The sequence below is a fragment of the Diceros bicornis genome, chromosome 3 (assembly GCF_020826845.1).
Source record: "Diceros bicornis minor isolate mBicDic1 chromosome 3, mDicBic1.mat.cur, whole genome shotgun sequence".
NCBI lineage: Eukaryota > Metazoa > Chordata > Mammalia > Perissodactyla > Rhinocerotidae > Diceros > Diceros bicornis.
The window spans coordinates 90,971,660-91,115,838 of NC_080742.1; the positions used below are offsets into that span (position 1 = coordinate 90,971,660).

Sequence of the window (144,179 nt, forward strand, 5' to 3'; positions counted from 1 at the left end):
TCTATTTTCTGGAAAAATTTCTGTAGAATTGGTATTATTTTTCTGAAATGTTTGAGAATTTGCTGGTGCAGCAATCTGGGCCTGAACATTTTTTGGAGGGAAAGTTTTTAACCACAAATTCAATTTTTAAAATATATATAAGATTATTCAAGGTATCTATTTCTTCTTCAGTGAGTTTTGCTAGTGTGTCTTTCAAAACACGTCTGTTTCATCTTTGCGGTTATAAATATCTCTAGGATTTACGATGATGTCCCTTCCTTCATTCCTGAAATTGGTAATTTATGTCTTCTCTCTTATTATCTTGGCCAGTATGGCTAATCAATTATTAATTTATTAATTTTTTTCAAAAGACTACTTATTTGGTTCATTGATTCTTTCTCTCTGTCTCTCTTTTACTGCTTTTCCACTTCATCATTTTCCGCAGTTATTTTTATTATTTCCTGGGAATTCTGGATCAATTTCTAGGAATCAATACTCTAGGTCCTAGTGTTTTAAACTTTTAAAAAGTTGTGTCATAATAAATACTTTTTATATCATATCTTGATACATATACAAAAAGCTCACATACATATAATTAAAACAAACTTTCACAAAACAACACTTATCTGTATTACATGTAATAAATTTTATTTTGTCCCCAATTACATTCCATTCTGTTCCAACCTAGCTATGTTCTCTGTTATTAAGAAAAAGCTATTCATAACCTGCTAAACTACATTTACTGCCTACTAATGGTTAATGATCTGCAGTTTGAAAAACACTGCTGAAGATGATTCTAATAACAGGTCATATATATAATACTTTGTAAAACCTTCTGCTATTTCTTGATCCAAGTCATTGATAAAAAAACAAGATAAGGCACATTATCTGGTTCTACAGCACATCCTAGAAATTTCTCACCAGGCTGAAACAGAGCTATTAATGAACATACTTTGCATGTGGTGGTTTATTCATTCATTTGACAAATATTGAACGCAGGTATCAATGTAGGCACTGTGGATACAGCAGTGAATAAAACAGAAAGTCCTTTACCTATGAAATTTCTATTTTAGTGGGTAAAAACAGTCAATAAACAAAATATACAAGTAGGTAGGTAAAGTGATGATAAGTGCAATGACGAAAAGTGAAGCAAGACAAAGAAGACATAAAGATGCCATTCTTTTTCACTTGGGATTGTCAGTGACTGTTTCTCTGAAAAGGTAATATTTGAGCAAAGAGCTGAAGAAATGAGATAGATGGGGAAAGAGCATTCCAAACAGAGGAAAGAGCAGGTGCAAAGGCCCTGAGGAAGGATCACAGTTGGAACTGGAGAGGAGCATGTGAGGAGAAGGGAGTGGTGGAGACAGGAGCAGAGAGGTAGCAGATTTCAGGCCATGGATTCCCCTATGGGCCAGGGCAATGACTGGATTTTGCTCTGAGAAAAAGGGGAAGCTATTTGAAATCCTTTTCACCTGAGTTATATGATCTGATTTATACTTTAAAAGACTCAGTCAGACTGCTGTGGAGAGATTAGAGCACAGGGAAGTAAGATGGAGGCAAAGGAATGTACTAGAGAAGTCCAGGCAAAAGGTGGTCGTGGCTACGATTAAGGGGATAGCAACACAGGTCATGAGAAGTGATTGAATTCTGAACATATCTGGGAGATAAAGCTGACCAAATTCACTAATAATTGTATGAGGGTATAAAGAAGGGAGGAAGCCAACCCCCACACTCTGTCATCCCATTTTATGTATTTTTACAGCACTTGTTATCATTTATAATTATATTAGGTATTTTTTTTCTTGCTTTATTGTCTTCATTAACTCCTGGAATAGGCGCTGCATGAGAGCAGAAGCCTTGTCTAGCTTGTATTCCAACATCTAGAGGAGTGCCTGGCACATACAGAGGCTCAATAAATATTTGCTTGTATGAATGAGTGGAAGGGAAGGAATTTGGCATCTATACTGAGTCCTTAATAAATTTCTGCCCTTTCACTCTCTAATTCCACTTCTGAGAATCTATTCTGAGGAAATTTTCACAAATGTTAAGACTTATCCCCATAGATATTCATCAAAGCAACTGGTCCTAATAGTGGAAAATTAAACACATCCCAACTGCTCAACAAGATGAGAATTTGGGACACTTCCCAAAAGGTTCAAGGAAGACTTTCCCACTCTCAGGGCAGATGGTCAATGATTGGAAATAGTTCTCTCTGTCAGAGCTTTAACACTCAGAGTCCAGCAGACCTGTGGGCACAGGACCACGTCAGCTAGATGGCAGCGTTACGTTAGTTCACTTCAAATTACGCATTCTAATTACAAGTCTTAAAATCTCCAGGGTTTAATTTAAAAAGTTTTACAACAGGCTTTGAACCAGTTCCTGGGGCCTCATTATTGTCAGCTCTCCTCACCATGGGCCTGTGTGGAGGGAGTTAAGGTAAAAGAGAAAAGTGGCTAAGGAAGAGAGAGAGAGAGAAGTGTGTATCATAGAAAAACCCAAGAGAACATGGGAGCAGAGCTTTAATTAAAACCGAGCTGGGCAATTTGCATCAGTGAGTTTAACCCTCAGAAGAAGAGGGTAGCCTTAGAAAATGCTGTGGGAATATGAGTGTGCATGGCCCCTCAGAGGTAATATTTTCAGTAGAAATTGCAAACGGCTCATGGCAGGTACTTGGCATCTTCCAGTGGGGACTCATGCTTGTGTGCGCAAATGTGAACACGTTGGCATTTACAATTTTACTAATTAACAAAACTTACATTTATTCTGCTGAGTGCTGGGAAAAATAAAAGAGACATAATTCCATTTTTTCTCGCCAAAGAAAGAATTCTTTTTCCAACTAGCACAATGAATTCTGAGCCCTAGTACCCAGTCTTAGGTATATTTATTCCCAAATCAAAAAATTTCTGAGCTAAAAGATAGAGCAATTTTGTCTTTTCATTTTACAAATAATAAAAATGCTGCCCAGAGACTGCCTCAAGGTAGTAGAGAAATGAAGAAAAAGCTTTATTTCCTGACCCTCATTTTGGCTCTCCTTGCACTGTTCTGTACTGTTTTCTTTTTTTTTCTTTTTTCTGGATTTATTTATTCAACAAATACTTAATGAACACCTATGTGCAATGCACTGGTTATCTATTGGGGAAAGTAGCACACAAAGATGAAACAGGAATGAATTCTATTTTCTAGAGATGTGCACTCTGGGGATAAATATTCTCATAGTCATTCTTTCTCTCTCTTTCCTCTGCCTGATTCTAACACCAACTTTAGGTGGCCAAGATTTAGCCCATCATGAGCCAAATAGGAACTAATGCAAAGGAGAAAATGCAGGTACTATTTGGACTTCCAGAGACTGCAAGAATTGGGGGGAATTCTTGGAGGAAGAGGCTGTCAGGTTGGCCCGAGAATGCTCCAATTGTGAATATACCTAGTGTAGCGCTCAGGGATCTCGGTTAGCAAGCAACAGAAAAGAAAGCCTTGGCTAACTTCTGCAGAAAAGGAATTTACTAGAAGTAATTTGGATAGCTCTCATAATTCACGGTGTGTATGGAGAACCAGGCCTGAATACACTAGGAATCAGGATCTAGATGTTCAGAAGTGCAGCAAAAATTATTGCACAAGAGTTTGGTTAGGATGTGGCTGCTATGGCCACTGGTTAATGGATGCCACCAACAGAATTAATTCCACACTTTTACACTCCCCTTGTGTCATCTGCTTGTGATTCAAAGTCCCAGTGGACATGACTGACTACTCTCTGGTTACAAGGGTTGAGAAGAACTAATATATGTATTTGGCATTTTTAGCTAGTGTGCTGTGAAGAAGGACCTTGTGTTCCACCCAGACTCAGACTGTTTGAGGAAGACTCCAAACAGAATCAGGATCCAAATGCTGAGCAGCCCACAAAGAAAAAGGAAAAAACTAAAAAAAGTCTCTATATCCATCTAAAGTTCAACAAAATTGAGTGAGTTGAGAGCAGATAGTTAATATGTGTGATTCCAGTCAAATTTCCACTTTTTCATCTGTAGAAGGTTTTTAGATATGAATTAATGAGTCTTTTATCAATATAGATTCATCTTAGAAACCCAAAGATATATTGAGAAGTAAGGTGCTATTATTAGGGGGAAAAAAAACAGATATTTTACTATTATGAAAATAATCTCTAAGCTAATTATATTTTTTAAAAGAAAAAATATCTTTTAAACATTAGTCTCTTAAACGTCAAGCATACAATAAATTTCAAATCTAAAAGATTTGATAGAAAATCAGTTTGTCTGGCTGACCTATAGATCATGTTCTATTGAATCTCTTTTCCTTTACTTGGAAACTACTTTGTAATTTCATATAAAACTAAATTAATTTACTTTTTTCCTCTTTCAAATGCATAAGTCACAATTTCTCCCTCTATCCTGCATTATTCACATCTATATAAAAATAATGTCTAGTATTTCATTGTTTTAAAAAATAAACTGTTCCCTTGTCTCTTTATTCCTCTAGTTATGACTCTATTTTTTTTCTTCCTTACCAAGGAAAATGTATTAAAAATATTTTGAATATGGGTTGTTTCGAATTCTTCATCTCCCATTCTTCTCAACCTACCCCAGTTGTGTTTCTGATTCAGCGACCACCTACCTCGACAAGATCACCAACAATCTTCATAAGGACTGATCCTAAAGATCCTCTCCACCCCCATTTTACATGACTTTTTCATGAGCATTCAACAACATATGACTGTTGACTTCTCCCTCCTCCTCTGCTTTAAAAAAATATATTTTCTTTCCCACAGTTCTGTGATACTGTAATAAGTTTCGGCTTTCTCTTATCTCGTTGGGCTAGTCCTTCTCAGTCTCATTTGCTTGCTTCAAAATGTTGGCTCACAGCATTCTCAGTGTTCTTCTTCTTAAGTAATTTAATGTGACCTAAAGTATTTATATTCTGATGAATTCTAAATTTATATTTTCAGACCTGGCCTCTGCTCTGAAGTCTAGACTCATCTATCAAACTGCCTATCTAATATCACCTCTTAATTCTGTTCTCCAAACCGCTACAGTCTAGACTCATATGTTAAACTGTCTGATATTTCCTCTTAAGCCCACACTCTCATTTCCCACCATCTCAGTTAAAGGCATAACACTGAGGGCTCAAGCCAAGAGCCCAGGTGTCATCCTGGATTTCTCTTTACTTGTCTCCATCACATTCAATTCATCAGCTAAGTCTACGAGGTCCACCCCCTAAATACAGAGGGTCATATTTTCTGAAAATAATGACAATTTTGTTTCTTTCTTTCCAGTTTGTCTATTTTCCTTGTCCTAATGTATTAATCAGGACCTCCAGGGATCTGCGGAAGGCTGCACTAAGAGTAAACATTCTTCTCACGTTCTTGAATTTTATGTGAATGCTTCTAACTTTTTCCTACTGAATATAATGCTTGCTGAAGGTTTCTCATGGATATGCTATTTGGTATAGGAAGTTCCTACTTTATCGTGCTGCAAATGTTAAATCATGATTGAGTCTTGGAGTTTTCAAATTATTTTTTGACATGATCATAAAGCTTTCCTCTTATAATCTGTGAATTCAGTGATAGACTAGATATACTAGAATTGGATCTTCCTTGCATTCTTGAGACTTATCCATATCCCCAATCTAATTCCTCAGGACTTGGAGCTCTCCCGTGGCCACTCCTGCTGTGTAGAACACTTTGCACTGGGTAGGTTCTTGGTTTTCTTTCACCATGTGATAGCATCTCCCTGGATCTTTTAGGCAAGCCTGCCTTCTGGCTTTCTAGTGCTGTGTTAGAGTTTTAGAAAAGATCTTGTCTTTCTAATAGTTTAGGGAGAAGGTTGAAGAGGCTGAAGCCTGTGCTTAGTGTGCCATCTTGAGGACAGACAGGAAAGGAGTGTAGTCATTTTGGTTGATGATATAAAGAGATTTGGGGTTCATCCTGACTTAGAGAAATGCCCTTGATCCAGAATTTAATGACATATAGCAGGACTGGGGGAAGTGATAATTCAGAGAAAAAAAAGAGCCTTTCCAAAATTAATGTTGGCTGAAGTTCAAGTGAGGAGAGAAAAGAAACAAGTGTAAGAAGAAGTGAAGACAGAGACATAAAATTTCAAGGCCTAAGGAATTTAATTAAAACTGATTATTTCCTTTGAAAGTTTCCATCATCATCCCCCACAAAAATTTTGCTGAAAACATTCTCATAAGTGCTGAATCTTGAATATATAAAAGGGGTGGGGAGGAGACCAATGGAAAGTTCCCTCTCATCCAATGTGACCACCACTATGACCAAAATTTATCGAGCCAGGTATGAGGTAGAAAAAAAGGGAAAGATTAAAATCATGTTGCAGTTTCTTTTTAGAGTAATGGAAGAATTTCTTTGAATTTCAATAAATATCATAGACCTCTCTAGGATATTCAGTGGGGAAGGAATTGGGAATCCTTCATCAGTCTTGTCTACCTTTATTTAGTCCACAAATACCTATCCATCAAAAACTTTTGATGTTCCAGGCACTGTGCTACATATTGGGGATAAAACTCTGAGAAATACCGACATCAGCCCTGCCTCCATGAAATGTACAGAGTAGTGAGGGGACAGAACATTAAATAAACATTATCTGCAAATGTGATGAGAAGCATTAAATGAAGCATGAGTGGTATGGCTGCAGGTAAATAGTGTGCAGTCAGGACACAGCTGAGTATGGTATTTCCTGTAAGAAATGATCTTTAATTGAGACCTAAAAGAAGAGACAAAGAACCATTGGTCAGCCTTTCCAATCAGACTCTTGTTTTTCCAAAGCTGGAAAAAAACAAATTCTTGTCTATCCTCTCTATCCAAAGCTACCTTTATTTTTTATTTTTAATTTTTTGCAAAGCTACCTTTAAAACATATGAGTTTATGGTTTCAGAATCATTGAATCCCAGAGGTGGAGACCATAGTGACCCCTGGCCATCTTTACCATCAGAGGAAAACTGGCTTGTGTTATCACTGTCCTGACTCATGTTGCTGGAGCTCACCCACTGTGAGTACAGGAAAGAGATGTGAATCCAGGAAGGTCTGTTTCAGGGCAAATCCTCTGTGAGAAAAGACAGGAGTCACACTGCTCTAACAGCAAACTGGAGAGGACTTGAGGAAGGGAAAACATTTTAGTTGGACTTTTCTGACGACAGGGGATAGAAACTCAACTCAAAGAAGGAAGAAATTGATTGATTCAGGAAACAAAAAAGTCTGGGAGATGATGTGGAGCTTGAAGCACTACTAGATCTAGATTCTTGATCAATATCCTCAGAGATGTAGATCTTTGATTTGTCATCGTTTTCCTTTGTGTAGGTTTCATTGTCCACCAGGCTCTCTTAATCATATTGCAAGGCTGCTCCCGACTTAAATGGCTCATAGAAACCGTGATCTCAGAAAAAAAAAATCATTCTTCCTACACCAATGACTTTATTATTCATCAAAAAAGGACACTGCCTGGTTCTCTTTAAGTCATGTGAACATGCATGGTCCAGTCACTAGGTCCAGAGGATGGAGTACTCTGGCTGTCCATGGTCTTGTGCCTATTCTTATGATGAGAATGCTGTAGTCTCTTGATTGACAGCCCATTCCAATCATGGAGAAGACAGAAGCAGCTCTCAAGAGGAAGTTTCCTAGAACAGATGAAAAAGTAAGGAAATCCACCAAAGAAAGGCACATTTATGTATTTTTTTCTCTTTGAGCACATATTGGACTCTTGTAAGTAGAGGAAGAATACCTATGATCATATGTTCTTTCAGTTACAAGCACTGGATCTAGAATCTACTGATCTTTTTCAAATTCTTGCTCTACCATATGTTAGTTTGTCACTTTGAAATTTAGGTTTCCTTGTTGGCTAATGAAGATTATATATGCACATGCGGCTTAGCAGTACTCCGTTTAGCATGGATTTGCAGCAACATTGATCCTCCAGAACAGAAGATCCTGACCAAAAGCAGCCATGTGCCTTGCAAAGCTTTCCTCGGTTTACACGAAACAAGCCAATATTTCTTTTGTTTGCTTGTCTTGGTCTGTCTTTCTGACACTAATATTAAATTTTCTTGGATAATTATCAGCAAAATTGTTTCCCAAAGGAACAACACAGGTTGTTTGGTAGGCTGTGTGGCAGCTCCCGTCTAAAGAGGTGAGGTCCTTCATGCTACGGGAATAATTCTAAAGAATGCTCTCAAGGTAAATATATGAATCAAACACTCCCCAAGGCATACGGAATACATCTCCATGAAGTTTAACCTATTACTACATTAGAGCTTTAATTTCCAGGAACACATTATCCTACTTGGAACAGGGTCCGCCTGTGATAGTACCTGACTCATAGGGTTGTTGCAATCAGGAAATGACTTAGTCCATTTAAAGTGCTTACCGCCCTGGCTGGCACACAGTGAGTTCTCCATCATGCAGGTGTTATTATTCATTTTCAACAAATGTCTGTTGACCACCTACTGTGCTCAAACCACCCAGACAAAAGATATTTGTGAAATACGTGAAATAATTTTAGGATTAGGAGAAAGGTGCTCTATAGAGATCCGAAGAAAAACATTCATGGGGTTAAGTTTCTGGATCTGAGCAACTCTTGTCATCCAATAAAGCAAATGTAAAATGCTAAACAAATCTCTTTGGTTTAAAAAATAAAACTAGAGAAAACCTGATTGAGTTATACATAGTATCAATTTTGAAAATCACTACCTAATTTAATCTCTACTTTGCAAAAGAATTAGGATATTCTGGATAAGATTGAGAAAAAAATAAAGTTGAAATTTGGGTTGATTAAGGGAGGATTAGATCCATTGAATCCAATGATTTGTTTCAAAGTGAACGTTTCTACAATTCTTCACTCCTTTCTATAAGGTGCATATAATTTCATGGGATTTTCCTGCTGCTCAGGCAGACAGGCCAGGCTATCAGCCACTTCCTTCTGGACAGGCCACCCAGGCCTCAAAGAACGGAACCAGATTCTTCTACACCTTTTCAGAGAACTTCTTCACCCACAGATTCATCTTGCTCGTGTTGTCATTGGGGATGCCAGAGAGGGTCTGGTACTCAGCAAAGAGCTGGGTGAAGGGCTGGCACTCAAAGGCTTCCTGGAGCTGGGAAGAGAAACAAGCAGCAGAATGAAGTATCTAGTCTGCAAAATCCACCCCTACACACACACATAAAATTACGTGCTAATGCCTACTTATAAGCCACCTTTTAACATTGATTTAATTCTCATCAGTGCCTCTCTCCTTCTCCATTCCCTAATATGCTCATTCCAGTGACTGGTGTCATACCCTATTCTGCCTCACTCCAGTCTCAGAGATTGAATCTCCGCTTGCACATTATTTGGTCTATAATAGGCTCTCAATAAATGGTAGTTGCTTTTGGTATTATTATTTCTCTCACTCCTAAGCTCAGTGCTAGATAAATATTTTAATCTGACCTAGGTGAGGATACCCTCTCATCTTGTGTAGCTGAAAAGTGGAACCCCACCATTTGAAAACACCCACACCACCTAGATGTGATGAAATTTTTATTCTTTGTTGAAGACTTGACTCTTGGTAAGTCTGCCAAAGTGTCTTATGGAGATGGGCAGATATGTAAGAAGAATGCATTCTTTGTGGGTAGAGCTAAGACGGACTCAGATAGTAGGGAGAGATGGGTGCTTGGAGACAAGTCCTAGAAGGCCCCTGAAATGGATAGTCGGGATTGTAGAGCTTTAGAGCTAGAAGGGACATACTCTTGATTCATCATTTAGGAATATAGGACCCTGGAGAATCACAGCCTTGAAGATAAGTTAGGGTGTCTCAACAGCACCACTGTCATTCTTTCATCATTGCTTAGCTGCGATCGCATGGATCCATTAGGCTGTTAGGAGATATCTAATAGTAATTATAATCAACCACTTATTGAACATCTACAGTGCACCAGGCACTGTACTGAACACCGAGGTCACAGAGATAAAAAAGGAGAAGACTCTTATACTGCCCAATAAGAGAGACAAGTGCTTAAGCAATTAACTGACAACGTGGCGTCATTAGAACACAAAAAAAGTAACATGGGAGAGCAAGCAAATAATTTCTCAAAGGAACGTATTCAGGGAAGGCTTCTTGGAGAGGGCAACAAATGAGCTGATTTTGAAAGATGAATAGGAGTTTTCCTGCTGTATAAAGAAGGCAAAACTATTTTAGGGAGAAAGAGCAGTGTTTGTAAATGCACAGAAACATGAACCACGGTGATGTGTTCTGAAAACTATAAACAGTTTTGATTTGCTGGAGAATAAGTAAGAAGGTGGGAGCCTGGAACTCGAGGCAGGGGGATGAGGCAGAGCCAGATAATGGAGAGTCTGGCATTCTACATGAAGGCAGTAGGGAGTCTGAAGGGTTTTTAGCTGAAATGTGTGGTTTATTCAGCAGCTCTTTGGAAGATAGGTCAGTTGGGATCATGGCTAGAAATAGGGAGATCAGTGAAGAGGCTATTGGAATAGGTATCAGATGAGAGATGCTGGGGACTTGAGATTTGACCAACGTGGTGGGAATGGAAGGTGGGGAGTCAGAGAGGAGGTTGCTTGGCCTGTGCTTGAGTCTCAGACCCCAGAGCAATAGAAGTCTAGGTAGAGAGCAGTGAAGGGAGTCTGCTCCCAAGGGCTTTGAACTGAGCTTGTATGTCAAGCTTCTGGCTGAGACTATGACTCTTTCATTCAGACACGCAAACAGATTACTCATTACTAAGGACAATGGTGTAATCCAAAGTTATTTTGCTGCCTGAAGTAATCTCACACTCTGGAATAGTGAAGACTGTGAAACTCCAGAGACATTGTGCCGTAGTGCCCAAAGCACGGGGATCTGGAGTCAGAACACTGAATTTGAGTTCTAGGTCTGTTTCTTTCTAGCTAATTATAAGATCGATGGCAAGTTGCTTATGCCCTTTAACCTTCAGTTTCCGCACCTATGAAATGAGGGTCATGATAATACTTCCTCAGTGTATTTCACACGGCTGGCAAGGATTAGATAGGAAAATGGAAGAGGTTTTCGAAAAGCTGTAAAATACCGCACACATAGTATTTATTTTACAACGAAACCAGAATTCATCCACATTTGAGGTTTGAGGAGGAAGATATCTTGAGAAACTTGCTACCAGGTCACTCTGCCCAAAATATGTCCTGGTACTGCATTGTTATAGTGAGGTAACGTCATTGTCTTTTGAACTGAAAAGATGACTCAGGAAAAACCATTCGATTTTGTATTTGGCAAAGCTGAGGTTCTACCTCAAGGTCGTCTGGCCAGAGCTGCGTTACAATGGTATACTTTTCACAATGATTCCAGCCACTTTCATTTACTTCCACAAAGTTCTGAGGCCGAGGATAGGAGAGGGACATGTGTCATTACCCATTTTAGACATGGCAATCCTGAGCCACAGAGAGATACCACCATGCAGCCCAGTCTCCCGTGTCCAGGGGAAGAGGTGGGCCCATGGCTGGTGTGGGTGATGAAGGAGTTGTAGGGCTCCTGATGTCACAACTGTGGGGTCTGGTCATTCCCATCTCCCTCCATTTCTGCTCAGTACCTGAAGATATGTTTGCAGAGCCGTCCACGTGTTCCAGTCATTTGGGGGGCTCCCTTGTCCACGTGCATTTTGATCCTCAGCTCCCGACTTTGAGGTCTCAGAGTAGAGTAAGCCTGAGCCCTGGGAATGTTAGGGCTGTCTCACTCACATAGACTGACCAGAGGTTGCACATGGCCTCAGTGGTATGGGGATGGATAGTCCATTGTGGCCCAGCTTGTGGAAGGCAGCCCAAATGCCTTTGGACCTTATGATCCCCTCATTAAGGAACTCAGGCACTGACTGCACGTGGCACATGATGGGTTATCCAGAATGCATCCAACCTGAAGAAAGCAACAGGGAAGAAGAGATGAGGTGACGTATGATATTCTCTGTAGATTGTATCTCCCCCACCATCCCAGGAGACCCAGAACATTTTGAGTAACCCCAAATTAATCAGAAACGCATCTGACTTTACCTTCCTGCCCAAGTTTCTTTGCAACCTAGCTGGTCTGCTTCCCAGTTTCTTGGAGTTTTGCATTCTCATCTCCCCTTGACCCGAAAGGCACATGTATATGGAATGTGACTATTAGTGTCATCATTCTTTTTTATATTTTTTCATTTTTGCGTGGGTGACTGTTTCCATGTGTTTTTAGGTGGGTGGTGTGCTGTGTCTGGATTTAGGACTCTGAGAGAAAATAGTATGATTCTCCTTTCTCCAGTTTAGTCGATCCATTTTGTGGAATCATTTTGAGAGCCTGAGGATGGCAATCAGGCTTCCTTGTTTTTCTCTAAATACCTACATTTTCTCCAGGTTTCTCAAGACTTAACAAGACCTTTTTACTCTGCTCAAAGTTATTGAGTACCCTCCTCTGCTGCTTTTCTTTGCCAGCTCTGACCCCACTCATGTCTTATATCTTCCATGAAGCCACTTGTGGCTTAGTTTTTCTCCATTCTTACTAGCCTCTGACTCCTTTTCTTGAAGATTTAAATAATTTACCTTTTTCATGAGAACATGGTTTTCAGGACCCTAAGTGTTATGCACCATTTTCTCTACTGATCCCAGAAAAATTAGGCTTTGTAATTTAAATTACATTTGTTCAATTGGAAAATAAATTTTCAGAGCATTCACCTGGAGCACACACCAGCTGAGATATGCACGTCAGCAACTGTCCTCTCAGGATGGAGAAGAGGGAACTGTCTAGCTTCCAGCCTGGCTACAGCCCGCATCATCTCATCCTAGAAGCGGAGTAAAGGTTCGGGGTCCTCCACGGCTCGGAGGTTTGCGGTTGGCACCGTCAAGATGATGTTGTCTGTTGCCAGCTCTCCCCAGAGAACCAGGCTCTCCTGGATACAACCTCTCCACTCCTCCAGGGATGTCTTACCTGAGAATAAAGGTCACAGAGCCTGCCCCACATCACTTCCCCTGGGTTTAAATTACAGATTTTTGACCACATTGAGAAACAACCTGGTAATTAATAACGTCTTCCCTCGCCATAAAAATGAACCACAAACCTCTCTCCCTCTCCCCATCCCTCTTTCAGTTCTCCAAGGATCATGTGTCCATATTGTCCAGCCCACTTTCCACCCTCAAGTCTCACTCCCCTTCTTTCCATCACTCAGATCCCTGCCCTTCCTTACAGCCAGCCTACTCTCCACCTCCAGACTTGCCTCTGTTCTGGGACCCAACCTGAATCTGAATCCCCCACTCACCCAGCTTGAAGTATGGAGCAGACACAGCTCCACTGATGGTGACAGGCACAGAGCCCAGTTTATAGCCAGTGGGCACAATGAGGTAGTGGAGGCCCCCTCAGAGCCAGGAGATGGACTTCTTTGTTGTATCCAAGCAGTAGTGGTGCTTCACCACAGGGGGTCGGTAGTAGTCTCTGCTAGACTTAGGTTATCAGAGTGGCAGTTGGTCAGTACCTGTCACAGTGAGCATCCATCAAGTGTGGACAAGGGAGTCATCATGCGGATGTTTGAATAGCTGTGTATGTGTGTTCGAAGCCAGATGGGATTCTGACCTGCCTTGTCCTGAGCAGGAGTGAGGAAAGGAGCATGCCCAAGTCCTAGGTCTCACCTGGATGAGTGCAGGATTGCCTCTATTCAGCCACTTTCTCCAGGACACCTCTTTCTGGTTATAGTTATTCTTTGCTCTCTATAGCGTTTTGGGAGTTTTTTCTCTAGTTTAAGCAAAACCAGCCCCATAGTAAATATTGACTCAGAGAAGACACTGACTATATCCCTGGGATTTCCTGTGGGTCTCAGCTAGGAGAAGGCAGGGTCTGCACCTACATATGTGTCTGTGGAATCTTTATATTTAGGGTGGGGTTGGAGCTTGGACAGCCCATGAGGTTTAGATGCTAGGGGAAAGAGTAAAAGTCAGACGGGCTTTGATACTGGGCAAAAGAGGAGGAGGAGATAAAGAACCTTGTGTGGTTCCTTATTCTCACGGGAATCTTAGGCTTTTCTGTGACTGCTTCCCTCATTTGCAAAGTGAGGGTCGTACCTGCCCTGTATGCCTGGTGGGGTTGTTGAGAGAATCCAAAACATTATTTAAAGTAGAAGTAAAAGTGCTAAGGAAATGTCAAAAGTTAACAACGTGGAGGTGGGCTCCACATTGACTACCTTCAAGTCAACAGTGACAGCATCATCAGGCAGCATAACTTCTGCAATTTGTCCTTCAGGAAAGTAGAGTCCAGTACTCACCCAGAAACTGCCATTGTCTGAGAAGAACCATGGGAAAGGCTGAGGTCTTCCCATCACCATGTCTCCACCTTCATGCAGAATCCCCACAGTCCCTCCCAGAGATATTGCACCTCCTCTGGCACACTTGAACTCACCCATGCTGCCTTGACTCATGTCTCCCATACCTCACATAGAATCCCTAAACCCCATCTTCTTAAAAGTTCATGGAAAGAATGGAGACAGCCTTCCTGAGGCGGAAGCTCCTTGGAATGCTGCTGAAGTTAATCAGTCCATCATCTCCCTATCCCTATGCTGTCCTAACCCCTCTCTTCATTCCATACCTGCACTGATCTCAATGGTGATGGGAGATTCTGTGGGACGTAGGAAGGAGAGAATCTGATCATGGAGCAACAGAGAGCAGTCACTTCCTGATTTGGCCAGGTCTCTGGCCAAGGATATCGGGATGGCCTGAGGGCTGCCCCTAGTGATTGGGTTTTCTTTACACACCAGTGGTAAGCCCTTTTGTTGGATCATTTCCAGGACAGTTTTGTGCATAGACTCGTAAATGGGAATTCCTTTATATGGGATTTGAAACATGTAGGCACAGTCTTTCATTAGCCTCTCCAGCCAGCTCTGGTGTACACCTCTTCCCTCATTATACAGCGTGGACTTGAATTAGCAGAGAGCTCTGCGGAGGTGGTAGTTTATCGCGTTGGGTGTGGGGACTGGGAAGCAGCCTGTATGGCTTTGCTGATCTGAGATGCTAAGGCCAAAGCATGTAAGGAGTTTGTTCATCTGATACTGAGACATAGAGTGGAACTTGGGTGTTGGGAGCCTCACTACCAGGCCTGGTCACCAATCAGCAATTCTCCACCCTCTGCAATAAATTCCTCCAGCTTCTTGACATCCATGTTGCTGAGTGATTCACAGCAAAAGACACTCAAGTCACTGGACATAAGGTCTGCCCTTCTCCACTCCAGGTTACTTTTTGATAACATAGGGCCCAGTGCTTGCATTTTTGAGCTCAATCCAATTCTCTCTCTCTGGTTCCTCACTAGCCAGCGCAGAGTGCTGACAACAAATGGACCCATCCTGTGATCAAGGATGAAACCCTCATGGCCACCAAGCACCACATGACCATGGCCATAATGGGGCAGCTGCAAGAAAGCAGCCTAATGAGCTGTCTAGCCCCAGGGGAAAGGCCAGGGCCCCATGCACCAGCAGCTGGGAGAGTTTTCTCTCTCCACTGATGTCCAGCGCTGAGATTCCTTCCAGGAGCTGCTGCTGATCCTGACTGTGGTCCTCCCCACACCTGGAAAAGAGGTATTTCCCCAATTAGGGCCTGCAGGAGAGGTGGGTATAAAAACAGGACAGAAGATAATACCCAAGACCTGAGCGCACTTGGAATAAAACCTTTAAGAGGAAAGAGAGGGAACTGCTATTTTAATCTTGCTTTGTACATCTTCAAATGAGTTTTGACTATGAGTAACTAACATCACAAAACTGTGAGATTTTACTTTATAGACACAGTATATCTTGAAATATGAATATAAATTCTCCCAGTGAAATTTTCCAGGATGAACTGCTGTCTCAGTCAATATTGCATTGACTATTCTGAATTATACATTGTTTACTTGAATAAAAATATAAAATAAAGTTTGGAAAACAGCCTATCATTCCTACAGAAAGAAGACCTACTTATAAATTTGGAAGGCTTATATTCTACACACATGTGCACACATACACATGAATAAATAAAAAAGGCTATGAAATTCCCCAAATTCTCAAATTATCTTTATCAGAGCTCTAGACTGTCTTTTGTTCTGCTTACTTTTGGTAGTTTTTAAATAAAACCTCTGGAATTATTATATAGAGGAAAATATTTAGTCCATTCTCTATTATCAATTAAATCAGGTAAGAAAACATCACCATTTTTTTAAACTATCAGATAAAATATTTCAATGTTGTATCAAATTGTATTCTACCTAGCTGTCCAAAACTTGGAGTAAATACATTTTGGTATAGGCATAGTTATGTTAAAATACAGCAATTAAAAATGAGTGGAAAACTGAACTTATAAAAACAGTGTACACAGGAAGATCCAAAATAACAGTGAAAATACAGAAAAATTACTAGAAGGGTATATGTTAGAATGTTATTGCAGTTAGCTCTAGGTAGGATCACTTTTGATGATTTTTGTTTTCTTTTATACTTTTCTACATGTTCTGAATTTATCTTCATAAACAGAAAAAAATAATTGCTATACATTTTTAAATGTTCATTTAAAACATTTTATGTTTTAAAGTAAGTTACTTCTTAATTCATTTTCAGCATAACATTGAGGTAAGACTTTGACAATTTTTTGTCTTGTTCTCAAATCAGTATATAGAATTTTAGTTTAAGCATCCATTCTGCCTATAGATTTCTCTATCTGTGTAGAGGTTTCACAACTGATTTTCAGGTTGATGTCTTTGAAATAGAAAACTTAAAAGAAAAACTCTTTATGGTTGAGATTTTCTATGAGCAAAAACACATTACTACTGATACTATGAAAAAACAGAGATCAAGCTACATTATCTAGAGGAGGGAATGTTATAGTTAACAAAATATTAAGCCTAAATGATGCATAAGCAAAACTATCCCTTTCATTTCAACTCTTGATTTTTTGGGAGAAGGAGAGGCTTCTGAAATAGATCAATATAGTTTAGTGGTGAGGAGCTCCCACTCTGGAGCGAATGTGAAGCAGAGCACTAATAAATTAAAGAGATCAACTTTCTCATTCCCATAGATGTCAAGAAACCTTTTGATAAATTCATTCCTGATTTTAAAAAATAAAACAAAATTAAAAAATAAATTATAAGGGGAAGAAAACTTGGTTGTCTGAATAAATTGTACTTATTAGACTATATAACATCAAAACATTAGAAGCATTTCTATTAAATCAGGAGAAAAAGCAAGGCTGCCTTCTATTACTGCTGCTATTCATAATTTTAACAGATGTCCTAGCTAATGAAAGAAAGAAATAAACATTATAATGGAATGAGTAAAAAATTCCATTATTTGCTACAAGATTCCATATACTAGAAAACTTAGGAAAATCAACTGACAAACTATTATAACTAATGAAAGAGTTCAGTAGAGTGAATTCAGTATAAACACAAAACAATAATTTCCCTATTAATCAGGAATATATAGTTATACAATGGATAATTTTATAATTCATAATGGCAAAAATATATAAAAGTACCAAGAATAATCCTACTAAGAAATGCTCGAAGCCTTTCTGAAGAAATCCATAAAACTTGACAAAGAATATAAGGGAACACCTAAATAAACGAAGAGACATACATTGTTCCTAGATGAATAGTTTCAATTTTTCAAGATGTTAATTGTCCTCAAACAGTCTCTAAATTGAGTATAATCTTGCTCAAAGTCCCAATATATTTTAAAGAAACTTGATAAACTGGTTCTATAGTTTAATTTGCAAGAATAAATGTCCAAAAGCACACAAGAAATTTTTGAAAATGCTGAGTAACATAATGTGAGAGTAGAGTTTGTTTTCCTAGATATCAAAACTCACTTCAAAGCTGCAGTAACTAAAGCAGTATGGTTGGTGCAGAGTTAGTAAGATAGGTCAATGGTCCAGAAGAGATAGTTGAAGAACATGTTCATACACATATGGAAGCATATTATACAAAAAGGTAACCTTTCAAATCAGTGAGTAAAATATTAACTTTTCAACAAATTGTGCTGTCATAATTGGCCACACATTTAGAAAAAATATATATGATATAATAAAAGCAATCTATATGGATTAAAGATCTAAATGTAAAACACACTACCATAAAAGTACTAGAAGAAAATAGAGGGAAATAGTTTCACAAATTTATAATGGGAAAAGATTTTTTAAACAATAAAAGATGTTATGAAGGAAAAAGACTGACAGATTTGACCGCATACAAATATAAAACATACATATAACACCCAAAACAAAATTAAAGAACAAATAGTAGAAGAAAGTATTTGCAACATGTAACATACACAAAAAATTAATATATATAATATAGAAGAAACACTTAGTATTAGATAAGACAAAGACAAAAATTAAACAGAAAAAAAATAGAGGTTGTGAACAGACAATTCGAAGAAGAAATATACATGACCATAAATATAGAAAAATATCCTCTCCATTTGTAATTAGAGAAACACAAATTAAAATAAGAATATTTTTCACATTCCACACTGGCAATAATATCAAACAAAAATTAATAACATTCAGTACTAGCTCTATTTCGTTATGAGTGTAAATTGGTATAGCCTTTTAAAATGGCAACTTGTCAGTATCTATCAACATTTCAAATATAAATATTTTTGAACTAGCTATTCACCTTTTTGGACTGTATACCAAAAAACACTTGCAGTTGTATACAATGACATATAAGGATATTCATCTTGAAACTTTGAATAATAGCAGATATTACATCTCATCTAAATTTCCATGGTTATATAAGTTATGCTAAAGCCAGCCCATGCAATACTATTCATCTGTGCTAAAGAATAAGGTAGATTATATACACAGGGAAGGTAAGCAAATGAGGAAGAGCTTTGACCTGTCTACGTCTTGGGATTCAAATCATAGGATCGTTATAGTTCATTTGATCCAAACTTATGATTATGAGAAACCCCATCACTTGTTCAATTTCTAAAAAACAGAAGGAATCCTGCTTCACTGTGGAAGGAGATGCTACAGAACTGTCTCTGGCTTCATCACCATGCTGCTGCTCCATTTTCATCAACTCAGAGATAACCCTCCCCCACTGCCCTACTCCTGGGGAGAGAAGTCCCTGAATGCAAGGATTAGACTGTGACACGTTCTCCCTGCTGTCTCTGGAATACAGTGACCCTCAATTTCATTCATTCATTCATTCATTTATTAATTCATTCAATGTTTACTTGGTACCTACTGTATGCCAGGTAGGGCACTATGTGCTAGTGACATATTACAAAACAGACATGAATCTTGTCTCTCAAGAACTTTATAGATGTTTTCTCCACTTACCAACCATTTCTTTCTAACTAGTCAAAATTCGGAGGCACAATAGTAAATAAAACAGAAAACTATCCTGCCCTCAAGGCATTTAATACCCAATCCACAAGAGAGAACAGAGAGGATATTGTGCCTTATCTGCCAAGGGTCATTTTTATAATTACATTAGTAATTTGTAATGATTCTATTCCGTACCAACCAATTTCTCCTCTGCTAGACTGAAGGGTCCTTAAAAATGGGGAACAGGTTGCTATTTAACATGGATCAAACTCCCCACAGGGACACATTACTCACCTGACGTGGAGTGGCATCTTGGGCACCTTCTTAGAGACCTTGAACCGGCCTCTGTCCCCACAGGTGTCAGTGAAGTACGCTCCGGCCACACTGGTCACCTGGTTCCCGGGGAACCTGGACAGCACCTTGTCACGACCGTGCTGATAGGCCCAGTACCAGGCCTGGCCCCCGATGAGCAAGCCCCTTCCATGTTTCACAAACCGGATCAGCTCTGCAGTCATGCTGTCATTGTAGGCATTGATGCAGTAAACCCCCAGTAAATCTCCGGGTTCTGGATGACTCTGTGTCTCAACCCCAGAGCCCTGCAGGATGTGTCCCAGTGATGCCAGGGATGGGTGCACTCCAACAGGAGCCCCAGGCGAGAGACAGAGCCAGCCCACTGCATTCAGAAGAAATGAGGCCAAGCCAGCATCCAGCAGGTAGCCCTCATGGGACACAACCACGAGGCGGCCTTGGCCATAGGAGGAGGCGGCAATGAGGACCTGGCCCTTGTCATTCACCATCACTGGGAAGGCAGCCTCTCCAGTAAGAAGGAGTTCACAGGGGATGAGAACTTTGGGGACATCCCAGCTTGTCACTCCATCCATGAGGGCCTCGAAAGCAGCAGCGAGAGTTGTCTCCATGGTTCTAGTAGCTGCTGCAGAGGAAAGCGAAGATTCAGTATAAAAAATGAATGAACAAAAAGTAAATGAATAGTTCCATCTGTGCAAATGTTAACGCAGTGAAAAAGGAAAATAAAATCTCAGTACGATTATGAAAAGTTAAAAAATAAATGGATAAAGGCAACAGTTTCCTTATCTCCCATAGTATCCTTCTCCATAGAACCTATAGGCACACTCACGTACTTATATGTAGCTACTTCTCTGTTGATTTCCCAGGCTCTAGAACTCTTCATATGTATGATTTCTACAGAGGTTCACTCTCTTGATTTCTTTCCATTGCTCAGACATTATCTACAGAAGACATTACCTATCCCTTCTTACCTCCAGCAACTCAGATGTTCTCATGGCTCTATCTTCTGATGGCCCAGTCTCCTCTCTTCTAATCCCATTTTGCCCATCAGAAATTACATTCACAGTCATTCTTCATTTATGACAACTATAAATGATCCCTATTGTTTATCCATGGCCTGGACTTCTCTAATGAACATAAATCTTTATTTTGATCATCATCTAGAACATTACAGTTATCTGCTCAGACTCTGTATGTAGGAAATTGAGCTCATCTCTATCTTCTCAACACTTACTCTTAGATCAAACCCTTAAGCTTCCCTTTACCATGTGTGTAGGGAAAACAATATCAACATTGAGGGGTTTTGATGTGAAGATTGACGTCAAAGGTTTGCTGACAGCCTGGCACATTATACCACCAAATGCAAATTCCTGTACTTTTATCACTCTTTCTGGTTTCTCAAAATCATAGGAGATACCACAGCCTTAGAATCATGATCAACCTCTTCCTCTTTCCTCTTTGACCATCCAGTTAGTCACCAAATTTTGTCAAGTGTCTGTCACTTTGGTTTCCATTTCTATTCCCACTAACGTGGTTCAGGTTCTTAGTATGTCAGGCTTTGACTAAATTGATCTGGAATCTTCCATTCTCATTGACTCCTCTGATAAGAAACCCTCAAAGCTTCACCACAGGTAAACTATGATCGCTTCTGTCAGCCTTGTGGAGGAGGTCTCTGGGATCTCGCCTCATCCCGGTTTTTCAGCTTTATCTTCTAGTACTTCCCTCAGTAAAGACTCTGGTCCACTCGGAAAATGTGAACATGGCCTGTGATTTCCGGTCTCTGTCCTGTAGAATCCCATTCCCCCTCTCCCTTCCCTTCTCTTTTGCCAATTCACACCACAGAAGTTTGAAATTACTAGAAGAAGGCAAGTGAAAAACTTTATTTATTCTGAGAACAGAGCCTTTTGCATAGAAGGCACTGGCTAGGGGGGGTCTTTGGCACATTTTGAAGCCTGGATATAAGCAGGGGTATAGTTGAGAGGCAGGTTCTGCTGACCACTCAGCCTGACTAAACGCTACCCTTGGCCCGGCTTTTTCCAACTACTGAGGCTAGTGAAGAAAGGTGAGGAGGAAAATTTTGATCTTTTTGAGAAGCCAGGAAGTTTGGCAAAGTGTTTCAGTTTCAGCACTAGCCTGGACTCTGTGAGTGATAGTAGGTGACTGGTTTTCAAAGTTAAAAGATCTGGTTTCTTCTTTGCAAGTTTAAGGAAAACCAAGAGTTTTCTGTTGGATCCTTGAGTGCCTGCAGCCCAGATTAACTAATACCCTGCCCAGGAGGTGTGTCCTGTGATCCATTAACAATGAGGCAACCAGATGCATATGCAAAGATACTTTTATTTGGATGAAGCAATCAACTGTTTTGCCTAACACACCCTGGAAGAGCACTGTTCAGCCTCAGAAAGAAATATTTCAGAGACAATAGTTGAGTGTTTAGAGAAAGATAAAAATTAATCCCCAATTTTGCTTGAGAAGAAGCTGAGGTTTGCTTGGCTGGAGGAGGTCTTGGGAAAACAGAGAGGTACGGGGTAAAAGAGTCATTGTGGTTTCATCAGAGATTTTAGGTATAATTGGCATCCATTTCCCTTTCATCTCAGAAGACCAGGATCCAGAAGGGGAGAGAGAAACATGCTAGATCACCAACCTGGTAATAGATACCAGGTAGGGATAGGACCGGCCACTCATGGGGCAGGTATCCTCCCACTCAATATACTGGCCTGAGTGCCTGTGTCTGGGGTCATGGGGGCAAGGACTCTCAGCATAAAGGGGCATGAGTGGAGATTCAGGTTGGAGGAACAGTACACATTCCTGTTCAAAAGTAAATCGTGCTAGAGGCGGAGTCAAGATGGCGGCGTAAGCAGACTTGGAACTCACCTCCTCCGGTGGACACAGCCAATTTACAACTACTCGTGGAAAAATTACCCCTGAGACAGAACTGAAAACTGGATGAGAGGAACTCCTGCAACAATGGACAATCCTAACTGAGGTAGAAGAGGCAGAGACTCCCTTCTGGAGAGGAAAAACGCCGCCTTCACAAGCCGCCAGCATCACAGCCGCCGGGAGCAGCGCACAGGTACGCAGCCTCCCTGGAGGCGCGGGGCCCTGAGCCGAGAGCGCCCCCGCTGTGGGCATTTTGTGGACCCAGCACAATCGAGACCAGCGGCATAATATCTGACTGTGCCTGCTACTAAAACACTGGGGAGCACCCCCAGAAAACTGGGTTCACAAAGAAACTAAAACTGGCTCTTAAAGGGCCTGCGCGCAAACTCATCCGTTTCAGAAAGCATCCTAAAATCACCAGAAAGAAACACGCACAGTGCTGTGGTGAAAAGAGACTCACCTAATGGGCCCTGAGTGCATCTCGGTGAGGGGTGAGACCTCTCCAGGGACTGGGACATTGGTGGCGGCCATTGTTGTGGCCCAGTGTGGGCGTGCTGACACAGATGCCATTGGAGTTCTCCCTGAGGCCTGCTAGCCCAGGGTCTGCCCCACCCGCTAGAGCACCAATTTAATCCAGCTCAGCCAGGGCAGGCAGCCCACCCTAGAGACTGGCCCCACCCAACAACAAGCCCTCAGGCAACTTGTGGGCCTGCATAGATTGGTGACTGGATTCTCTGCAGCCTGGCAACTGAGCCGACTTGAGCGGGGCAGGGCATGCACAAGGAGCGGGTGGAGAGTGTGGGGCGGTGGCGGAGTGTGTGGGGCTCCCGCCATGGAGAGACTGGGTCCACTTGGGGAGGTCGGGGTGCTCACACGGGGCAGGACTGTGTTGACTGTGTGTGTGGACCCGTGGGCAGCAGGGTTTGTCAGCTGCAGAAGACTTGTGCTTCTCAAAGACCCACATAGGAGGTTTGCCCCACCTTCCAAAGCCTGAAATGATGGGGTGCTCCTGTGCCTGAGGCCAGCCCCATGCAGCTGCAATCCTAAGAGAGCTGACAAGAGACCTAATAGGCTAGAGGCTTACAGCAATTGTAAGGCCCTGAGCCTAACAACCTGCCACGCTGGGGGCCTACTCACTTAAAAGAAATACTGCAACACAAATGTGGTATTAGAACTTGCAGCCAACTGTGCTGGGGCTCCCCACACCCGATAAAGAGACTGAAGGGCCCACAACAACTACAAGCAGCTGAGCATTACAAGAGCTGGCCAGGAGCATAACTCAGCCTCCCTGGGTGCCTACAGGGAGAGCAAACAGGCCACAACAGAAGGACACACGTAGCCCACATAGGGGTCACCCCTGGAACATTGAGAACTGAGAGAAGCACACTGGAAGCCTCCTAAGGCATCACTTACATAAGGTCACCTATCCAAGAGCAGGAGACGTAGCTGACCTACCTAATATGTAGACACAAGCACAGGGAAAGAAGCTGACCTACCTAATACGTAGACACAAGCACAGGGAAAGAGGCAAAATGAGGAGGCAAAAGAATACATTCCAAGTAAGGGAACAGGACAAAACCCCAGAAAAGGAACTAAGTGAAACAGAAATCAGCAACCTACCCAACAGAGAGTTCAAACTAAGAGTGTTAAGGATGCTCACTGATGTGGGGAAAAGAATAGATGAACTCAGTGAGAATGTCAACAAAGAAATGGAAGATATAAAAAGGAACCAATCAGAAATGAAGAATACAATACTGGAAATGAAAAATTCATTAGAGGGCCTCAAAAGCAGAGTAGAGGATACAGAAGAACGGATCTGTGAGCTGGACGAAAGACTAGAAGAAATTACCCAAGGTGAACAGGTAAAAGAGAAAAGAATTAAAAAGAGTGAGGACAGTCTAAGGGACGTCTGGGACAACATCAAGCGCACTAACATCTGTGTTATAGGTGTCCTGGAAGCAGAAGAGTGAGACAAGGGGGCAGAGAATCTATTTCAAGAAATAATAGATGAAAACTTCCCTAACCTAAGGAAGGAAACAGACATCCAGGTACAGGAATCACAGAGAGCCCCAAACAAGATAAACCCAAAGAGGCCCACACCAAGACACATCATAATCAAAAGGTCCAGAATTAAAGATAAAGAGAGAATCCTATAAGCCGCAAGAGAATGTCAAGTTACATACAAAGGAAACCCCATAAGGCTATCAGCTGACTACTCAGCAGAAACCTTACAGGCTAGAAGAGAATGGCACGATATATTTAAAGTGCTAAAAGGAAAAAACTTACAGCCAAGAATACTCTACCCAGCAAGGTTATCATTGAAAATGGAAGGAGAGATCAAAATTTTCCCAGATAAGCAAAAATTAAAGGAGTTTGTCACCAAGAAACCAGTGCTACAAGAAATGTTAAAGGGACAGATTTAAGGGGAAAAGAGAAAACCACAAATAGGAAAAATTATCTATTTCCATGATGAGAAGGTAATGGATACAAATACACAAAAAAGAGGTTAGATATGATATCAAAAACATAAAAGGAGGGAGGAGGGGAGTTAAAGAGTACAGCTTTCAGACAGAGGTCAAACTAAAGTGACCATCAATTCTGTATAGAAGAAGAAAGGAACAGAGAAGGACTACTAAAAAACTGAGGAAAAAAAAATTTAAAAAATGGCAGTAAGTACATACTTATCAATAGCTACTTTAAACGTCAATAGACTAAATGCTCCAATTAAAAGGCATAGGGTGGCTGACTGGATAAAAAAACAAGACCCATATATATGCTGCATACAAGAGACACACTTCACACCTAAAGACACTCACAAACTGAAAGTGAAAGATGGAAAAAGATACTCCACTCAAATGGCAATGAAAAGAAAGCTGGGGTAGCAGTACTCATATCAGACAAAATAGACTTTAAAACAAAAACTGTAAAAAGAGACAAAGAAGGGCATTACATAATGATCAAGGGAACAATCCAACAAGAGGATATAACACTTGTAAATATCTATGCACCCAATGTAGGTGCACCTAAATATATAAAGCAATTATTAACAGACATAAAAACAGAAATAGACAGTAACACAATAATAGTAGGGGACTTTAACACTCCACTTACACCAACGGATAGATCATCCAAACAGAAGATCAATAAGGAAACATTGGCCTTAAACGACACACTAGAACAGATGGACCTAGTAGATATATACAGAGCATTCCATCCAAAAACCGAAGAATACACGTTCTTTTCAAATGCACATGGAACATTCTCCAGGATTGATCACGTGTTAGGCCACAAAACAAGTCTCCATAAATTTAAGAAGATTGAAATAATACCAAGCATCTTTTCTGACCACAATGGTATGAAACTAGAAATCAACTATAGGAAGAAAATCAGAAAAGCCACAAATACGTGGAGATTAAACAAAATGCTACTGAACAACGACTGGGTTAATGAAGAAATCAAACAAGAAATCCAAAAATACCTGGAGACAAATGAAAATGAAAATACGACATGCCAGAATTTATGGGATACAGCAAAAGCGGTTCTAAGAGGGAAGTTTATAGCGATACAGGCCTATCTCAAATAAACAATCTAACAATGCACCTAAAGGAACTGGAAAAAGAAGAACAAACCAAGCCCAAAATCAGTAGAAGAAGGGAAATAATAAAAATCAGAGCACAAATAAATGAAATAGAGACCAAAAAACAATAGAAAAAATTAATAAAACCAAGAGCTGGTTCTTTGAAAAGGTCAACAAAATTGACAAATCTTTAGCTAGACTCACCAAGAAAAAAAGAGAGAAGGCACAAATAAGTAAAATCAGAAATGAAAGAGGAGAGGTTACAACAGACACCTCGGAAATACAAAAGATTATAAGAGAATACTATGAAAAGCTATATGCCAACCAATTCGACAATCTGGAAGAAATGGATAAATTCCTAGAATCATACAACCTTCCAAAACTGGATCAAGAAGAAGTAGAGAATTTGAATAGACCAATCACCAGTAAGGAGATCGAAACAGTAATCACAAACCTCCCCAAAAATAAAAGTCCAGGACCAGACGGCTTCCCTGGTGAATTCTACCAAACATACAAAGAAGACTTAATACCTATCCTTCTCAAACTCTTCCAAAAAATTGAGGAGGGGGGGAAGCTCCCTAACTCATTCTACGAAGCTGACATTACCCTGGTACCAAAACCAGGCAAGGACAACAGAAAAAAAGAAAATTACAGGCCAATATCACTGATGAACATTGATGTAAAAATCCTCAACAAAATACTAGCAAATCGCATACAACAATATGTTAAAAAGATTATACACCATGATCAAGTGGGATTTATTCCAGGGATGCAGAGATGGTTTAACATTCGCAAATCAATTAACGTAATACACCACATTAATAAAATGAAGAATAAAAATCACATGATCATCTCAATAGATGCAGAGAAAGCATTTGACAAGATACAGCATCCATTTATGATAAAAACTCTGAATAAAATGGGTATAGAAGGAAAGTATCTCAACATAATAAAGACCATATATGAGAAACCCACAGCTAATATCATCCTCAATGGTGAAAAACTGAAAGCCATCCCTCTAAGAACAGGAACCAGACAAGGATGCCCACTGTCACCACTCCTATTTAACATAGTACTGGAAGTCCTAGCCAGAGCAATCAGGCAAGAGAAAGAAAAAAAAAGGGATCCAAATTGGAAAGGAAGAACTGTCACTATTTGCAGATGACATGATTTTATATATAGAAAACCCTAAAGAATCCACCAGAAAACTTTTAGAAGTAATAAACGAATATAGTAAAGTTGCAGGATACAAAATCAACATACAAAAATCAGTGGCATTTCTGTACACTAACAACGAAGTAACAGAAAGAGAAATTAAGAATACCATCCCATTTACAATTGCAACAAAAAGAATAAATACCTAGGAATAAACTTAACCAAAGAGGTGAAAGATCTGTACACTGAAAACTATAAAACATTTCTGAAAGAAATTGAAGAAGACACAAAAAAATGGAAAGATGTTCCGTGCTCTTGGATTGGAAGAATCCATAGTTAAGATGTCCTTACTTCCTAAAGCCATCTATAGATTCAATGCAATCCCTATCAAAGTTCCAACAACATTTTTCACAGAAATAGAACAAAGAATCCTAAAATTTATATGGAACAACAAAAGACCCCGAATAGCTAAAGGAATCCTGAGAAAAAAGAACAAAGCTGGAGGTATCACACTCCCTGATTTCAAAATATACTACAAAGCTATAGTAACCAAAACAGCATGGTACTGGCACAAAAACAGACACACAGATCAATGGAATAGAATCGAAAGCCCAGAAATAAACCCACACATCTATGGACAGCTAATCTTTGACAAAGGAGCCAAGAACATACAATGGGGAAAAGTAAGTCTCTTCAACAAATGGTGTTGGGAAAACTGGATAGCCATATGCAAAAAAATGAAAGTAGACCCTTACCTTACACCATACACAAAAATTAACTCCAAATGGATTAAAGACTTGAATGTAAGACCTGAAACTGTGAAACTTCTAGAAGAAAACATAGGCAGTACGCTCTTTGACATCGGTCTTAGCAACATCTTCTCAAACACCACGTCTGACCGGGCAAGAGAAACAATAGAAAAAATAAACAAATGGGACTACATCAAACTAAAAAGCTTCTGCACAGCAAAGGAAACCATCAACAAAACGAAAAGACAACCTAACAATTGGGAGAAGACATTTGCAAACCACACTTCTGATAAGGGCTTAATCTCCAAAATATATAAAGAACTCATGCATCTCAACAACAAAAAAACTACCAACCCAATTGAAAAATGGACAAAAAACCTGAACAGACATTTCTCCAAAGAAGATATACAGATGGCCAACAGACACGTGAAAAGATGTTCAAAATCACTATCAGGGAAATGCAAATCAAAACTACAATGAGATATCACCTCACGCCCGTCAGAATGGCTGTAATTAACAAGACAGGAAACAACATGTGTTGGAGAGGATGTGGAGAGAAGGGAACTCTCATACACTGCTGGTGGGAGTGCAAACTGGTACAGCCACTATGGAAAACAGTATGGAGATTCCTCAAAAAATCAAGCATAGAACTACCATATGATCCAGCTATTCCACTGTTGGGTATTTATCCAAAGAACTTGAAAACACCAATTTGTAAAGGTACATGCACCCCTGTGTTCATTGCAGCATTATTCACAATAGCCAAGACTTGGAAGCAACCTAAGTGCCCATCAAGGGACAAATGGATAAAGAAGCTGTGGTATATATACACAATGGAATACTACTCAGCCATAAGAAACGATGAAATCCAGCCATTTGTGACAACATGGATGGACATTGAGGGTATAATGCAAAGTGAAATAAGTCAGAGGGAGAAGGTCAAATACCGTATGATTTCCTTCATTAAGTAGTAGATAATAACAACAATAAATAAACACATAGGGACAAAGATTGGATTGGTGGTTACCAGAGGGGAAGGGGGGAGGGAGGAGGGTGAAAGGGATAATTTGGTACATGTGTGTGGTGATGAGTTGTAATTAGTATTTTGGTGGTGAACATGATGTAATCTATGCAGAAATAGAAGTACAATGATGTACACCTGAAATTTTTACAATGTCATAAACCAATGTTACTGCAATAAACAAAAAATTAAAAAAAAAAAAGTAAATCATAATGTGGGTGCCTTAAAACCAAGGAGAAGGTTTTGTTACAAAGCCAAAAAGTGAAATTTTCTACAGATAGCCCCCATCCTCGGTGTTTTCTGAAGTTTGAGGTCCCCAGCGGTGGGGGAGGGAAAAGCACGAGTGCCTTTAAAAGAGGGTGGGGAGGTGGAAGCAGTGAGACTGAGATGGGAAATGATCTGAGACTGAGAAGGTAAAGGGGTTCCGTGGGTCCCACGGGGACAGGAGCCTGTGGCCAGCCTCTGGGAAGTGTCTCCAGGGAGATGGGAGGATCTGGCGGCAGGGGTTCAGGGGATGAGGAAGGAAGGTTTTGGGTGCTGTGTCTAGAGAAAATGGACCCATTCACTGGGGATCCCAGTTCTGAGAAGATGTCCTAGCTCAGTGAAGCAGGAGAACCACAGCAGAGACCATGGAGTTTTAGAGAGTGTACATCTCAGCTGTGGCCATTGTGGACCAAGGACCAAAGGAGCCTTCCTGAATGTTTTTGCTTGATTAGCACTGAGCTGGGAATGAAAGATCCCCAGTGCTTAACAGACAGTGAATTTCCTACTGTCCAGGAGAAAGTAGGCTCAGAGTAGACTCTAATTTGATTGAAAGAAGATATAGTATCTGACATTTCTTCTCCTTTAGAGATTGCAGAGTAAGGATCATGAGAACAAGAACAGATTGTGACCTGCCACTACCTGCGTGACACTGAACCAGATAAGGAACATTAGAGCCTCAAGTGCTGACTGGATGATGGTGCCACCCTCATACACTCCATAGGTAATTAAAAACCAAACCATACAGTAAACTATAAAAGAAAAGCGAACAAAATTCTGATTTTCCCTTTGGTGACCACTTCAAATGTTTTTCCCAAAATAAATGTAACAATTCTTTCAGAAACAACTTCATTTTTGTTTTGATGCCTCTTGTTTGCTGCTGCCACAGCCCACCTACTGGATCCCACAACATTGGTGACAGAGAGCATGTTCTTTCACCTCCCCAGTGGTAACAGTGTAACATGGCATGTCTCTAAATCCCCCTCAGCCCTGATGCTCTGCCACCTATGGCAGCCAAACAGACAAAACAAAGCTCTTGTCTGATAAGACCTAAGAAGAATAAATAGGACACGAACAAAAGAAAGATAATCAAAGTACAAAGAAAATCAGAAACAGAAAACAGATCAAGAGCAAGGAAAGTCCTCTTGTGCACTTTGGGCACCTGGAGACCCCAATTTAAACACACGCGTTTGTGTCTTTCACCAATACAAGAACCCAGTAGCTCACCTCCTCTCAGTGGTACCATAAGCCATAGGCACACAACTTCCAGTTCCAGTACAAAAGGAAAGAACCTCAGTAACACCTCCCCCCCTCCACGACTGCACAGCAGGGACATTCACATTCCAGGGACAGTCACAGAAGCTCACCTGGTCGTCTTGCAACTGTAGCTCAGGTCTAGCATGAGGGAGAAGAGTCCTCTATGTAGAAGCGACAAGTGGATGGTTTGGAGATGCTACATACAGGGAAGAAGGTGTGATTATCTTTCAGAATATCCTTCTTCCTGCTTGCTTTTGGGACACTGGTGCTTGGCTGGGTGACTTCTCTGAACACCTGAGGGACACTCAAGTGGTGCTTCCTGCCAATCTCTGGGTCACTTCTCTCTGAATCTGGGTCTGTAAGTGAAACTGAAATGATGTAGGCTCTGAGATTGTCCTCAAGTGTCCTCTGGATGTCACCATCATGCTCTGCATGGTAGTATTTCCCTGTGCGGAGCAAGAGGGTCTCTGCAAAGCTTCTGTCGCCTTTAGTGAGAAACATGGACCAAAGATGACAGGACCTGCTGGCGGACTGAGGAAAGGCTTTTAACCAAATGAGTGAAAGCAGTGAGGCCAGCGACTGCTCTGAGCTTGTCCCTTTAGAGAGTCTCCTTGGAGGAGGCTCATTCTTGAATTTTCATCTTTGCTCTTTTGACATGGGTTGGGAAATTGGAATACCTCTACTGACCAGACGGGGCCAGACTAACATTCTGCATTGGGCGACTGCCCTCTGGTGAGAGGCAGAAGCAATGCACTCCGGTGCAGGGCATGGTCAGCTACTGCTGTGAAGCCTCACAGGCCATCTGGGGTCAGTGCTGATGATCTGGGAAGAGCCATAGCTCTGAAAGCCCATTTGCCAAGGGCTAATGTTTGAAACGTCCATTCACTGGAAGCTAGGGTGATTAATTTGCTGAGTTTATTTGTTTTTTTTTTTTCCTCTTGTATCAGGTGGAACACTTTGTACCAAATGGGGGTGGGTTTTAATGGATTGTGAAGAAATCTGTCTTGTTTGTTTTGGTTAGTTTTCATTTTATTTTATGACAGCATCTGGAAGAATTTTTAATTGTCCTTTTTGCCAAAGCCTTGCTACTCTAGCTGGAGGGAGATGGGACAGAGAGAATGAACTCTCTGCTTGGGAAAAGATGGAGGGAAAAATGATCGCTGAAATATGTATATCCTTAACAGTTAAGAGAAGAAAAAAGACTAAACATAAATTGAACTAAGCATCATCCTAAGAAATTAGGACATCATAGTAAAATAATGCCTCCTCTGAGAAGCAGAAGAAATAGTAAAACTAAAAGTAGATATTATTTAAATACAAAGAAAGTAGAAATAATCTCAAAGTTGGTTCTTTGAAAAGACAAATCTCTGGTGAGACGGATCAAAGAGAAAAGAGGAGTGAGAGAAGGCACAAATAACAGATATCAAGAATGAAAAGGGGAACAAGATGAGAGATGATGCAATGATTAAATAACTATACAAGGGTATTATACACAACTTGAAGCAAACACATTGGAAAAGTTAGATAAAGAAATTATTGAAAAGCATAACTTTCAAAACTAAAATGAGAAAAAGGATAACTTAATAATTCTGTAACCAGCAAGGAAATTTTATCAGTAGGTAAAAACTTCTTATAAAGAAAATTCCAGACACAATGTCTGGTGACTTCTTTCAAATATTTAAGGAACAAATAATTTTAATCTTATGAAACCCTTCCAAAGGAAGCAAAAGAGGGAACATTCAATAATTTATTTTATGAAGAAGGGTGTAACTTTAATATGAAAACATGTCAAGGACACTAGAAAAGGAAAATCACACACTAATCTAACCTATAAATATAGATATAAGAATTTTAAGAACATTAAGCTTATAAATAATAACTTGTACATATCATAATGCATGTGACTAGTTGGGCTAATACCAGGATGCAATAGCAGTTTAACACTAGAAAATCAATTAATGAATCCACCTATGTTAACAGATTTAAAAAAGGAAAATATATGATCATTCCAGCAGTTGAACAAATACTCTTTATTAAACTAAAAGGTCATTCATTCAATAAAATCTCTTAGAAAACAGGAATGAAAACAGACTTTCCTAACCTGATAACGGATATGTACAGAAAGCTATGTTAAACATCACGGTGAAATGATGAAATATTCAAACATTTCTCTTTGAGATCAGGATAAGATAAGGACGTGCACTTTTACCATTTTTACTCAACATTGTATTAAAGGTCTTAGCCAGCGTAGAACAGCAAGGCAAAAATAAATACAAAAACAAATGAATAAACAAAGAAGCAAATAAAAAAGTGTTGCAAGGATTGGAAATAAGTTTCTAAAAATTTAGTATTCACAGGTGATATGAGTGTGCATGTGGGAAACATGAAAAAGTTCTCAAAGTATGAGAACTACAGAGTTTAGCAGTATTGCTGAAATTAATATAGAAATATTATGTTTAGCAATATTGCTAGAGTTAATATGCAAAATTAACTGCAATCCTGCATACTAGCAATTTACCAGTTGTGAAATGAATATTTTATTCATTTAGAGTAATGGAAAAATCCACTTACATTAAAAAAATATGAATGATTCAAGAATAAAGAAACATATCTAGCAAATGTTCTCTATCTTTATGGGAAAAATTACGAAAGTGTATGAATAATCACCAGAGAGTGTCTAAGTAGATGTAGAGGTGTAATATGATCATAGACTGCACAAGTAACTTTTCAAAAGACGCCTGTTCTCTGCAAATTGATCAATATTTTTAAAAATCACTTAGAATCAAATCCCAGCAGGGCTTGTGGTCATTGTAGTTGTTTGCTTATTTGTTTTGGTGGAACATAATGAGCTGATTTTAAAATTTAAATGGGGGGCCGGCCCGGTGGCTCAAACGGTTAAGTGCGCGCGCTCCGCTGCGGTGGCCCAGGGTTCGCCAGTTCGGATCCTGGGCGTGCACCAACATAACCACTTGGCAGGCCGTGCTGTGGCGGCGTCCCATATAAAGTGGAGGAAGATGGGCACAGATGTTAGCTCAGGGCCAGTCTTCCGCAGCAAAAAAAGAGGACGATTGGCAGATGTTAGCACAGGGCTGATTTCCTCACAATAAATAAATAAATAAATAAAATTTAAATGGAAGCAACAAAGAGCCAAGAAGAGTTGAGTGTTCTTGAAGAAAAATAAGGAAGAATAAATACAAAGATTTATTATAAAAATATTACAATATTGTAGCATTGGCACAGAGATAGAAGAAAAATAAATCAATATAAAAAAATAGAGAGCCTCCAAAAAGACCCCCACATATACAACACTGGCCCTGCAGGTGAGAGGAACAGGGTCAATTTCTCCATGAAGAGTGCTGTGATAACCAGGAGTCCATATGTTAAAAACTGAAATTGTGTTCCTCCTTTACACTAGACGCAAAACTCATTTAAAGATCTAAACTTGAAAGGAAAATTATAAAACTCTTGGAAGATAATACAGAAAAATATCTTTATGGATTTCGGGTAAATAAAGATTTTAATCAAGATACAAATAGCATTCACCATGAGGAAAAGGTTTAATAACTTTGACTTGTAATGTTCACCAAAAATACCAGAAGAAGAATGATAGGACGACCCAGAGTGGGAGAAGCTATGGGCAACACACATACCCAACCGCACTCATATATACAAAATATCCTAACAGACAGAAAATACAATAGAAAAATGCACAATAGGAAAAAATAAAATCTAAATGTCTAGTTAATATATGCAAAGTTGCTCAACCGCCTTAGTAACCAGGACAATGTAAATTAAAACCACAATAATATACTATTATGCACCCACCACTTTGGCAAAAAAAAAGTGACTGACAATACTAAGAGTTCGGAAAGATCTAGAGCAATGGAAACTCCTCACACATTCAAAGTGGTACAACTTTATCTCTAACCTGTCTTTGTCTACAGCTAGCTTCTATCCTGTAAAGTTGAAGCTGGGTATACTCCGTGATACAGCACTCCCATTCCTAGTCTATACCAAAGATACCCTTGCACACGTGTAGCAGGAGACGAGTATAAGGATGTTCATAGCAGCAAATAGGCCCCAAATAAAAACAATCAAATATCTATCGACAGCAAAATAGATTAACAGAGTGTGGTTTATTCACACACTGGACTATTAGGTAGAAACAAAAAAGAACTATGGTAGCTGCATCGACACAGATGAATTTCACCAACATAACATTGCACAAAAGAAGGAGGTCATACACGACTACATAAAATACGCTTTTATTGTATTTATATAAAGTTCAAAACCAGTTAAAACTAAACTATGTTGTTTCAGGTTGTGTATTCAGCGTAGTAAAACCATAAAAGAAAGCGAAGGAACGATCAGGTTAAAAAGTCAGGTCAGTGTTCCACCCGGAGGTGAGAGAGGGGCTATGATCTTGGAGGGACATGTGGGGGGTTTCAGTTATTGGCAATGTTCTATTTCTTAACCTGGTGCTGGTCTGATGGTTTACTTTACAATTATTATTTAAAGTGTACATGTATTTTATGTACAGTTTTTGTGAGCATGATGTATTGCGTAATAACAAGAATATCGTTGGGTTGCATCTTCTGACTCTAAAAAGCCCACCTTTAGTTATTAGAACATGTTATGACCTGTATAGGAACCATGCCAGTGTTCTTAAAAAATCCATACTCTTTTCAATTTTTAAAGTCTATACTATAACAAATGGATTATGGCAAGTAAAGATCAAAATTCTGCCTGCTTCTGAGTTGTATCTTATTGCTTCTTCCTTCAATTGTCTGGCCCTAGCACAGATTTAAACAATTTCCATGTTTCCTTTTAATTTGATCTTCTAAAGCCTTAAGGCTGTGTCCCAATGCCCAACTCCTACCTCAAGATCTCATTATCTCTAGGGGGGCCCTAAGAGTTTGGAATATTTTTGATAGAAAATTGTAATATCCTAGTCAAGTTAATTTAAATCACTTATTGCCTTCAACTCAGAACTGCCTACATCAAGGAGTCTTGCTTCAAGGAAAGGCAAAGAAAAATAGGGTAGAATCTCCCTCAACAATCTCGGTTCTTCTTTGTCCTTTTCCAGCAGAATACAGGATTTGGATATAATTGAAGGGATTCATTGGCTCAGATCCTTATAATGGCAACCACCTATCCACATTCAGAAAACAATTTCCTGCCACGAGAGGACTAGCTAGAGCCCCCAATGGAACATCAACTCTAATTAAGGTATCCACTGCCTAATTCTGCTTAGAATCTCTCATAATGCATATGCGTGTATACACACACACACGCACACACACACATATATATACAAACACATATTTTGTTGGTACCAATATAAGAGACTACAATTTTACTTTATCTGTATATTTGGCCAGTTGTTTCCAGATTGATTTGCTCTGTAACGGTTTTGATCCATCATACCAGTTGTCCCACACTCTAGGGCTTGATCCCAGGTCCCAGATCATAGGATGTGGTGCAGGAATTCTCTGCACACTTAAGTATTTGATTCCTCAGCCTTTCGACATCTTTGTGCCCAATATGGATGCTGCTTTTAGTGCTGCCAACTTCAATGAAGGCTTTCATCTTATAGTCCTAAAGCAGGGTCAAAGTCCTTGGCCGAAGTTTGAGAACAGAGATTCAGACAAAGTAAAGACCCATGAGGTCAGAAACTCCAGTCTTAAGGGTAGAGTCAGAATTCCCTGATCCTGGCTCCCATTTGGTGAGGTGATTATTGACTCAGTATGGATGAAATACCTGATAAGTTGAATTTTATTTCCTACAATGCTTTTTACACTTTTTTGGCAGAGCTCTTATTAGCTTTAACCATCTTGTGGCTGGAGATATGGTTGTTAATTTTTCATAAGAGTTTGTAGCACTTGATGTCCTTCTGTGAGTAGATTTTTTTTTTAACCAGGGCTTGGAGGTACAAAGTGGCTGACCTTCCTTCTCTGTGTGGCATGAGCCAAATGGAAAGGCAGCCTGTACTGTGACCTGAGGAGCTTCTGGGTGTCTCATTACTTCTTTTCCGCCGTGGGAAGTGACTAATTTAAGCATGTCCCAAATGATTAGGCTGGAGAAGCCTGTCCAGGTATTGAATGGGCTACTTCAATTGTTAAAAATGCTACTAACCTCTGTACCTCTTTCTTAGAAGATGGGGTTTAAGTGAGAGAAAAGTAATGTTTACTTTGGGAGGATATTTCTCTGTGGTCCAGATATCTCTATGGACAATAGGGTGTCTTTGGGGAAGGCTCTTGGGCTTGTTTTAATAATCATCTATTTTATGAAAGTCATGAGGTGTTAATTAAAACTTCATATGTGTAATTGGCAGAGGCAATAATTCTGTTGTATGCCAAAAATGTAACTCCATTTTAACAATATTATGAGCTAAATGATAGACGAATATTTTTTAATCCATTCTGAATTTTGAATGAATTTTACTGACTCCATTCCAGTAAAAGCAAATTGATTTGGGAGACTTTTTACAGACAATAAAAGTGAAGAGCATATTGACCAATCAGTTGCTTTATGGGAAGAGTCACACGGGTATGTCTTTTAAACTAAAACCAGGCCAGAGACTGAGTTTGCCACAGCAGGAACAATTTCACTGTCACAGTTGGTGGTCAGGAGCTGTAATGTAAGGTTTCCAAAATGGCCACAAGGGGGAGACAAAGAGCAACACAGGTGACCAAAGAATCTACATTGTCTAAGGTTCATTCAAGATAGAAATTACTCTAATTCCCTTTAGCAGTGCTTGTTATTTCATTTTAACAATATTTTCCAGAAGTAGGAGGCTTTATAGTTCCATTTAGTGTGACCAAACACTAATTCTTTAATTTTTCTTTTTGAAATTAATTGCCCATTCTTCTAATAAGTCAAGGGCTATACAGTGCTCAGGGGAGAAGATATAGCAAAGGTCCCTTTATCTTCTTTAAAACTTTAAAGTAGGCATTAATACTTCCCTAAAGTATCCCAGGGCTATTTCATTCCTTGAAATTCATCCAGTTTGCTGGGAATTTGGGTATTCCAGATACTGGATTTAATAACCTGTAAGAATGTATGTGGGCCCTTGTCCAAAGCTCTCATACATGAGGATGGAAGTTGGGGTATCCTTAAGAATGAGCAAAGGACTCTTGGATACAAGCTCCAGGTTTAAGACAAACTTCTTCTGGGACTCCACCTAGCTGTTATCTTGAAGCACAGGCTCTTTAAAACCTCCAGACTAGGTAGGCCAGGGTCTTGGTACTGAAGGATGTGTGCCTGGGATGAATGACTCTTATAGTTAAGTAATTCCTTTTTGAGTAACAGAAATAACCAGCTCAGTTTTTAGCTGCTTGGATCTGGTCATTTTGTGATTCAGTAGCCAGAAATATAGTTTCATGCAAGTAGAGCTGTAGGCTGTGGCAGACCCAATGACTATCGAGTATGCTGGCTGAGAGTGTGGGCTCCAGAGCCCCACTTCCGGGGTTGGAAATCTGGCTTCACCACTTGCTAGTTCTGTATTTCTGCTTCCCATTTTCTGCAAAATGGAGATGGTAAAAGTACTTATCCTGTAGGACTGTCATGAGCATAAATAAATAAAAAGCGCTCATAACAGTTCTTGGCAAACAGTGTTTATTGATGATTCACCAGATCAACATTGACATCCTTGGGAGCAAACGTACTCTGGAACACAGAACACTCTGAGTGTTGCAGTTATAGACAATTAACTGTGAACTCAGAAACAAGCAGCAGAGCCATAGTTTCTCCTTAACAGAGAGAAGGGCTCCAACTCCCACTACAGAGAGTGTAGGGAAAAGTCGGCAACCTACTGTCTCTATGGCAACCTACTACACCCAGCAGTATCCATCCATTTACCTCTCCCCAACATCACAGTAAGAAGACCAGGTGTGGAGTTGAATCTCCTGGGTTCAAATACTTTCTCTACCTCAAGGGAGGCTAATCACATGCTGAGACCATCAGAAAATCAGATACCAATACCTTTTTGGAGGTTAAATTTTATATTTAGTAAAAATTCAATAGTGAACATGGGATAAATCAGAACTTCGTGGAACTCCCATTTTCTAGGTGAATTTCTGTCTAAATTGTAAGTCATTCACGGAAGACAAGCTCCACAATTTTTTCATTGCTATGGGCTTCCATCAAGCCCTGACTCTTCCTCTATTTAGTTTTGTGACTTTAGAAGTTAAATATCCCTAACGGGTTCATTTCCTCATCTATGAAATGAGGGCAATAATAGTACCTACGTCAGAGGTCTGTTGTGACAATTCCATGAGATAACTCACAGAAAATACCTCCCACAATGCCCAGGACATACTGACTGCTCATTATGTGTCAGGTGTCATACTGTTCTCTCAATCAACAAATACTTATTGAGCACCTGGCAAAGGACGCTAGTGAAATAAAAGGAAATTCTCCTAGAATTGAGGGAGGGATGTGCTGATGGGATTCAGAAAAAGCCATTCCCTGGGTCAGTTCTCCGCTGAGGAGCCACTCTACTCTCGACAAAGCTCGGGGGATGATATTCAAAACAACAAAAATATGGTTTAAAAGCAAGCTGGAGAAAAATGGCGAAGTGTACACCCCATTAATCCTGGAGACGAACCTCCAATTAGAACTCTACTTCACCAAAGAGTTGGGACGGGTTGGAATGAGATGATGAGAAAGCTCAGGGGATGCTGGGTTGTGGGTTCATTAAGTGACTGTGGGTTATTTTGGTCCACCACACCCAGTAATCCGGTTCCAGAGTGAAGCCTGTCATGTCCGTGGACCTCTCAGAACAGAGCAGCCAGTCGCTGTTTGTGCTAAGGACAACTAGCTTTATGGACTTGGTAGGGGTGCTCAAGCGACTTTTACCTTTGGTTGAAACAAAAGTGCTAGAAGATGGAACTAACCAAGAAAACCAAACCCTAATAGCTTTGTAACATCCAGTTTGGGTTTATACCATCTCTCCTGAGCTGACACATTCCTTGGGTCAGGTTATACACAAGAATCCTTCCAGAGGTGGGAGAAAGGATACAGGATGGTCTAGGACCCCCAACACTGTCATCGATACCGTGAGTGGGAACAACATTGATATTCATTATTTACTCTTACACAGGGACTGAATGCAATCCTGAAGGTGGTCTACTCTGAAGTGAGATTCAGTTTTCAGGTTGTCCACACTAAACTGGACAGACAGGCCACTACGAGACAGGCAAAAGCTAAGGAATACCCTTCCATGTGTGTGCATGTTGCGGTGCATGACACCTTCACCATCATCAAACAACAGACTTTTAATCCTGTTGTCATGGATAAGAATACAGACACACAGAGAGGTTAAGTGATTTTCCATAGAACCAAAGCTAGTTCAGGGCTCTGTCCATTATACCAGTCTGTCTCTCTTCCAATTAGAAAACTTCTCAAAGCAGAAAAAATTAAGAGCTTTGTTCACGGCCAGCAGGGGTGAGGGACTGATATCGATGACTATGGTAATCCAGGGTTTTTAGAACTACTGGTCATCAATAGAAGCCAAGAGCCTGCAGGAACTCAAGGTGCCAACATGAAAAATCCTCCACTAGAGGACCAGGATGGTGAACCAAGTCTCTTGGTGGGAGCAATAGTATAAGCAGAGAAACAATACAAAGAAGTACAAGAGAAATTTCCTGAGAAAGTTGGTTTCCTTTTGTCTTATGACCTTAACCGCCTTCCTGGAGACAAGTTAGGAAAGAGGATTCAGGCTCCAGGTAAACCAGGCCGGAAACATGGGTGGTGGGGCTGGTGAGTGATCATTCCTCTCTACACTTCCGCCCCTTGCTGCCCATCTTTTACTCCTTAGTACGGACATACGCCCGCATGGGGTTTTCCTGCCACTGAGGCAGACAGGCCAGGCTACCAGCCACTTCCTTCTGGACAGGCCAGCCCCAAGCCTCAAAGAACGGAGCCAGATTCTTCTGCACCTTTTCAGAGAACTTCTTCACCCACAGATTCATCTTGCTCGTGTTGTCACTGGGAATGCCCGCGAAGGTCTGGTACTCAGCAAAGAGCTGGGTGAAGGGCTCCCACCCAAAGGCCTCCTGGAGCTGGGAAGAGAAGGAAGGGGCAGAATGAGGTATCCAGTTTACGGAAGTAACTGCAGCACACATGTTCATAAGTATATTTCACTTACAGTGATTTCTTCCCCTTATTCATTAGCTTCACTCCTCTTATTTGTCACTATCTCCCCACCCGACCCCTGAACATAAATACAATCCCATTGGCTCATTCCACCTCTTGGCCACAAAAGCCATACCCGCTAAATCTAGCAGGGAACTTCACGGGGAACCTCATGTCTGAAAAGAGGCAGATACTCGATAAATGATAGTTACTGTTATTATCTTTAATTTAAAAAACTATATCCCCAGATCCTAAGTGTTTTCCTGGGCATCAGACAGGTTCAAGACGGACAGAGATAAGCAAACCTCCCATCTTACATTTTGGGGATGATGGAGGGAAAGGAGGACAATAGAGCTGAATTTTGACAGATGACTTGACAGGTAACAGACAAGATGTTCAAGCACCTTTCAGCCGCAGGAAGGAAACATGGGGAGGCGCAGAAGCTGCAACAGCAAGATGTGTTCACAGCGGGAAGCAGGTTGGTATACTGGAGGAAAATTATGGAGGTGAAGAAACTGGGAGATGACGGAGGTGTTGGTGCAAGTCTGATGGTGAAGGGCCTTCTATATCCTGCTCAGCAGCTTTGACTTTATCCTAAAGGAGGACAAAGGAGAACACTTTGAGAGATTTCAACATGGAATATTGAGAGTATTTTGGAAGTAGTGTGGAACATGGATGGTAGGGGGTTGAGGTAAGGTGCTGGAAGAACTGAAGAGGCTTTTGAAATAGACAAGAAGAATGAGGACTTTAGGCAACAGCAGGAGGAACGATGGGGAGCAGACCTCACACGGGTAGAGAAAGCAGGTGTCTGCCTGTCCTGACACTGGGTCTCAGACTCCAAGATGACAGGTCTCTCTATAGCTTTTACAAAATGATACTCAATGCTTCATGGGGAGTGGGTAAGTGGGTAGGGAGTAGGGCAGAATTAGAGCTTTAGCTTATACTTCAATGGCAACCTACCACTCACCACTTAAGGTCTGTTTCCCTGCAGACCCTCAGGCTGACTGTACAAGAAAACAGAACTGGTGCAATGCAAAGTTATCTCCTTGACTGGGGCTGTCTCACATCCACTCTTTAGAAAACGAATGAAAGAAAAAAAAACCTCAAAGAGAGGGTATGGAAGTGCAAAACCCAGAGGCTTGTCATTAACTTCTGATTTTAGGTTCTGGGTCCATCATTTAAGTGTGATATTGGACAGGCTGCTTAAACTCTTCACTTAGTATGTGCCTCCGTGAAGAGTGGGCAACCACTGCTATCTACAGGGCTGTGGTGGACATCATCGGAGATCTGACATGGAGAACAGCTTTGACAACTCGAAAACATTAAAATTCAAAGTAGCAGTGGGGAGGGGACAGGGATTGTGCTTATTCCACAGGAAGCAGACTGGCTTCAGGGCCTTGGCGTTCTCCCATTGGGTTGCTGGGTTATTCATTTATTCGTTCTAAAAACATTTTGGGTTCAAGGGGGTGATGGAAGTCTGAGAACCTCGCCAACAGATTTATCACCTACGATGCCTTCTCGTAAGGCAGTTGTCGTAGACACATCACTGTTTGCACGAAGGGACATGACACTCACTTGACCCATAGCACTAAGGCGAGGAAAAACAAAGCAAAACAAAACAGTGACCATTCCTGGAGCATGGATTAGGGGACCAAGGACAAAACCAGTGAGAGGAAGAGCTGAGATCAACCTTGGGCGTGTCTGACTCAGAGCTGCTGTTCTTGATCAATACACCAACAGCCTATATTTCTCTCTACTTATTTTTTTTCATAATACTTTTCATTTCCTCTTACTTATCATCACAAAATCACAGGAGGCGAGTGGGACAGTTGTGATTATCTCCATCTTAAAGATGTATAATCTGAGAAGCACCATCAAGTAGCCCAGCCTCCCGTGTCCAGGGGAGGGATGGGCCCAGGCTGGTGTGGGCAGTGAAGGAGCTGGAGAGCTCCTGGGATCCAGGATGCTACATGACGGAGGGGTCTGGGGCCCCCATCTCCCTGAATTTCCACTCAGTACCTGGAGATATGTTTCCAGAGCTGTCCACACATTCCACTCATGGAGGGGGGCTCCCTTTCCCAGGTGTGTTTTGATCCTCTTCTCTCGTTCTGGAGGTCTCAGAGCAGTGTGGGCCTGAGCCCTGGGGATGCCCAGGACCGTCTCATGCACATAGACTGACCAGAGGTTGCAAGTGGCCTCAGTGGTGTGTGGAGGGAACTCCCACCCGTGCCGCTGCTGATTGTGGCCCAGTTCGTGGATGGCGCCCCACAGACCTCTGCTTCTCATGCCTGTCTCATTGATGAGCTCCTGCACCGACTCCAGGTGGCACATGATGGGGTATCCTGAGTGCATCCAGCCTGGGAAAGAAGAGGGAAGAGATGAAACACGGGGGAGGGTCCACCCAAACCCGTCTCCCCTCATTCCTCTCCATTGTGTAACTTTTCCTCACCATCCTGGTTGCCCGCAATAATTCCAGAATCTCTATGCTGACCTGATTTCCACTTGGTCAGAAACTGAAGAGTCCCTAGCCCCCTTCCCTGCCTTTTACCCCAGAATTATGCAATCTCTTCACTCTGGTCCTGGAGAATATAAATACACTTTACATAGTCATTCTCACTATAATTCAATGCTTCCTTTTTTGTGTGTGAGTTTCCCTTGCTTGCGAGTTTGCGACATTTTGTCCTGTGTCCAGATTTGAGATCCTTGAGGCTAGAATGGTGTCATTCCTCCTTCTCTTACATAAACCACTGTTGTCCAGATTTATGCTCTTTAATAGAGATAATGCTGTCCTTTTTTATTTTTTATTTTATTTATTTATATTTTTTTGTGTGAGGAAGATCAACCCTAAACTAACATCCATGCTAATCCTCCTCTTTTTGCTGAGGAAGACCGGCTCTGAGCTAACATCTATTGCCAATCTTCCTCCTTTTTTTTTTTTTCCCCAAAAGCCCCAGCAGACAGTTGTATGTAATAGTTGCATCCTTCTAGTTGCTGTATGTGGGACGCAGCCTCAGCATGGCCAGAGAAGCAGTGCGTCCGTACGCTCCCGAGATCTGAACCCTGGCCGCCAGTAGCCGAGCGCGCGCACTTAACCACTAAGCCAAGGGGCCGGCCCACTGGTGTCCTTTTTAAAGATAAGAAAACTGAAGTCCCGAGGAATTTTCTCCATGTCAGAACCAGAGCTCCCTATTTGTCTTTAGACGTCCTTCTTTACTCTAAACCACTCAATACCTAACATAAACCTCTTTACTCCCTCTTTTCATTGCCAACCTTGACTTAGGTTCGAAGGAAATATTTCTATTTTAACCTTTCCTTGAAACAACCCTCACTGCCATCTGTGAACTCCTAGTACCCACTTTTCTGATATTTTTCTACCCTCCTGTGAAATCTCACCTGTAGATGTAAATGATTTACCTTTTCACATGTAAACATCTTTGCATCCCCATCAAGGCCCATATCTTTTCTATCTTTTTTCCTTTACTGGTGAAATTATACCTTACACATATTTCACATTAAAAAAAGGCAAAATATGGGGCCAGCCCTAGTGGCGTAGTGGTTACATTTGGCCGCTCTGCTTCGGTGGCCCAGGTTTGGTTCCTGGGGGTGGAACTACACCACTCATGGCAACCGACATACAAAACAGAGGAAGACTAGCAATTGATGTTAGCTCAGGGTGAATCTCCTCAGCAAAAAAAAAAAAAAAAAAAAGGCAAAATAATAGATAAATTATGTCCACTGACTAGGAGCACCCACCAGCTGAGATCTGCACGTCAGCAACAATCCTCTCAGGACGGCGGAGAGGGAAAGGCTGGGCCGCCAGCTTTGCTATAGCCCGCATCATCTCATCCCAGAGGCGGAGTATGGGCTCCGGGTCCTCAAGGGCTCGGAGGTTTGCAGTCGGTACAGTCAAGATGATGTTGTCTGTTACCAGCTCTCCCCAGGGAGCTGGGCTCTCCTGGATACAGCTCTTCCACTCCTTCAGGGACGTCTTACCTGGGAATAAATATCATGATCCTATCACCCCCTTCCCCAACCTCCTTTGAGCTGAAAAACACAACTTGAACTCCGGGAGGAGGACCCTGAAATAATGAACCATTATCATGTGGGTCTACACGCTACAAAGTGAAGGACAGGCCTCCAGACCCTTCCTCCTGTTCTGCCCTGAAGCCTCCATGGACACAGGGTGTTCCATATCGCCTGCTTCCACTTTTACCCCCCTCCTTAGCAACCAGCCCAGAACTACCATGGCATCCCCAGCTCTCCTCCTTCCCTCAACATTCAGTCCACTTACCCAGCTTATAATACGGGGCAGGCACAGCCCTCTTGATGGTGACAGACACGGGGCCCAGTTTACTGCCCTTAGGCACGATGACATAGAGAAGGCCACCCCAGAGGCAGGAGACCGACCGTTGGGTCCTGTCTATACAGCACCGGTGAATCACCACAGGGGCTCGAGACAGCTTGCTGGCCTTGGTCAAGTCATCGGTGTGGCAGCCAACCTGCACCTGCAGAGGTGATTCCACTATGTGTCAGAGGAACCAGGTACCCGCGGTGTGCATGTGGGGTTGTGTGTGGTGCTGTGTGGATGGAGGGTACTGGAAAAACTCCAGCTTCCCCTTTCTATGAGCTATGCGTGGAAACCTAAGAAATTTCAGCACCTCAAAAGTCATATGGATTGAAAGAGATGTAGAATCACTTTTCCAGGGACTTAAACAGCTTACACAGTGGATCGTCGTCAGACAGACCAGGCATGACCCTGAGGCTGACACTGACTAGGGTCCCGTGGTGCCTCTGTACCAGGCAGAACCCGGGATCTTCTACCAGGGACTAAACCAGGGCAGTGATTCCAATGCTGGGAATGAGCGTCAGGGGATGCCGGTCCGCCCTTTGTGCGCAGACAGGAGGCCGTCCAGAGGCAGCAGGATCTGGCCTGATGGAGAGAGGACGGATTCCCTCTTCCCTCTCTGCCCAGCGCTCCCGTCTGGTCAGATGGATGTTTTGTCTGGAGTCTTGGACTTGCTCTTCTCAGGTTTCATGTAAGCGAGCTCCCGAAAGGAGGCTGACACAAGAGAGACCCTAACTGTGGTCGAGAGTGACCTTCAGAATTGAGGCAGGAAGAACTTTAATTCTGCACGTGGAGCCTATTTCTGTGAGTGATCGGATTAAGAAGACCCTTCAGGTGTCAAGAGAAAGAGGTAAACCCAGAACGGCCGTGTGCTATCAGGGACACGGGCGAGCTTCTGAATACGCAGTAGGCGCTCCTCGCATCTGGTATCTCTCCACAGCCCTGTCGGGAGGTAAAAATCACCACACATGGAGATCCTAAGGCTTAGGTTTGAGGACTGGATCTGGTGTCAGGAGCTCTGGCACCTTCGGTCACTCCCTTAGGCTCCCTGAAATGTAGCTGCTTCATCCGTGACATCTGTAAAACGGGAGGAACGACCCCTTCCTGTGCTCCTGGCAGCACCGCCATGAGGCTGAGGAGCAGGCAGCCCTGCGGTTTTGGGGTGTTGGCAGTGGGTGTTCTGGCCTTACCTTCAGGCCAGCGGAGGCCGCAGCTTCAGACACTGAGACTTCGGCACTGTGTCCATTTAGGAGGTAGAGCCCAGTGCTCACCCAGGAATCACCGTCACCTGACAAAAGCCAGAAGAAAGGCTGAGTTCTTCACCCCGACTCCACTCCACCTGGAACTCACAGCCCCTCCCAGAGGTACAGCCCGTCCCCTGCACACCTCAACTCATCCATGCTTCTTGCACTCATCCCTCCTAAACCCTAAGCAGAACCTGAACCCCCATCTTCCTGAAAGTACCTGATGGAGGATGGAGCCGGCCTGCCTGAGCTTCAGTGTCCCGCAGAGCCCGCTAACCCACCTTCCCCAGGTCCCAGTGCTCTGGGCACTCTCTCCTCACTCCTCACCTGGGTTGCTGGCATTGATCTCCACCGTGATGGGGTGTTCTGAGGGGGACAGACTGGAGCTGCAGGTCCCGGTCCCAAGCCCCTGCACCAGCTCGGAGCAGTCAGTCCCAGAGCACGCCAGCTCCGTGGCCAGGCGGAGCACGGCAGCCTCACAGGAATCACTAGCAACTGGGTTTTCCCGGCTCACGGCCGGGAGGCCTGACAGGCGCAGCATCTTCCTCATGAGCCGGTGCAGGGATGTATAAGCAGGGACCCCCTCTGCAGGAATCTGTAGGAAGGCTGCACCATCCACTCCCAGTTTTGCCAGCCAGCTCTTTTCCAAGTTCCCACCCCCATGGTTCAGTGTAGCGTGGAATTGAGACAGCGCCTCGCGGAAGTGGTATCTCCGCATCTCGGGGGTCGGAACAGGGAAACAGCCTGGGTCGAGAGTCCGAGGGAGGATGCTGAGGCCAAAGCAGTTGAGGACAACGTTCCCAGGGAAGCCAGCCAAAGCAGAGCGGCCTGGGTTCTGGGAGGCCCACCACCAGGCCTGGCCCCCGATCAGCAAGCCCCCACCCTCGGCAACAAACTCCTGCAGCTGCTTAGCCTCCTTGTCACTGTAAGCCGCGCAGCAGTAGACACGCAAGTCACTGGTCAGGTGGGGCTCCAGACTGCATTTCAGGCCGTGCTCCGACAAAAGGGCACACAGGTTTTTTACACGTGTGTTCACCCCAACTTTGCCTGTCTGGCCTCCAGCCAGCCAGCGCACAGCATTGAGCAAAAAGGGCCCCATCTTGGGAGCGCAGAGCATGCCCTCATGGGCAGCCAGGACCACTCGGCCCTGGCCATAGCGGGCAGCTGCCAGGAAGCAGCCAAGTGAGGCATCTAACCCGAGAGGGAAGGCCAGGGCCCCGTGCACCAGCAGCTGCGAGGGCAATCCCCCCGTCTTGATGTCCAGCTCGGAGATCCCTTCCAGCAGCTGCTGCTGATCCTGCCTGAGATCCTCCCCACACCTGGAAGGTGACACGAGGAACCAAGGGGCTAGTCAGTTAACGAACCACTGAAATGAGCTCAGTGAATAGAGAAATCTATGTGTGGGCACCAAGACTACATACTTCATGCCCAGCTTGTCATTCTTACTAATAACACTTAGGATTTAGTATGTAATACATTTTATCCAGTCTAAGGCAGATTTTTTTCACCTTTCAACAACTGATGGCATACCATCGTTTAATTGGTAGTGTTTGCTCTTACTGACACATAAAACAATGGTGCCTCTTACAATCGATGTTGTCATAGTTTTGATGAAATACTAAAGAGTGAGGTGGCGGCCTTGCTTGCACATCTTAAAATCCACATTCTCCAAATGAACACTTCCAGGGCTTCTTCCCATGTTAGTCAACTGAGTGTGGATATTCTGGCTTAAATCTCATATGTTTTTAAATAACTAAACATATAAATGAATTACGTTAGAAAAATAGTATCTTATTCCTAGAGAAAGTATCCTACTTGTAAATTTTTCAGAGCTAATTTTATGCAAAGGAAGGCTGTGAAAAACATTAAATTGCACACTCTGTGTGCTAGCTCTGACCTAGGAACACATTACAAGCAAATTGTTTAATACTATACTCGAAGATCCATACAAATACACTTTTTAAAATTCTCACTTAAATATGATGAATTTGCTACTTTTTATTGAGAAATGGTCAAAATGTAATATATTAGAACCAGAAGATAATGGTGCAATATTTCCTAGATTCTGAGGACAAGAAAGTGAGAGCCTAGAAACCTGTACTCTGTCAATTTGTCGTAGAAATATAACAGAAAAATGCAGACATTCTCAAACATGATACTTTTTTAAAAAATGAATTTTCACAGCTCACACACAGGCACAGATAAAGCAACTGAGATGATCCACATCAAACTTTTTTTGTGTGTGTGAGGAAGACCAGCCCTGAGCTAATGTACTACGCCAATCCTCCTCTTTTTTGCTGAGGAAGACTGGCCTTGGGCTAACATCCGTGCCCATCTTCCTCTACTTTATATGGGACTCCGCCACAGCATGGCTTAACAAGCGGTGTGTCAGTGCACGCCCGGGATCTGAACCTGCGAACCCGGGGCCACCGCAGCGAAGCGCGGGCACTTAACCACTTGCGCCACCAGGCCAGCCCCCACATCAAACTTTTAAGAGTGGCTACCTTGTCCAGATGTTTCAGACTGGGGAGGGTGGTGTGGGATGAAAGACAATCTGTCATTCCCCTCTATATATTTCTGTATTGTTTGTACTTCTTTCATAATAAACTTGAATTTCTTCTGAAATATTTTTATAAAAAGATGAAATGTTCCAGGGCCAGCCCAGTGGCATAGTGGTTAACGTCGAGCACTCTGCTTCGCCGGCCTGGGCTTCGCAGGTTCAGATCCCAGGCATGGACCTATGCATCGCTTATCAAACCACACTATGGCGGCCTTCCATATAGGGTAGAGGAAGACAGGCACGGATGTTAGCCCAGGGCCAATCTTACTCAGCAAAAGGAGGAGGATTGGCAACAGATGTTAGCTCAGGGCTAATCTTCCTCAAAAAAAAAAAAAAAAGAACTGTTTCTCAAAAGAAAAATGAAGAAGAGAAGGAAGGAAGGAGGGAGAGAGGGACGGAGGGAGAGAGTTAGGACAGACAAGCAAGCATAGTTGATGGGACGTCAAGTAATCCCTAACGGATGGTTTGACAATATTATAAGGATAACATTAACAATCTCAGATATTTATTTATCAATATTTAAGTCTGGATAATAACATAATGAAAGTAGCTATTATTTAATGAGGCTTAATATATGCTAGGTATTTATACATACACATTATCTCTTTTGATCATTATAATAAATCTGAAAGTTACTATCCTCACTTTACAGATGAGGCTCAGAAAAGTTAGGCAATTTGCCCCATGTTTCTTAGCTAATAACTGGCAGGGACGGGGAGGAGATCCAGGCTGGCTCATCTCTAAAGCCAGTGTTGTTGTCCACACACCAGGAATCTCTCACTCAATTACTGAGTGTTCGGATGAAGCCCACAACCAGGTATACGGCAAGCAACAGAAGTCTTTTGTGCAAAAGAAGCTTTAACCAGATGTGAAGATATGACTAATACTGCATTTATGGAAAAGGAAAAGCATGTGTTCCTTCAGAGCTGCAAGTGCAGGAGAAGGCGCTGAGGAAGAAAGCAGGGGAGAAGTGGTGGTGTTTAGGTAACACACCAACTCACAGCTGAGCAGACAGGTGGTACGGGCGACAGCTTTTTGAAGGCAGCTTAAAAATCTCACAGCAATGACAGCAATGATCAGAAAGTTCAGTGTGAAGTGAGCTACTGTCATTTTCACCACACACTGGCCTTGTCTATTCTGTTCCCTGTGGTGGCTAACTGACTTATTTTACCTGAAGTGTTTGGTTCTTAATTTGTTTTCTTCACTCTGAAATTCCCTTTTCCATCTCATTTTGTCCCTCGTTTTATTTAACATGCATTTTTAGAAAGTTCTTTCATGGCTGGAAACATTCTCAGGGAATCTGCTTCTGTTCACTGTTCACATTTTTTTCCAGGTGTGATTGATTCTGTTATCTTTCCATACTAAATTTCTGTCTCTCTTATATTTCCCTTTTAAATTTACTATAGTATTTTCATATGGTTATTATATAGATTTCTTTTCACAATCACCATGGGCAGATCTTCTGCATGTTCTGATATAGCATGGGTGAATTCTCCTTGATATTCTTTCTAAGCTACCCAGGACCAGTTTGTTTGTACACAGACACCACATCCATCCACCTTCTCAGATTATATTGACGTCTGTATATTGCATCATTCCACTTTATCACCTGAGGTTCGTAGCACTAACTGAAGGGCAAAGATCAGCTGGGGCCTTCTATTGTCCTTGCTGCGGCTGGTCCCTTCACTCTTTGGGGACCTAAAACTAGGCCTACTCCACCCACCCAGGCACAGAATGCACTTGAGGGGTTCAACCCTACCACCATGTTTGCAAGATGGCAAACTCTGGCATCCCTTTCTGCCTCCACCAAATCCTGAAGTAGCTTTGTTGCTTTTACATTTGAGGGTATTTTTTTTCTTAAATGTCTACTCATCCAATTTGTTCATTCTTCTACAAAGAGAAGGCATTAATGATAATTCTTGGATTTATGGTTTCAACTGTTTTCTTTCAGTTGTGCATCTGGGGTGGGGGTGGTGTCAGGAGATGCTGCCTCCTGCACCACACATCAGTCACCTGTCTCTCCCACAGGCCAGTCCTCAGCAATGTACAGCATCAGCATCAAAACCTCCACATTCAGCCATTCACTTACTATTTTTCATTCATTTGGGCAGATTTAGCAGAGAGGGCGATTCCGAGATCTAGCCTCATTTTACATGATCTTCATACCTGGAAACTCTCTACATTTACGGATCTCGAATATGAAAACAGGAACAGTGCCGCTTACAAGCTGGGAGTCCTCAGGCAAAGACCCTGCCCTCTATGGGACTGTGGTGAGGATCGAATGAGATAACATGCAATTTTCAAGAGATGCATGAAGCTAAGCTACTAGTATGTATTACAGTACTTTTATATGAGCAGCTCCTAATATGTTCTAGACCTTGTAGGCTACACCATGTGTAAGGGTAATGAGATGCCCATCTTAATGTTTTCCCCAGCCTCTTCTGTGTCTTGGTATAAAAGCAGCAAGTGCCTTGGATGTGACTTTGCATATTAGAGTAACTGCAGCGTCCTCCTCAGGCATACAGACATAGGTGTGCAGTGAGCTCTCACCCTTGGGGACAGGAGGTGTGAGAAGATCTTTTGTAGGTTTTTAGAGACTGCCCCTCCCTTTGGCAGGCAGCACAATTCCCTTAAGGCGCTCCAGAGCCTTCAGTGGGGATTTGAAGTTAGTGACCCTGCCTGGTCAGTCCAGGAGCCTTTGACCAAGATTTGTAGGGAGGAAAGGTCACTGAAAACCTCAAAGGGGACATCCCCGTGAAAAAGGCAGGAATGTGAGTTGGAGACCTAGGCTCAATATAAGGGCCTCTTAGACCTTAGAGATGACTGGGTCGCTCAGCTCCAGCTCAGTTTTCAGTATGTAACCACAACTAGCAAAAACGATGTTTAATGATGGAAAATATGTAAAGGTAAAGATTTGGGGGGATATTACAAGAAACTAAAAATATTCAAATACTTTAATGTCATACTGTTATTTCAGGAAAAGTTTTACAAATAAATAAAACTGGTAACGTGGAAAAATTATTTTCATACATTACCTGAACATCCACAACACTTCTGTACAATACATCTATACAAGTAGAGACTTAAGTTAAACACTACTGTAATCCCAGTGCCTAAAATAGTGTCTGGAATTTAACAGGCACTCAATAAATTTTAGATGAAGGAAAGAATGGATATATAGACATGTACTAGAAAGAGGGAAAGAAAATTGATATGTTAAGGAAATTTGTTTCTTTAGCCTTTTTGGGGCTGAATTAACAAAACAATATAAGTGATATGAAGTCAAGGAAAGACAACTTAATGTGATTTGAGGAGCATTTTTCTATTGTTTAAGGGTTTATAAAAAGGCAGAAAAGTGATGTAAAAAATGTTTTTTCAGGTTATAATTATAGACAATTTGGAGATTACAGAAATGTTTAAAGATGAAAATAATAATCTATCAACCTATCACTAGAGATACACTATTAATACTTTATTTTCTTCTAGTGTATTATATTCTGCCTCTACATGCACACATGTTTTAACAAAGTTGGCATCATTTGAATATAGTTTTATATCTTAATTTTGTCTATTATGTCATGAATATTTTCTTATTCCTTTAGGTAGTCTTTGAACACATGATTTTGAACACATGGCTGCATAATTATTCACTCTATAACTGGAGGATATACCATAATAATTTAAGCAATGTTCCGTTTATTTAATAGTGAAAATACAATTAAAAATATTTGCTATTAAATATTTGCCTCATAGCCCAATTTCTCCTTCTGTCCAATCCTCTTCCTTTCCTTCCTCCACAGGTGTTGGTCCAGAGAGCACTCTCTAATAAACCTCCTGCACACTAATCTCTGTCTCTGAGTTGGCTTCCTGGGGAATCCAATTCTGGGGAATTTGGAAATCTTTAGCAAAATTACATTTACATTTCTCCTTTGACTCGGCAATTCTATTTCTAGCGATATCGCAAAAATATGAAGATATAAGCACAAAGGCATTCATTGTAGTATACATGTAACAATAAGACTACTAGAAAAATAAAAACATACCAGAGACTCAAATGTTTGTCACTAAAGAACTAACTGAACAAACTATAGGGGATCTATACCTTGTAGTATAACAGAATATATAGTGCATACCTATATACTATTATGAAGCCATATGTAGGAAATAACGTTAAGTAGAAAAAGTAAGGTGGAGAAAAATATTTACAGTAAACTACTGCCTTATCCAAGAAAGAAAAGAACACTAGTGTGTGTGTGTGTTTATATATAAATAAACAACAGAGTAAAAATAAATTTTTAAAAAAGGGAGACAGGAAGGAAATTTTATGAAGGGGACAGGGAGAGAATATAGGCTTCTTAAGATTTTACTCTGGATCCACATAACTATTTTACATAATACATACATAGAATAAAATAAAATTAATTTACAAAAGCAATTCTAAACAGCAAAAGTAAAATAATCAAATGAATCTTCATGTATATCCACTTAGTGGTATAACCACAAAGAGAGAGTCATTATTCTAAGTGACTTTAAAGGATGATAATTTGACTTCATATACCTGATAAAATATATCATAAGGATAAAAAGAACTGAAAATAATCTTTGTGCTGGCAATGGCACTGTTATTTTGCAACTGTTATGTGTGTATTGTGGGATAAAGCAAATGAGTCATTATGTTGCTTTCTTACAGAATAGGATTTTTCATCATAGGAAAAAAGGAGACACAGATGTAAGACTGTTGATATTAAATAAAACCCTGTAGCCCTAAATTTGAACGGGGGTGGGAAGCTTTTTCTTGGCAGGCCAGATAATAAACATTGTAGGCTTGTTGGCCACATGTTCTCTGCTGAAACTACTCAACTCTGCCATTGTAGCTGGAAAGTAGCCACAGACAATATGTACACAGCTGTGTTCCAATAACACTTTATTTACAAAAACAGGGGGCTTGTCCACAGGCCATGGTTTGTCAATTCCTGCCACAGAATCTAGACCTAACTTCCAATTTACAGGAAATAGAGGGAACAAAGGAATATATTAAATGACACTAAACGGATGCAATCAGCAAAATTCAGACAAGGAAACTTCAGTCTGGACAAAGTACCCAGTTTCTTCAACAAAAAATCAGCAAGGGATAAAAAGAGTTGGAAAGGACACTCATATGAGACATAACAGCCGTATCAAGCAATCAAAATATCTAGGCTTTAATAAATACCAATTCCAACAAACTTTGAAAAAAAATAAAGACAATCATGGAAATGAATGATGACATTAAGGAATTATTAATTCTTTTAGGTGTGATAATGGTGCCTTGTGGTTATGTTTTCAAAAGAGTTTGTATCTTTAGAGACACATATTGAAATACAGATGCAATGATATGATCTCTGCGATTTACTTCAAAACAATCTGGGGCAAGGCGGGGGTGGAGCCATAGATGAAATTAGATTGACTATGGCTGGCTGTTAATGAGGTCGGGCAATGGCTGCATGGGACTCACTGAACCTTTCTCTCTACTTGTGTATATGTTTGAAGTTTTCCATAATTAAACGTTAAGACAAACACAAAATATACCTCAGATTCAGTGGCAGAGATGAAAAATGTGACTGTAGATGAAGAAAAACAGGTTTAGTTTGCTGACAGGAGTCCTTTCAAACAATTAAGAGGAATTAGGCTGATGGGGTTTAACCTGTTCGTCCCTTAGAATAAGAATCAAAGACAAGGCAGAGTGAATCAGATCCACCCCGAGGTCTCTGAGGAACCCGTCACCTCCCAACCCTCTCAGAGGGAAGTCCAAGTGCACCAAGGCTCGGGGCTGAGGGCCCAGGAACTGCTGGCTGCTCCCTCAAGATGGTTACGCCCTTCCTTGTAACAGAGTCTTGATTTCCTCAGAGACGCCAGTGTCCAATGAAAAATGTTCAGCCCCTCAGACCATCTGGCAGTTAGAGTTGGCCATGTGAGCTAGTTTTGGCCACTGAAATATACTAGGAAGTCTAATGGCCAGGACTTCCAGGAAATATATTATTTTCTGAATTAAAAAGGACATATTCAGCAGGTGTATCCATTCTAGCTTATTCTGGCCTAGGTGTAGTTACAGTGCCTGAAGTAGTAGTGGCAATCTTGTAACCATAAAGATAAAAGTGACACACCATGATGGGAAGGGTGGGATGAAGGGGCAGAGAAAGAAAGAGAGAGAGAGACAAGGACAGAGAGAATGAATGAATGAACCTGGGACATCACGGAATCACTGCCACAGGCCTGACTATCCACCTGGCCTTACGTTACATGAGAAAAATAAACTCCTACATGGTCAATTCCCCATAGTAAGGCTTCTGTTACATGTGGCCAAACACAATTAGTCACTGATTTAACAAGTTATCTCAAACTCCAAATATCCAGAATTAAACTCCTGATCTCCATTATAAATAAGCCTGACCCACGGACTGCCAGTACTTAGATGACCTCACCTCACCCCAGCCCTCATTCACTCAGCTCCAATCACAATGGCATCCTTGATGCTCCTGGAATGGACCAAGTGGGCTTCTGCTTCAGACTTTCACTCTTGCTCCTCGGTCTGCCTGGAATCCTCTGTTCACAGATGTCCATATGGCTCAATCCTTCACTTCCTTCGGGTCTCTTTCGACATGTCACTGACCAGAGAAGCCTTCCAAACTGGCCATTTGCTTGTTTGCACTCATATCCCTCCTCACTCTTGTTTGTCATGCTCTGTGTTACAGGATCTGCATTTCCCGGGCACCCTTGTCCCTAGGCTTCTGGTGGGCTCAGCCCATGGGAGGCAGAGGTAGAAGCTCAAGGCAAGAAAGAAGAAGGAGCCAAGGTATGTGTCTCTCTCTTCAAGCTGTGTCTCTGGCAATCACTGTGTCTTCTCTGAGCCTCCAGGCCCCACAAGACAGCCCCTCCATCGAGGGGTCCCAGCTCCTGCTGGAGAAGCCTAGCATGGCACCGGCTTCTGCCAGGTGGCTGCAGCACCTGGGCTCCAGTAACACCACCACCTCCCTCCGTCTGCCCTGCTGTTGCTAATCTCTATGCTACTGTGCTGTCTCCTGTGTAGGTTTTCAGCTCTGGCATCACCTGTTTAGTCAATTCCTCATATCAAATCCCTTCTATGTGAAACACCAATTCATCCTGACTAGGCCTGATTGATAAGCCTTCCCTAATGGTCCAAAATAAAATATCCTCCACTCCTCCTGTCACTCTATCTGCTTATCCTGCTTTACTTTCCTTACAGCTCTATCAACACCTGATAGAGGATGTGTCTGTTTCCATAACTGCCTAATTCTCCACTGGAATATAAGTGACTGATAGTCCATGGGTGGAATCTTAAATCTAATGCATCATGAGATGAAAAGGCATTTTGGATTTTGTACAGAGGACTGACATGAGGTACTTCTATTTCAAAAGGAATCCTGTGATTGACAGTGGACAACAGACTGTAAGATGCAAGGGTTGAGGCAGGAGACCAATCAGCGGGCTATTGACATGAAAGATGAGAGACTCAGATGAGAGATGCCAGTGGCTCAAAGTAGTACAGCTGGAGTTAGATTCTAGAACCAACAGACTTGGCTAATCCACTGAGTATGGAGTAGAGGGGAAAAGAGGAATCAAGATTTTGGCTCTGAGCTCCTTATTTGTGCTCACACAAATAAACAATGTTCTTCCATTTATTTAAGAGATACTGATATGTACTCTCCATCTCCCAGGCATTAGACATGGGAGACAGAGCGGTGAATAAGACGAGCTTTTCTATTAGGTCGATTGTTGCTTCGGCCACAGGAGGGGGTAACAGTGAGGCCCTAGCCCCTCTTGGGCCTTGGTGCATTTTAATTATCATTTTTGATTTGTGGTGGTTCCAAAAGGAAGTGGAAAATCACGTGTATTAAAGTAGAAGCTCACTGAAGAGGGGATCAAATCTATTGGTGACATGTGTCAGACTCCCCACAGGGGCACATTACTCACCTGACGTGGAGTGGCATCTTGGGCACCTTCTTAGAGACCTTGAACCGGCCTCTGTCCCCATAAGTGTCGGTAAAGTACACTCCGGCCACACTGGTCACCTGGTTCCCGGGGAACTTGGACAGCACCTTGTCACGACCATGCTGACTGGCCCAGTGCCAGGCCTGGCCCCCCATGAGCAAGCCCCCTCCACGTTTCACAAACTGGATCAGCTCCGCAATCATGCTGTCATTGTAGGCATTGATGCAGTAAACCCCCAGAGAATCTCCCGGTTCTGGCTGACTCTGTGTCTCAACCCCAGAGCCCTGCAGGATGTGTCCCAGTGATGCCAGGGATGGGTGCACTCCAACAGGAGCCCCGGGCGAGGGACAGAGCCAGCCCACTGCATTGAGAAGAAATGGGGCCAAGCCGGCATCCAGCAGGTAGCCCTCATGGGACACAACCACGAGGCGGCCTTGGCCATAGGAGGAGGCGGCAATGAGGACCTGGCCCTTGTCATTCACCATCACTGGGAAGGCAGCCTCTCCAGTAAGAAGGAGTTCACAGGGGACAGGGCCTTTGGGGATATCCCAGCTTGTCACTCCATTCATGAGGGCCTCGAAAGCAGCAGCAGGAGTGGTCGCCATGTTTCAGTCACCTGCTGCAGGGGAAAACAAAGACTCAGCTTGGTCAGAACAGACGAAGGAATGAGTGAAAACACAAACAACTAAATGCATTCAGACGAAAATCGCTTATTGGGCCCAGTGGGCGCCAAGCACTGAGGGTACAGCGAGGAACATAACCGACAAGGTCCTCGCTTGTGAATCTAATATTTTAGAATCTAAATATTTTAGAAGGTGAAGGAGAATAAATAAATAGGTCAATAAACAGATAAATAAAATGCAGCAATTAGTTATTGTTATGATGAAAATAAAACACAGTGATGTGACACGGAGCGACTGGTAAATTACTTCAGAAGGGGTGACAGGAACGGCCTCTACGAGAAAGCGACATGGAAGCTGAAACCTGACATTTAAGTTGAGCCCCAACAAAGAGAAGCCAGGGTCGACAGAACTGGGCAGGAGGAGCGCGACCTGGGAGAAGCGCGGGAGGGCCGGTCTGCAGGGCGCGGTAGATTAAGGCGAGAGCTGCTGTGCCGGAGCTGACTTAGTATCTTATTTCTTTGGAAAAAGAGGTCAGGCGACCTTTCAGAAACCGCATTTGTTCTGATAGCTTTGACTGAATGAGTCGGAAACGCCTCCCAATTTATCACTTCTGCCTAATCGAGGAGTTCCCGACCTCTACTTGGGTGGCTTTCTGTAGTTTCTGTAGTTTCCTGAAATCTTCTAAAATTTGGTGTGCCTAAGAGGAAGCTCACTGTTTCCTTCAAAGCAGCTCCTCTTTATAAATGGGGAACTGAGGCTTAAGTAATTTATCCAAAAAAGAATAATACATCCCTTGGAGGATTGTTTTTGAAGATTAAGAGAATGCATGAAGAACACCTTGTCCTGGGCTGGGTACACAGTGAGCACCAAGAAAACTAGAGTGCCTGTCGCTTTGCTGCCCTTTTCTAGCTTCCCCAAATGACGAGGGCCATGCAGTAGATGCTCTGGGTGCCCCATGCCACTCCCCCTAGGCCCACCCCTGACTTCAGCAGCTGCCATAAAGGACGTTACTGGGCACTCGACGCCTTCTCACCTTAGCAGGTGCACAGGGCAGCCCTGAAGTGGTGGTGAGTGGGCGCCCAGATAAGCTTCACCCAGTGGAGGGCGACAGGGCTAAACGCCACATGGCTGTCCTGAGGTGCATTCTAGAGCTCTTTAGAGGGTCCCAGAGGAACCGAACTCCAGGTGCCCACAGTGGTAAACAGCTCAGCCACAGTCCCTTCCTTCAGGGGCTTTCCCTCCTTCCTTGTCTGTCCTCCCCACTTCCTGACTCTGGTGTTCTGGGCTCACTTCCCACTAAATAAACTACCTGCGCTCAAGTCCTTTTACCAGGCTTTGCTTTGGGGAAGAATCTCAACTAAGACATATCAAAGCCTGGGCTACATTTGCCTCCTTCCTTCCTCTCTGCTGTTTCCATACCTGGTCAGCCACCTCATTTTGTCCATCTTCTTTCACCCAATCTCTCAAACATCTGCCCCTTCAGTTTACATTCATATGTAGATGAAACCCATGTGGCTTTAGTTCCCAGGATGTAGTCTCATCTACAATCTTCCTCAAGCCATCCTATTCTCATCTCTTCCCTGATAAGAACCCTCAAATTTCATCCACCCCCCTAAGGTAAAAGCTGAGGGCCTCAGTCTGGATTTGAAGGCCTCCGGGATCTGGACTTGCCCTTGTTTTCCAGACTTCTTTCCTGCTACATTCTCCACGACATCTCCAGTAGGCCTGGCATCCCGGAGCATGCCTTGTACTTCCTGGAAAATTCCAGCTCCGTTTTTTTTTTTTCTTTAACTTCCCTTCCCATCTAACACCTCTTTCTTAAAATTGCCCCCAGGAAAGTGAATTCACAAAAGAGAGCCGATCCCCACCTGGAGCATGGAGCACGGAGCATGTGGGTGAGTCATCTCAGCCTTTGGTCTTAGGACTGGGAAAAGGTAGGAGAGAGGTGAGGAAGCCTGGGGCCAAGATCATGCTCACGACCTCTGAGATGACAAGGGAAGTCTTTCACTAATCTGGGCCTCTCTAGTTTTACAGGAACAACAAGCAGAAAACCCCGGAGATGAGTAATATGTCCTTGGAACGCTGACCCCAACTCTCTGTAACTAGGTGCGCGCGCGTGCAGACACACGCACACAACTTTGTCAAATTCTTGACTCACGAAGTTCAAGGAGGCGACAGAAAAGTGTTTTCAGACATATAGCAAACAGCGCCAAAGCGGCGAAACGAAAAGAAACAAAAACCTGGACCTAAGAAGAGAGAGGCACCCCGATTGCCAGGAACGTTCTCGGGCATGCGCCTGGCACCTCGGGGCGCACCAGCGTCGCCAGGTGCTTGGCCCCCGCCCCACCCCACGGACGCGCTCGGACTGGAAAACTCACGCTCGGGTCGCCGGGGTCCGCGGGGCTGGCTGAGGCGCTGGGGCTTCCGCAGAGGTGCGGCGGGCGGTCCGGCGCCGGCCGGCGGGGCGGGGCGCGGGGGCGGTCCGGGGGCGGGGGGGACGCGGGGGCGGCAGCGCCCCGGGGCCGCCTCCCCGCGGCCCCCCTCCGACCGGCCGCATCTAGGGCGGTGCGCGCGGCCCGGCCTCGCGGGGGAATCCCTGGGTCTGCGGCGCTTGGAGCTGACACCGGCTACCCCAGGCCCTCCTGGTGTTCCTGGGGTGCGCGAGGGAGCTCTGCAAAGTTGCTGTCACTGTTGGCGAGGAGAGCAAACGCCAAGTCTCCAGTAAACCAGATTCGGGGCAAACAATCGTCCAAAAACAACGTAACCCACGGCCGAGGGTCCGCGGCGGCCCCACGTGGAATCGGGCTCCCTTCCCTCCGGCCCTGGGGTGCGGCGCCCGAGAACCGCGCCTGCCGCGTCGCCGCGGCCCGGCGGCTCCTGCGCTGAGGGGCTGCCCCCTGGTGGTCAGCGCCAGGCCATGCACCCCGTGCCGGGGAGGTGCGCGGCGGTCCAGGGACCTCGCCCGAGAGAACTGGGTCTGGGAGCATACACGGAAAGCATGGCCCATTGTGTTCCCGCTGGGAGGGAAACGTGCCTGTTACATCACCAGACAGACACGTCCACGCATGGCTGGAGAAGTTACAGCTAAGGCTACAGAGTGGCTGCTGCTTGAAATTCTCCCTAAGAGCGGTGGGTTGGTGAAAAGCAAGGAGGAGGAGTACGAGGCGATTTGCCGCGAATCTGACTTTGCACCGCAGATTCGCTATTTCTACTTGGATGGAGCTCTGTTTTGTTTTTGTTTTTGTTTTTGTTTTAGGAGGAGAGAGAGGATACAGCAAGGGGTAAGGAGATGAGTGTTATGACTTGAGGATGATCATGGAGAAGGGGGCTTTAGATCCCTGTTGTCTAAAGCCTCTTTGTGGCCACCACTGCTTATACATGTGAATCATCGCGCTGTTTATAAAGTTATCAGATGTGTTCTTTTTTAAAAAAAAAAAAAGTTCATGACTCTCTCTTTATAAGCATCATTTAAAAGCAGCAGTTATTCTCAAAGCCTCACTTAATTTTAACATGTAGCGACTCTTCCCTCATATTCTCTCTTTTGTCGCGAGGAGAGGGGCTTGTGAAGGCCAGTGTCTGCACCAGATCTCCAGCCCATTCTCTTTATAAAAATAACAGGCGTCTGCTCCAGTTTCTTGCTGTCCAGTTCCTTCTCCTTCCGTATTTTCATTTTTTATCCCCTTCTGATTTCTTTCCTGGACTAAAAAGATGCTTTGGTTGAACTCCCTTTCTTGCCTCTCTGTATAGTCATTTCTTCCCTGCAGTTCACCCTCTCTTTTGCCAAGAATGAGGTTCAAATCTTGGTAGTCCAGCTTCTGTTTCTTCCACTTCGTTTCCTTCCCAAGGTGGCCAGTGGACTCCTTCCTAAGTCCAGACTCCATCCTTACCTCCTTGCCTGCAACGCACAGTTGGCAATGCTGACTGACCCGTCATTTTCACTCCTTTGTCTTAAACTAACATATTGATGTATTATTACTGTATTTCTCTTTGGAACTTTACCAAAATATACTTTCAGCATTTTAAAGCAGTTTTTTTTTTTTCTTTGAGAGTGGAGGAACCAGGAATGAAGTGCTGATATTTGTTTTAATACATTGTGAAATGCTTCTTGTGTGGGCTAAATTGTGTCCCCCTAAAATTCATATGTTGAAGTCCCAATCCTCAGTACTTCAGAAGTAACTGTATTTTGAGAGAAGATCTTTAAAGAAGTGATTAAATTAAAATAAGGCAGATGAGGTGGGGCCCTAATCCACTATTACTGGTGTCCCTAGAAGAAGAGAAAGAGACACCAGAGATACCTCTGCACACAGAGGAAAATCCATGTGAGGACACAGCAAGAAGGTGACTGTCCACAAGCCAAGAAGAGAGGCCTCAGGAGAAACCAACCCTGCCGACACCTTGATCTTGGACTTCCAGCCTCCTGAACTATGCAAAAACAGATTTCTGTTATTTAAGCCAAAGGCAATTCAAAATTACCTAATCGGTGAGTTCTAACTATCAATAAGTTAGTGGTTAAATTAAGATACATCATACAGTGGAACACTTTCCAACTGTTAAAAGAAATGAGGTAGATCTGTGAATCCTAATATGGGAAAGTTTAAAAGTTTAATGTTTAAAATGTGTTGGTTAGTGTGCATAATATTATCTCATTAATATAGTTAGTATACAGATGCACAGCTTCTGTGTGTGTGTGTGTGTGTGTGTGTGTGAGCGAGTGAGTGTAAAGGCACAGAAAATGTCTTGAAGGATCCCAGAAGAACTTGATAACCATGGTTACCTCTAATAACTGATTCCAGGGTGTTTGGGAAGGGAGAAGAGCACTTTCCCTTTTCATCTTCTATAGTTCTTAACTTGTATTATTTGTATCACTAAAAATAAAGAAAAACATAAATGTTTCTGGGAAGAAATGGTCACATACACTTTTGGCTAGGAGAAGTTAATAATATCACTAGTTAAAATCACTAAAACTGTATTCTAGATGATAAAATAGAATTAAGAGGCAACACATTGGAGGCTCTAGCATAGAGTTAATCCATGCTCGTGGAAAGTCCCATGTCCTACCCGCCCCCCATGGGTTGTGCTATTCATTCCTCAATCAGTCCTTCTTAGAATTGAACTCTTACCAAGTCCTACTATCTATCTCTCGAAAATCTTTTGTCCCATTTCCACACCTCTGCCCTATATCAAAGCATGGGTATCTCTCCTACTGCAGTGGCCCCCTAATTGAGCTCCCTGCATCCCCCCCCCCCATACCATGCTCATCCACTCTTGACACTGCAGTGAGGGTTCATTCTAATGTTCAAGTCTGGTCATGCCAGCTCCCTACATAAAACCATGTCATGGCTTCCCACTTGCCTCAGACTATTGACCTCGGTATACAGCCTCCACGTGGTCTCCAGCCCACTTAGGTCTCCAGCCTTATTTAACACTGTGGTTCCTCTTTTCTCCCAGTACTCTAGCTCCAAGGGTTTTCTTTAAGTTTACTCAATATGTAACGTTCCCTGCTACCAAAGTGAAATTTCCTTCTCCTAAAAAACAACTTTTTCTTATCTTAGCTCAGTCATCACTTCCCTAGAAAAGACATTCCTAACCTCCAGACTACACCAAATCCTCCTCCTGACTATACCAAATACCTCTGCTTCTTAGTTCTTATCCAGGTTGTAATTTTGCATGTATTTGTATGATCATTCGATTAGCGTTGGTCTCTCTCATAGCTTCTCATGCTGTGAGCGTAGAGTTCGTCTCCTTTTTTGCCCACCATTGGGTCCTCATTGCCTGGTTTCATTTCTGACATGTAGTAGGCTTTGCTGTCTTAACAAATACATAAATGTATGTTGAATAAATGAATAAGTATACAGTGAATCTTCAAGAGATGTCTGTTAAATTAGTGAGCAAGTAACTGAGTCTTTGGAGGACTAGTGTAAACCTGTTTGGCAGAGGACCAAATGCAGTCAGGTTTCAGAAAGAAAGAGCAAGGAGAAGCCTACACAAGGGAGGTACTTTGGATAAGACCATCAGGATTTCAGAATACTTCAGGATGGAAGCCCAATGTGAGGTAAGGTTAGCTGATTTCTTAGGTCTCATACCAGGAAACAGTTGACCTTTGGGAAGCAAATGGGAGATGTACACTGAGGGAGTGGTCAGGAAAGTTCCATGTCAAACACTGAATTCAGGGTCTCTTGTGTGTGTTTGTGCCTTTAGGTTTTAACCAGTCTCTACCTATGTCAGTCTCACTTTTAATGGTAAAGGACCACTATTTTTCTAGAAGACTCCTGAGAGTATTTTGGTGTTGATCTAATAGAAGGGCTTCCGACAAAGGGTTTTTTCAGGGTCAGAGAGCTGAAGCAGGCCCGCCATCACCTAGGTACCTACATCAGGGAGAAGGAGTTGGCTGAAGAATGGAAACCAAACAACCAAGGGCACAGTATAAACGTCCATTAAAAACCTGGGAAATGACAGCTGGTGACCAGCACGAGTCTGACTAAAGGGTCATTGCTCCTGTGAAGGTGCAGACCCCAGACCCTTCCCTCCACCTAGGAGCAAACAGACTACTCCGTGAAAGTCAGCATATTCTCACTGGGCACATGTCTTGTGAGGCACTCTGGGACGTGGAGATGATACTATTGCCAATAAGTCTAGAGAGAGTGGATGTGAAACAACTGTAACATCAGATGGATTTATGTAGGTGCCAAAATTGACTGCCAATTAAGTGCGAGGGAACAGAAAGGAAGAAGCAATTATTTCTAACCAATGTATCAGAGATGAATTTACAGAGGAGGTGACAATAAAACTTCACTTTGAAAAATATCTGTGATCTTTGTGGGCAGAGAAGAGTGGAGGGCATTAGAAGATGAGGCTATATCACAGTCCACAGCATGGAGATGTGAATGTGAAAACCTTGATTAGGGAAAGACAACATGTTCATCGTGCCTGAAACTTGTTAACAGGACTTGCATAGTCCTAGCTCTGAAAGAGGCGTTTGGGCCAGGTTTTGAAGGAATTTAGCTGCCATGCTAAGGAGTTTTGATTGTAGTCTACAGGCCAGAGGAAAGTTTTTAAGAAATGCCATGTAGGAAACACTGAGATTAGCTCCTCAACATCTATTTCCTACCCCACCTCCACTGTCCATTCTAACCAAATCCCAATTTTGTTCAGATAATCCACCTCTCCCCACTTTCAGGGGAAAATGAAGCCATTTTCAGTTCCAAGGATAGATATGTATTAGCTTAAGCCAAGCATGCTAATCCATACCCTTTGCACTGCAACTTTCTGAGTTATACATAATAAATGTAAACAATATGATACTTAATTGTCCAGCATATGCAAGAGGCATACACAGAATAACAGAATTATGATCATTACCAGTGGTACATCATCCATTTTTGTAAATAGAGGGAAATCCCTGCAGTAACTCCAGTTATTCAGGAAGCAAAATGCAGGGATTTCTTCATACATATGCTTTCCAGTTACGGTCGAGTATTAATAGTCATGGGCCTCCTTCAATTATTTTTAGTTACACGTTAAACTTAATGTGGTCTTATATATTCTTTCCCTGAATGGTCTCAAGAATCTGGAAAGGATTAGCCATACTCTAATTTAGGAATAGAGATGGGTAAATCAAGCTATGTGCATTTACTGGTGTGAGTCACTGGGGAGGTTTACCAAGTCACTATTTAAGATGATCCAGAACAGGTGTCTACAGCTGTTTTAAGAGTAAGTACTGTGGTGGCCATGAAAATGCTCCACTTAGATCTCCAACTCAGGGAGCCGGTGTGTGATTGACAGACGGCCCCAGCTGGTGTCCTATGGAATCCTTGACACCAAGGCCATGCTGCCCGGGGCTTCTCCTAGCCAGTGATTAAGTATGGCCGGGGTACTAAGCCAGGCTCATTCCTGGAAGACACGGGACTCTTCTGATGGATGACTTTGGCTCAAGGACTCTCCATCAGCCTTGGCAACTTTCTGAGACCTGCACTGCAGTCAGTGTAAGCCTTTCCTTCCTCCACTCTCTGCTTCACAAGGGTTAAACCTATATCACAGTCTGATGGCTCTCCCGGCCTCCTCTGGGTCCCTCTCCATTTTCTCTCACAGGTGTTTCTGTTAATAAATCTCTTTGCACATCTGATCTCGGCTTCTGCCTCTTGGAGGACCCAGGCTCACACAAGTACTGTTATAGTTATATATCCTAACATTAAAATGCTCAAGTGTATTACTAAAATTGTGTTGTAGAGGGAGTAAAGAGCAAAGGAATTAACTTGGGAGTATTTATGAAAGCCTCACCCACTATGTTGTTCATTATTTAGTGCAGGTATGATAACCTTTACTCAAATTATAGCATGTCTGTCTCCAAGGGCAAGTTCCTGCCTGCCTATTTATTTAAAGCAACGAAGCTGGAGTTTGCTGCTTCTCTTGAAGTGGCCAAGTTAGTGGCCAGCCCTAACTCAGAGTTATAAAAGCTTTTATATTCTCTTTTGGTGTATTTGTGAAATTAACCTAGGCATATATTTTCATTTTTGATCATAAGTGTGTAGAATATGTCGTAGGAGCCAGTAATATTCCAATCACAGAGGGTATCTTAGAACATAGCACTACCACTCCAGAGATATCCATGCTGATACTTTCTTCCTCCAGAATGAACAAGAAGGGTCTTCTTACATTTCTAAACTCCTCCCATCTCCAGGTCAGATATAAAGTTTGATTTTGTACTGAAGACTTCAGTCACCAGGAGCCAGTGGAGCTGACTTAGCCCAAGGCTGAGAGTGGATGTTTTTCCTCTGGCTCTGAAATATCAGACCCATTGGGTAGGCACACAACAGATCCAATTTCCTATAATTGAACCCACACTGGTGTGGTTTATATGTCTTCATGCACAAACCCACAAGGGTTGCAGATACCAAGACGCCAGAGGGGTTAACATATGGGAATTGGGAGTCATGGAAGGCCAATATCTCCACAACAAAATTCCTACAAAGAGAGGGTGTCAAATTCCTAGTCCTGTGGGACCAGCAATGTTATTTTCTATTGTTTTCTGCACATGTAAAAATTATTTCCAAATTGATTTATTCCAGAGCCAGCCCTGATGGCCTACTGGTTGAGGTTTGGCGTGCTCCACTTCGGCAGCCTGGGTTTGGTTCTCGGCCACAGAACCACACAACTTGTCTGTCAGTGGCCATGCTGTGGCAGCGGCTCACATAGAAGAACCTACAACTATACACAAGTATGTGCTAGGGCTTTGGGGAGGAAAAAGGAAGAAAAAAGGAGGAAGATTGGCAACAGATATTAGCTTGGGGTGAATCTTCCATTGCAAATAAACCCCAAAAACAAACAAAAAAAATTGATTCGAAAGTTCCTGTGCCATCAAGGTCTTCCTTCTCAAGGCTTTCTGTTTTATACTGAGACTTGTGACCAAAGTGTCTTTTAATTTTAACTGAGGTCTAATGGACATCATTCAGCTTAATGAGGGGAAAGGGGGATATGGAGTGAGAAGCCAGGAATAACTGAGTTTGTTTCCCCCTACTCTCTCCACATTTGTCCTAATGGACATCAGTATGTCAGACTAAAACTTTCATTGCTATGCAAATTTAGTCAATTGTTTCCAGATCAATTTTCTTCATATGAATTCGGTTCCAAATTCCACTTGTTATTGGATCTATTGGGCCGTTGACAGGGGCCCAGAAATGAGTATATAAAAGTATAGTCGTGTCTCCTTTCAGTACCTTTGGTAGAGGCCACAGCAACCGCTGAGATAAGCCCCTCTTACTCTTTAGTTATAGAGAAATTTCAGAGGGGAAAAGCTGCAAAATTCACTGTGAAGTGTGCCTTGACTTTGAAGTCTGAGAGACATCCATAAGTTGTGAGTTTCCATGAGGTCAATAGTTCCTATCATAAGGTAGGTCAGGATTCTGTGATCAAGACTTACACCTGAGAAAGTAACTATCGATTCTTATAGGAATGAAACTCATGTCTGTCTTGCTGCTCTCAGTACGCCAGCTATCATTTCACCTCTCTTTGCCTTGAATTATCTGCCTGGTTGGCTCCATTATTTCCTTCAAGAACCTGCTCAAATGTCACCTTATCAGAGAGGCTTTCCTGGACCTCACTACATAAAGTAGCAAACATACCCATTGTCCAGTCCCCTACCCCAGAACACTGTCTTCCCCATCACTACTTAGTTTTATATGCCTTCATGGTACTTATCACACCTGACATATGTTTATTTGTTCATTTATATTCAAACTGGAACATAGCACTATGAGGGCAGGAGCTTTACTATGTTTATATCTCCAGACCCTGTAACAGTATCTAGCATTGTAGTAGGTGTTCAATAAATTCTTATTAAATAAATTTTTTAGTGACATGATGGCTAGAATGGAAGAGGATGCCCAAATGTGGGATATGCATCTTACAGAAGCCAAAATTTTATGATTTTATGAATGCTTAAGAAACATGTTATGAATGCTTCTTAAAAGAGGGCAGATAAAACAGGAAGGATTTTAATTTAACTTAGGAAAGTATTTTCTAGTGGCTTGATCTAGTTTTGTGCTAAAAAAATATTTAAAATCTGGGTGAGGCCACAGAACTTGACTACCTTTGTCTGCTATCTCACAGAGATCCTAAATTCAATGGGGAAGTTTGAGCACTGGATAAAATGGTTTCTGCTACCCTTTTTATCAAAGCATTATATATCTAATGGAAAGGCATCTTTCAGCTTCTGTTTTAAATTTTAATTCCTTCTGTGTGGCCCAATTATAGCAGTTAGTAAGTGAATTTACATGGATTGTAGAGGTATATTGTAGTCCTCCTAGGTAAAAGCAAACTTCTACCCTAATGACTACTTCCTATTCCTTCCAGGAATGGTTCAGGGAATCTGTGTTTCAGAAGGAGTGGGGAGTTTCAGATGATAAGTAAGTGACCCATAAGTATTGACACATTGTCTCAACTTCATTTTGTTCATTAGGGGATCATTAGGGAGCCATCCTTTCCCAGGGTACCTCTTGTGTACCTTGTGATATTAATGTTTTTTCCAGTTTATCCATTATGCACAATCAAGAGAAATGCAGATTTTAATCTTCTATAAGAGGAACAAAGGCTCTTTTGCATTTAGAAAGAAAGAAAAGCAGGCCCTGATATCTAGGAACTTGTCTAACACACTCAGCTGGGCCATGTTGTTCTCCTGTTTGTACATAAACAATTTCACAGAACATCAACCTCAGACAACGTCACTCTGAGACCACGATAAAGTAAGACAAAAACAAAATCTCTGGGCAACTACAAAATATCAAACATCCCTCTCTTTTGTCTAAAGTAAGTGACTGCTGCTTTTTTAGAAAAACAATTACACCTTCAGTCAGCCCTCCTGATAGATGAGATTTACTGAGGTAATTATAGAATTGCCTCTGCTTCTTACACCATCCAATCCAGAACAAAGCCTTGCCATCTTGGACCCTCCCCAAAATTATCCACTCAAAGCCCAAATCCTATAATGGGTTCTTTCTAACTCTTTCACTGAGATGCCCAAAGTTCCCTGTGGCCCTAGCTTAAGTGAGTAATAAATCCAACTTGTTCCACTACAGGTGTGTTCCTGGTGGTCTTTGGCTAGAGGGCATTAATCTGTTATCCCTGAGGATATGTTCTCCTCCCCATCCCATTAAAAGCCCTTCTTTATCCAGTTCCAGAGATCCACTAGACTTGATCCTAAGGTAACTCCAACACTACTGACATGAGTCAGCTGTTTGCCCTTTCATAGTTTATCTCCAAGTGTTTCTTATGAGGACCTGAGATTTAAGTTTGCTTTGTTATCAATAAACAAGCTCATAGTGCCAGTGGTCTTGTGATTAAGTGTCAAAAGCCTTAATTAAGGCTTATTATTGTTTCCTTTGTAACATTTTGGCTCTAGGCTGCACTGACAGCAAGAAAAGGAGAAACTCTACGTAAAAAAATAAATAAAAAGTTGGCGTTTCCTCTCCTACAGCTATTTACCTTGATGGAGGGTGAGGGAAGTTTAAGACCTCTTTTCAGGTTCCTGACTCCTGTTTCAACAACAGTTCACAGATAACAGGACCAGGCATAGGTATAGCCTGCTGTGTGTCTTTGGGCCCTGGACTACAGGTTGTGTTGAGGACGGGCCAGGTAGGGGTGGGTATCTTCTCTCTCTGGGGCCTTTTCTGGACCCCTTCAATTACATGTTTTTATATTGTATGTTTGACCATTTTGCCTTCCGCCCCCACCATTTCGGCACTATCTCAGATCTCAAATTATACTAAATAATTTTGGCAATCTGTGAATTACATGTCAAAATTTAGGCAGTCCATGGAAAGAAATTTTTAGTACCTACATGTACCTATTTCTTAAAGTTATATACATTTGACTTCCTTTATAGTTCAGATGAACGGGAGTAACATTTTAATCACCCTCTGGTACACATATTTGTATTAACCTAATCCTCGGCTCCTAATACTGTCATCACTGGTCAATGCATGGCTTGTTTTTAATTTACTCATTCATTTATTCCATTTATTTCTAATGTAATGAACACCTATGAAACCAACCACCCAATATGAGGATAGAACATTGACAATAACTTAAACCACTCAATCTTTCCTCTCAGAGAAATGCTTCTTTACAACATTCAAGTTCACAAGAATCCAAATGCTTAAGTAGCATTTCTATAGCTCTCTTGAACTAGACGTGGAGTTTTTGTGTGTGTGGTTAGAAGATTTCTGGAAAGTTGAGGATCACCCCCCACCCCTTCTCTACCACACTTGGAAGATTGATGCCAATGACGTGGGTCAAAGAAAGAAATCCTTTTCAAAATGGAAGCCAAGCATCGGTCCAAAAGCTTTGAAGGAATAAAAAACACAGGAGTGAAGTAGTCGTCAAAGAAGGGATAGGGTGTGTTACTTTTGTCAGCAAAAATAGTCAACATCTAAGGCCATAACCGGTTACCTATTGGCCTGCTAGGCACATACATTAGGTGAGGTTGTAACATCAGGTGGGGACATTGGTTTAGGGACTAAGTATATCCGAGATTGATCTTATGAAGAGGAGATAGGATGGATTGCCAATAAATGCAGCTGTTGAAGATTAGCTGTAAGGCCAGTACTCATCAGAGAGCTTGTTGGCCTTGGGAGTTACACAACAATAGAAAGTAAAGTAATGGAGTTAAGGAAAGGCCAGCGAGAGACTAGGAGTAGCAGGATACAAGAAACCTGGGAGCTGAAGATTTCCACTAGATAGTTGACTGCTTCTCCCAAATACAGCAGAAAAATAGCTGAAAACAGATTATGATGTTCAGATAAAGTGGCAAAGAACATACCAAGGAGACTGAGATGGAGGAAAATTCTCTGACACCACCTCGCTTCATATAAGACTAAAACTTATTAAAATTGTCAAATGAATAGGAGTACAGGAAAGCTTACAGCCCCATTATGGTCTTGAAATGCTACCCGGGACAGAGACAAATAGTATGCCTTCTTGGAAAGAACATTAGTGGGAAATCTTCATGCAACACCCTATTCATTCACTCCACATACATCGAAAACCTTCTAGACAGTAAACTTAAATCACCACACACATGGTAAAATCGGGGGCAGGCTTTGCTTTTTGTGGAACACCTGTAGAAACAGGAGAAGGTGAAGTGTGTTTGAAGAGCTGGAGGATATTTAGTGTTGCTAGAACTAGAGAGTAATGGGGAGACATGATGAGCCCGGACACATCAGGTGGATCCAGATACCTAAAGGCCTCATAAGCCATTTTAAGGGTTTTGGTTGGACTGTATCTTAGTCAATATGAAGCCACTGAAGGATTTTTATTTGAGTTTATTAAAAATTTTTCAAAGTAATACATGCACAAAGTAAAAAATTAAATAATACAGGACTTAAAATGAAAAAGACAGTTCCCCCCACCCCCACCCTTTTTAACCCTAGTCCCATTCCCTAGAGGCAATGCATTTAACAATTTCTATTTTTAGATCTTCTGATAACTAATTTCCTAACATTAAATAATATGTTTGAACAATAACTTCTTGACTTATTAACTTTAGACAATCTTTAATAATTCCTCATTACAAAAGATAAGGATCTAACTTATACTAGCCCCACCTTTCCTTTGTCCATCCTTTCCCAAATTGTTGATAGATGTCATTTTTAATACTTCTATTGGTTTAATTTATAGCTTTGAACAGTATACCAATCTTCTAGTTCTTGTTCCATCAACTGGAGACTTTCTTTTTTCACCCCCACTTTGAATATATAAGAAGCCCTACTCTTCCTCCCACCTCTCTTCCCTCAACTAATTCTCAACCTCTTTCTGCTCTTTTTTCCTTAACTTGTCAGGATCAATTATTTTCAATTTCAGTTCCGAATAAAAAATTAAGCCTTTCATGTTTGTCTACAGGCTGATCAGAAAACACTGAACACCAAAAAATAGCATCTACGTTATTTTGGCTATGTAAATACTGTTTACTGAAAGCCAAGTAGAAACTAAGATATATTCTTCCATACGCATCCAACACCATGCTGCCTGTGCCACTTGAAAGGAAATATACCTACCGCCCATGTCAAATCGAGTCTCTTCCTACATTTCACGAGTATTTTTTGTGTTTGTTTTATAATTGGACCTGAATTTCTTGACATATTTTTGTTTTGCCTTTCTTTTTTGTTGACTAAAGAATGTAGGTCTTCTGTATTTTCAAACATTCCAGCTTCTCAATGATACCGTCTGTGACACAGAACACATATTCTTCCCAGAGAGCCTGAGACTGTGCACTTTCATCTGAAATGGGTCTGCTGGATTACTGTCACTCTAGAGTGACAGATACCCTGTTGGCTATCTGTCACTCTAGAATGAGACATCCTGGGTGAGATCCATTGTTTTCTGGATTCCATTTCTTCCTCTTTCCTGGTTTTCATCCTCATTTTGCTGGAGAACTTCCTCAAGGTACTTCCTCAGTAAAGGTGCAAAGGAGGCAGACTTTCTGAAAACTTGCATGTCAGAAAATGTCTATTTTGACTTGACTCTTGACAGTTTGGCTTGCTATGGAATTCTGGGTAAGTAAATTTTCTGTAAGATCTGTGAGGACATTGCTCCATTGGCATTCCATTCAGCATTGTTGTTGAAAATTTGTTGCCAGTCTATTTCTCATCCCTCTTCAGTTGAGCTAATTATGATGATCTAATTTTATTTTCTCTCTGGGCACTTTTAACGTCTTCCCTCCATCCTTAATATTCCAAAATTTCACAAAACTGTGTCTAGATGTAGGTTGTACTGGGGCCCCTTGTTCTTTCTGTTCTTCAATCCTTTTCCTTTTTACTTCTTCACCTATATTTTCTATTTTCTCTCTTCCAGAAACTCCTAAAGGTTAGATATTGATTGTCTATGTTTTTCCTTTCTTCATATTTTCTGCTATTTCTTTTTGCTCTATATCTAAGGCGGTTCCCTCAACTTTATTCTCCAGCCTGTCTACTGGATATTTTTGGCAGTTTTATTTCATTTTCCAAGGGCTATTCTTATTCTCGGAGTTTTTCCTTTCTTTGTAGCATCCTGTTTTCGTCTTACAAATGCACCTCAGATCTCTCTGAAGATATACCTAGATTCTTAAGTTATTTTTTCCATGATAACTTTGTTTCCTCCAGAGTTTGTTGTATTTTCAATTTTCCTAATTCTAATTGGTTATTCTTCTTACACGCTTCTCCCTTGGTCCCCCCCTGCTCTCCCAATGCACAATATCTGGGAATTTCTAGCTGATCATTTGCATTTAAGAATCAATGTAACTGTTGACTTTTTTAGGAGTTGGTGTGGGTTTCCTCTGCCCTTGTATGGTTGGGTCTGTTTCTCCACTAAGCCTCTTTCTCACTAGAAGCACTTGAGTACTTAAGGAGGGGTTTCAATTGTCAGAGAATTCGCTGATAGACTAGGGTTCACTTATTTCCACAAACAGAGAAATTTTATTCTGCTGCACCAACTCCTACCTCTCCTCAGGTAGTTTATTCAGTTCCTTTACACAAACAACAACAACAACAACAACAACAGATTTTTAACTGGCAACAATTGCAGACTGCCTGTGTTCTGCGCACAAGGGTTTGGGTAGAATGGGATGGGGTTCAATTTTACAACTGGTATAATTCTTTAGTAGATAGACTTTTCAGATGCCCAAGTCTCTCTGGGGTTATGTTGTTCTGTCTGAAGGGTACCTTCACTCTTTCATTCATTATCACGCTTCATCTACTTTCTCTCTTCCAGAAATGTGTTGAGATCTTCTTCACATATATTCAGATCCGTCCATTTTTCTTTGCTGAGATGTGTCAATTTTCTTTCGTATTTCTTGACTTCAGTTTCAGTGGGGCCTGGAGAGGGAGGGGAGGTAAACTTACATGTTCAGTTCATCATCTTAAATTCAAAGTCCCACTGGAAGCTTTTAGATAGGGGAGTGACACGGATAGCTTTACATTTTTAAAAGATCCCCAGGGCTGTACTGCTGAAAATGGACTAAAGAGGGCCAGAATGGATACAAATATTATTCTAAATGACTGAGGATCTAATTTCCCTTCTGAGAACATGCAATGTCTGGGGCTTTTGGGAGTCAGGCACTTTACCAAAATCACCCACGATTCAAAATCCAATAGCTAGCAGAATGCTTTCATGGTGCCCTAGAGAGAATGACTGAAATCTGAATAACCCAGAGCCTAAAAGACTTGGTTGATGCTAAAGGGGTCATCCCAGCACTGTCTATTGGGAAGTACTTCAGGCGCCTACCTCAAATTCTTCCTCTGAACTGGCATTTGGGATAAACAAAGGGACTTTTTGTTCTGATAAAATTAGATGAGGGGTAAGTACAAGCAGCCAAACCTCTGGCAGGTAGGGACATAAAGGTCCTTCTCTTTGCTGCCTGGTTTCTTCATTTACTCATTTGTTTAGTTATTCAAAGCACTGTAGTTACTAACACCCATTCTGTAATCAGAATGCCTGGGTTCAAACCCAGATCTCCCACTTATTAGCAATGTAGCCTTAGGCAATTTACTTGATCTCCATAAAATTCAGTTTGCTCATTCCTAAAACGGGAGTGATAAGTTTCCATCTCATAAGATTATTGTGAAGATTAAATGAAACCATCTATATAAAGGAACCAGTACAATGCTTGGCATATAACATCCTACTAATTGATAGCAATTATTTTAAATGTTGGATGAATATTCAACATCTATGTTTAAAACACCTAGATCATAGATATTCATGAAATAAGGGAAAATAATTCTAGGTTGAGAAATGACATGATAAAGGAATCCACAGAAAAACATTATCTAGGTCAAATCTTACTGTCTATGCATCCACCCAATTCCCAATAAAGCAAATAAAATGGTGCATTAATATAACCAAATAAAAAAAAAGTGAGCTAAAGGAAAACTTAATCCTAGAGCCCCAACTCTAGTTAAAACTACAAAGAAATGGAAGGTTCTGAATAAGATTATAAGAAAACAAGAAAATCTTTGAATGTCTTGTAATTAAATGAAATTTGGGTCAGCTGTATCCAGTTAGCTTGTTCCAAAGTAAAGATTTCTATATGTGTGTGGACTTTATCTGCCAAAATGGTAAGTAACTCTTGACAATGACAGGAATCTGTGTCACTATAGAAATATAAACACCGTCACTAAGCCGAATGCCCATCGTTTGCTAAAGACAAACACCCTCATGGAATTGTTCTGGTTTCTCAAGTGACTTCTACTCTTGATTTAATCAAAGAAGAAACTGTGTCTGAAAGAAAGAATTAAAGAAAGAGACCAAACCCCAAGTAGCTATGAAAACCCCACTGTGAATTTAGAGCCTTTCCTTTAGATTCATAAAGCAATGTACCAGAAACCTTTCAGAGGTTGGTGTATAAAGTGCAGGATGGGATAGGGTTAATGACACTGCCTCTGTAAATGCCATCTAAAAGTGAAGTCTAGCTTTACAATGACATTTAGTTAATTAGATAATAATAATGACAGCTGACGTTTTCTCAGTACCTACTAACTAGCAGGTACTGTTCTAATCACTTTTAGCTGTACTGAAATTTAATCCTCACAGTAATCCTATGACACAGACCTCATTTTACAGGTGAGGAAATCGAGTCACTGAGAAGTTAAGGAACTCGCCCAGAGTCATACAACTAATAGGTGAAAGAACCAGGATTTGGCCACAGGGAGTCACTGTGAGAAATGATTATCATAACCTCTAGGCTGTAGGAAGAGAATGGGAAGGAGTAAGCTCCCAGCTCTGTGTACCAGCATAAAATAAGACAATCCCTTAGAGTGCCTGCACTGTATTCACAAACCTCTTTAGAATTATCAATCTTGAGTCTTCACAACAACCCTGTGAAGCAGGGATTTTTATCCTCATCTCACACACAGAAATGGGAGTACAGAGATAAAGTGACTTTCCCAAGCGTGAACCCTAGCTATGGGCTCTTTCTAGCATGCCAGATTGCTTTTCAAGCTCTTTGAAGGCTACACAATGCACAAAGTCTATGAGTCACCAGGGAGCTGCCTGGTTATCATGGTTTCAGCTGGGTTCTATGGTCAGGGCTTTTGGAACAACTGATCAAAAATAAAAGCCTAGAGAGTCCTCAGGATGCCAGGATGAGAACCACCCTCTATGGGCTATAGCCCATGATGGTGAACCAAGGGCTGTCATAGAAGCAGGTGCCAAAGCTCTCAGAACTGAGCCAATATAGGGTCAGGAGGGCATCTGACAGCTGAGAGCAGAGGAAGAAGACTCATACACACAAGGCCTTGCTCCTGAGAAATTGTGATTCCCCTTTCTGCTGTGTTCTTAACCCACTTCCTAGACACAGAACTACATAATAAGATCCAGGGGCAATGAGCTGAGGGGACAAGGCTAGAACCCTAAGAGACAGAGGTCGAGGAGTGAATCCCCATCTCTGCCTACCTCCCCAAACCTCTCTACCTGCCACCTCGCTGGGCACTCCTTACATCTGTGTGAGGAGGTACAATTTCATAATATTTTCCTTCCATTCAGGCAGATAGGCCAGGCTGGTAGCCACTTCCTTCTGGATAGGCCACGCCCAGGCCTCAAAGAACGGAGCCAGATTCTTCTGCACTTGGTGGGAGAACATCTTCACCCACAGATTCATTTTGTCAACATTGTCTGTGGGCAAGTTGGTCTGGTTCCGATACTCGGTAAAGAGGCGGATGAATGGCTCCCAACCAAAGGCCTCCTGGAGCTGGAAAGAGAAAGCAGCATAAGACATCTAATCTACAACAAGAAGACCCAGCACACACTCTAGTCGATGAATTTAATGTATTTAACCTCTTGGACCCTGCTTTCATATCTATCACTGGCCCTCTCCTGGTTTACCTGCTGGCCTCACATGCTGCTCTCTCACATTCTAATCTTAAGAAGGGCCTCCGAGCCAGCACAGTGCTTGATACAAAAAACACTCCATAAATGATGCTATGGTAACAACTGCCATGATTATTATCAGTATTTACCACCAATACTATTATTTGTATAGCTCACTAGATCGTGAAAGTGGTGATAGGATATTACACTCAAGGCTTTAAAATGGGCTGAAGTAAAAAATCCTTATATCTTTCATAGTTGCAAAGTTAAACCCCAATAATTGGGGAACTCTCACCCTTATTCTGACATAATCCTCATTAATCATAGGTCTATACCAATTTGCAAGGCTACTAAAATGGCCTCTGGGAAAAAAGGTGAATCCGGTAGAAGCAGAAGACTAAGTATAGTCTAGGCAGCTAGAATTAAGAGTAAGGCATAATTTTAGAAAAAGGCCACCGTCCTGAGGCCACTGGAAGTAGCCTGTGTTACGCCAGGTTATGGACCTTTCGAGTGAGAGGGACGTTGGCAGTTCCTGAGACCAACCTCAACCTGATTTCACAGATGAGGAACTTCTGTCCCTGGGGTGAAGTGGCCCCAGGGACAAGATTAAAGTAGAGTCTCCTTGGCGGTTTCACTGTCATTTGTGGCAGTGGGAACGAGCAGAGAGGAACTCAGGCAGGCAGAAGAACCAGAACCGAGTGTGCCTGGCCTGGGAGTGAGTTCCAGAATACAAGGTGATGAATCTCTCCACAGTGAGCTGGGAACCGATCCAGGGGCTGGGGGGACGGACCTGGGGTGCCGAACGATAATTCAAAGGCAAAGGCAACCTCCACATCCAGGCCAGTGAGGAATCTGGGGTTGCCTATAAGGTGGAAACTGAGGCACTGCCAAGTCATAATGAGAAGACGGTATACTCATGTAAGGAAACAAAATAGGTCCTATCCCATATATTGTGTGTGTGTTGGGGGGGAGTTTGGTTTTAGACAGCTATTAAATAGCACAGTTTGGCTTTAATTTCAGGTCTGTCTGGGTTTAAAGTCAGTGATAGTAACTATATTTATACTATACTTGCCTCTACCATTTTTTAACCTTTCTTAGTGCTTTCTATCTATTCTCATCAATCTCTTCAAAATCATGGGGTTAGGGTGGCGCTGAAGCAATTAAGGCCACTTGAGGGTCATGCAAAGTGACACACTGAGAGCCATCATCACAGAGGACTGTCACACTGGGCTTTGTCAGAGTCTCCCAAGGCCTCGTGAGGGAGACACATGTAGTAGGAGGCCTCCTGGGTCACTAGACTATCACCCAACAATGCTGCTCTGGCAGTCCCCACGGTAGTGGGTTCCCATCACCCTCCATTCTTGCCCAGTACCTGTAAATAAGTTTCCAGGGCAGTCCACGCATTCCAGTTTTTCACATTGGGGCCCTTGCCCAGGTAGATTCTGACTCTCTTCTCCCGAACTGGGGGCCAGAGAGCAATATTGGCACGGCCTCGAGGAATGCCCAAGACCGTTTCATGCACGTAAACACACCACAGGTTGCAGGTGGCCTCGGTGGTGTGCGGGGGGAACTCCCATTCCTGCCGCTGCTGGTTGCGGCCAAGCTCATGCACAGGGCCCCACAGCCCCTTGGTTCTGATGAGTTTCTCATTGATGAGCTCTTGCACAGATTCCAGATGGCACATGATGGGGTACCCTGCATGCATCCAGCCTGGAAAACGCAGGAGGGCAAGAGAGGGTTAGAGCGCTCCCCACCCATGTTATAAAATTCTTCTCTGTATGGTATCTCAAAATACTCTGTAGCCCCCGATGACTTTTGGAACCCCACAATACTCAGAAGGGCAATCCAAACCCAGACCCTCCTGGGCTTTCCTCCCTACCCCCTCATTCTGTAATAATGCCTACAACCTCACTCTGACCTGAGAGAGTATGGCTACGGGAGGTGACTCAGGTTATAAACAGCCATTGATGTTACTATTCAATTTTCTATTTTTATGAGAATGGCTTGTCCATGTGAACCTGTGTCATACTCTCTTCTTAAAATTAAGAACTTTTTTTTTTTGGGACGGCCCAGTGGCTTAGCAGTTAAGTGCGCGCACTCCGCTGCTGGGGGCCCGGGTTCGGGATCCTGGGCACGCACCGACGCACGGCTTCTCCGGCCATGCTGAGGCCGCGTCCCACATACAGCAACTAGAAGAATGTGCAACTATGACGTGCAACTATCTACTGGGGCTTTGGGGGAAAAAAAAAAGGAGGAGGATTGGCAATAGATGTTAGCTCAGAGCCGGTCTTCCTCAGCAAAAAGAGGAGGATTAGCATGGATGTTAGCTCAGGGCTGATCTTCCTCACAAAAAAAAAAAAAGAACTTTTTGAGGGTGGTCCCCCCCCTCGTTATTTAGATAGAGTTGCCCATGTTGACACTGCTTTATCATGATCATCTATGGAAGTCAAGAATACTAGGGTCTAGAGTGATGTTCATGGTTCTTTTATTTCTATACACCCCCTCATTTTTAGGCCTCTTGACCCACTGGCAAGTCTCTTTATTCAGTGTCTCCTCAAAGTTGTTAAATTCCTGCTCCCAGCTACTGTGACCTAGGCCGAGGCCCTCCACCATTTCTACCCACTCCTGAAGTCCCCTGGTGGACATGTGAAAGTCCAGCACTTATTTTCTGCATCATTCTCACTGTTTGATGACATCTCTTGACAGGCTGACTTCAAGTGTTATATATTTTAACATACTGCATACATATAGGTCTACAGGCTGCTTTTGTGTCACATAATCTCACCACATTTCCTTATGCCATCAAAATATCACTTTAAATGGCTTCCTTAATCTCTATTGAAGATACACATGATACGTTATTTAACCATCACATAACTGTTGGACATTTAGGTCATTTCCAAATTTTTGTGGGGGGAAGTGGCTGAGTCTTTTTTTTTTTTTTGGGAAGAATGTATGACAAGTGGTGTTTTTTTTTTTTGAGGAAGATTGGCCCTGAGCTAACATCTGTTGCCAATCTTCCTTTTTTTCCTTATTTCTCCCCAAAGCCCCAGTAGATAGTTGTATCTCATAGTTGTGCATCCTTCTAGTTGCTGTATGTGGGACACGGCCTCAGCATGGCTTGATGAGCAGTGCACAGGTCTGCGCCCAGGATCCGAACCGGTGAACACCGGGCCGCTGAAGTGGAGCCCACGAACCTAACTGCTAGGCCACAGGGCCAGCCCCTCAGTCTAGTTTTTTAATGCATTTTTTCCCTTTTTGTTTAAATAGTAAGGATTATATCTTATATATCTTTCTAGAAAAGCATTTTACCCTGCTGGCTGCCCACTGCATAGCTATTGAAGGAAAGGGAGGCCCTTTGAGGCAGCATGTACAGAGGGTTGGTTCCCCAGAGCACCCACCAACTGAGATCTGCACGTCGGCAACAATCCTCTGAGGCAGGCGCAAAGGGAAGGGCTCGGCCCCTAGCCGTGCCACAGCCTGCATCACCTCATCCCAGAGGCGAAGCAGTGGCTCAGGATTCTCCAGGGTACGAAGATTTGCGGTCGGCACTGTCAGGATGATGTTGTCCGTAGCCAGCTCTCCCCAGGGACCTGGGTTCTCCTGGATACGCCTCTTCCACTCTTCCTGGGATGTCTCCCCTGGGAAGAGAGGCCATGGAGCTTGAAACTTACTTTCTCAAATGCCTTACACTAAAACATACAACTTGAAGCACAGGAGGAGAACACCAAGCTCACAAACAACCATGACCCCCTCTATCCTATAAAGTCCCCATGGATGTGGTTTGGTCTCATCTCCTCGGCCCCAAAGCTCAACCTAAGGAAGCTTACCTTCTTTCCCTCCATTTATTTGAACTTCTCTCTTCCTACACCAAACAGCTCCAAATGACCTCCTCACCCCCAGCTCTCCCCTTCCTTTGGGGTTCACTACAGCTTCCACTCACCCAGCTTGTAGTATGGAGCATGCACAGCCCCCTTAACAGTGACGGGCACAGAACCCAGTTTGCTGCTCTGGGGCACGATGATATAGAGCAGGCCACCCCAGAGGCAGGTGATGGATTTCGTGGGCTTGTCCAAGCAGCACCGGTTAATCACCAGTGGGCCTCGGAACAGCTTGCTGGCCCTGGTCAGGTCGTCAGTGTGGCAGCCAATCTGTACCTGTAGCAGAGAGATCCCCCCACGGAGTCACCCTGGGCATGTGCGAGCAGAAGGGAAGAGCACCCAGGGGGTGGGGGCAGGAAGGGTCACGGGGCCATGACCCCATGCAAGCCCAGGCTTCCCACTATTTATGAACTGTGGGAGCTAAACCCATGAAATCCTGTCATTCCTCGAGGTCGTATGGAGAGGATCATGTGTAAAGATCCTCCCAGGGGAGTCAAATAGCTCCACAAAGGGTCATGCTGACACACTGATGTGAGGGGCACCAGGTGTAACCCATAGGCTAATTCTGAGGGCTGACTCCCACAAAGGGTCCCTGGGTGTCTCTGCAACAGACAGAATCCTAGGTGCCTATTCCATGATGGTGATTCTGGCACTGGGAAAGGGGCAGGGGGGATCCTGCCTTTTGCTATTAGAGAGAAGGCCTAGCGGGAGGTGGAGTGACTGGCTGATGTAGTGGACGGTTGATTCAGTTCCTTCATTCTCCAAGGCCCCCATTCCTGGCCCAGTGGAGTGACCCCTCTACTGGGTGGAATCTTGGGATTGTCTCCTGGGTGTATGCTAAACAAGTTCCAGGACAGATGCAGACACAGAATCGACCCTAAGCATCACAATGACCTTAACGGTGACAGAGCAGGACGGCAACTTTATTTGCGAATAGGGTGTATGTATGTGAAAGTGACAGAGGCGAAGGTGGACTGGGCAAGCATGGAACAGTCTCTGCATCCCAGGCAAGTCAAAGAGACCTTGTGCTACAATGGAAGATGCATATGGGGTGGAAAGTGAACTAAGATTTACTGAACTCTCCTGTGGGTCAGGGCGCCTTCTATTTTGTACTTTTCTTAGTCCCTACTCTACGATTTAAGTTAAAAGCACAAAACCTGAGCCAGAAGTTGATTAGGTTGGAGTCCTGGGCTCTGAAATGTATCAGATCTATACATTTAAATCAATCACTCAGCTATTCTGCACCTTAGTTGCCTCATCCTTAAAATGGAGGTAAAAGCACATACCCTGTATTACCAATAGAGTTTTTATGAGAATCAAATAAGATGCCGACTGTGAGAGCAAGAGCATTCGGGTTCCATGGTATGTGGTGAGATGGGGCGTGGCCTTACCTTCAGGTCAGCAGAGGCAGCAGCTTCAGGCAGTGAGACCTCTATAATTTGCCTCCCAGGTATGTAAAGCCCGGTACTCATCCAGCAATATCTGGTGCCTGCCAAAGGCACAAGAAGGCAGACTTTATCCCTCCTCCATGATTCCATCTCCGCCCAGCGTTCCCACAGCCCCTTCATGAGCTCTGCACATCTTTCCCCCTCCATTCCACCACCTAAAACCCCAACTCCCATCTCCTTGAAAGTGCATGGCAAAGCATGGAGATGGCCCAGTGGAGGAGATCAGATCCCTGAAATGAGGTGCTGAAGCCATCATGCCCCATCCCCCAGTTCCCACAATGCGGAGTGCCCACCCCTCCTTCTGTACCTGGATTGTTGCAGTTGACTTCAACGGTGATAGGAGTTTCCGAGGGACGCAGGTAGGGGCTGCTGTACATATCTTCTATTTCTGGGACTAATAGAGAGAGGTCGCTTCCCGAGTGGGCCAGACCAGTGGCCAGGGAGAGCATGGCGCCCCTGCAGCAGTCGTTGATAACGGGGTTCTCTCGGGTTGCTACTGGGAGCCGGTATCGACTGAGCAGCTTCCGCAGGAGCCGGTGCACAGACATGTAGGCAGGGATCTCTTCCGCAGGGATCTGCAGGAAAGCGGCGCCATCCGGCCCCAGCTTGGCCAACCAGCCCTTTTCCACATTCCCTCTCTTCCGGCCCATGATCACCTGGAACTCGGCCAGGGTGGAGCGGAAGTGATAGGTCCTAATCCCTGCTTTAGGAGTACGAAAGGGCCCTGGATTCAGGCTTTGGCTTGTGATGCTGATGCCAAAGGGGTTGAGGAGGAGGTTTCCTGGGAACCGAGCCAAGGGGGACACTCCGGGGTTCTTGAAGGCCCACCACCAGGCTTGGGCTCCAACGAATAGTCCCCCGCCCTCTGCTACAAACTCCTGCAGCTCTTTGACTCCCACATCACTCACGGGCTCAAAGCAATAGACACTCGCATCACTGGTCAGGTGGGGCTCGATGCTGGCGTCTATGCCCCCCACTGCGAGCAGACCACTCAGTGTCCTCAGTTCTGTTTGCACCACGATCTTGCCTCGGCGGCCCCCGTCCAACCAACGCACGGCATTGAGCAGAAAAGGGCCCAGTTTACCAACGGTGAATAATACCTTGTGGCCAGTCACGACCACGCGGCCCCGGCCATAGCGGGCAGCCGCGATAACACAGCCATGGTAGGAATCTAACCCCAGGGGAAAGGCTAATGCCCCGTGCACTAGCAGCTGGGATGGGAAACAATCCGAGTTGCTGATGTCCAGCTCTGAAATCCCGTGCAGCAGCTCCTCTCTATCCTCGGAGAGATCATCTTCACAACTGAAAAAGACACATGTGTTTTCCATTAAAGAAGAGACTCGACATAAAACTCCCGGAACAGGGCCTGGCACAGAGCAAGGGTCAGCTGTTCTAATATCATCTTTTTTTTTTTTTTTTTTTGGTGACGAAGATTAGCCCTGAGCTAACATCCGATGCCAATCCTCCTCTTTTTTTCTCAAGAAGATTGGCCCTGGGCTAACATCCGTGCCCATCTTCCTCTACTTTATATATGGGACGCCGCCACAGCAGGGCTTGATAAGCGGTGCATTGGTGCGTGACCGGGATCCGAACCTTGAAACCCCGGGCCACCAAAGAGGAGCGCGCACACTTAACTGCTACGCCACGGGGCCGGCCTCACTAATATCATCATTTTTAGCTCTAACAGGAGGACTGGGAGAACAAAGTGGGCAGATCTGACCTAATAGGGTATGGAGACTTGTCTGAGGGAAGACAGAGGGACATTACTTCTGCTCTGCTCATTCTCTGAGTACAGACTCTCCAAAGGAAATCTCAAAGGAAGCCCTGTTGTATTTACCCAATACGGCAATCTTAGATATTATGGATTTAAGTGTTTATTTTAAGCATTATATAAAGAACTAAATGGGAAATTGTGTTTTTATTCTTGTAACGAATCTTGTTTATAAATTACATGCACCTGGTTTCCTGCAGATGCAGTCAATGGAGAGTTGAGTTTGTAGTGCCAGTGAAGAATCACTGTTATTTCAAAAGGTGGGCAGGGGAGCTGACTGGCCTCCGCTCTAGTGAGATCCTCCTGTTACTTGAACCTAAGAGGACTGACTCTACACTCAACCCTCCACACATTCATTGCCGGCCCACATGAGTGATGTGTATCTGTGCTATCAGGTTTTTCTCAGCATCATCTGTTCCTGTCTGTGGGTAACAAACCCCTATAAGACCTCAGGACACCCACAACCCCACAATGGGAGAGGCAATCCTGGATACAGTAGGATTATTAGAGGTAAGGGGTAAAGTGACCTCTGTAAGCTTGAGATCCCAGAGCTGGCTATGCCCACTTGTCAGGTAAAGCTAAGGCAACTGTACAGTCAGAAGGCAGCTTTAAGGAAACACTGAAAAATAGGGGTCAGGCAGACAGCCTATCTGCAGTATTTGCATTGTACTTGCTGTGGCTGGCAGAACTCTAATCAACTGATGGGAAAACTACAGTCCTCTTAGCAGGTGCAACCCTTTCCTGAAGATAAAGGTATCACCCTTCTAGATGACTCTCCAGCTCCCTGAAACACTAACCAGTAAAATCATTCAACTAGCTCTTCCTGCTGTAATTCCAGGTTTACCAAACAATCTTGTGACTATAATCTTGCTTCTGATGATCATCTGCCTAAAGAAATAAGTCATTGGCCAGGCTAATCAGAATGTTCTAGTTTTGTGACATTTATATTTCTCAAGCAATATCTTGCACAGTCTATCTTTAATTTGGTGATTATAAATAAAAAACATTCGTTTTTAAAATTTTACTACTTTAAACGTATACAAAACTAAATAGAAAATATGTTTTCATTCTTATAATAAGGAGTTCTGTTTATAAATTTCAGGCAATTAATTGTTTTACAAATGAAGTCAGTGAAGAGGTGGGTTACTGTGTTTTAAATTAATAGATTGGCATCAAGGTTTATACACTAGCCCATTATGACAAGATGAGCAATACCGAATGTGCAAAGCTGAGACCCAGACACTAAGTCACTAGAAGTTCGTCTAGACAGTGACCCTAGGTGAGGCCCTGCTCATGCTGAGCCAGGGGGGCATCCTCAGACACATCTGTCTGTTATTTCCAACAGCCATGACTTTTACACAGCTGGAGATAAATAATTGTTTCATAAATCGAAAAAATCTGAATTGGATTTTCATTTCTCTTTCCCATTCTCTTCTGAAATGAAACAAATGTTATTAAAATAAGAATAAATCCATGATAGCACTGCATTTTGAGAATGGTGCAATCAGCAAACTGGGACAGTGAGGAATTTATGGAAAATATAAATCAAATGGAATCAGACTGATCAGAAACCCATGAGAATAGAAGAATCTGTAACTACATACATGTGAAAGAGATCAAGAAAATAAAAAAAACAGGGATTATCATTTGTCCTGAGGAAACACACCTCAGTAACCAATAATGATCAATCTAGAATTTCAATGCTATTTAACATTTAAGTAAACAAGAATCACCAAATAGTTGACGAAAATTAACAGCATGAAAAAGAAGCACCAGACTTAACAAAGAGAAAACCAACTCCCAAGGAAATAAATGGCAAAGAAAGCCCTAAACAAATATTGTATATCATTGGAGAGTTTTGAGATGATATATTCTCTCTCTCTCTCTCTCAAAAAAGGGACAGGCTGCTATAAAAAGTTACTAATTATAATAAAAATATAATTGCCAAACAGATAATCCCAATTTTAATACATGGGCACAAAATGAGTCTTGATGTAGATGAGGACTATGAATAAGTCAACAGGAAAATTGGGTCAAGTGATTCTTCTCGAGAGCAGTGGTCAAGGTCAAACAGATGACCATTATCAGAAAAAAATTAAGAGGTAGTGAAGGACAGACCAGAAGATCTAACCACTAGCAAGTAGGAGTTCCAAAAGCAAAGAACAAAGAGAAAAAAGAAGAAACAAACATAAATTAGATGAAAATTTCCTTGCACTGAAAAACAGATTTGAGTTCTTAGAATGAAATCACTATCTGAATGCAAAGCAGGGTAAATGAAATGAAGAGCAGCATCTAGTCGATTACTGGTAAGTTAATGAACTTCAAATGTAAAGAAAAAGCCTTAAGGTTGCCATAAAGAAAAAGAAAGACAACCTACAAAGAAACAACTGCCCTAAAAACAGTATTTTAGGGCAGGGAGCATACTCTGTATAACATACAGCTGCCTAAGGCTTTTCACTAGCGCGTGGGAATACTGGAACAAGGTCGGCATGCAAGGTTTCCCACAAAATTACTTGAGGTTATGCTGTAGGTCTAGCAAAACAAAAATGCACACGATAGAGAAACAAATTGGCTACATGAAGCAGTAGTGGGCAAGGATACCAGTATAACTTATAACTAACGCTGGTAAACTCTGTCAAGGTTCTGTGACGCTGGATGCAACTGGTAAGAAATAATTCCGAATTTAGTAGACCCATGGTGTGAAAAACAAGGCAAACAAAGAAACAAACAAAGATGAGACAAAACCAAGTTGGAAGCAAAATACCAGATGATTTCAACAAAACGTGGGAGGTAAGGGATGAACATGGTAAGTCAAGAACGAGACAAAGGAAGTTCTTGTTTTGAATGGAAAGGTAGATTATCAAAACTAGTTAATTCTCAACTCAGATATAAAAACATAAGTTTATTTAAAATATAAAGGTAACATAATAAATATGGCTATTAGTATATAATAAAGGTTGTGTCTTTTATCACTGGGAAAACCTAGATGTTTTCATAAATGTTGGGACAAATGGTTAAGCCATTTGGAAAAAGATAAACTGGACTCCTTCACACAATACACAAGAAAAGATTCCAAATGCATCAGAGATATAAATTTTAAAAATGAAACCACACAACTACTAGAAGAAACCAAGAGTGAAATCTGTTACAATCTAGCTGTGAGGAAAGGCCTTCTAACTATAACCCAAAGTTTCTCTTATCAGATGTGATAAGAGAAAATACTGATAACTGTCACACAGCATTTTGATTATTTTAGCTTTCCACCAAGTCTTGAAATTAGGTTATATTAGTTCCTTTCATTTGCATATAATTTTAGAATTAATTTGAACTTTAGTTGGAATTGCACTGAATCTATAGGTCATTTGGGGAAAAACTGGCATCTTAAAAATACTGAGTGTTCTTATCCATCATGATTCATCATGGTGTATTTCACCAGTTCTCTAGCTGTTATTTGATTTCTTTCAGTGATGTTTCGTAGTTTTCAGTATACAAGTTGTGTGAAATATTTTGTTACATTTATCTTAGTATTTCATGATTTGGGGCCCTGTTTTAACTGATATTGTATTTTTAATTTCAGTGACCAATTTCTGGCTGCTAGTATATAAAAATATAATTGATTTTTGTATACTGATCTTATATCCTGCAACCTTGCTAAACTCAACTATTATAGTAGCTTTTTTGTAGATTTTTGAGAATTTTTTACATAGATGATCATGTTTTCTGCAAATAAACATAGGTTTACTTCTTAATTTGTAATCTCTGTGCCTTCTCTTACATGCCTTATTGCACTGGCTAGGACCTTTAAGATAATGTTGAATATAAGCAGACCCTTCCTCACCTTGTTCTCAATCTTAGGGTATTTCACCATTAAGTATGTTCTTAGGCATAGGTTTTTCTTTTTTTTTTTTTTGTGACGAAGATCAGCCCTGAGCTAACATCTATTGCCAATCCTCCTCCTTTTTTCCCCCCAAAGCCCCAGTAGGTAGTTGTATGTCATAGTTGCACATCCTTCTAGTTGCTGTATGTGGGACGCGGCCTCAGCATGGCCGGAGAAGCGGTGCATCAGTGCGCGCCCGGGATACAGACCTGGGCCGCCAGTAGCATTTAACCGCTAAGCCACAGGGCCGGCCCAGGCATAGGTTTTTCATAGAAGACTCATGACGTTGAAGAAGTTCCTTTTTCTATTGAAATTTTATCATGATTTGGTATTGAATTTTGTCAAAGGTTTTTTTTTGTGTGTACACCTATTGAATTATATGGCTTTTCTCATTCATTCTGTTAATATAGTGAATTAATTCCTGTTTGAATATTAAACCAGCCATGCATTCCTAGGATAAGCCCTACTTGGTCAGGGTCAGGATGTATTATCCTTTCTATATATTATATTCTATTTACAATATTTTATTAATAATTTTTACGTCTATGTTCAAGAGGGATATTATTCTGCAGTTTTCTTTTCTTGCAATGTCCTTCTCTGGTTTTGGTATCAGAGAAATACTGGTTTAATAAAACAGGTTGAAAAAATTTTCCTCCTCTCATTTTCTGGAAGAATTCATGTAGGGTTAATAGTATGTGTCTTTTGAATGTATGATAAAATTCATCAGCGAAGCTACCTGGGCCTGGAGTTTTCTTTATTGGATTTTTTTTCCATTGTTGTTGATTTTGAAAAAAATTTTTATTTTGAAATAAAAAACTATAAAAGTTGCAAATATAATACCCATATACCCTTCACCAAGTTTTTCTAATGTTAACATCTTATACAATCACGGTACATTTGTCAAAATTAAGAAGTTAACATTGGTAAAATACTATTAACTAAACTCCAGACTTTTTACAAATTTCACTAGCCCTTCCACTACTGTTTTCTAGGATCTAATCCACAATACCACATTGCATTTAGTATTGGGATATTTTTAATTACAGTTCAACTCATCTAACATGTATGTTCTGCTTCTTTTTGTTTGACTTGTAGTAATTTGTTTCTGTCAGGAAGTGAGGGAAAGCTCTTCTTCATAGATGGATGCCAACCAATTCTGGAAGAAACCTAGAAGTAAACCTACACTGAGCTGGGGTCAGCACCAGAGGGTGAGGTTGCTCAGAGAGCACAGAAGAGAGGCATCTATATCAGGACACAAGGGGCCCGGGGAGGTTTTCTGAAGGAGGTGACACTTGACACGAATCTTTAAGAAAGGAGCAGGAGCTACTCAAGTGGTATAAGAAACTGCTTTTGTAAATACTGACTCAGGCTCAGATCATCCAAGGATGCTGAAACCACGGGGTGAAAGGCTGTTGGTGAACAGGATCTTAATAGTCTCAAATTGTTGCACCACAGATTAAATTAGGTAAAAAGGGGAAAGGCACTATTGCAATAGGAAAATCTGGCAAACTCCATTTTAACTACAAGGCCAATTGTAACACCACCAATAACAGTACAAACTGACCTCATGTGCCTCCAATGTGATACACTGCGATGAACACAATGTCACCTATGTAGTATTCTTGCCAAAAAAATGTCTGAACTGAGTGTAATCATGAGAAAACAATTAGACAAATCCAAACTGAGGGTGGACACTTCAAAAAAGCTAATGTTCTGAAAGATAAGAAAAGGTAGGGAACAGTTTTGGTTGGACCTTATATTTAAAAAAAATCTAAAAAAGACATTGTTGGGACAATTGGAGACATGTGAATATGGACATTGACAATAGTACCATACTGATGCTACATTTTTTTGAGTGAGATCATTGTACTGTGGTTATGCAAGTCAACTTACAAAAATCAGTTGCATTTCCATACTCTAAGAACGAACTAACAGAGAACTCAAGAACACAATTCGATTTACAATTGCAACTAAAAGAATAAAATATCTAGGAATAAATTTAACCAGGGAGATGAAAGACTTATACAATGAAAACTATAAGACACTATTGAAAGAAATCAATGATGACATAAAGAAACGGAAAGATATTCCATGCTCATGGATTGGAAGAATAAACATAGTTAAAATGTTCATACTACCAAAAGCAATTGACAGATTCAATGCAATCCCAATCAGAATCCCAATGACATTCTTCACGGAAATAGAACAAAGAATACTAAATTCATATGGGGCAACAAAAGACTCCGAATAGCTAAAGCAATCCTGAGAAAAAGAAACAAAGCTGGAGGCATCACAATCCCTGACTTCAAAATATACTACAAAGCTATAATAATTAAAATGGCATGGTACTAGCACAAAAACAGACACACAGATCAATGGAACAGAACTGAAAACCCAGAAATAAAACCACATATCTATGGACAGCCAATCTTCGACAAAGGAGCTAAGAACATACAATGGAGAAAGTCTCTTCAATAAATGGTGCTGGGAAAACTGGATGGCCACATGCAAAAGAATAAAACTGGACCATTTTCTTTCGCCATATACAAAAATTAACTCAAAATGGATCAAAGACTTGAAGGTAAGACCTGAAACTATAAAACTCCTGGCAGAAAATATAGGCAGTACACTCTTTGACATCAGTCATAGAGAGATCTTTTTGAATTCCATGGCTACTCGGACAAAGGAAACAAAAGAAAAAACAAACAGGTGGTACTTCATCAGACTAAAGAGCTTCTGCAAGGCAAATGAAACCAGGATCAAAATGAAAAGACAACCCACCAGCTGGGAGAAAATATTTGCAAATCATATATCCAACAAGGGGTTAATCTCCATAATATATGAAGAACTCACACAACTGAACAACAAAAAAACAAACAACCTCATCAAAAAATGGGCAGAGGATATGAAGAGACATTTTTCCAAGGAAGATATACAGATAGCCAATAGGCACATGAAAAGATGTTCAACATCACTAATCATCAGAGAAATGTAAATCAAAACTACACTAAGATATCACCTTACACCCGTTAGAAAGGCTATAATCACCGAGACAAAAAATAACAAACGTTGGAGAGATTGTGGAAAAACGGGAACCCTCATTCATTCCTGGTGGGGATGCAAACTGGTGCAGCCTCTACGGAAAACAGTATGGAGGTTCCTCAAAAAATTAAAAATAGAAATACCTTATGATCCAGCTACCCCACTACTGAGTATTTACCCAAAGAACATGAAATCAACAATCCAAAGAGGATTATGCACCCCTATGTTCATTGCAGCATTATTCACTATAGCTAAGACATGGAAGCAACCCAGGTGTCCCTCGACTGATGACTGGATAAAGAAGATGTGGTATACATACACAATGGAATACTACTCAGCCACAATAAAAGACAAAATCATCCCATTTGCAACAACATGGATGGACCTGGAGGGTATTATGTTAAGTGAAATAAGCCAGACAGAGGAAGACAAACACTGGGTGATTTCACTCATATGTGGAAGATAAACTTAACACACGGACAGAGAGAACAGTTTGGTGATTAACAGGGGGAAGTGGGTTGGGGGTTGGGCACAAGGGGTGAAGGGATGCATTTATATGGTGACTGACAAACAATAATGTACAACTAAAATTTCACAATGTTATAAACTATTATGACATCAATTAAAAAATAAATGTACAATCATGAAAAAAAATCCTAAGTTTTTGGAAACCAAAAACATAGCTTTGAAATACACAAAGTAAAAGCCAAATTCGATTCCAAAATCACAGTGGGGGTATGAAACAATTGTTTTAGAAATCTTTTAGGTCAAGTACATAAAAATTAAGTAATTCATGGGAAATGTGAATAATCCAGATGATTAAGGAATAAGTATAGAGATATGTACATAACAAACAGGGATACTTACAATGCTTTCACAAAATAACACTGTTATTGACATTGTTAGGTCAGAAAAAAATAACACTACTTAAAAAAATGTGATAACAATATTGTGGTTATATTTAAAAATTAGTCTTTATCTTTTGGAGATAGACTATTTTATGGATGAAATGATGCAATGTCAGGGACTTGCATTCCCCAGGAAGGAGGAGTGGGTGGCATATGAGTTGATACTGGTTAGCCAGGAGTTGACAATTGAGGCACCTGGGTGATGGGTACATTTATGCTCATTGTTCTATTTCCTATTTCTGTATATGTTTGAAGATTTCCAAAATAAGATGTTTCTGAAGATTTCCAAAATAAGACATTTCTAAAAAGAAACTGCCAAGTATTTAAAATGAAGAGGTGTATGTGTATCAAACCTATTGGCTTTAATGAAAGGATATTCATGACATCATCATTTATAAGAGAAAAAACTAGAAAATTACCTTAATGTGTACTAATAGGTGAATGGTTAAATGACTTATGGAACACTGCAACTGTGAAATGCTATACAGCCATTCCAAAGGATGATGCACATCTCTATACAGGCATATGGAAAAACGTTCAAGATATATTCAGTGAAAAATCAAGCTGTAGATCTCTCTTTCTGTCTCTTTACTTCTCCAGCTCTCCCACCCCAATCCCAATAGAAACACAGGAATGAAGGAAAAAGTCAGAAAAGACAAAGTCTAAATTGTTAGCAGTGATTACCTCTGGGGAGAAGAATGGAATTAGGAGGAGGCAGAGGGAGAGGTGGAGGGCAAAGATCTTTCACCTTTTACTTTGTATACTTGGGGATCATTTCATTTTTTTTCCAGCAAGCACGTATTTTGAAATTGAAGAAAATATTCATAAAAAGGAAAAAAAAAACTGAATTGTGATTTAGCAAATTCTCTTCTAAAGTGGCATATCTTCCCACCTGCATTCTCTCTCTAAAAACTTTGTTTTACGAGAACCAGTTAATACAATTTTACTATACATGGCTAAGAATGTAGTAAGAAGCACAGAGTACAAGTTAGGTAAGTATATTCACCCCTATTGCCTGGCCACGATTCTGACATAACATCTAGAATTAGCATTCTATATGTTCGACATATAACTAGCAACGACCTCCAAGGCTTTGTGGATCCTTGTTATAAAGAAACTTATTAATATCTGCTCAGATATTTTTGTTTTCCAAACTACTTGGGGTGTCACATTCATGTTTATCTTCAGTAATTTGGCAGTTTTCTTGTTTCATTTGAGCTCATTTCAAGTGGATACTCAATTTTCAAAATTCTTAAATCTTAATAATCTAGAATTCAAAAGACTCGTGTGTGTATAATATCCCTTTATCATCTTTCAAAATGAAGGGGATATATATATATAATATGGCATCAATTAATAATGTTTGTCAATTCAGGTTTCAAGGGTGTTTTCAAGTGAAGGAATTTGAAGCACATGGACATTTTAGAGCATGACCATTTGTACAACATTCAGGGATCACTGAAGACTGAAAACCAGTCTCAATGAAGTAATAGCTAAAATGGAGACAAGGACCTTCTACTCCAACGCTTTCCATTTAGAGGGGAAAAAAACAGTTGAAAGGACATGCTATGGTCACACTGTGCAGTCACCATCAGCAGATCCCAGGTTTCCAGCTGCTACTGAACCACGATATCACAGCCCTCTTCCCACAACAGTTACTTGGTTTTTGCGATTTCTTCCAGGTGTGGTTATTGGAGATGTTTCTGTGGTCCTAATTCTCAGATCTTTGGAAATCGTTTTATTGAAATAAGAAATAACGCCTGGAATATAGAATATACTCAATAAATGTTAGCTAAGTAAATGGATGAATGAACAACACTGAGTTAGAACTCTTTAATAGAAGCCTGAGATCGGGGTTAAAATGAGACAAGAGGCCTTCTTATCCAAAAGACAGAATAGACAAACTATTCTCGTTGATTCTCTTGAAACCTCCCTGAGACTGGTTATCTAATGATGTTTAATCTGCATCAAATCCTTTGTTGGTAAAGCCAATTCAGTCTCTAGTACCTGTTTTGTTAAAAGTATAAAGAGGGTAAAATGTGGCAGTTGATCATAATGATGCTGCCTCAGTTTGGCAGAGGAAGTAGGAAAAAAATATCAGTTAAACTGTCAATACCTTATACAACTGGAACAACACGATGGACGCTAGGTCATTTTCAATGGTTGGGAATGATATTCACATCAGACGCTTGCATATACCATAGTGTGGAGGCCGGATGTCAAAATAATTAAAGTGTTTCAGGTACTTTGAGCATGTTCTTAATTCATTTAATCCTCACAACCACCTCAAAAGGCAGTCATTATTAATCCCACTTGAGAGACGAGGCGTGGAGAAGTTAGCTACAGCACAAGGTTACAGAGCAAGCAACAGACAGAGCATGGCAACTTACTAAATAGAAAGTCTGCCTTCTCTCAAGTCTATGCTTTTTCCAGTATATACGAAATCTCTCAGTAGAATCCTGGGTCCTGCAATGAGGCTACGAGTAATTTATGACAAAGGACCCAGTGTCTGTTCAAATAAAATATTTAATAGAAAGAATGTGGGACTAGTCCTGCACACAAACTACAGTAGCCACTGCCCTGTAGTAGCCACACAAACTACAGTAGCCACTGCCCCCGAGAAAGCTGAAGGGAGAGCAGAAACTGCTCAGGAAACAGACTACAGGCGGCTCTGGGCGTGGAGGCAGATCATGACACGTTCCAGGTGAGAAGTGAGGGCAGTGACTACGAGGCTCCTATCCTGACATCTGTGGGTATTCTCACCAGGCTAAAAGGAACTCATTTGGTTTTATTACTTAGGATTTTATTTTTCTGATCATAAAAGTAATAACTTCTAATAAAAATCTGATTCATCTCGATAAGACCTGTAGACAGTTTCCTCTTTTAGAAGATTGAGAGGATATCAAGGTCTTATTTAGATCTTCATTTGGACCAGTAAGAAATGTGCAAGTAGTAGGTTTAAAGCTATATTAATTCACACTCACATATTAAAATGAGGGTTTAAAAATAAATAACAAGACACTTTGACAGAGTAACTAAATCCATACGGGCTTTCAATCTGAACCTCACTCAGCCTGTGATGGAAATAATTTTCCTTCTTGAATCCGAATTGAAGCATCTTGGTGTCTTGCATTGTCTAATATTTCTAAAATGCTTTGAAGATATTTTGTACAGTATTACCGATTACAAGAGTGGAGAAAGATCAAATGCTCAACAGTAGGCAAATGATTAAATAAATAAGGCATACACATGTTCGCATGCAGTGAATCTAATATAATCTTAAAGATTATGTAGAATGAAAAATACTTATGAGCAGAATTCAAAATAGCATGTATACTAAGATAACAACAATGTAAAATTATGAATGTATGGGGAAAATAATATATAATGATGAAAAGAGTTATGTTGTGGGTTTATGATTTAATACTTTTTAAATAAAAATTAAAAAAATGAGATCCAGCAATATTGGAAAAGCAGTTTGAAAGAGTTGTCCCATGAAGAAGAATCATAATTCAAAAATATTGGCAATACCATATATATATACACACACACGTATATATATACATATACAATGTATGCATATCAGAGATACTAGAAAGGAAAGTGAAAAAAAGTGACCTAATAGGAGAGTTAGATTTTGTTTTATGTTTTGCTTATGTAATAAAAAGTGTTTGTGAGCTGTACAGATGTGGAAGATCTGTAATGAGACTTCTGAATTATTTTTCTTGTCTTTTAATGTTCTTGCAATGTGAAGTGAGGTAATGAAATATATGCATTATTAATAAGATTTCATAGAAAAATTGGAAAATTAAAGTTTAAAAGTAAAATCATCTACTGTTATTCCACAACCCAGAGATCTACTCACTACTAATATTTTGGACTTTTTTCTTATATACTATTTTCTACACATAGCTGTATTTTTTGAACAAAATTGGGAACATTTCGAACAACAGGTTAGTATCCTACTTTAATTCATTTAATAGTACCCCCAAAAGAATTTCCCCTTGTCCTTAAATATTTTTGGAAGCATAATATTTTTAATGGTTAGTTAATAATCCATTGTGTAATGCTGCATAATTTATTTAACTGTTCTGCTCTGCCCATTACAAATAATGCATAGTTGCAATCCTTACACATAAATCTGATTATATCTCTGAGTGTTTATTTTTTAAAGTTCTATTAAAAAAAACTATTTTTGATGGTTTATTGAGGTTTAATTTACATAAAGTTCACTTGATTCAGGTATACAATTAATGAAATCTGATAAATATATATAGTTTGGTAACCACCACAACCCTAGGTGGGAGACAGATGGCTCAGTGTCTACCTCTCAGCACTGGCTACTTGAGAGCTAATAACTAAGAAAACTGTGGGGTGAGGAGGAAAGGTCTATGTTTTCTCCTTTTCCCTACTCATCTCAACCTATGCATTTAAATCAGTATTTCAAATAACACATATACCCTCTTGCACCTTTTATTTTCTTCTTCTTCTCAGCAAGCTAGCTCAGGAAAATCACTATTGCCATCTTAAATCCATCCACAATTCAAAAAACGACCTACCTAACATGACTAATACTAAGATGTACCTTCCTGATACGCAAAGAGAGTCAAAAGTTGCAATGCAATCTTATCTAGTAAATAACCAACACTAATAACCCATAATCTCCATAGTAGATTCTATATACTTCCCTTGTTAAGTCTGATTTCTCCACCAGCATTACCCTTCAAGTTGATTTCACATGCACACATACACACACACACACACACACACACACGTGTGCATATGCACACACATAGATGCATCCTAACCTCCCAAAACATTTCAGATTCAGTGATGATGAGAGATGATTTAGGCATAGCCAAAGGGAAAAAAAGAGTACGGTTTTGGTAGAGAAAAACATCTTTTAAGGCAACTAAGGAGGATTAGGCTGCTAAAGAAAAAGATTTATGGCCAAGTCTTACCTTCCTGTTCCCTAGGATGAAGATCATCGGTAAGCTCAAGTTTGATCAGTTTGATCAATCACTATGCTTCTGAACAACTGTATCTTTCCTCACTGCACATGTGAGATGGGAGCTATGGGGTGTTCCAGGAGTTCCATGCCACGGAAAGGCCACAGCTCATTCCCTAACCCTGGGAATGTCCTCTCCACCCAATCTACCTTACTCTGCTCCCATCACAGAAATACCAGTGCTCTTTGTTCCAAGGATGCTGAGAGTTTTAACAGACAATATAGGGCATGGCCTGGTGCACTTTTCCCACTCCTGGGACTACTCCAGCTTCTAATCTCTCCCATTCATCCATCCAACTAATGTTTACTGAGCACCAACTAATGTGCTAGATGTTCAGCACCATGTGAGGTGCTGGGGCACAATGTGAACAGAACAGGCTGGGCAATACTCTCAAGGAACTTGCAGTGTAGCCCGTCTCTGCTTCCATCACCTGCCTCCTTCATTCTCCATCACCAGGTCTTTTGCCCACCGAGATAAAATCCTCTCCTAATTCCTAGAGTTAGCACATACAACTTGTGCCATCTTTTCTGCTATCTCAACTTCTGAATCCTCTAGTTCTTACTTTCATCCCACTCTCACTTGGCTGGAAATTTCAGAACCTGTCCCCCAGCTCGTGAGATTTTGTCTTATGGAGTCCCTCATGTCCATTTTCCTTTTCCTCACATTTCAGTTGCAAGCGACCTTCTGCTATGAACCTTCCTGGATTAGCAATGCCAGCTCTGGGATTCAGCAATATATTTTATTAAGCTGGACTCTGGGGGACATAATTGTCACTAAGAAGTTTCTCCCCTAAAAGAGCTAAGTGGTCTGGTCTGAGGAGGCAGCAGCACCTGGGACTCTGCTCCTCCTGTGCCCCGAGTTTTTTAAAAATATGGTTGATTTATGGTGAATCCATATCTGAGTGCCAAATGCTCTTCTGTTAGCCTGGGAGTAACCTGGAGACAAGAACTGTATCTGCTTTTCAGCCTGTGACCAACTCCCCGCTGGGGTAATGCACTCACCTAACTAAGACTGGGATCTTGGGCATCTTCTTAGAGACTTTAAAGAAACTTGTGTCCCCTTTGTTGTCGGTGAAGTACACGCCAGCCACGCTGGTCACGAGGTTGCCAGGGAACGTGAACAGAACTCTTTCATCATCACCCTGGTTGGCCCAATCCCAGGCCTGCCCTCCAATGAGCAAGCCCCCTCCACGTTTCATAAACTTGACCAACTTTTCAGTCATGGTTTCGTTATAGGCATCAATACAGTAAACCCCCAGGGAGTCTTTCACTTCTGGCTCAATCTTCGCCTCCAAGCCAGAGCCCTCGAGGATTTTGGCCAGGGGTGCCAGGGATGGGTGGACACCAATGGGAGCCCCAGGGGAAGAACAAAGCCAACCCACTGCGTTGAGGAGAAAGGGAGTGAGTTGGGCTTCCACCAAGTAGTCCTCATGGGACACAACCACCAGGCGGCCTCGGCCATAGGAGGAGGCAGCAATGAGGACCTGACCCATGTCATTCACCATCACTGGGAAGGAGGCTTCTCCAATAAGAAGCAGTTCACATGGGATGGCATCTTCAGGGACATCCCAGCTTGTCACTCCATTCATAAGGGCCTCAAAGGCAGCTGAGGGAGTCGCCATGGCTGGATCAGTTTCTGCAGAGAGGAAAGCAAAGACTCAGCTTGGTGAAGAACAGATAAACAAACAAACAAGCAAGCAAGCCAAGCAGTTCATTTCTCCACTAGCTGGGGCAATTCTTCCCATTATGCAGATAAAACTGACACTGTAAAATGACTCAAGCATTCACCAGGGGGGTTGGTGTCTCCAATCTGGGAGACCCCATCGCGCCCTGTCCTCTTAAACTCTTGTGGTCAAACTAAAAGAGCTCAACACTTTTCCATCACAGAAGGGAACAAACAGAAGTGAAGAAAGAGGGCAGATAGTGTCCCCAAAGAGACATGTTTACGTCCTAACCCCCGGTACCTGTGAATGTGACTCTATTTGGAGATAGAGTCTTTGTAGATGTAATCAAGTTAAGATGAGGTCATACTGGATTTGAGTGGGTCCTAATCTAATGACCGGTGTTCTTATATGAAGAGGAAATTTGGACACAGACGCAGATACACAGGCGAGAATTCTATGAGAAGACAGAGGCAGAGATTAGAGTGATGCATCCACAAGCCGAGGAATGCCAAAGATTGCGGCAAACACCAGAAACTAGGAGAGAGGCAAGGAACAGATTATCTTTCAAAACTTCCAGAAAGAACCAACCTTGCCAACACCTGGATTCCAAACTTCCCAAGCCTCTAGAATTGTGAGATAATAAAGCTCTGTTGTTTTAAGCCACTCAGTCTGTGTAATTTGTTATAGTCGCTCCTGGAAACTAATACGGTGGTGCCACCCCTACTCCATCCCAATGTGAATACTCTCACATTGATCTTACTGATCCCAACTTGGGGAACCCAGAATTTTAGTCTGAAAAGTCTGGGTTCTCAAAGAAGGTTCTTTGGTCACAGTCACAGGCTGGGTAAGAGGTAAACAGAAGTTCTCTGTGGCTTGAATCCAGGTCCCAGGTAACCAGAAGCAGAAGGTAACACATCATGAAATTATGGCAGATTCTTACTTGTACCTGGACACAGCGGAGAAAGGTGTGTATGTCTGTGGATGTGTACTCACAAAAATCCTCTGCTTCTTCACCACGAGCTCCCCGCTTAAGGACGCTCTACAGTCCGACCTCTGCTATATGCACTTTATTGAAACAGATCCCTCAAGGACAGATGTGTTTTTATAATCAGGACATTGAAGGCTTGTCATCCTCACCGAAAACTTGGTGGCACTGGACAATGCTGCTCCCCTGGTCCCTGAGGCTCTTACTACCTCTACGTCATGGCCTAAGCCAACTTCATCATCTTCAACCTCTTGAACCACTTACTTTCTATCCTTCCCTTATCTCTTCTGAAAATGCAGATAATCTTTATGTTTTTTTCTTTGGCCCTTACTTCTTTTCTATTCCCTTTATCAGAGAATATGCTCACTCTCAAGGCAATAAGGCAAAGTGATCACAAGCTCAGGCTCTATAGTTAGGCTGTCTGGGTTTGACTCAAGCTCTGTTGCTTATTAACTGTGAGATCGGGCAACACATCTCAGACTTAGTTTCCTCATTTATTAAGTAGGGATAATAGTACTTACCACATAAGGGTGTCCTGAGGATTAAATGAAATAACACAGGTTAACTGCCTTTCCATTATTTATTATATATATATGAGTACTCAATTATTTATTATATATACGTATATATATATACACACATATGTATACTTGTTTATAATTACTTGGTTAAGAGTAAACTAAACATGTACATAATACAGACTTCTTATAAAGTGAAAAAAACTAATCTAATGTTGGATTTTACAAACATTGGATTAAGTATTTATTGATTCTGACCTTGTAGTTTTCATATTTTGGAGCCATACTAATACTAATTATTATTATATTTAGTCCTCAATATTTCTGTGGGCCCTTGAAAAAGTCCTTGCCAGAGGGCTTCCCTGTGCCTTCCCCAGACCCTGGATGAAAAGGCCTGATCCTGATGTAATGAATAAATTCAAGACCTGATGTAAGGAACAAACTCAAGACCCCTACTCAAAGAGCACACTCTACCGTCTGTAGTGGTCTCTAAAACTAAAGAAGTCTTAAATTTATTCTTTCCCTCCAAACTAGCTCCTTTTAGGTAAATTACATAAGCTCAATGTCCCTGGTTGTTAACGAGGGTAACCTCTACCTCAAAGAACCAGTGAGAGGACACAATCAGCAAACAGTTGGTTAAGAAGAGCTTGTCCCTTCCCTGCTCCTCCTGGTGTCCACAAACAAGCAGGACAGCCAACCACAGTCACAGTTGTGTCCCTTCTCCCTCATGCTCCATATCCAGCTGGTCACAAGTCTCGTCAGTGTTGTCGTTCATGGTTTCCAATCATGCTGCCATTAACCTAGTTCGGGTCCTCAGTAACTCATTCCTCTACTAAACTGATCCTGTTTCTAAGTCACCAGTATCTGTTCTCACCTTGATTCTTCTAAAGCCACTGATGGTATTATTTCCAGAAGAGAACTCCCCCCAGAGCTTCGCCTTTGCCCAACAGGGGAAAATCTGAGCTTCTTCTTGGGGTTTAGGGTCTCCAGGGCTGGCTGCTCCTTACTCTTCCAGCGTATCTCCTGCCACTCAACCTCTCTGCAGCTTCCAGAACACTTGGCGTCCCTGATATACCCTACTTTCATTTTAGATTCAATTTCCTTCCTGTTTCCTCTCCCACATCTATCTATTGAAATTCTACTCTTCTCAGAGAAGATATTCAGGAAGAGGAAATTTAAATGGCCAATTAGTCCAGGAAAATATGCTCAATCTCACTAATCAGGCAACTGAAAACATAATGCGTGTTGCCCATAAGACTGTCAAAAGAGAAGATGGTGAAGGAGAAAGAAGAGAAGGAGGAGAAGGTGAAGAAGACGAAGGCAGCTAATGTCCAATGTCTGAAAGGCTATGGGGACACTATCACAATCTGCTGGAAGGACTGAGGATCTGAAAGCAATCGACAGGGGCAACTCAGTTTCAAAGTCGTGCCTATCCTTAGACCAGCAACTCCTCTTCTAATAACCTTTGTTACAGAAATAAGAGCAGCTGTATTAAAGATATATGTACAAGGATGCTCACTGTCACACCAAACTACAAATGGAGATAAATGAAAACCTAGAAATGGAGATAAATCAATGACGAGGAATGTTTCCCAGAATCGTTTTTGACTCCTGTCGGTGCAGGATCTCTAACTCAAAGCCATATCTATCCACATATCCCAACCGCCCCACAGCCCGCTGAACCTGCCATACAAGACGCTGGGGCATAGCCCCCAGCCAGCCACTTACACACCCAGTCAAGAGCTGCCGATCAGACCCCTTCTCTCTAGGCCTGTGTCACTGCCACTGTTCATACTCCAAACACCCACAGCAGGGAATTCACATTCCTGTCTCTCTAGTTGTACTCTGAGCTAGTCCACGGGAGAAGAAATATCTGTGGAGAAGTGACAAAGGGATGGGCAGGGGGCCTGGAGACGTGAAAAGCAGGGCCTGGGGAGCAGAGGAACTTTCTGCTGAGTCTCCTCCTTCTGCTTATCTCCTGGACTGGACCGGAGACCCAAGGTCAGTGGGGTTTTGCAGGGAACACCTGGGCTTCCCTTCTCTCTGCCAGTTGTCCCCTCTCCTGCACTGTGAGTGACACTGCAGTGTTGGCCTTAGTCTGATACCAATAAGCTCCGTGTGGCAAGACAACATTTGAGAGGGAGAATGTTTGAGTAAACTATAATAATGTGCATTATAGAATATCACGTAGCTATTACAAAGGATGAGTTAAATCTATTTTGCATCTACCTAGAAGAATGTCCTAGATATATTTTAAGTGAAAATTGCAGATCACTAGAATATGTAGGACACAAACCTATTTTTGTATGAGCAAAGATAATAATAATAACGGTGGTCTTAGTAATTTTAGTAGCAATAATGACAATGCCGTGCTTACCAGATTCCAGACATTATCATAAGTGCCTTACATAAATTATTTAATCCTGACAATAAACCTATGAGGTATGTACTATCACCATGCCCATTTTATAGATGGGCAAAAACAAACAACCTGATGGCCAGAGAATTTGTTACTTGTTCAAGTCACACAGGTGGTAAGTGGTGGATCCTGGATTCAAAACCAGGAAACCTAATACTGGAGTCCACGTTCTTAAGTACCAAATATATAAGCCTGTTAAGTACCAGGATTTTATAGACATAGAAAATATATGGAGGCCACATTTCAACCTGTTACACTGACTACATCAGAAAGGGAAGTCAAGGGCTAGCCCCATGGCGTAGTGGTTAAGTGCGCATGCTCCGCTGCTGGTGGCCCAGGTTGGGATCCCCGGCGCGCACCAACGCACCACTTGTCAGGCCATGCTGTGGTGGCGTTCCACATAAAATGGAGGAAGGTTGGCACTGATGTTAGCTCAGGGCCAGTCTTCCTTAACAAAAAGAGGAGGATTGGCATGGATGTTAGCTCAGGGCTGATCTTTCTCACCAAAAAAAAAAAAGAAAGGGAAGTCAATGATGGGAACAGTATTCCTACTCTTTATATAAGTCTGCGTCTTTTGAATTCTTGTACATATTACTACCACAATTAAAAGTAACACAGGTAATATAAATTTAATCAAGTAAACACACATTAAATGATTGCATATATAAATGATCAGATTGATCAGCTGATCCTATCTCCCCACCCTTAAATGTCTTCCTTCATCTCCCAACAGGTTGCACATTTGCCCACCAATAAATCTGATTTCCTTCTCTATGAGGTTCCTTGAACTGTGCAGCTGGTTCTGTTCTCACTTTAACCAGCTATCAGTGACTTCAACACGACTTCTAGACCAAACGGTTCCTCTTTCTGCCTGAATCTGTTTGCTCTCCTAGCTTGGTGAGCTCAGATGGACACTGCCTAGGGGAATCACTTTTATTTCTCCTCCTAAGTTCTTCATCCTTAGTTCTCCTTCCACAGATCCTGCTTTCTAGAAGGGGCCCACTCTGGCCCTTTCTAGCACCTCTAAAGCAGAAGGTACCCCAGGCACAACCTGTAACTCAGGGAGAGAGCTTACAAAGCTTCTAGCCTGAAACCCTTTACAAAGCAGCCCCACGGAACCTAAATAGGGTTTTCCCCTTAAGAGATGTATTTGGGAGGGAAGGTGGGTAGCAGGTCTATCTTGGTTACTGCATCCTGCATTATAGTTTGATTTCAAATCCCTAAGGTAGGGTAAGTGTCTGAGGTCCAGGGATGTGTTTTATTCTTCGGATTTCCCAGGAGAATAAACAGATACTCCGTGAATGGATGACTGAATGATGGATGTGGGTATAAGGGCAAACCGAGGATCACATCTTCAGCAAATAGCTACCTGACCTTGTCAAACGATGAATGTCACAGACATCCAAGTCTATAGTCTTCTCTTCTTCATGCTCTTTTCTTCCATGAACCTTTTGTTTCTTTTTCCTTATACATCCGCTATCTTTTCCAACGTCCATCAACTTCTACTAAGCCAGAATTGGGGTGGGTTCAACCCCTTCTTTTGCATTCTGTCCTACATATACCCAGCTCAATCTTATTTATTTTATCTTCACTTAAAAATGGTTTACTTCAGGGGCCGGCCCGGTGGCGCAGGCGGTTGAGTGCGCGCGCTCCGCTGCGGCGGCCCGGGGTTCGCTGGTTCGGATCCCGGGCGCGCACCGAAGTGCTGCTTGGTAAGCCATGCTGTGGTGGCGTCCCATATAAAGTGGAGGAAGATGGGCACCGATGTTAGCCCAGGGCCGTCTTCCTCAGCCAAAAAAAAAAGAGGAGGATTGGCGGATGTTAGCTCAGGGCTGATCTCCTCACAAAAAAAAAAAAAAAAAAAAAAAAAAATGGTTTACTTCATACACTTAAAACAATACATGATGCACATGGAAGGATACAGACAGTAAAATAATAATAATTTTAAAAATTAAACAAACTCCCACATACTAACCACCCAGCTGAAAAAACAGACCTGGACCTTGAGGGTATTATGTTCATCGAAATAAGCCAGACGCAGACAAACACGGAATGATTTCACTCATATGTGGAAGATAAACAAACACATGGATAAGGAGAACAGATTAGTGGTAACCAGAGGGGAAGGGCGTGGGGGAGGGCAAAAGGGGTAAAGGGGCACACATGTATGGTGACAGATAAAAACTAGACTATTGGCGGTGAATACGATGCAGTCTATACAGAAACTGGTATATAATAACCTACACCTGAAATTTACACAATGTAATAACCCAATATGACCTCAATAAAATAATTAAATCAAAAAAACCAAAAAAACCCCAGACCATTACTAATATCTCTGAAGGCTTTCCTGTCGCCTTCAGGAATCAATCCCTCCCCCATTCCCATAAAAGTATGCACGACTCAAAACTGCTTTTTTAATTCCCTATCTCGATGTTACTACACTCCCTTCTTAATTCCTGAGTTCCCCTGCGGCTCTGTCTCTCTGTCTTTCTCTCTCTCACACACATTTGCTCCCTTCTCTCACCAGCTAACCCCCAGGAGAACAGCATAATGGAGGACCACTAGTCCAGGAGTGAGAAGACAGGTTTTTTTTTTAAAAAAAAATCCTGCTGCTGACTCTTACTAGCTGTTGATCAGCCTGCCTCAGAGGGTATTCTATCAAATGGACAACGTTCGAGACAGGACGTTCTTAACTCCGAGGGGCTGTCAGTACTAAGTCCTGGCGTGGGGTCCCTTTCTCTCCTGTCCTCTCCAGGCCCTCACCAACGCCACACTTTCCTCCCCAGGCCCAGAGGCAGGCCGCAAAGAGCATGTCGGTGACGTCAGAGGGGAGGGGAGGGGGCTGCGGCAGGGGGAGGCCAGCAGGGGGAGGAGGGGAGCCGAGCGAAAAGCTGGGGTCGGCAGAGAATGCTCCAGGCCCGCCGGTACGGAGGGCTGTGTGGGGTGGGGGTACACAGACCACCGGCCCCTCTTACACAAACACACACACACACACACACACCAGTCTCCAGGGGGCCAGTGCGAGTGGGCGAGGGATGTCAGTCCCAGAGGACGTGTTTGCAAAGATCAAAGGGCAGTAGGACAAGTGATGCTCAGTCACCAGCTACCTGTATGGCCCTGAGCAAGCCCTCCCTCCTCCCTGGGCTACAGCCTTCTCAGCCGATCAAGCTGCGGATTAGATGATGTTTCTCCAGGTCAGGCCTGTCCGTAACTCGACGACACAAAGCAAGCAAACATCAGACGTCAGACCCCGGCGAGAGGGAGCTATGCGGCAGGAGCGATGCAGGGCCCGAGCGCAGAGCACAATCACCAACGGGAACGCGGCCGCGAGCAGCGAGGGATTCGGTCCCAGGTCTGGGCACCCCCAGCCTCGCGGCGCCAGCTCCCGCAGGTCCGCCCGCGCCCCCTCGGCCTCAGGCACCGCCCTCCCCCAGACCCAGGCCAAGTCCACCGTCACCGCCCCTTCTCCGGCCTGCTGGGCACCGGGACAGGGCCACTCACCAGGTCGCCCGCACTTCCAGGGAGCAGCTGGAGGGGCAGGGCTGGGTGCAGGGAGGGACGCACAGTCCGGCGGGGAAGGGGCTTCCCTGCAAGCAGCACCCCGCCGACCCAGCAGGCAGCGGGGAGGAGACTGAGCGGGAAGAGAGGAGGGGCTCCCGAGGAGTCTCCTCCTCCCCACTTCCTCCCGGGCGGGACCCGAGCCCGAGGGGGCGGCGCTTGGCAGGGGACAGCGCTCCTTTGTGTCGCCGGTTCTGTGGGCTCGGCATTGCGGGCCCCCATCCTGGTAGTGTGCACGGCCGTTTCATTAAAGACGTAAACTTCTCTAACTATTCATTAATAAGGAAAAGGCTGAATAAACTAGAGGACACATTCTATGTAATATTATTCGGTTCTTATGAAGAGCTTAGATCTCCATTCAGTCGGAGGAATGTATTTGAAATATTGCTAACAGGAAAATAAAAATTGTAGAAATTGTTGAATATACTTTTATTTTTACAATAAAAGACAGCTCTATGTATATTTGTATTATGGTGGGACAAAGGAAGGATACATCTCTACTTGTTAATATTGTTTAACATGAGCAATACCGGAGGGCAACTTTTATATAGATCTGCGTTGTTTGCACTGTTATATGTTACTCTTGTAAATGAAAAATAAGGATATACTATATATTAAACAAACAACAGGTAGCTAAAATTTATTCTTCTGTGTCCATTTCAAAGCCTCTTTCTTTCCTCAAATCCTTTCTGTTAATCAGTTGACAGTTGCTCCTCCCTTCTGTAAGTTCCTACTGTGTGTGGTGACTTCATCTTGCTCAGGTTCTGCTTCCAGCATGTGATATGCAGGGTAGTATGGTGGTTACAAACCCAGACTGTCACCAGATGGCCTGCATTCAGACGTCAGTGCTACACTTTACCAGCTGAGTGACTCTGGGCAAGTCACTTAATTTCTCCCTGCCTCACTTTTATTAACTGCAAAATGGGGATGATAAAAATAGTACGTATATTACAGATTTATGGTAAGGTTCAAATTAGGAGAGTGAATACTTGTAAAGTTCTTAGATCAATGTCTGGCATAGAGTAAGACTGTATAAGTGCTTGTTAAAATAAATATTCAAGTAGTCCTAAGATTCAATACTTCATGTTTCAGGAAAATGTATACCTTTTAATCCTGACTAGGGTTTTGGGCCAAATCTAAGCCGTATTTCCTTTCCCCATCTCCCTTCAATCCCCTTTCCCCAAACTGACTCATGCGAACAGCAATCAATAGGGGTACGTGGCTAGGTGAGCTCTGGGGCAGGGTTTACATAGAGGAAACGCTGGGAACAAAATCAAGAGATCTTGAATTCAAGATCCTGCCCCTTCAAGGACCACCTGAAGGGCTGTGAGCATGTCCTTTATACTCCCCAAGGTTCAGGGTTCTCAGCTAAACAAGGAGGGCTGGTGACTTGCTTGCTAAGCCCCTTTTGGGTCTGAAATGCCATGACGAATAGCACTGCAAGGTAAAACCTCAAAATTTCATGAAAAATTTTAAAACTCAAAACAAAAACGCATGCATGGCGTACATAAAGATAAATAATGAAAGCACACGAATATACGCGAGAAGAATTACAATCTAATTTACCTCTAAGGATGGGGGCATGAGACTTGATGGGGAAAAAGGTTTTAACCGTCAGGTTTTGTTTCTTAGAAAGGAAGAGAGAAACACAGACGGAGAGAGAGACAGAGCTGACGCAAAGCTGATAAAATGTCAGCATCTGATAAATCTGTTATATTATTTTCTGTACGTATCTACCTTGGAAAGATTTCATTATGAAAAATATTTTAAAAAGGGCAGGAATGTATAAGACTCTTGACGGTTAGGTTAACGGAGAAGAAATGCAGCACGAAATAAACAACAGCCACAGGGGTAGAAAAAAGCAAAACCAGAAACAGAGATGCAGAAACCACAGGGAATCCTCTTTGAAAAACATCTGCCTCCTTTGGCCCGAGCGATCTCAGGCCCAAAACCCGACCACTTTCTTAGCCCCGCAGGCGCCTCCTCCCCGGCGCTCCCAGGGACCCTGGCCCGCTGCCTCTCCCACCTACCCGGGCCGCAGCGGACTCGGTAAGTGTGCCAGAACCCGCTCAGTTTCCAGAAACCATGTTCGGACAAGACTCACCCGTTGTCCAGCAATTTCCACACCAGGCTACTTCGGAGGGGTAGGGACTCCTCTGCAGAAATGCGACAAGGAGAAGGGGCAGGCTGCCTGGGGATCTGAAAATTGGTGGAGGCGATGGTGGGAGGCGTGTGGGGGCAGACCGGCTGAGATGCAGAGCAGCGCGAGGATGGGCCCGACCCAGGAGCTGATTGGCGGTCGCGACGGTGGGGGCGGAGCTTGGCCGGCCGCCCCCGGACCGCAGAGGCCGGGCTTTGTGTCTGTTTCTGCGCGAAGACGTTGTCTCTCGCTAAGGATGGAGACCCTGGTGCCCGCCCCGGGAGTGCGGCAGGGCAATTTGTTAAAAAATAAATCTGTGAGACTATTTACCAACAAGGGAGTGGTTGATAAATAATGATAGATCTTTATATAAAATAATACACGGTTATTTCTAAGGATGAGTTAAAGCTGTATATATTTGCCAGGAGGTAGACTATATATTTATATTTTTATTTTTAATAAACATTTAACGTGGCAGTAAAATGGAAAGTCTGACTGCATTTTTGTACGAAAAATTAAAAAAATATTTTTAGATACTCATATAAACACAAATTATATGGAAGATATACATCAAACTATTAGAGTCAGTTACTTCAAACAGCAAATAGATTTTTTCTTAGTATACCTCATTAACATTTCAATAGTAGTATGTATTATTTTGTGATAAAAAATAGATACATTTAATCAACTGAAAATACATAAAATATCCTTGCTATAACACCTGGTAGTGACCCCTCTATGAATATGATTTCATATATGAAGATGATTCCTAGTCCTGATTTTTTTCCTAGTCCTGATTCATTTTAATCAAGTAAGAGTGGGATCCAACACTTGAGATTTGAGCCAGGACCTGGCTTTATGCCTGACCAGGTCCTGCCTTGAATCGGTGTCTGCTCATCTAGCTTGGTGAGCTCAACTTTAGAACCTGGGGGAAAAACCACTTGTCCCTTGTTATGTCTGGCCCCAAAGGCCTGCAAGATTTTCGTGGCTTCTGGACTTTCTCCTGTTTCCTCACCACCCTGGCCCCTATTGGCCAGGTAGCAGAGGAGAAGGTGTCCCCAGACCAAACTGTCCTCAGGAAGAGGCTATTATAAAGCTTTCTCCCCACCACAAAACAAGTGTCCAGGCTGCCCTTCCACGGCAATGTAGATTCAGTGGTAAAGAGGATGGAGTACCACATCTGCTGTTACTTCAGGGTGTCATCACACTGCCCAACTCAAGGAAGCATAAGTCAAGAACTGTGTTTTATTCTTCTTTAGATTCTTCACTTCATGTGGCCATTAATGGGTGTCCCATAATGTCCACTTAATGGGTAAATGGACAAGACAAATGAATGTGGGTAAGGAAGGCAATCCTACGATCACCCCTCAACAAAGCAAACAGATTGATATAGAAAACTGATCAAATTACATATTTCCTGCACTGTAAGTTTTCTCCTTGTCTTCATGCTATTTCCTTTCAATTTTCTCCCTTAAGTCTTTTGTTTTCTTTAGCTCCCAAAATTTCAGCTGGTTCTATCCTCTGTTTCTGTTTCAGACTCTATATTACCAGCTCAATTTTAAATACTTTCTTATTTTTACTTCCCTTAGAGTTTCTTTTTTTCTTTCCAGTTTCTGCCCTGAGTAATGGAGACTGCCAGGAAATCCTGAAAGCACTGAAATAACTTTTGAGATATTAAGTTCTGTAAATACTCAGAACATAGGAATGAATGAACAATTTTTAAAAATCCATACCAAAATAAAATATTATGCGGTTCTTAAAAAGGATGAGATCATCATACCTTGAGGAATGCTCTCAATATGTATTTTCAGTGAAAAATTGATGATCCTACTTTTGTATGTTTATGTTTATCTGAGCACAGGAAAATTAAGGACATATTTGGCTACCGCAGGAAGTGGGGAGGGTTGACCAGTAACTTTTTTCTTTAGAAATTTTGTATTTTTAAAATGTTACAAAAATCATTTTGAAATAAAAACTAGGACTATTCAGCAAATCCACTCTTAGAAATAGAAATCCCAATAGAAATGCATATACATGTCACCAAAAGACATGTAGTAGAACATTCAAAGCACCACCATCCATGACAGTCCAAAACTGGAAGCTACTTACGTGCTTCCTCCCTGCTACTCAAAAGCTACCCTCCCTGCTTTCTCATCTCTAGTGCCACCCTGGCACTATCTTCTATTAAAAGTCTTAAAAATGTTATTTTCAGACCAACAAATACTAAGAATTTATTATCAAAAGATGTGCTTTAAAGGAAATTCTAAAGAATGTATCACAAGAAGAAATAAAATAATCTTAGATAAATAATCTGAGATGTAAGACAAAATGGTGAGAGACTTCCACTTCTGGCCTTAAGAGAACACATTGTTTGAAACAACCCTCCCACTGAAAACTGCAACAAAAGCTGGACAAAATACAGGAAATAATGGAAGACTCTGAAGAGCAAACAACACAAGCAGGTTTGAGGAGCTACAATCCCGAGGGAAGGAAAACTCAGGACATGAGCTCCACATTCACTATGACCTTTTCCTTTGGGGCATTTTCCAGTTCACAATGCAGAGTAACTAAGGCCAAGCAGAGAGTGTCAGTCTTACTGGTTCCAGATTACCAAATCAACTGGAACTCAAAGGGCACAATTGCACACAACAAGAAATGTCAGAGAAGTGAATCTAAAATCTATGTACAAGTTCCCCTTAAGTCACTATAGCTGACTTCTAAGCTATACATGCACAGGGACAGACCCCCAAAAAACTTGCAGAAAATCGTGGCTAACATGCTAAAACAATGGAGCAGTCATTTCGGTAGCTGTACTGTACTGGGAATAAAGCCCTGGAGGTCAAGCCCCAACAAAGTAGATGATTCTTATCAAAACACTCTGCTTTCAGTTGAGACACAAGAAAACCTACGGCATATAAACAAGAATGACATTTTAGGAATAAGGACTATGCTCCTGGAGAAAGGAAAAACTTGAAATAAACCACTTCTAAGAAAGCTTAAAACTAACTTTTGATAGTATGAAAGTAATCTGCTGGTCCTTTATCTCTGCCCCACCCCAAAAAATCTTCTTCAAGAAACAATAACAACAACCAGAACCTTTAAAATTTTTCATTCATGATGTCCTGCATCTAATGAAAAATTTATAGGGAGGCTAAAAATCAGGATAAACTGCTCAGAACTCAAGACAAACAACAAATAACAGATACGGACTCCCAGGTGATTCAGACATTTGAGTTCCTAGACGAGGACTGATTTCAAAACAACTGTGATTTATATGCTCAAAAATAACAGAAACAAGACTGGAGAATTTCAGTATAGAATTACAACATAAAAGAGTAAAATGTAAATTTTAGAAATAAAAAATAATCACTGAAACCAGGAATTCAACACTTGGCTTTAATAACATATTAGACAGAAAGGACCAGAAAATAGATGAAATATGACAAAGGTCATTACCAAGTATCCAAAAATAACACAGAGGGAAAAAAGATGATGCCCAATGGGATGAAATGATATAGAATGGGCAAAATAGAATTATGAGATATAGTAAAAAGTTATGACGTGTAATCAGAGTCTCAGAAGAGGAGGAGAAAGAGAATGAAAAGAGTTAATATGTTAATAATTAATGACTGAAAGGTCCCTGAAAGAGATGAAAAACATCAAAACTCAGGTTGAAAGAACTCTACATTCCCCAAGCAGAACAAATACAAAGAAAACTACACTCAGGCATGTCATCGTCAAACTGCTAAAAACCAAATTCAGAGAGAAAATCTGAAAATCAGCCAGAGATAAAGAATACTTTCCATTCCAATGAACAATAATACAGTTAGCTTCTCAAAAGAAATGATAGAAACCAGAGCACAATGGAATTGTCAAAAAAAAAAAAAAAAAAGAAGAAGAAGAAGAAGATAAAATCTGCCAACCCAGAGTCTATGCACAACAAAAATATCCTTCAAACATGAAGGCATAATAAAGACAATTTTAGATAAACAAAACTTGAGAGAATTTGTTGCCAATAACAGTGTAAGAACTACAAAAAGGAGTTCTTCAGGTAAGGAAAATTATCCCAGATAAAAGCACAGAACTGTAGGAAGGAATAGAGAATACTGAAAAGAGTAAATACATGGGCAAATATAAGTTAATATTGACTGTTTAAATAAAAAAAATAATGTCTTGTGGGACAAAAAAGCATATAAAGAATAAAATATACAATAACAATAGCATACTGCAAGATGGGGATTAATGAAGATAAACTGTTTTAAAGTTATTGCATTGTTTGAGCCTTACCCTTACCCTGATATTAAAGTCAGACAAAGAGACTACAAGAAAAGAATATTATAGGCCAACATCCCAGATGAACACAGATGCAAAGGTCCTCAACAAAACATTACCAAACTGAATTCATCTATGCATTAAAAGGATCATATGCCATGATCAAGTGGGATTTATTCCAGTAATGCAAGTATGGCTCAACATCTGCAAATCAATAAATGTGCTACACCGTGTTAACAAAATGAAGGCTAAAAATCACATGATCATCTCAGTAGATTCAGGAAAAACATTTGACAAAATACAACATCCTTTCATGACAAAAACTCTCAACAAATTGGATATAGAAGGAATATACCTCCACATAATAAAGGCCATATATATCAAGCCCATAGTTAACATCACACTCAAAGGTGAAAAGCTGAAAGTTTTTCTTCTAAGATCAGGGACAAGACAAGCGGTCTCACTCTCACTACTTTTTTTCAACATGGTACTAGCCAGAGCAATTAGGCAAGAAAAAGAAATAAAAGGCATCCAAAATGATAAGGAAAAAGTTAAAATGTTTCTGTTTGCAGATGACGTGATCTTATATATAAAAAACCCTAAAGATTCCCCAAAAAAACAGAGCTAATAAATTCTATATGGTTGCAGGATACAAAATCGACATACAAAAATCAGTTGTGTTTCTATATACTAATAACAAAGTATCTGAAAAGAAATTAAGAAAAGAATCCCATTTACGATAGCATCAAAAACAATAAAATACTCAAGAACCAATTTAACCAAGGAAGTGAAAGATCTGTAACTGAAAACTGTAAAACACTGATGAAAGAAATTGAAGACACAAATAAATGGAAAGACATCCTGTGTTCATGGGCTGGAAAAATTAATAATGTTAAAATGCCCATACTACCCAAAGCTATCTACAGAGTCAATGCAATGCCTATCAAAATTCCAATGGCATTTTCCACAGAAATAGAAAAAACAATCTTAAAATTCATATGACCCACAAAATACCTCAAATAGCCAAAGCAATCTCCAGCCAGAAAAATAAAATTTGAGGCATCACAGTGCCTGAATTCAAACTATACTACAAAGCTATAGTAATCAAAATAGCAGGGTACTTGCATAAATACAGACACATACACCAATGGAACAGAATAGGGAGCCCAGAAACAACCCTACACATTTATGTTTAACTGATCCTCAACAAAGGTGCAAAGAACACACAATGAGGAAAGGATAGTCTCTTCAATAAACAGTGTTGGAATAGCTAGATATCCACATGCAGAAAAATGAAATTGGACCCTTATCTCATACCACATACAAAAATTAACTCAAAATGCATTAAACACTTAAACATAAGACTTGAAACTGTAAAACTACTAGAAGAAAACATAGGGAAAAGCTTCTTCACATTGATCTGGGAAATAAATTTTTTGGATATGACCCCAAAAGCAAAGGCAACAAAAGAAAAAATAAACAAGTGGGGCTAGATCAAACTAAAAAGCATCTGCACAGGAAAAAGGAAACAGTCAACAGAGTGAAGGGACAAACTAGGGAATGGGAGAAAATATTTGCAAACCATATATCCAATAAGGGGTTAATATCCAAAATATATAAGGAACTCAAATAACTCAATAGCAAGAAAACAAATAATCCAATTAAAAGGCAAGCAAAGGACCAGAATAGACATTTCTCAAAAGAAGACATATAAATGGCCAATAGGTATATGAAAAGGTACTAAAATTCACTAATCATGGAAATGCAAATCAAAACCACAATGAGATATCACCTCACACCTGTTAGAAGGGCTGGCATCAAAAAGACAAAAGATAACAAGTGTTGGTTATCGCAAGAAATGCGAACTCTTGTACTGTTGGTGTGAACGTAAATTGGTATAGTCATTACAGAAAACACTATAGAGGTTCCTCAAAAAATTAAAAATAGAACTACCATATGATCCAGCAATCCTACTTCTAGGTACATATTCAGGGGAAATGAAATCAGTTTCTGGAAATGATATCTATACTCCCATGTTCATTGCAGCATTAGTCACAGTAGCCAAGATATGGAAACAACCTAAGTGTCTATCAAATGGATGAATGGATAAAGAAATTGTGGTGTTTATATACAATAGAATTTATTCAGCCATAAAGAAAGAAGGAAATCTTGACATTTGTGACAACATGGATGAACCTTGAGGGCATTATGCTAAGTTTAAAAATAATTCAGACAGAAAAAGACAAATACTGTATTATCTCACTTATACTTGGAATCTAAAAAAGTTGCACTCACAGAAGCAGAGAGTAGCATGGTGGTTACTAGAGGCTGCTGGGTTGGGGAAATGAGCAAATACTGGTCAAAGGTTGCAAAGTTTCAGATATGTAGGATGAATAAATTCTGGAGATTTAATGTATAGCATAGGGATTATAGTTAACAATACTGTATTATATACTTGAAATTTGCTGAGAGTAGATCACAGTTGTTCTCACGGGGGCATGGCCTATATGAGGTGATGGATATGTTAATTAGCTTGATTGTGGTAATCATTTCACAATGTATACATATACCTAAACATATTGTATACCTTATATATTCGTCTTATTTGTCAATTATATTTCAATAAATGTTATGAATTAAGTGTGTTATACAACTAGAGTATTCCTAAAACGTTCAACCTAAAACATTAGAACATCTAACATCCAAATAAGAGGAGGAGTAAAATGGGGAAATAAAGAAAGAAGGAAAAAGAAAGAGGGCAGAGGAATAAAAGAGACTGATAAATCAGAAAAAATAAAAAGCAAATAATAAGATGGTAGAAATAAATCCAACTGTATTACTAATCAAAATAAATATATTTGGACTAAATTATTAAATGAAAAGTTATAAAGTGTCAGACAATAATTTTAAAAATCCAGGATTTTTAAAAATACAGGTAAGTTTATGACATATATACTTAAAACATAGATTCAGAAAGATTTAAAGTCAAAGGATGAAAGAAAGATAAATGAGGTAAATGTCAATCAAGGAAACCTTGATTTGATATTTGAACAAATTAGGAATTTAAAACTAAAAGCATTAATAAGTAGTCATAATATCGTATCCCTACATTATGATAAAATTTTCAATTTGCCCCAATTCACTAATAACATAGCCTCAAAATATGTAAAGTTAAAAAAAGCAAGTCTACAATGAGAAATTTCAAAATCCATCTCATGAGAGACTTGAACATACCTATTTTTGTTATTGATAATTCAAGCAGATAAAAAATTGTTGTAGATATGGCAGATTTGGATTGCATAATTAGCACACTTGTTTTAAAGGTATATACATAGGACATTATATAATTAGAGACCACACATTATTTTTAAGGACTCAAATAAAACTGACTATTGCTAGGTTATAAAGTTAGCTTCAACAAAGCCAAAGGAATTGGTATCATACATTCTCTGATTACATTATGAATTAGTTAGGCAACACTAACTACAAGATAATAAAATAATCTTCATGTGAGCGATTAGAAACTAAAATACACCCTTCTAAAAAATTCATGGCTCAAACAAGAAACCATAATGGAAATTATAAATACTCAAAGCTACATAATAGCAAAATATGCATATCAACACTTATGAGATATTGCTAAAAAGTAGTGATACAAATTTATAGGCTTAAGAGCTTACAGAAGAAGAAAAGCTCAAAATTAATGAGCTAAGTATATAACTTCAGAGCTTACAAAATAAATAGCAGAAAAATTCAAAGAAGGCAGGAAGAAGTAAGAAAATAAATAACAACTAATGAAAAAAATAGACAAAGTTTTTTGTGTGTGTGAGTATGTGAAAGGGCTAATAACATAGTCCAAGTTCTGGCAAAATTAATCAAAATAAAAAAAGAAAGAAAATATACATATATTAGTAATGAATGTATGTATATTCGGAGTTGGCAAAAGTGTTCGTGATGAGGTTTCCACACGCTTCGGATGCTAGATGACCCTTTCTGATGTCCGACTTCTGTTGGCAAAGGCCCTTCCTGAACAATACAGCTCTGAGACAGGACAGATGCCATGTCCTCCCATTTTACAGAGGGACAAGGGGGTCATAGCAACAGATGATTGAAATATTTAAACAGATAATGAGAGGATATTATGAACAATTTTATTCTATTAATTTTGAATATATATATATATATGAAATTGTTAAATATCTTGGAAAATACAATTGATGGAAACTGACTCCATAAGAAAACCTAAATAGTCCTATAATTCTTAAAGCAACTGAACCAAGAAGTTTAATATCTTCTGACAAAGTAAACTCCAAACCCTGAGGATTCTGCTGTGATTTGAGGAAATATTCAAGGACCAAGTAATTCTAATCTTGCACAAATTCTTCCAGAGAATAGCAATAGTGAGAATACTACTCATGTTATTTTATGAGATGATATCAACAACAGATAATGTTAGTACCAAAGAGGATAATTACTGGCTAATCTCAATTCACATATATAGATGCAAATATCTAGTGCTTATCTTCATATCTATATCTATATATAAAAGTTATTGCATATTTACCATAGAGGGTTTATTCCAGGAATGTAAAGGTGATTTAATATTAAAAATTGAATACTATACTTCACCATATTAACATATTTAAAGGAAAAAACTATATGAGAAAATCAATAACTATAGAAGAAGCATTCAACAAAACATCTATTCATAATAAAAGTGTTTACCAAAAGAAGAATCAAACTTTCTTATCATGGGATAAGACATTTATAAAATAACCACTGCAAATGCAATATTTAAAGTTAATATAGTGAAATCTTTCTCTCTATTGTATTAAGGATAAAACGAGATCACCCTCCCTACTTTTATTCAACATTATACTACATTATTCAACATTATACATTTATTTTATTTTTTTTTTTTTTTTTTTTTTTTGTGAGGAGATCAGCCCTGAGCTAACATCCGCCAATCCTCCTCTTTTTTTTGCTGAGGAAGATGGCCCTGGGCTAACATCGGTGCCTATCTTCCTCCACTTTATATGGGACGCCGCCACAGCATGGCTTACCAAGCAGTACTTCGGTGCGCGCCCGGGATCCGAACCAGCGAACCCCGGGCCGCCGCAGCGGAGCGCGCGCACTTAACCGCTTGCGCCACCAGGCCGGCCCCCAACATTATACATTTAAAACATTAAAAGTGAGCTAAGTAAATAGCATTATATACCAAGTTCATAGATGGAAAGATTCAACATCCTAAAGAAGACATTTCTCACCAAATTGATACATAGAAGTAATGCAATATCAATCACAATTCCAGCAGGTTGGTTTGTTTGCTTGTTTGTTTCTTGTTTTGGAGAACTTGACAAGTTTATTTAAATATTTATATGGGAAGTCAAAAGTCCAAGAATTGCTAAAATACTCTTGAAGAAGAAGAATAAAGAGGCGGGAGGATCTTTCCTGGCAGATTTCAAGCCTTATTATAAAACTATAGTAGTTAAAAACAATTTAGTATTGGTGCAGAGTTAGGCAAATACATAACAAAAGAGAGTAGAGAGCTTGAAACAAATTCATACATATATGGAAAATTTGATTCATGCAGATCACTGGTGCTGGGACAACTGATTATTCATATGGAATAAACAACACAAAAATCAATTTCTAGGTGGATTAAGACGAATTGCCAAACACAAAGCTATAAAAGCTTTTAGAGGAAAATATAGTAAAATTAATTTATTTTCTTGAGGAAACAATTTTCCCAAACAAGAAAAGCTATGAAAGAAAATACTGATAACTTGAAATTAAAATTCAAAACTTGGTTCATTGAAAGAGACAGACAGACATAGAGAGAAAGAAAAGCTAAGCACCAAACTTAAAGCTGATATTTGCAGTATATGTAGCTAACAAAGGATTGATGACCATCCAGATTATATAAAGAAAGCATTCCATTGAGTCAATAAGAAAGACAGCCCAATATGAAAATGAGTAAAAGACAGGAACCAGAATTTCACAGAAAGAAAGCACAAATCAATATATGAAAAGATGGTCACCACTTTTCGTTATTGGAGGAATGCTAATTAAAATCACAATGGAATGCTATTTCATGCTGCCAGACTGGCTAAAAATGAAATATGATAATACCAAGTTATGACAAGTATGTGGAGCAACAGGAACTCTCATCTGTTGCTGGAACCAGTGCAAACTGGCTCGACACTTTGGAAACAGCTTGGATATAACCTAATCAAGCTGAACATACACAAATCTTATAACCCAGTAATTCCACACCTAGGTGTGTAGGGAACAGTGTGAACCTGTGCATGTGAACCAGAAGGCATGTACAAGAATGTTAGAGGACAACATTACTTGTTAATATCCCCTGTAGTAGGCAGCCTTTAAAACAGCGCCCAATTATCCCTGCCTCCCTGCTACTCATGGTCTTGAGAGTGGGCTGGAACTCACTTCTAGTGAATAGAAGATGGCAAAAATGATGGGATGCTACTTTTGAGATTAGGTTACAAAAAGTATCTGGCTTTCATCCTTCTCTTTCTCTTTCTCTCTGGGAGCCTTCACTCTGGGGGAAGCAAGCTTCCATATTGTGACTAGCTCCTATTCAGGGGCCCATGTGGCAAAGAACTGATGTGTCCAACCAAAGCCAGTGAGGCCAAGAGGCCTGCTAACAGTCATGTGAGTGAGCTTGGAAGGGGTTCCCTCCACCCCAGCCTTGAAATGACTGTAGCCCCAGCCAACACCTTGCTTACAGCCTATAAGAGATACTAAGTCAGAGACTCCCAGCTAAGCTCCTTCTGGATTCCTGACCCACAGAAACTGTGAGATAACAGGGTTTTTTGTTTTGTTTTGTTTTAAGCTGCTAAGTATTGGGGTGATTTGTTACACCTCAATAGATAACTCATACATCTCCCAAACTGGCAACAACTAAAATGTCTATCATCAGTAGAATAGATCAATTATAGTATATTCATACCATAAACAATGGAAATGAAGGAAGCATCAACAAGGATGAATCTCAAAAACTTAAGAATATGTGCAATCTAATGCTATTAATATGAAAGCAAAAAATAGGGAAAGCCAACACATACACATCTTTTTGGAACACACACACAAATGGTAAAACTATAAAGAAAACAAGGAAATGATTAAAATCAGGAGAAATGTCACCTCTCAAGGAAGGGAGAAGGATGGGCCAGAGCTGGGACCCACAGGGGCCTTCTAAGGTACTGCAATGTCCTATTTCTTGACCTAGGGGATGGTCAGGCATTCAATTCATTATTCTTTAGACTGTTTTTAGATGTTTTATCTACTTTTTATTAATAAATTTTTAAAAAAGCAAAAAAAAAAAGGAAAGAATATTTAAATGAAGTCAATTGACAAATAAATAGTTTGGAGTATGAAAGGATGGATGGATGGATGGATGGATGGATGGATGGATGGATGGACGGACGGACGGACGGTCAGCTAGACAGATACATTTTGTCCTTTATATCTAGTTAGATCTGCACTTCTTCCAAGAAGTTTCCACGATTATCCCATTCGGAAATCTTTTTCTCCTATACTTAAGGCCATCTCCTTCCACTGCAGGTGGAGCCCACTCAGTGGCCAGCTCGGGGCTGTCTACCTGGGAACTATAATCCAGCACTTGGTGCTTCAGGCCTAATGCGTTCCAGACTGAACGTTCCGCCTGCTTCCCCGCACCCCGTCCCATCACCACCCCTCTCGCACGCCGCACCTCCCTCCCCCACCACAGACACTCTCAGGGCCCGTGGACGTGGAGGGCACTTGGGGAGGTGAGCCCTTTCAGCTAGGGGGTTCTGCAGAGGCAAGCTACCCCCAAAGAATAAAAGAGCAAGGCCCCCAGGAGGTGAGATGACGTCGCCTCCATGGTTCCTTTTAGCTCAAATCTCAATGGCTCCCTGCGGAGCAAAAGAAAATCACAAGGAAATAGGGGGTCATCGCCTCCTGACAAGAAAGGGTGAATAACAGTGCGGCAAAAAGGAAAGAGACCGAGCTGCGGGGAGACACCAGAGAAGCATCCGGGAGGTAAACAGCAAGTGATCCTCCGCGCAGCACGTCTGCCACCCTCCCCTCGGCGACACGCAGAGGACCCACGCCAGTCCCCACCCCTCCCGACCCTATACAAATACACAGGCAGTCTCCCCGGGCATTCACCATGTCGCCCCCTCTCCCCGCCCGGACACCCCGCGCTCTGGGCTGTGGCCTGTGTCACCGCCAGGCCTCTCCTGGTCCAGAATCCATCGCTGACCTCCACTCACCGTTGGCCCGCTGTTACCTGCAGCGCGGGTTCGCGGCAGAGAGGACTGGCTAGGAGGGGGCGGCGGCAGTTCCCAAGGGGAAGGGGCTGCCCAGGCGAGAAGGGACTGGGCGGCGGACGAGGCCGGGGACCTGGGAAGCCGCAGGCGGCCAGGGGAGAGGGGAGCCCAGGACGGCGCAGACCCGGGAGCTGATTGGCGGCTGCGGCAGGGGGGCGGAGCTTGGCCAGCCGCCGCCGGACCGCAGAGGCTCCGCTTTGTGTCGGTTTCTGCTGGAAGATGCCGCCCCTCATCCAGGATGGAGACCTCGGCGCCCGCCCCGGGAGTGCGGCAGGGCAATTTGTTGAAAAATAAATCCCCGAGACTATTTATGAACAAATGAGCGGTTGATATATAATAATATATTTTTATGTAAGATAATGCGCAATTATTTCCAAGGACGAGTTAAATCTGTGGTTCTTAGATATATTTTTGGTTAAAAGAATCAAGTTGCATCAAAATGAAGCGCGTGATGACATTCCTATAAGAAGAAAACAATCTTGCATTGCTTATGTAAGATGCAGGGCTAAGAGTGAAGAAGTTGGTTTTTGATACTTATCTTCATAACCACTGAATTGTTTTAAAATATCACACGTATTGTTTTAGAAATTAAATGAAACAAGAAGGTGTTAAAAATTTTACTAACCAATAAATAGGGGACAGATATTGGGCTGGAGGGAGAGAAAATTGTGGCTGTTAAAAGCCTGGACCCTGAAGCCACTGTTACATCCTCTACTTTACCATCTGGGGAGTGCAGTCGTTTGCTATGGCTGCGGTAAGAAATTACCACAAACTTAGTGGCTTGAAACAACACGTTTATTATCTAAACAGTTCTGTAGGTCAGAAGTACCGGAGGGTCTCACTGGATGACATCAGGGTGTAGGCGCGGCTAGGTTCCTTCTGGAGGCTCTAGGGGAGAATCCATTTCTTTGCCTTTTCCAGCTTCCGGAGGCTGCCCAAATTCTTTGGCTTGGGGCCTTTTGCTCCACCTTCAAAACCAGCCATCTCGTCACTTGGACCTCTGATCCTGTCGTCACATCTCCTTCTCTGCTTCTCCTCTTTCACTTATTTCTGGGTAAGTTTGACCTGCTAGTTCCATTTCTGCCCTGGATCCAATAGGCCTCCCTCAATTCTAAATACCACTTCTCTTTCTATGCTCATTTCCCTTAGGTCTTTCTGTTCATCTTGTCTCTTCTGTTTGTCTTCCTCCTCCACATAATTTAGTTCTTTACAGGTAGAAAGTGTAGTGGGTAGCACACCTTATCCGCAGAACACTTGAGTTGTTCGCTTAACTGCCACTTAAAAGTCTGCTGTTTTTCAGACTTCTTGAAACACATGTGACAGTGTGTGAGAACGGACATTCTAAACTCCGAGCAGCTGTCAGTACTAAATTCCCAATCTGTGTGGGCTCCCCTCTCTTTCCTTTGCTTTCCAGGTCCTCACCCAGGCCCAGAGACAGCCTGCAAAGAGCATGTCTCTGACGTCAGAGGAGGAGGGGGAGGGGTCTTGGGTGAGCGGAGGCGGCAGGGGGAGGAGAGGAGCAGAGCAGAAGAGCCTGGCCTCCATTGGCAGGGAATTTGCTGGCGGAGGTCTGTGTAGTCCGCGTGTGCTTGCAGGGGGGAGGAGGTTCACAGGCTGTACCGGCCCTGTTTACCCCCAGCCCCCTAAACACACACACACACACACACACACACACACACACACACACACACACACACACACAATCCGAATGTCAAGGTCATGCTACATCTCTACCTATGCTAACCCTTTCTGCTGCCTGCATGTCACTATTGTTTTTTCGATAAAGGAGGAGATTGGATGAGATGTTTTAGCTCTGAAACTGTGACCAATTGTACAGCAAAAACAACACCAACTAAAAATGCTGGGCTCTGCGGGTGTGTCTGGGGAGAGAGTGGGGGCGGCAGGCATGTGTGTGTTGACTGTCAGTTTCTGAGAGGAGGACGGATATGGTGAGAGAGAAATGCAGCTGTCTTGGCAGAGAGAACGAGAAAGAGAAAACTGAAGGCCAAGGACCCCGGATCTTTTAGGAACACTCAATCTACAATCTCTAATCACCCGTCTGCCTCCGCAGGTCCCTTAGACGCCGCACTCAGCTGCACAGACGTGCCCAGACATTAGCTTTGCCTTTCACCCTCAAAGGACTCTGTAGTCAGAAATTACCCCTCTGTGCCTGGGTAGCTGGGCTTGCTCATTTCTAGAAACCGCTGAGAAGTGAACCCCGACGTCTGCCCTCCAATCTCAGGCCAGGGCTGGCAGGGTTGTTCTGAGGAAGATTAGATTTTGGCAGGAAAGCGAGCAGAGGACACACAGCTTGCAGGTTTCGAGGGTAAAGGAGGCAAGGGAGAAGGGAGTCGTGGCCGTGCCTATGAGCAAAAAGGCTGACCCTCCCCTAAGTAATCTTTCTGTCTTCGAAACGGGCCGTTGCCTTTTTTCCTGCCTTCAGACAGGGACTGAAACATTGACTCCTGAGTGTTGAGCCTGTTGGTCTTTGGACTGGAATAACGCCGTCAGCTCTTCAGCTTGCCGACTCACCCTGCAGATTTTGAGACTTGCAGTCTCCGTAATTGTTCAAGCTAATTCCTTATAATAAATCTATCTATCTGTCTATCCATCCATATCTATCTATCTATCTATCTATCTATCTATCTATCTATCTATCTATCTATCTATGTACCTAATCTCCTATCGGTTCTGTTTCTTTGGAGAACCCAACTCATACAGCCCCCACCCTACCCTGGGTTGTTCGTTGGAATTTGCTGCTCAGAGCTCTGTGCTCCGCTCAGCTGCTCCAGCCTCCATATGGCTTTGCTGCTGGTCACTACTGGTAACCCCTGAATACAAGCCCCTTTCTGGGGGCTCTTCTTTATTTACTGAGGTAGAGAGTGAGTGGGACAGGCCTCACTCCTGTGTGTTTCCCCATGCTTTTTTTTTCTCCTCACCACCCTTAAAGCTCTATGTTGTATAACAAAGGGACTTTCAGTGTGGGAGGGCAGGGGAGATTTAAGTACACTGAATGTAACTCTTCGCCACAGTCTGGGACAAAAGCCTCCAGGAAAATACCTCTGCCACGGGAGGGCCTTTATGCCTGCTTCTCACTCACCATTTTCTTCCTCACCTCTTCATACGTATGTCCCTCCCTGTGGACTTCTATAGGGACTAAAATAGATTCATGAAATGGAATTATAACAAACACAAACAGGGAGAAGAAAAATTTTAAAGCTTATGCTTGGAACATTTTGCGTTTAGAAATCAAGTTTGCTCAGAGTTTTAAGTAGGAACTTCATTGAGAAATAAATATAATCAAAATAGGAACAGTGGAGGATGGACGAAAACTGAAGGAAGACTGATTAAGCTGGAGAATTTTTTTTTTTTTTTAAAGAAAGGTTAAGTGCTATCTTCTCTTTTTAGGATAATGACTTCCTTATTTTTATGAAAACAATATAGTGCATGAATAGATGGAAAGAAAGGGGGAAATAAAGAGGATCATACTGAACATACTTTTTTTAATTTAAAAAGTATTTGTCTTAGTCAGTTTGGGCTATTATAACAAAAACACCATAGACTGGATGGCTTAAACAACAAATTTATTTCCCACAGTTCTGGAGGCTGGGAAGTCCAAGATCGAGTTGCTGGCAGATTTGGTGTCTGGTGAGAACTCTCTTCCTGATTCATAGATAGTCTTCTATGATGATAGTCTTCGTAGATGGTCTCCTCTCTGTGACCTCACAGGGCAGAGCGAAAGAGCTCAGATTTCTTGAAATCCTCCCCTCACAAGGGCACAAATCCCATTCATGAGGGCTCTACTCTCATGACTTAATGACTTTTCTAAGCCTCCACCTCCTAATACCATCACATTGGGGGTTACGATGTCAACATATGAATTCTGGGGGAGCCAAACATTCAGTCCATAACAGTATTATTTTTAAGCTAATGAATTAAACAAAGAAGCTAAAGAATTACTCAGGTAAATGTTTCTCCCCAACAAGAATTTCTGATATATTCTAAGCGTTCTGTATAAGGCTTTCTCCACTTGGCTGGGTTTATCTTCATCCTCTTCTCAGGGAACAGCACTTTTTTCTAAAACTGAACATAATTGACGACCTATTTTAATATTTAATAAATATTTCTTTTATGCTCTTACAACTTTCTTTACATTAATTTCATTAGATATTGATGGAAGGGAATTTTGTGATCTGGCCTCTTTCTGCCATCTTTTTTTGGGAATTTATGATGTTTCATTCTTGCAGAAATAAACATTTTTGCTGACCAACACGTTCCTGGGAGTATTTCACCTGTTTTCTTTTATAGAATTCACAAATGTTTAGTATTTAGATTAACAAAAAATTTTATAGACCTTTTCTTCCCTGGTCACTCAAACATATAGCCTCTGCACCGTAAATTTACAGTCTCTTTCCCGCTCTCTGTCTCTCTTTAAATCTCGTCTAGGAAATTCAAACAGGGTGGCTTGGAGAAAGAAAAAGATACCCTAATATCCTTCTCAGGGAAGAAAAACAATGTATTCTAAAGCAGTATCCAAAAAAAGTCTTGACAGCTGTGGTTCTGGCCTGGAGACTCTTGGGGGGACACTGTTGGACACTCTTTAACTTACAAAAATTACTAGTGATGACACTAATAGAGCCTGGGGGTATGGGAACCCCAAATTTACCCATTTTCCTCTAGCTAGCTTCCTGCTAGGCCCCCATTCCCTCAGATCCAGGGCCTGGATTTCAGGTGTGTAACTCCTGGGCAAGTCAGATTTAGGCTGGCCCTCCCTGGAGGAAACCCCAAGATCATGAAGACCCAAGGATCTGCCACAACAGAGCCAGGGACGAGGGAGGCCTCCAAACCCACCCACCCCTCCTGAGCCAGCCAGCTGTTCTGTCCTCATCCCTTTATTCCCAGGGCCTGGATACTAGGTGGGCAAGCCCCCAGAAATACTGGAAGCTGGCCTATGCTCACATGTTCTGAGAGGCGACAGACTCTCGACAGACTACCGGGTGTAAGGGAAGCCTATTTTCTCAACTCACACACATCCCTTCAGCTAACTGCAAGTTCTGCCCCCAACCCATCACACTCTAGGGCCTCTGTGTGGGACCTGCAAGCCCTGGGGAAGTCTAACAATGGTAGTCCATGCTCTTAGTGATCCCTCTCTACCTAGGAGGTACCGAGGCCTGCCCTCAACCTCTGCTGTTGCCAAAAACACAACAAAAAAGCCCAACCCCCTATGTCTTATTTGCTTACAGATAGAAAAATTAACATGCTCACTAAGTTAGATACCCGTGCAGATTAACTGAAGGACGTCCTCAAGAAGTGGTGCAAACCACCCACATGACTGACCAATGGCAGGTGTAGCAGGGCAAGAGGTCAAACGCAAACCCGGGTATGTCACCCCTGTGATTATGTGACGTTTTGACTTGACACTGTGTGGTGTAAATCCTATTTACAGCCTGCTTTTTTTCCACATTAAATATCGTGTATGTGTGGGGTGTGTGTGTATTTTATTACATCTTCCAACTGGTGCTGGTCTGAAGGAATGTTACTGGTTTTTCTGAAAAAGAAACTACTAAGTGTGATGTTAGCTATTGATTTAAAATAGAGAGAGATAATATTTACTGTATTAAGGAAATATCTTTTTAAAGATATCAAATCCACAAAGGGAAATGCATCTTATTGAATTGTTTTTTTTATTGATCCAGTAGATTTCCAGATTTTAACTTCTTATGTTGGCGGAAGGCATGCACTTAATTATGGTAAATTCTGTTTTCATTAAGCTGTTAAAATTACTTTACTAATGCTTTATTTAAGAGTTTTGATCTATTTGTGTGTGTGTGTGTGTGCTGAAGAAGATTTGCCCTGAGCTAACATCTGTGGCAAATCTTCTATTTTGTATATGGATCACTGCCACAGCATGGCTGATAAGTGGTGTAGGTCCACACCTGGAACCGAACCCAGGCCGCTGAAGTGGAGCACGTTGAACTTAACCACTATGCCAGCAGGCTGGCCTCAATCTATTTTTTTTTTTTTAATGAGTTTTGTCTATACAGCACTCCCTAGATTTTTATTCTGTGAAACAGTGATCAGGAACATGTTAGTAAGTGAACCATGCTCAAATAACCTTGGGAAATTCCATGTTTTACCTCCTTTTTTGCAGATTCAAAGCCATATCAGCATATTAAAGGCTCTGAGAAGGTCTGCAGTAAATAATACTCCTTAACTTCATTTAGTGCAACATTGTTCATATTTACTTAAAAATGAAACTTTTTTTCTGGGATACCTATTAAAATGTGTAGACAGAGTTTCGTGGAATACCAACTTAGGGACACATTGATCTATGAATTTCTTTTCTTTTACTAATTTTGCCACGTTTAGTACCAGAGCTTAGTTAGCTTTATAGTATCTGAAAATGAATAAAATTTTGTTAATATTTTGGCTTATTTATATTAAAATATCATATTTTTATGATTATAAAAATACTACATGTCAATTATAGAAAATTGGGGAAATACTAAAAATCACAGAAAAAAATTTAAATCACCTATATGTAATCCCAGTGTTAGACATAACCGTAGTTAACATTCTGATCAATGTTCACGTATCTTTATCTATATCGGTATCTATCTATATATTCATGTATGTTCAGATATTTATGAAGTTGAGATTATTTTGTATATTGTATACAGTTGTTACAATTGTATACAACAAAGAATATGTTGTATTCTTTTCTCCATAATTTATATCTTGAACATTTTGCCATGCCATTAAACGTTTAAATATGGTTTTTAATGGCTGTATAATAGTACAACTCATTTACTGAAATTATATTTAATTATGTTTTTCCATTTTGGAAACTAGATTATTCCAGAAGTTTGCAACTCACAATAATCTTGTTAAAAATCTCTATTTTACTTACATCTTGATCTATGTTTTTGATTATAGTGTGGATTCCTTGAATTAGAATCCATCAGCCAAAAGATATAGCCTTTAGAGGGTTTTTGATACATAGTGCCAAATTATCCTCTAGAAATGTTTTATACATTTTTTCTCCAAACAACTCAATATGAGTGTGTCCATCTGGACTTCTGATGGACTGAATATCTTCTTCTTTGCTAAACATTATGTAGTCTCTCCACATGTTGCCTAAAATCCTGTTTGGTACAGATTGCAACATGTGTGGCAAAATGTATTTTTCTCTCCTGTCTTTCCTTCCCGGATCCTAACACATACAAAGCCTACGATGAGAGAAAGGGATATTTTGAAATATAAGCCAGGAAATGGGGAGGTTAGGAAGATGTACTAGCTTAAAATTAGTATTTGCAGTTCATAAATCCATATATCTTTTAGATAATCCTTGCAGAGGCCGGACTCAGTAAGAGTTCTACTCCCCTTCTCCATCTCATTATCCAAAGGGCTCCCCCTTCCCTCATTCAGCCTCCTATTACTAGGGAAGCTGAATGGAGCAAGAAAAATGCCTGAAAACTCTAGCTGGACCCAAAGGGCCTTGTGGTGGGCAATTGCGGATAACAGGACCAAGGGGCTTGGGAAGAAAGAGGGGGAAGACCCAGGGGGAAAGTTTGCTTCTGATGGCAGGGACATGCTTGGGATAAACCTCGAGAATATAGCACTAAGGCCCTGTGCTCGTGGGTGGAGTTTGGGAACACGCTAAATAGAAAAAAGAAGTTGCTCCGACATCTCTGCGTGGATTAGAATCTATCACGTACATCTGCAATAAGAAATGATTAGTTTTTCTCTGGGATTATGAGCATATGTTTGACCGGCTGACATGAAGAATGTTCCTGTTGTTGTTGTGCATTGCCCCACGGTGTTTGAACACTGTCAGGTCATAGAACTGAGCTAAGGGCGTTGCTCCACCATTGCTGATAAACCATTAGAAGGTGTTTTCCAGTGTCAAGGAGCCAAAGCAGACCCTGAGAAAGTGATAATGGTACTGAAAGCATGCTCTTGGGTAAAGAAGCTGCTGTGATTTTAGTTCTACAGACTGAGTCCATAATTTATAGCTGATGCTTCGATCAGAGAGTCTGGATTATTCTGTGTTGTGAAAGGTGCCAGGGAATGGTTGTTTATCGCTGGGTGGGGGATGGGTGCTGGTGAGACAAGTCCACATCAATTAACATATTTTGGGGGAAAAAAGTAGACTGTTTTTGGAGGAAGAAGCTAGATAGATGGGTAATATGATTGTGCTGGCCGACAAACCCAAACAGAATGGGATTTGCTGGTTTCATTGTCAGAATCCTGGGCTCTTGGGCTGTGATGGACGACAGAGAAAGCCATCACATCCATGTGGGATGCTACCAAGCCCAGAAAGCCAAAGGTGTTTATAGGGTGCAGTAAAGGCAGTGCAGAAGGTAGTGGCATCCCACATACAAAATAGAGGAAGATGGGCACAGATGTTAGCTCAAGGCCAAACTTCCTCAGCAAAAAAAAAAAAATATGCATGCAAGAGAAAAAAGGAGTTTAAACTATGGATTGAATACATTAAGAGTCTGAGAGACAAAGGAATATTATGGGCAGTTAGCAGAATATAAATGTGACACCTGAGTTGAGAGCTGTGAAAGTAACAGCTCAGTGCGTTATTGGGCTCTGGTCTTAAAGTCTTTGGAAGAGAGGGCTGGGAAAATGCATGCCAGATTTCTGACTATCTATCAGGGAATGGGCAAAAAATTCTAATTATGTAATGAGATTACAAAAAGCTTTTTTGTAAGACAATAATAAAGGCCCTGAAAATATTGCCCAGTGCAGCCAGGCACAGACAAGAGGCATTTAGAGTCAGGCATGGCTGACTGACTCTGCATGCATAACCAGCCTGAGACCTGTCTGGGGTTCTTTTTGCTAATGTGTAACTGAAGTGGAAGAGGAGGAAGCCAAAGCCAGGGAGAATTATGACACTCAGCAACGGACTGTTGAGACTGCATGTTGGACCCACGCTCTAGTCTCAGAAGATGCTACACAAACCGACAGGTTGAATTGATGGTGGGTGGCGCTCCTCTTCTAAAGGCAGAGAGGACTGAGGGACAGCAAACCTAACCTTGGTCAGGGGGAGGATGCAGGTAGAAAGGACGCCTCAGCTTTTGTTATTCGTGAAGACAGAATGGACATGAGATCAGAAACTTCACTCTCTTGTGGGGATTTCACTTTAGTGTTGAAGTTAAACAAAATGTCTTAATAGTCAGTTGCATGATTTTGATACATAGACATTGGACATTTGAATCAGAGTCCTGCCCAATTTGTTATTGATCACACAACCTCTCTGACTTTCGGAGATTCCATCATCTTCTCTGAAGGATTGGGCAGCACCTACTTCTTTAAATGGAATTACCTGGAATGTGTGGCTGGTAATGCTTTGGCATGCATTTTAATGATGAAATGCGTCTTTATCCATCTGTGCAAATCTACCTCTATTAGGTCCTATAAAGCACTTGGTTGTTGCTTTACAAGAAAATATGGAAGTTTGTGAAACTTTTTTCTTATGAACACTTGGTTCATTTATAATAAATTTATACTCCACATCTCTACTTAAATGTTATTCTAGATATATAAAAGTTTTCATTTCAATTAAAATTTTTATTGAAAATTGAATTTCAGAGCAATATCTCTTAAGAAATTTTAGCCACAATTAGGTTTCCAAATTTAATTTAAAAATCAACTGCCCATGTGTAGTGAAGAATTCAACTAAGAAGACAAGATGATTAAGGCTCACCTTTCTGTATGGTTAAATTCATACATGCCCAGGCCACAATGACTCCATCACAGTTTACTCTTCTGCCTAGAAGACAGCAGGTTCTTTTGATATTAGATACTTTAAAATGTGGAGAAAACTAACTACCATTTTATTAGAAATATGGAAGACAAAGGAATATGCAAAATGGTGCCATAAGGATGCCATCAACAAATCCAAATTGTGGGAAACTCTACAAGACCTTAAATCATACAGGAAAAAATTTCTTCCCTGAACCGTTTGAGAGCAAGTTGCTAATATAATGCCCCAATCACACATGAATATTAAGGAGATTCTCCTATATAAGCACCATACAACCATCCCAATCAGAAAAGTTAACATCACTACCATCTAATCCTCAGATCCCATTTTAATTTTGCTAATTATCCCAATAATGGCATTAATAGCAATAAGAGCTAGTCTAGACTCACACTTGTTGTATTTAATTGTCATTATCTCTTTAGTCTTCTTCAGTCTTCTTCACATTATGACCTTGACACTTTTGAAGACTACAGCCAGTTATTTTATATATCCTCAATTTGAATTTCTTCAATATTGCCCCCTGATTAGTTTCAGGTTATGCATTTTGGCAAGACTGTCACAGAAGTGATGCCAAGTTCTTCATTTTATTGGATGCCGCATGCTTTCAACTTGTCCCATTACTAATGACGTTCATGCTCATTACTTGATTAAGATGATGTCTACCAAGCAGTTGAGAAATTGTTTATTTAGCAAAAATCTCTTATTAAGCTCTCCTATAGTATAGTTCTCCAATGCTATTTTAATTTAGTGCACCCCACCTTATAACCCCACAAACTCACTTTTTGCAAATGTGGTGGCAATGACATAGCTAAGGCCACTGACCTGGCTTTATTTGTTTTTGCACAGTTTTTATGTCACTTTAGCCTTTTTATTTGATTATTTAGAACATTGTTCTCACCTTTTTTCTTGATATGCAATATTACTTGTCTCTAATTTACATGTAGGAACATTGTACCATTGGTTTCCAATACGTCACTTTGAACATACACATTAATGTGTGGAAAGTATAATTCCTCATGCTTATACAACCCTTTGTATGGAAGACTAATCAGAAATCCTTTTATTCTATGTAAAAACAAAATCAAATATATATATTATAATTATTTGTCTAAATATTAAGTTATTAGTAAATTAAACATAAAATGCAATTTTGATTTTCAAAAGGGGAGGAGAAGGAGTTGATGGGAGGGTAGGGAGAAGGTGGGATGATAAAAATAGATGGGAGAGGAAGCGCTGTGCCCACATCTGCCATCGTGAATTGAGCCTGCACCCGGGTCCAGGTGCCAAGTGTGAGTGCTTGGTGGTAGATCACCGCCTCCCGTCCCTCCAACACCGTAACCAGTGGGCGAGCGTGCTCAGCTCCAGGGGATGTGCATCAGAATGAACAGATAGAAGGTAGAGAATTTGGGGAGTTCCGCCTGTGCTGTTATTAATTCCTTGTGTGATGATGAGCAACGCTTTTTCTTCTCTGGACCTCAGTTTTCACGAAATGAAAAGAGATGATTCCCTTTCAACACAGCAAAAGGAAAAAGGAATAGGTCAGGACTGTGAAATTCTGAGATGAGAAATAAGGCACAAGAGGAACACAAGTGGAGTAAAACAGAAACAGATAATCCTCAAGAAAACTTTTGCCCCCTTTGGGCTCACAAAGAATCTCTAACTCATAGATGTACCTTCCAATGTTTTACATATTCACAAAGACCCTCCATTCCAACCACGTGGACCTTTATAACCACTTCCTTCCCAGCCCCTGACTCAAGGAACAGTCCAACTGCTCTCACACCTTGATGCCTGTTAAGCTAAGCTTGCCATATTCCAGAAACTCTTAGAGGTAAAAACTCCTTAGTCTGTGATACTGTTTCAGGTCAGAATGTGCTTAGAAGGAGATTCATCTTCAGAGAAGTGATGAGGAGACAGATAAACAGCCTAGAGGTTTAAACAGTAGGAAAAGAGAATGAAAAGGAGAATTATTGTCCATAGAAGTTTCCTTCCTTCCTTCTGGGCCTTCCTGGGCTGGAGCTTTGCTATAGAGGGGCTCCTGATTCAGTATGATTTATAGATGCACCTTTTGGGGCTCCAATGCTTGGGAAATTCACAGAGCTGGGTGAAAAGAAATTACAAAACCATTTAAAAATCTTTTAGCCTTGTTAAAATGTGCTTGTTGTCCTTCTAAATGATCAAGTTCTTTCTTAGGCATTGGTTCTTGACAGGGCTTCCTCACTGAAGTGCCATCACATTCTGCATAGCTGGAGGTAGCTAGTTCCAACTGGCTTTTGAAAATTATCGCCCAGGGGCTATCAAGTAAAGAAGCACAAAGGAGAAGGAAGGAGGTTGTTTCGCATTAAATAAATAAGTACAATTTGAAAAACTGAGTTGCCTTCTAGGAATGGAAAGAATTAGTCATGGGCCTGGGCTTTCCAAAGGCATTAGGACCACTATGCCCTTACATGCCCACAGAGCTTGTCTTTCTGTTTCAGGTGGATGGAGCAAGGAGAACATATTTCCTTTAGGCAAACTAGCTAAAAAACTCACACAAACCAGTCTGTTTTCTCAATGAGCTTCAAATGCCAAGCAAGACACCTTGACTATTGCAGGGGCAGGAGGCAGGCAAGCAGTTCAGAAAGGCTGTCTAGAGAGACTATTGGTACCAGAAAACCCCAAAGCAGCTTTGCTATTTATCCATGTGGTTCACTATATTCCACGGACATTCTCTTACCTTAGTGCAAACTGGGGGCTCAGCTTAGGGGGATGGGGTGAGGGAGGGTTGATATCTTTAAATTTCAAGAGTTATTTGAAGGCCTCCTTCTGTGGTAGGAGACTTGAAGAATATCTAAAGGAAAAATAAAGGAACAAACCAAAAGTTAAAGCCTAAAGTTAAATTTTTTCCATTAAGAATTTAAACATCTAGGTAGAAAGATAAAAATAAATCTCCCATCATTACAAGATCCAGAGAAAGGTACACTTAACATTATTAAATAGTTTCTTCCTTTTTAAATCTCTACTTTTAAAAACATAGCTGCAAATTGTGCTTAATTAATTAAATCATTCAACATTTTAAAAAGCTTTTTAGATTGAAGTAATTTTGGATTCACAGGAAGATGTACAAAAAATATATGGGGAATTCCTGAGTACCCTTCCCCTAGTTTTCCCTAATGGTAACGTCTGGCATAATTATAGTACAATATCACAACCAGCAAGCAGACACTGGTACGATCCACAGAACTTATTCAGATTTCACCAATTTTATATGCACTCATTTGTCTGTATGTATATGTATTTCTATGCTGTTTTAGCATGTGTCAGTTTGTGTAATCACCACAGTCAAGATACGGAACTGTTCCATCACCACAAGGCTCCCTCGTGCTACCCCTTTATAGCCACGTGCACCCTAACAACATATAACTACAATGTTGGTACACTCTCTGTGTGCCAGGCACTGTCCTGAGCACTACAGATACATCATTGAACAAGCAAAAGTCCCTGCTCTATTGAGAAGAGACAGAAAATAAACAATTTTTAAAAATGAATATATATGTTAGGTGATGAGTGAAAAAAGTGAGACCGAAAAGAATACATACTGTAGATTCCATTTTTATGAATTACAAGAGCAGGAAGACTAACATCAATTGTGATAAAGAGCAGGAAGTGATTGCCTCTGTGGGGGTATATTGGCTGGAAAGGGGCAGGAGGCACAAAGAGGGTTTCTGGAAATGTTTTCTATCTTGTTTTGGATGAAGAATATATGAGTATATACATGTCAAAACTCACAGCACTCAACACTCAAATCTATACATTTTATTGTATATAAACTACATCTCATTTTTAAAAAGTAACATGCAGTGACAGAAAATATTTAGCTAATAGTAATCCTCAAGCCACTGAGCACATTAGGTTAAAATGTTCAAAATAATCAGTTATAGCCAAATGATTAGTCATTTGGTCACTATTTATACTCTAGATTCCAGAGGCTAGAATTTATCTTTTTAAATGTGTCACAATGGGAAATCTCTTCATTTTGATCCTGAAAAGCAAAATGACATAGTTTTCACAATGTAGTATCCAGCATATGCACATTTAAAATTACAGTTTGAATGACTTCATTTATGAGTGGACTTGCGTTTTGACCTTACTTCTCCTTATAGGATATTCTTTGTTACCACATTCCTCAAACTGTGAATTAAAGGATTTAGCAGATTTGAAAATACTGTAAAATTTGAGTTTATTTCATTCTACTTCAGCAAATGTACGCACCTAGCTCTGACATGTATGAAAATCAGCAATATGGAAACAAACGAATAAACACACTAAGCAGAGTTCAGAAGAGATATGAAGGTAAAGAAAGATTTCTTTGGTATTTGACGAATCTCATCTCCAGGACAATGGTGATAATAAAGATATTCCTTCCTTCCTTTATTCATTCCTTCATCAACTATTTATTGTGCACTTACACACGCTATGCATTTTCTAGGAGCTGGTGATAGATCAGTGAATAAAACAGACTAAAATCCTGTTCCTCATGGTGCTTACCTTCTATTGGGAAGAGACAAATAATAAACAGAATAATAAGGAAAAAATATGTTAATTTTAAGGTGTGTTAGAAGGTGATAAGTCTATAGAAAAAATAAAGGAAAGAAAGTAGGAAGATCAGTTGTGTGGAGGGGAGTGAGATCTTGGTTGTTTCACTGAAAATACGGTATTTGGGCAAAACTTTGAAGAAAATATGGAATGAGCCATGTGTGTATCTAGAGAAGAGGGTTCTAGTCTAGAAAGCAGCCAGGGCAAAGATCCTGAGGTAGATGAATGCCAAGCATCGTTAGGGAATAGCAAGAGCTGAGAGAGGGAGGGGAGAAGTATTAGGAGATGAGGTCAAGCATTAGAGTGGCAGAAGTGTGTGCAGAAACGTCCAAGATAAGAACCAAGAACTCAATAAAAGAATTTGCTGATGAGTTTCAAGTCAATACATAATTAAGCAACATAAGTTTCACTTCCCAAGTAGATTTCGAATTCATTCACTTTTCTCCTTCACTACTACTTTGCCCTAGTCCAACCTGCTATCAACTCTCACCATGGATCACCACACCTTCTGACCTAGCTGGCCCTATATTCACTCCTGTATTCAACAATCCGTTCTCCACACTGCAGCCAGGCACATATAATCATGTCCTTTTTGCTCATTGGAGACTAAAATTTTTTATGGCCTACAAGTTCAGATTTAACGCACCTATCCAGGCTCGTCTGGTAGCGCACAGCTCTGTAAAGTCTCCTACAAAGGGCCTTCCTTTACCAGATGTCAAGTTCTTGTTCACTTCCCCACTTGCCAGTGCTGCCTCCCCCACACATCAAATGAACTCCTGCTTATATTTTAGATATCAGCTCACAGGTCCATTTTTCAGGAAAAACTTCCCTTTCACCCATCACGTGGATGTACAGTTTGCATATTATGCCTCTTTATTTTGCTGCCTGCAATTGTGGTAGATCGTTAATTTAAGGTCTATAGATGTGCTTTCATGAGTTTCTGTTCTCAGAAAAATGGGGGAGCTAAAATTGAATCTGCTAATTTTAAAATAGTGTTTGAATATTATGTTAAAATGATTTGTTATCGGAAGGATCCAAACTCTTAGGTAGATCTCTCGTAGAAATGCTATTATGAAGACTTTGTAGACATCATTGGTTGGTTACTAATTCTAAAGGTTTTTGAGAAGTATTCTTAAATGCTAACAAACTTTAAACCAGAGGTAGTCAGAAAAACGCAAATGGCAAAACAAAGGGAGTTGCATTTCATTTTTTAAAAAAGGAAATAGAAAGAAAATCAAAAGGCCTTTAGGACTGGAAAGAACTAGTCATGGGTGTTTTCATGATTTTAGGAATGACATGCCTCTACAAATCTAAGAAGCTTCCATCTGGGTTTCAAGTGGGTGGGATAAAAAGTCTGAGAAGACTGAAAGGGAAATACTAAGGATTTTCCCAGAGAATAAAGGTGGCTGGGAAAGCAACAAATATATCTTTTCAATTAGCTCTAAATGCTTGAGCTAGGAAAATTGACCCTGGCAGGGACAGCAGACTGGCTTTGAAAACTGTACAGAGATGCAATTGTTGACAGACAGCTTGAAGTACTTTCCTGATTATCTGTGGTGAGTCATCCTTTCATAGGGCAAAGCTGTTGTCCTGGTGCAAATCAGGTCACAGCAGGAGAGTGAGCAGGCAAGTACCTTGAAGTTTCAAGGGTTAATCTTTGCAATTATTCTTTGAAGGTCTCCTCTCTGTGGTTACAGCCTGGGCCAAGCTTTTTAAAGAAAAATCAGATGAACAAGCAAAAAAGGAAACCTATTTTTTTTCCTTCTAGTATGACAGTTTAAGAGAAAAGTGAAAAGAAGGAAAAAAAACTCACTCATTTTACCACTCCTATTGTTTACCAAGTTTTCATGTGGAAAGAAGGAAAAAAACTCACTCATTTTACCACTCCTATTGTTTACCAAGTTTTCATGTATTGTCATCATCATCCAGTGATCATAGTTGCAATCAATAGATCCAAGTTTGACTTATTTAAGCAGAAGACACATTTATTAAGGGGTACTAAATAGCTCACAGAATCTCTGAGGATCAGGCTTGGAGTTGACCACTGTTATGAAAAATGGCCAAGAATCACTCTGCAGAACTATTTTCACAAGGACTCCACTGCAGTCTGTCCTGGGCCAGACAATGTAGAGTGTGCTGCACATACCCTTAGTGTGGTGTTACCACTACTGGTTCTGGAAACTGGACCCACCACTGCCTCTAGTGCCAGCCTCACCACATATAATTCTAGGAGGTTCCTCTCTCTTGGCATCACTAGTCGTTTTATCGAATTCCAGCACAAAAGCACGTGAGTGACAGAGCCCAGGTCACAAGCCTGTGCCCCTGCTGCAAGGGATCCTGAGAACATTTTAGCCTCTCTTGAGGGAGGATATCCCAAATATAGAAGGAAGAATCAGACGCTGGGTAAAAGAAAATGATGACAGATATTGCTTACATTTCACACTTTTGGCTACCCCAAATCAACCCTATTTCTTTCTTCCCATGTGAACAACTCAACCTCTTTAAAAAGCTTTCATCTCACACAATGCACAACTAGAATTCACCAGCTGACTTCTCAGATGATGAAAGACTCATGCCTCTCTAAGATCAGAATTCCTGGATGGACCCTATTCCTGCTCCAGAATGTCAAAGTCCTGTCTGGATATTCTGTAATCTTTGGACTAATGTGAAAAATCTGCCACCATGAACACACTCTATGTAAAGCAGTAGGGGAAAGGCAATGAAAGAAGAAAATGAGTCAAAAATACAAAGATACACAGGACACATCAAGGAAAAAAATGTGAAGAGGCTGTATCCTCATTTCAGTAACTGGCCACATGGTCAGTGTCTGTGACTTTTCTCCACCACCCATCTCATGACCCCAAACAGCTCCTCAGCTTGTTTGGGTTCTTCACCCAAAAGGTCATCCAAATCTTTATTCTGAGAAAGCAGAAATGTTGAGAGTGGGCATTAGATAATGTAGAAACAGAATATTATGTATCTCAGAGTCTATCCGTTAAATTTCTATTTTTCTCTTTTTTATTTTGTTGCCCTTACTTTTTTCAGGGTGGCATTTTCTCAACTAGTGCCAATAAATTAAATTCCTGTGGGCCACCTGGAGACTATAGGCATTCCTAATTGGTAGCTGCTTATGAAAGCTAAGATGTGTTGGACCTATAGGAGAGAGGAAAGAGCTGTTGATGCAGAGGCAAAATAACATGAAATTCTAAACAATAAAGCCATTAAGAAAAAACCTGTCTTTAAAAGTTGGACACCAAAAAACGTTTGAGAATAAAAATGTGATTCATATTTAATAACCATAAAGGCATCCTTGAAGGCTGTCTGTAAAACAAGCCCGTTGGGCTTCAAAGGTTGATTTGTTTGTCTTGTGAAATGTAACATTCAATCTCCATGGGCCTTTAGGATAATTAGTCACCATGAATAGCGATACTTAAATAAATTTGTGTAATCTTAGAGCATCTATGAACAGTCAAGTCTTTTTGTTACTCAAAAATATCTTGATTTATCTTTCTGTTTTCTCTATGCATATAAAGGTAAATAAAGGATTTTGGTAGATTCCTAATTTTAAGATGATATATTTGAGTTATTTTTGATATGACTGGTGTAACAGTGAAAAATGCTACTCTCAAATTTACCCTTTGGAACCTGTATCTGACTGTTCTGTCTCTGGAAGAAACAGCACTAAATGCTGTCATAAATTAGAGCAGTTTCTCAAACTCGGCACTATGAATGTTTTGGGCTGTATAACACTTGGTTTTGGAGGACTGTCCTGTCCATTGTAGAGTGTTTAGTAGCATCCCTGGCCTCTACCCACTATATAACCAAATGTCTCCTGGGGGGCAAAATCACCCCCAGTTGAGAACCACTGGATTGATCATATACAACAAAGCAACCTCACAAGATATTGTTTCCAAGTTGGAGACATCCTAATCTTCAATAGGCTGTTCTACCTGCATAATGGGTTACGTGGTGAAACTTGTGAATCTCAAGCATTAGACCATTTCCTTATTTCTTTTTCTGAATAATACAATACAAGTAAAATTCTGAGTTTGGAGTTCTTATGAGGTGTGGCTGGGAGCACTTTTCACATGTGAGCTCATTTAGTACTCAGTGTTACCCTTGGGGTCAGGCACTTTTATTAGCCTATTTCATAGAAGAGGCACCTGAGGCACAGCGAGGTTAAGAAAATTCCTTAAGGCCATACTGATAGTACGGGATAGAACCAAGATTTTGAAAGTTGATTTTTTAAAACATATTACTTTCTTTTGAATTACTTGTGGCTGACAAAATTTTTCCAACAGTGGAAGGGGTGCATTATAAAATATAAATCTCTTCACATCTATGCAAACTTTTTCCAAGGCAAACACTGTATGTATGTATGTCTGCATGTATGTATAGTCCCTTGTAACATAGTTGGTAATATACCATTTAAACTGCTTTACATCTTCCTCTTTTACTCTACAGAGTATCTGGGAAACCATTTTTTGTCATTAATATAGGGAGAGCTACCTCATTATGTTTTACATTAAAACAATCAGCTCTTGATAGAATTAAAAAATTTCTAATATAAAATTTCAAAAGTCTACCAAAGGGAAGGAATAGTAATGAATCTTCATGTGTACAACGCTCAGCTTCAACAATGATCAAATCATGGTCAATCATGTTCTATGTATAACCCCACCATTTCCCCTTCTTTCAATTATTCTGAAGCAATTATTTCACTTTGTACCTCTAAAAGATAGACTTGTCAAATTTATAACCAAAATGCTATTATTACACTTAATAAAATTTAACAATAGTTTCTTACTATTACTAATTATCCGTTAAATGTTCATATGGATACTTTTCTCCCACTCGCATCCTAATTTTTAAAAATATTTTGTGTACTACTTATTTGTTGGATCAGGAGGAAACCAAATTAAAACCAAACCAAATTAGAAGCAAAATGGATCTCCAATCTGGATCAGATTCTGTGGTCTGGTCTGTTGAGGCTGAAGACCACATGCTGCTCCTGGGTGCTTCTCATGAAATGACACTGAGTGGCCTCTGCTTTGGACTGTCCATTATCGTGTAGTCTTTTAAAACTTTAAAACATGAGCTTTATGTTTATCTTCAATTTTACCATTTCTAGCACTTTTCATGTCTTTGTGTATATCCAAATTTCTGCCTGGTGTTATGTTCCCTTTGTCTGACAAACTTCCATGAACATTTTTTTGTAGTGTGAGTTTTCTGGCAATAAATTCTGTTTTTTTGTTTTGTTTTTTTTTTAATAGTTTTTAATCTTTTTGTGTGTGTGTGTGTGAGGAAGATCAGCCCTGAGCTAACATCCGTGCTAATCCTCCTCTTTTTGCTGAGGAAGACCGGCCCTGAGCTAACATCTATTGCCAATCCTCCTTCTTTTTTTTCCCCCCAAAGCCCCAGTAGATAGTTGTATGTCATAACTGCACATCCTTCCAGTTGATGCATGTGGGACACGGCCTCAGCATGGCCGGAGAAGCGGTGCGTCGGCGCGCGCCCGGATCCGAACCCGGGCCGCCAGCAGGGGAGTGCGCGCACTTAACCGCTCAGCCACGGGGCCGGCCCTGTTTTGTTTTTTTTTTAAGAAACTTTTTTATTTATTTTCTTTTGTGAGGAAGATCAGCCCTGAGCTAACATCCATGCCAATCCTCCTCTTTTTGCTGAGGAAGACTGGCTCTGAGCTAACATCTATGCCAATCCTTCTCCTTTTTTTCTCCCCCCCTCCAAAGCCCCAGTAGATAGTTGTATGTCATAGTTACACATCCTTCTAGTTGCTGTATGTGGGACGCGACCTCAGCATGGCTGGAGAAGCGGTGCGTTGGAGCGCGCCCGGGATCCAAACCCAGGCCGCCAGTAGTGCAGCGCGCGCACTTAACCACTAAGCCACGGGGCTGGCCAATAAATTGTTTTTGATTGATGAACTCTTATTTCTCCTTCATCTTTGACAGATATTTTCTCTAGGTATAGATATTTGGGCTGACAGCTTTTTTTTTTTTCGGTCAGCACTTTACAATTGGCACTCCATTGCCTTCCAGACTGCATACTTTTGAAGAGCAGTCTTTTAATTCATATCTGTTCTTCTCTATATAACACATCTGTTTTTCTCTTGCTACCTCCAAGATTTTCCCTTTTTCTTTTTAAGCAGTTGGAATAGGATGTCTCTTGTTATATTTATTTGTTTGTTTGTTTTTGTACTTATCCTGCTTCATGTCCTCTGAACTTCTCGTATCTGTGGTTTGATGTATTTCATTATTTAAGGAAAATCTCCTGTCATTATCTCTTTGATATTCCTTCTTTCCTCTTTTATTTCTATTCTCCTTCTGGGATTCCATTTGCATACATGTTAGTTTAATATTTTCCCATTGCCTTTTCATGCTGTCTTCTTTTTTTTTTTTTTCCCTTCACTTTTTTTACTCTTTGTTTTTCAGTTAAGGTAAATTTTGCTGACCTGTCTTCATGTTCAGTTTGTCTCCTTGGTTGTGCCAAGTCCACTCCTAAGTCTCTTGAAAGCATTCTTCGTCTATGTCATCGTGTTTTCCACTCCTAGACTTTCCATTTGATCCTTTTTGAAAGTTTCCATTTCTGTGTAGAATTTCCCTCATGTGCTTATGCACATTGTTCAGCTTTTCCACTAGAGCCTTAGCATCTTCATCATAATTATTCTAAATTCTGTATCTGATAGTTCAAGCATCCATATCTGATTCTGGTTTTCTAAGTTGCTTTGTCTTTTGATAGCATTTTTATTTTCTTGCTTTATCTGTGATGTATAATTTTTGAGTAAAATCTGTACATTACGTGCAGGATAGTAGAGACAGAGTTTAATAGGTTTATGCCTTGAAATGGGTAAGTCTCTCTTCTTTTAGGCTTTCAGTATGTGTGTATGTTGGGGATGAGTCAATATTGTAAAGAGTTGAGCTGAGTTTTGGTTTTGTTGTTGCTATGGGCAGTCTCAGTGTGCAACTACCCTCAAATTCTCTGGAATCACCTTGTGCTTGGGTTGGAGGTCTGGATTATCAGACTGTTTTCCTCCATGTTGCTGTTCTACCTTCAGCTTTAGGATCTCTCTTTAAGCCTGTACCTCTGAGAGGGTCTTTTCCACACACTTGTTCTCCCCCATGACATATTAATGTTACTTGTTCTTCAGGGCTTGCTAGCTCGATGATAGGGGGTAGGGGCTTCTTCTCTGTTGTCCTGCTTCTCAGTCTTAGGCTTATTCTTTGTTCCTTAGTCTCAAGAAAGTGGCTTCCTCAGTGATCCCCAGAGCCCTGCTGGGGTAGTCTTAGATATGGCCAAGAAGGGTGCCAGGATTTTCATCCATGCTAGCCAGTAATGAGCCCCCTCTTTACTTTGGCATCAGTGGAAACTATGTGGAGAGTATAGCTTTTCATCTCCACCTGGCTGTGGTGAGGTACCCTCCCCCTTTTAACCTTATAATTATTAAGAAAATTGAATTTGTAATTTAAAAACTCCCAAAAAGGAACTCTCCAGACCCATAAAGTTTCACTGGAAAATTCTACCAAACATTCGAAGAAGAATTAACACCAATTCTGCCCCATATTGTCCAGAAACATAAGAGGAAGGAATACTTCCAAATTCATTTTAGGAAGCTAGTATTATTCTGATACCAAAATGAGAAAAAGATGACACACATAAAGAAAACTACAAACCAATATCCCTCTTGAAAATATATGTAAAAATTCTTAACAAGGTAATAGCATATAGAATTCATAAATATATAAAAAGAAATATACAGCATGACCAAAGTGGAGTTTATTTCAGGAATGCAAAGCTGGTTCAATATTTGAAAATAAATCAATGTATAGACCATATTTGTAGACTAAGAAAGAAAAATTACATGATCATATTAACTGATGCAGAAAAAGCATTTGATGAAACTCAACACATGTTTATGATAAAAATCCTCAGAAAAATAGGAATAGAGGGAAACTTCCTCAATTTGACAAATAGCATTTACAAAAACCCACAGCTAACACTATACTAAATGGTAAATGAATGCTTTCCCCCTAAGATCAGGAACAAGGAGGTGATATCTGCTCTCAACATTTTTATTCAACATAGTGCTAGAAATTCTAGCCATGCAATAATGTAGCAGAGGAAATACAGGCGTATAGATTGGAACAGATGAAATAAAACTGTTCCTATCTGCAGGTTAACATGATTGTCTACATAGAAAACCCCTAGAAATCTATGGAAAACTCCTAGAATAAGTGAATTCAGCAATGCTACAGGATATGACATAATTATACAAAAATCCATTGTATTTCTATATACTAGCAATGAATATGTAAATACTGAAATTAAAAATACAATACCAATTACAAGAGTTCAAAAATGAAATAATTAGGTGTAAATCTAACAAAACTTGTCCAGAATTTATATGCTTAAAACTAAACATTGTTAATAAAAAAAATAAAAAAAGATTTAAATAGACGGCAAGACATATCATGTTCACAGATTGGAAGACTCAATACACTAAAGATTTCAATTCTCCACAAATTTATGTATATATATATATAAATATACATACAGATTTAACACAATTCCTATCAAAAGTCCAGAAAGTATTTTTTTGTACATATAGACAAGATTATTTTAAAATGTATATGGAAGGGAAAAGGAAGTATATAGCTAAAACAATTTTGAAAAAGGCATATAAAGTGGGGAAAAATTAATCTATCCACTTGTAAGATTTACTATCTATCTACAGTAATAAAGACTATGTGGTAATGGCGAAGGGGTAAATGCATAGATCAGTGGAACACAATAGGAAACCCACAAGGAAAAAAGGAAACACATATATGCTCTACTAATTTTTGGCAAAGGTCCAAAAGCAATTCAATGGAGGAAAGGTGGGCTTTTCAACAAATGGTGCTGGAGCAATTGGCCATTCATAGGCAAAAAAAAAAAGGCAACTCCATCAGTTTTACAGCTTATTAAAAAGTTAACCTAAAATGGAACATGGACTTAAACATAAAACTATAAATTTTTAGAAAAAACATAGGAAAAAAACCCATGGGATCTAAGGTAAGCCAAGAGTTCTTACACTAGACACAAATGCATGGTCCACAAAATGAAGAATAATAAATAAGACTTCACCAATATTAAACAATTGTGCTCTGAGAAAGAATATGTTAAGAGGAAGAAAAGTTAAGCTACAGGCCAGGAGAAAATATTTGCAAACCACGTATCTGAAAAGGAACTAGTATCTAGAATACATAAAGAAATCTCAAAGTTCAACAGTAGAAAAGCAAACAATCCAATTAGAATATGGGCA

At 41.3% G+C, this 144,179-nt stretch overlaps 2 protein-coding genes and 1 pseudogene across 7 annotated transcripts; all 3 read right to left on the reverse strand.

The window, feature by feature from the left end:
- Positions 1 to 8,831: 8,831 nt before the first annotated feature.
- LOC131398469 (TRPM8 channel-associated factor 2-like) lies at positions 8,832 to 20,170 on the reverse strand (annotated as a pseudogene).
- Positions 20,171 to 38,056: 17,886 nt separating this feature from the next.
- Positions 38,057 to 59,804, reverse strand: TCAF2 (TRPM8 channel associated factor 2). Of its 3 annotated transcripts, XR_009216903.1 has the most exons (9): positions 59,733 to 59,804; positions 56,714 to 57,350; positions 46,510 to 47,501; positions 46,129 to 46,226; positions 44,885 to 45,098; positions 44,347 to 44,586; positions 42,613 to 42,950; positions 40,998 to 41,187; positions 40,448 to 40,520 (listed from the first exon to the last, which is right to left on the reverse strand). XR_009216903.1 is itself a non-coding variant. In XM_058532049.1 (8 exons), the coding sequence occupies exons 2-8, from the start codon at positions 57,334 to 57,336 to the stop codon at positions 40,266 to 40,268; spliced, it is 2,760 nt and encodes a 919-aa protein (XP_058388032.1). In that variant the 5' UTR covers positions 57,337 to 57,350; positions 59,733 to 59,804; the 3' UTR covers positions 38,057 to 40,265. The 3 variants fall into 3 exon arrangements, 2 of the variants coding, with proteins under 2 accessions (XP_058388032.1, XP_058388037.1); XM_058532049.1 differs by lacking the exon at positions 40,998 to 41,187 and having other exon boundaries at positions 38,057 to 40,520; XM_058532054.1 differs by lacking the exon at positions 40,998 to 41,187 and having other exon boundaries at positions 38,057 to 40,520; positions 56,714 to 57,347; positions 59,733 to 59,788.
- A 13,518-nt stretch (positions 59,805 to 73,322) lies between these two features.
- LOC131398491 (TRPM8 channel-associated factor 1) lies at positions 73,323 to 120,581 on the reverse strand. Of its 4 annotated transcripts, none has more exons than XM_058532099.1 (10): positions 120,460 to 120,581; positions 107,873 to 108,173; positions 97,624 to 98,257; positions 82,323 to 83,317; positions 81,959 to 82,056; positions 80,630 to 80,843; positions 80,088 to 80,327; positions 78,059 to 78,396; positions 76,291 to 76,567; positions 73,323 to 73,694 (listed from the first exon to the last, which is right to left on the reverse strand). In XM_058532099.1, exons 3-9 carry the CDS (start codon positions 98,241 to 98,243, stop codon positions 76,313 to 76,315), a joined length of 2,760 nt encoding a protein of 919 aa, XP_058388082.1. In that variant the 5' UTR covers positions 98,244 to 98,257; positions 107,873 to 108,173; positions 120,460 to 120,581; the 3' UTR covers positions 73,323 to 73,694; positions 76,291 to 76,312. The 4 variants fall into 4 exon arrangements, with proteins under 4 accessions (XP_058388082.1, XP_058388055.1, XP_058388075.1 ...); XM_058532072.1 differs by having other exon boundaries at positions 76,317 to 76,567; positions 120,460 to 120,580; XM_058532092.1 differs by lacking the exon at positions 107,873 to 108,173 and having other exon boundaries at positions 76,317 to 76,567.
- Between the last annotated feature and the right edge of the window lie 23,598 nt (positions 120,582 to 144,179).

Coding starts and splice junctions, on each gene's coding strand:
- TCAF2 (XM_058532049.1), bottom strand. CDS start 57,336: ATGGCGACCACTCCTGCTGCTGCTTTCGAGGCCCTCATGAATGGAGTG. Junction 45,099..46,128: donor CGGCCTCCGCTGGCCTGAAG/GTAAGGCCAGAA, acceptor TCACCTCTGCAG/GTGCAGGTTGGCTGCCACAC. Junction 42,951..44,346: donor TGACGTGCAGATCTCAGCTG/GTGGGTGCTCCT, acceptor CTTCTTTCCCAG/GCTGGATGCACTCAGGATAC.
- LOC131398491 (XM_058532092.1), bottom strand. CDS start 98,243: ATGGCGACTCCCTCAGCTGCCTTTGAGGCCCTTATGAATGGAGTGACA. Junction 82,057..82,322: donor AGTCAACTGCAACAATCCAG/GTACAGAAGGAG, acceptor TGCCTTTGGCAG/GCACCAGATATTGCTGGATG. Junction 76,568..78,058: donor CCCTGGAAACTTATTTACAG/GTACTGGGCAAG, acceptor TTCTCTTTCCAG/CTCCAGGAGGCCTTTGGTTG.